This window comes from Lonchura striata, chromosome 2, assembly GCF_050655825.1.
Source record: "Lonchura striata isolate lonStrDom1 chromosome 2, ASM5065582v1, whole genome shotgun sequence".
Taxonomy (NCBI): Eukaryota; Metazoa; Chordata; class Aves; order Passeriformes; family Estrildidae; genus Lonchura; species Lonchura striata.
The window spans coordinates 8,276,227-8,420,405 of NC_140704.1; the positions used below are offsets into that span (position 1 = coordinate 8,276,227).

The following is a 144,179-nucleotide window of genomic DNA, read 5'->3' on the forward strand; positions in this document are numbered from 1 at the left end:
TACCTAGACACATTTCTGTGCAGCCTGCTCCAGGTGACCCTGCCTTGGCAAGGAGTTTGGATTGGATGGAAGTCATCCAGAGGACTCTTCCAACCCAAACAATTCTGTGATTCTGCCATGTGTTAAAACGGAGTGTAAGTTCTTCAGAATAGAATAAAATAAATAATAAAAGAGAAAAAAAGAGGATGTTATGCTCTACAGAAGTAATCACACAAATCTATTAAGGTTGTCAGGATGTCAGAAGTTTATAAACACCCGCCTTAGCATCTGCTGGGAAAGAGCCCTGTATCCACTCAATTTCCCTCTCATTTGTTGCTGAAACTGGAAACTGCCCAGTGAACAAGGCAGGAAATTTGAGGAGGAAGGAGACATGGTGAAGGCAGCTGAATGGTGTCCTGGGGCACTGGCTGTTATCTCTGTCCCTGCTGAAGACTTTTTCTGAGATACTGCCAAGTCATCCAAACCACACATTTGAAAGCTGTGTCTCAGTAATTGTGTGGGGTTTTGTTTTTTGAATGCATAAATTAATACCCCAAGTTCTGATTCACAAAACTGCTGAGCACTCGTTGCTGTGAAAGAAAACAAGGGCATTGTCCCTCCAGCACATAAAATGCTAAAGAACGTGAAGTGTTCAGAAAAATCAGGTCATTAGGCATGCAAATTGGGTCATCAAAATTAGTGGATCTTTTTGACATTAATCTCTCTAGACTTCTTCCTGGGAAAACAGGGAGATCCCATACCCTACAGGAGAGTTGTGAACTAAATTAATTTAATGTTTGTTTCTCTACCAGCTCCAACCCCATCTGATGCTGATGCTATTTGCATGTTGGGTGGGTTGTTTCTTCCTCTTTCTCACTCACCACTATCACTGAGGACATGGCTGTACTGGCACAAACCATCCCAAGCCCTGGACAGATGTGGAATGGGAGTCCTGCCCCATGCCCTAAAGACACAGCAAGCATCTCTGGTGCTGATGGTTCTATCTGGGCTGCTGACCAATACGATTTTAAGCTCCCAGATTTTGAAATATGCTCATATTTGAGCATTGCTTCACAGATCCAGAGTATTCTTAGGATGACATGACTGCTGCCCAGCTTTAGTGCAGCGTTCCACTACACAGAGCTTCCCAACAGCAAAAGCAACTTCTGAACGTGCTTTTTCCTCAAAGTGCTTCCATTTAGACAAGCCCAAGTCTATTATCCCTAAAGTAAAACACTAAAACTCCTGCCACAGATGTTTAAAGTTAGAATTCCTCAGAACAAAGAGCTTATTCAGCTTGAAAAGACTTACTACCTACGGAGAAGTGCTGATGCCTTAGCTCCCCGCTGCTCCTGTCCCTGGCATCTGGGGGCTGTCTCAGTCAGTGCTCAGCCTGCCACCCCAAATCCTGCTGCAGGCACAGGCAGCAGGGTGGGACCCCTCAAAACTGCTGTGCCTCCATCACCCACGGCTTTGTCAGGGGATTCGGGGAAAGAGATACGGCTGCGTCTGAAGTCACGGCGATCATCAGGGAGGACTTATTTCAATATGTTCTTGAAACTATCTGATGTCAAGTTATGTGTCTCAGGGGGACGCGAGTTCCGTGGAGTTTGTTATGCCATCTGTTAAGGAAGGCAGCCACTCGTCTCTCCGCTCCGTGACCACAGATGGGGAGATTTTCCCCCTGTGTGCATTACTGTCAATATATGCCAAAGCCTTCCTAGCTGGAGCCAGGTGGAATCACCACCACGACGAGCACGCCTGGGAAGAAGGGTGCTGCTGCATGGGCCTTCCCAAGAACCTTGGCTCACGGCGTGCAGATGAGCTGAGTGAACAGAGCTAGCCTGCACCAGCGAGGGCAGATCCCCAAAATCCCTCTGACTTGCAGGACACTGAGCAAAAGCTCCAGCAGAGGAGCTCAAGGAGGAGGTTGTGAGGCACCATGCAACACATGCAGCCCCACTGCAGATTTGGCTGGCTGTGGATGGTGCTTGCCCCCAATCATTGTCTGGAAACAGCACCGTGAACCTCAGACACAGAAAAAAATGCAAAGCCTCAACTGCTGCCTCTGTGGAGATGCCTCAGCTCTCAGTGGAGGCTTGGTGTGAGCTTAAGTGAACACAGTGTCCCCAGTGCCCCAGAGTGCAAAGGAAACCTGCTCTGCTGACTGACCCACCAAGTCCTGCACGCAAAAAGCAAACATGGAGTGAGCACCAGGTCCTCCAATGGCCATAAGCAGCCATTGACTTCATCAATAATGCTCCTTTTTTCCAGGGCTGATTATCACACCTTTTAATATTGAGCTGACACTTTCCCAGAGTAACTGGGTCCATTTCTGAGCCTATGGGCTGGAAGTTTTAAAGGGAGACTTTACAGAGAGGAGACCATAACAGAAAGTTTAATTCAAAATTGGAAGTCTTATGGAAAGGGAATGTTGGTTGCAAAGGAAAGTTTTACAGAAAGAGCCAGCCCACTCAGATCACCCTCACTTGTGATTCCTTTGGAACAGATACTTCACCCAAACAGAATAGAAACTGACATTGTATTTCTTTTCACTGGAAAGCAAATGTTTGTCCTGCTCTCACAGCACTTCTACCATCACAAGGGTGACAGCAGCTAGTGGCATTTCCCAGTGCAAGCAGCTCTGCTGTCCTCAGAAAACACAATACAGCAGCAAAAGCAGCAAAGTATTTGCATATGAGGATGCATCTCTGAGCTGGGCCTGTCAGAAAGACCTTCTGAAAACAAATCAAAAATATAATTTTTTACACCAGTGTTAGAAACATCTTGTCCCATTCATCTCCAGCCCTGCTCCTACCAGCCAGAGGTGCTCAGCTCTCCTGCAAACCTGCTTTCTAAGCTCAGACCTAGATGCTCCCTAGCAGGGAATCAGCATTTGAGGTGCCAGCAGATGTTTGCATCTGTCACTTCTTACAGAAGCCAAGCAGGACTCGGTGAATGCAGAGCTCACCCAACCCTTCCACCTTGGCAGAGCCTCAAGGGCTGTTGCTGCTCACACCTGCTCTGACCAGGCTCTGTGCATCTGCAAAAGCAGCTGAGGTGGTCCCTGCTTCAGATGTGCCACACCAGGGATCAGGAGTGAACCCCAGGAATAATGAGGGACATGGGGAGAACCTGAGGTGCCACGGAGGCACCAAAGGACCAGCACTCCTCAACCTAGATTTTTCCAGATAAATGCAACTTTTGACTGATGCACAGTTCATTCATGCAGAGATTTCACCTTTGAACTCTGTGTGTAGTTAATGCTCCTTCCTTCCATCTCACACAGCAGAAACAGGAATTAATTTACCAAGTGGTGTAACTAAATAACAAAAAAAAAAAAAAAGAAACCACTTAAATAGAATACTCTGACTAGAGGAAAGGATAACTTAATTTGCTTCTTCTCTGCTTCCTCCATTAATTTACTTCTACTATAATTTAAGTTCACACATGCCTATGAAACAACCCTAAGAACTCTTAAAACTATTTTCAAAAAACAGGTAGGTTATGTACATACATCTTTGAGCCATGTCAATCTCTGTACTTAAATCAACTTCCAGAATAACTCTGATTGTCGTGAGCTCTCAGCAGGGTCTGCCTGCACACATTCATCCTGAGTGCCCACATATTGCACCTGAATGTCTGATGGCATGGCAAGGGGACAGCTGGCAGGGTCCCCTGCTTGGGGGTGCCTCAGCCATGGACCAAACTCATCAGCATTTATGTAGGGACACACAGAGTCAAAATTTTCCTCCAGGTCTCTTACAACTGGGAATCTGCCAGTGTTACATCTGCTTCTAGGAGCTGAGCCCTGTAACAAGTATTTGGACTCCAAAAAAGAGGGCCCAGGGAGGGAAAGGATTAGGCATCACCCTTAAAAACAAATGAAGTCTTTGTGTTTTAATATCTGCATTCACATCTCAACCTCTGTCAAGCTTTTCTCCCAGTGCTTTGGGGGGTGAGCAGGTCAGAGTCACAACACCTCAGAGGGATCTGCTGGTTGAGGGAGCATGTCCTTAGACACCAGGAAGGGCAGAAACAACACAGACCTTTGAAAAGAGAAACACTTGCTCCTTTCTGCACCTGTATAATTCCCCAGATGGACACCCACTAGTGCTGCCAGATCTAAAATCTGATAGCATGAGGTGCAGCAGCCACAGCAGCTGGAGGAAGCTGTGAGGAACTATTTTTCCATCATGTCATTCAAAAAATATATTGGAAATGGAAAAGAAGATGGAATTAAAGTAGAGGAAAAAAAAACCTAAAAAAGAGAAAAGGAAGAGTAAAAGCTGCAGACAGCCCAGGGTAGAAAGGAGAGGAGCAGAAGCAACAGCAAACAGAAAAAACCTCCATCATTTTCAGCCCTGAAAATGAGTACTTTTGAATAAAAATAAAAATTTTGCTCGTACAAAATTTTAAAGCAAAACCCAAAGAACTCTAAACGGGCAAAAATGCTGGCCCTAATAAAAAACTCAAGATTTCCTCAATTTTTTAGGCAAATGACCAGCAACATGACAACTTTTACACATAGATCCTTAGGAAATAGCTCTCTCCCCTGACTCCTGTCAAGGAGGACAAGGGATTAGCTCAGGCACTGAGGAGCTGACATAGTTAAACACTGCTGCTGGCAGATACAATCCAGTTTGTAACCGAGGTTGTAAAAATACGCATGAAAGCAAATTCGTAAGAAAGAGGCTCTAATGAAGATGTATTGAAGGGCTGTAATGCCACGTAGCCTCTTGATAGCTAAGGCCCTGATCCTGCAAATTAAGCTAAGCGGCAAAGTTAATCAGATGCATAAGCATTTGCAACATCAGTGGTTTTTTTTCTTCCCCAAATGAGCTAAATTCAAAAAGCCTTGGTTTAAATTACACGAAGATATTAGCAACATCAGTTCTTTATTAGGAACAGTTTATTCATTCAGGGTGTACAGTACGGAGCAACACGCCTGGCATGGTTAGCGATGCGTGAACCTGAAGGGGAAGAAATCCCTTTGCATTCCCTTCACAGCCAAGTTGCACAACAATTCAGGCTGCTGCCTCAGCAGCCAAATGGGCATTTTTCCAAGCCTAAAAGTCAGCAGCATACCCAAGCGTTAAGGCAGCTTTGTTCTCCTTAATGCTGACCAGATATCCTTGGAAAACTCCCTTGGATTACCCTTCTTCCTCCCCATCTTCTCCCTGGCAGCCTCTTTCTCTAAAGTATCCCAACCACAACGTTCCACTCCAAATCAAGGGGTGAAAGCATCACATGGCATCACAGAGTCAACAGCAAAACCTCTGGTTCATGGCAAAGCTATGGATGTCCTGGTGAGGATGGCAAAACCGAAGCAATACACCTGAGGTATGAGGAGAAATGACACTCCAGGCTCTCCAGCACTCCTATCTCAAAAGTAAGCTTAAAGCTGTGGCAAACAGCTTTAAACCAAACAGCTGTGTTTGGTAGGGTGCCACCCAGCAATCATCCTGTGCTTGTCTTCATGGCAGGGAATGAAGCCAGGCAGCAAATCCTGCTTATAATTTGCACACCTCAAACACATCATTAAAAACACCTTTTTTGTGCCAGAAGCTTAACAGGCAAATGAGAGTGAGAACCTTGCTCCATCAGCAGAGCATCTTCAGGATCACAATATAACATGCTCAAGGCTGGGAGGCCAGGGGACCTTGTTGTCCCCTCAGCACACCCATCAGCACCCTGGTAAGGCTTTCTGAGTTGACCAGTGGAATGGCAATGGTTTCTTATTTCAGTAAATTTTTAGACACCTGAGACACTGCTGTGAGGTGAGCAGGGATGACCTTCTCCACAGTGAAAGGCAGGGAATGTTGGGATGGGATGTTTAAGCTAAACCTTGATATACAACAATCCTTTATAAAGGGTAAAAATCTGTAAAACTTTTAGAAATTACTTCATTCAGGAAGAAATACAGCACCATGGGGAAACAAAAGGAACAAGCAAACAAATGGCTTTTGATTTTCTCCAACACTTCTTAAGAGGTTTAACAGAAAATTTCTAAATATATTTTTCTCAGTATATATCCTCTCCATTTTCTATTGTCTCTGATAAGATTAATTTCTCATTCAAGCATTCCAGCAACCTCCTTGACTAGTATTGCCTATTTAACAAATATTTTCATCCCACATCATGGTTTTATTTAACTCTTTCATGCAAGTCTGGGCAGAATAACCACAATGCATTTAGAAACCAAGAGTGCCTATAAAAACTTCACTGTGCAAAACCTAAAATTTGAGGGAAATCCCCCAAATTCAGACATCACGTGTAGTCATTCATGACTTAAATTTTTCAACAGAAGCAAAGGATCTAACCTTGTCTTTGAACCTTGGTCTTGTACTGAGAAGCAAGACAGCAATGACAAGAGTGAAACAGCTTTACTCACAAAGACATAATTTTTAGCTCCTCAGTCACAAATGTATGGAAAACACTTTGAGTACATATAATTGTTCTTCATTTTTCAGTCTTGGCTGTAAATATCTCTTACTGGTCTTTCCTGGAGATAAATACTGTGTCAGATGGATTTTTGTTCTGACCTAGTACACAACTTACATGGTTGTAGGATTAAGACATAGCTTTCCAAAATCCTCCAGGACTGGAAGCATTGAAAAATAGAAAAGAAAAAGAAAAAGGATTTCCATCAATCTAGTAACAGTTTTAAGTTTTGATGGGTGTTGCTATTATTAATATTATTAACCCCTGCACTATTCATAATAACCAGAAAAGTATTAAGTAGTTACAGGGTGACAAGAAGAAAAACAAAGAAAAAGAAAGAAATCCCAAGCCACTCATTTTATTTTTTACAAGTCAAAAAGAGATGAAATGAGTATTAAATTTATCTTAAGAAGTGAAAAGAAATGCTAAAAATTATTAGCCAAAACAAAATGCTGCTTCATTTCAAATCTGCAAGAGAATATTGGGTATTTTTAAAATCTATAAAATATGAATTAAATTAATTCCATTCATTCATGAGGTAACCTCTTTATTTCAGTTTAACCTCTCTGCATCAGAGTGCCGGATGAAGGGGACACAGCAGGAAAAGAAAAGGGAGCTTCCTGGAGTGCTTTGTGCTGAGCCTATTTTGGGTTGCATAGCAGCTGATGGGCACTGTGGGCAGCATCCACGAGCTATAGCAACGCTTGGGGTAAGGGCTGGCAGCTGTGCCAGCCCTTGGATCAGTCCTGAGGCCCAGAAATGCAAAGACATCATGAAGCTGTTTTCCTCCCTTGTCTTGTGTTGAGCCTCCTGGGAGGCACAAGACAAAACCTGGCATTGGTGTTCTTCTTGATCTCTGTCAGCCAGAGCTTCCACGCCCAGACACATCCAGCCCATATGCACCCACAGAATTGGACCCATGTGTGTCAGAGAGCTCTTCTTACAGTCAGGACCACAACAAACTCCACATCTACGTGCTTGGAATAACTGCTGGAACAAGACCAAACTGGTAGGCAGGATGTTTAGACCAACAAAACCTGGCTTTCAAACTCAGAAAAGTTTGATAGCAGCATTCCCTCAGCTGGATGCAGAAGATTCCTTTTGCTAAATTTAGGTGCAAAATTGCATTGTTGACCTATTCTCTTTGTAGGATGCCTGGCATGGTGCAAAAGAACTTTCTGCAATAATCTCTTCAAGACAACACCATGTGTGCTGCTGTGCACACTTAAGGATACACCATGAGCTGGTACTTGTGCAATCACTGACATTTGCTCTTGAGCTGGTTTGTATTGTCAGTGTAAATATAAAGGTGGTTGCTGCAGGCTCCCAGCCAGATAATAATTAGCATTGACTCCATGATTGCAGAAGGCTGATCAATTGCTTTATTATCATCCTATCCTATATTACACTATACTTATTAAGAAACTCAGTAACACAGCCCATCCAATCCAGCTTTGACCTAATTGGTCAGTCCATGCAAACACCATCCAGTGTTTAATTAAGAAATCACCCTTTGGTAAACAAATCTCCATGACACATTCCACATGTGCACAACTGCAGGTGCAACAAGTCCAGGTAAGAATTGTTTCTCATCCTTTCTCTGATTTTCTCACAGCCTTCCTAGGGAAAACGTCTGGGAAGAAAATGCCTGAGCCTGCTGCCTGTGGCCAGAGAGCTGCTGCCACCAAAGGTGAACAGGTTCTGGGAGGTACAATGCAAAGTCAGCACCATTGGTACCAGCATACACAGACCCATGACAGGCAGCAAATTCAGCATTTCAGCTCCTGCTGGAAAGAGAGGAATGCAACCATCAGTCCCTGGCTTCTGGCAAGCTAAACAAAAAATACTTGTCAACAAAAAAACCAACAAAATCAATCCTGTTTTTAAATGGCTGCCAAACCTGACGTAGCCAAAACGTCAAGCGGGTGAAAGATGCTGCATTTTCCCCTGCAAATTTCTGCCTGCGGGGATCATTTGGACACAGATCTCCCCAGATTACCAAGGTCAGCAGGTCCCATCAAAGAGCAGCCTTTGCTCTGCAGCTGCAGCCTGACACCTGTCAGCTTAATCAGCTGGATTTCAAACCTTCCCCAGACCCATCACCTCCAAGCAGGCAGCCAACTTGAGTTCAGGCTGGACTCATTCAGAGCCCAAAGATGATTGATAAATGTTCCTTCCTCTGGCATCTGCCATCTGGCACCTATGCTGAAGGGACACAGCACTTTGCTGGTATGTCACAAGGACTCTCTGCTACTGCCACCACCCTGGGAGGTGGCAAACAGTGAGGAGAACCAGGGAGCCTCAGCAGCAGAGCCCCCTGCCATGCCAGCCATGGAGCTCTGACCAGGTAATATCACGGTGAGGCTGAAACTGGAGTTCTCATGGCAAAGTACCTGGAGTGAAATGACTTCACTGGAGTACGGGACTTCTGGATGATGCAGTAAAGCTTATTGTAATGCTAATTTTCTTACAGGACCTGAGCATTGATGGTTGCAGGATCTGTCTCCTCCCCTTCAGGGAATTTGCATCCTGCTTTAAGTCATCAATTAAAGTAGGATTTCACTAATGCCCAGTTGATTGTGTCACACACACACAGAGCATCTTCTCCAGAGAGATCAAGAGCAAGGATTTTGGGCCTATGAGAAGTTTGGGTGGCAGCTTGTGATGGTTTCAGCATTGGTTGCTGCAGTCACAGAATCATAGAACAGTGAGTTGGAAAGGATTGGAAAGGACCCAGAAGGATCATTGAGTCCCACTCTTAAGCAAATGGCCCATACAGGGATCGAGTGTGACGTTGTTGGCACCATGCTCTCACCAAGGGAGCTAATATCAGTTTTGCTCAACTTTCTTATAAATTCTTATAATCCTTATAAATGCTCTCATAATAAGCATAGTCCCCTTATCCCAAGGCAAAGGTGAATGATGCTTCCAAAATAACTTTAAATGCAGCAGATTGAATGTGGCTGGGCTGCCTGGAGATTTTACAGCACCTTATGCAACAGGACAATGCTCTTGCTTCAGTCTTTTGATTGACACTGGAAGGTTGGACATTTCACTTTTTCACCCCTGCTTTGGAAAGACTGGAAAAACTTCATCTCACCCACCTTCACTTCCCATCAAAGCCAAATTGAAGGGTGCTCCCACAGCTGTCATTGTGAAATCAGACCACATGAACAGTCAGCAAGCAAAGAGCCATGCAGCCAGTTCTGCTCTTGTCCCTGGAATTGCCCAGGGATGTGGAGCAGAGACCCTTCCCTCCCAAGACCCAGCTAGCACTGCTCTCCCTGGACAGCAGGACATGGAGTCACCAGTCTGTACAGCAGGTGCTTCACAGTATAGTATCCATACAACCTTCATATAGACATCTCTAGTCCTGCAGTGCCTCTCGATTTATTCCCTTTTCTTGTTTTAAGCAATGAAAAAATGTTGAGGTTTGTTGGGTTTTTCCTAAAAAGTAAAACTAAATCTTGTTCCATACTGTTAAGCTGATTTTTAATTGTCTGGGAGCTACTGAGAAGAATTTTCATGGTATTTTGTGGTTTGAAGTTGAAAAGTGTTCCTGTCTTGAAATATTTTGTCTTAGCTTAGTTTCTTTGTCTAACTAGATCAGTAAGATAATGTGTGACCCAAACATAATGACTTCCTTTTTAGATCAGTAAAAACTTCAAAGGAACATGTTCGTTGCAGACTACAAAACTGCCCTAGAATACTCACTGAGATACTCTGCATCAGGAAACATATACATATTCATTAGCAGCGTTTATTTATCTTCAAAACACTACAGTTCTGAAAAAACAAATCAAACAGAAGTCTAAAAAGCCTTTGTGTTCAGCCAAGACTACTTGGGAAATGATTAGTATTACTGCAGTTGTACTGAGTAGACAGGGTTATTAATTAAGACATACTGGTTTGCTCTGGTGCACTCTATCCTCAGCAGAAGATCTGTCAAGTTATTGTGGTTTATTGAGAAAACGAAAGTTTTCTCCACATTTCTCATTTATTTTAGAAAACATTTCTCATGTTTTTTAAAATAAAAACAACTTGAGGTCTTCATGCTTTCAAATTTCTCAGGGCTCTATTCACTGAAAGCAATGTCAAAAATCCTATCCACCACAATCCTAACAGACTCAATTTAGAAATGTGTTTGCTACAATTTAAAGTATATTTCTGTTCTCTCAGTAAATAACCCCATAATTTGTTTTATGGGCCTTCAAGTCTGGGAACAACTGCCAGCAGTCTGTGTTCTGTGGAACAACAATCTTCTGGAGATTTGTGTTTGATTCGCCACAGAAATGAAATCTAACCTCCTAAGAGGGGAACAATGACCCAATAGTCCTGTATGAGGCTGAGAATTAGGGCAGAGGAATTCAGTTTTGCCAGAACATCAAACTTCTTGTGTGATCTTGGACAACATCCTTGTGAAGGTCCATGCTGCTGTGCCTGGGAAGCAGCGTGACTGTGATGAATTGGTGTATCTGGAGCTGCACGTCACTGCTCTGCTCCTGCCTCCTGAGCCAGGTCCAAACAAGCCATGCTGGTATCCCTGCACTGCTCTGCAAACTGATCCTGGGAGTATCTGTGGTCACAGACTCAAGAAGTCTAGAAAATGAGCTTTGATTCCTGTGACATTAGGCTTCAGCAATTTCTGACGTAGTTCATATGTCTCTATAGACCCTTATTTCTCCTGTAACATTTTATTCTTAATTTTAAAATGGTAATAATAGTGGTGAGTGGCAAGGAGAGCCTGGCCACCCTCTTCTGGGGGTAACAAGAGTTCAGTGAGCTAGACCATTCATCCTGGGGACCAGAGGGTGACCTCTGATGTCTTCTCTTTACTGACACAGGTAAGAGCCATTCTCATAATAGAAGGACTAATTTGCTTTTTAAATAATGGTCCTGTGGTGAGTAGTGTGACCTGAGATTGTGCTGACTGAATAAATGGCCTGTGCATATGTCACAATAACACAGTATTGATGTCTAACAGAAGGAAATATGTATTTTCCCTAAACCAAACTGCAAAGAAAAATAAGAAAATTTGACCCAGACTTCAATAAAAGGCAGTGCACAAGATATTTCTTCTGTTTCTTGAGCTAATTTAGCTAATTGCTCAAAGTAGAACTGCATACTGATTCCTAATCTTCCTCAAGTTCTGAGCAAAGTGATGGTCTTATGAGATCTTTGTGTTTCTTTCTCCTATTAAGATTAGGATCTGCCTTCTCCTAGCTTTTGTGAGTGTCCCTACCTCAAGGAACTCATAGACTAAACATATAAAGCAATAAAAACAATCTATTGAAAACACAGTAATGAGGATTAAAAGAACAGAGGGGCAATGATGGCAAATGAAATGGCCATTGTCACAGCACACCAGCTCCTCAAAAAGCAGGTTGCATGGTTTGTGTCCTATGGTAGGCACAGAAACTTGAGGATTGCATGAAGGTGCTCTGAGATAAGCACAGCAACTCTTTACCCCTCACACACTCAACACACAGTCCAAGGCTGCAGACTGCACTGGCTGGCACCAGCCTCTGTTTGAAACTCTTATTAAAATTGGCCTTTCTTAAAAAGTATTCCACCTGGAAATTTCAGAGATAATACTTTGTCTGAAAAAAATCATCAAATGCCTTTTGGAGATGGGTTTTTTCATTCTTCCCTCAAAGTCAAGAAGAACATTTCAGTCTCAATGGAAAATGTCAAAAGGTTTAATTTATATTCTTATCTTTTCTCTGACAAGTAGACATTACTGGATTCAGCCCAAACCCCTGTGTCCAGCAAAGCCTGAATTATCATCAGCAACCTGATATGACTATCTATTGTTTAAGTTCTGACATGCTTAGCTGGAGATATATTTTCTTCTTTTTGCAGCTTTTATAGTTCCCCACCTTTTTTATTTTTCAACTCTCCTTCAACTCCTTTTCCTTCACTCAGGTTCTCTGTAACAGACTTCTCATGCCCTGCACTAGGAGGACATACACAAAATTATTACACTTTCAGCTTCTCTGAGTCTGCTCCTGAGCCTGGAAGTTCCCTCTGCAATACAGGTCATCTCTCAATGTGAAAGCTTTAGCCTAAATTGATGCTGTCAAATACTCCATGGAAAATCCTATGACTATTCCAATTAAGATGGGTTGTCTTCATACACCATCTAGCAGATGGAGCAAGACTTGATCTTTGAATTTACCAAAAGGCTCTTGGCAAATATTAGGGGGTTGTCTGTGCTGAGGTAAACTCTTCTACTTCAGTGGATTTGAGGTCAAGCTGTCAAAGCAAAGCAACCATGTGGAGCCCACTACAGAGCTTCCTACAGTGAACAGCTCATTGGTTTCTTCAGGAGTCCACCAGAGAAGATGTTGGTGCCAAAGATTTGTGCACACACACAAATCAGTGCTTTGAAATAATGAAAGCATTTAAAATTCCTTTGGATGGGAATGTTATGAAGAGTACACAACTACACGTGGAGGATAGGAAGGAATTAAAAGCAGAGGAAGGTGTCATGTCTTGAGGAAGGTCATGGGATAGGTTGGTAGCAAGACTCAGAACACAAAGCAGGTGTTCTGGCTGGGGTTTTTGTTACAAGAAAAGACTGCCTCTTTTCTGATAGGGATTCCTCATGTTAGCATAATGCTGCAATAACTGCTGCAGGGATCCCACAAACACAAGCAGCAGCCAGCCATCTTTTCCAGAACATAAACTCTAAGAAATCTTGGTAGGTATCAAATGATCTCTTCCCCAGAACTCAACACCAGCATATGGTTGTGACACATGTAACATCATGGCATTGTATCAGCAATGCCTTTGAAAAAAAGGCAATTCCCTTTGAAAAAAATCTCTTGCATTATATGGCATATTCAGATGCACACAACTTAAAAACAGTAAAAATAACAAAGGTAACAGCTATAGAGTCACCCCTGGTGGACTGGTCATTTCTTCCAGAACTGTTTTACCTGCAGGCAATGGTTTTTTTTTTCCCTTCAATTTTTGTTTAAGATTAAAAGAGTTTTTCTTCCTTATTTTCTCACATGATACAAGGTATTCTAATTACTTTTGGATGATAACTGTAATGTTAACAATATAAAATTTACAAAATTTATGCCCATATTGACACCAAAATAAAACCTGAGATTGCACCACAGTACTGTGGTTTTATTATACTGTAAGTACAGTTTCAAACATAATAGGATTTATTCATAGCATATTTACTCTGCTGAAGTGAGCATAAATATGTAAATATCTAAGGCTTAAACTGGGAATTGCCTACTGCTGCTTTCAAGTCATGCAGCACTCTAAATACAGGCTGACAGCAGAAACTGCACAACTGTACTTCCAAGGAAAGTATTACAGATGGATCAACCTTGCATATCATTACCTTACCCCTGACTTCTAGCACAGAATGACAGTGGACACACAGTTGTAGCTTTCACGCTACTTTAATGGAACAACTACAGAGGGAGAGAGAGCACACATTGCTGACTGGGGCAGCTCCTGCTGGAGTGTGATTTCAAGGAAAAAATAACCCTTTTTATAAGATACCATTCAATTGTACTAAGCAAAATAATTTTCATTTTTAAATACATGTAAGTGAAGGGCTGTTGAATTTGTTCCCATGTTGTCAGGGAAGAAGAGAACAGCAGAAGTGCCCGCGGGCAACACTCAGACAAAATCTTTTTCTGAGTGAAATAAACATGAAGTGTGTGGTGGGAAAGTTATTCTGCTGAAGCCAGTGGATGAATCTTCATTGGCTTCTCTGGACTATGAGGCAGCAAAAACCTGTTTCAAAGACTGGCAGGCATGAGAGGTCACATCAATGTGAAGGACCCCATGTTGGGGATATTAAAGTGAAGGGACCCTACTTAGAGTTTTCTTAGAAGCAGAAAGCTCAAACAGTTTTCAGAGTTGCAAATAAATAAGTAAAAAGACACAGCAGAATTGCTTGTGGGGCAATTACTGGAGGATAGGTGGAGTATCAGAGAATAATACCAGCTTCGCAGCTGGAATTTTAAATCTAAGCAAGTACCCAAGTGATCATCTTTAGCCATGTACATATTTTAATTCACACCTTTCCACTCACTTATTGCCTCCGTGCCAGATAGTTTTTAAGAATGGGAATCAATTGCCCATAAAAGGTGTCATATTGTCAACAATAGAAATTAAATCCCCTGGTTCCTGAACAAACAGGCTCAAAGCAGCACTACAAACTTCTGCTCACCGCTGAGGCAATTTGCCTCTCGTGTAACCTGGAGGGTATCTCTCATTATAATTGCTACTCGGTCCTGGCTTGAATTGCTCCAAGCTCTTCTAATACAATCTGATCCCTTCAGACTCTGCTTTACTGCCCTTGTTCAAGCATGAAGAATTCAAGCTGGAACAGGTGCAGAGCAGGATGATTAACAATCTGGGGAACAGGGGGTCTTTCACGAGCAGAGCTGCCAACGCTATCAATTTATGTGGTAGACAACTGCTTTGGGCAGTAACCTACTGAATTTCCAGTATGTGGCAGCTTAGGTTCTTGGATGCCTGGAAATGCAGGAGAATTTCACAGAGCATACACAAAGCAACTTGAGGTGGAACTAACAGTGAGTCTGATATGTCCCCAGTCCCCGAAGGGGCACAGAGTCAATAGGTGGTTGTCACTTCTGGACCAGCAAGGACAGAATGGCTCAAGGAGGGCTCTGTCCATGACCTGTGGTAAAGGCTGGATGATGTCTGGGCTTACATGAGGATGTGAATGAAAAACACCGGGAAGGAAGAAATGTCACTACACTAAAAGATAGCATCAGCAGGGAAGGAAAAAACAAGCATGGACTGGCCCGGGAGACAGTCATACTGTAAACTGGAAGATGCCAGGTCATTATGAGTGTACAGATGTTGCACAACAGCCTTCCTCCAAGGGAGGGGGAGGCAACAGGCCAGCTACCCCCAAAAAGAGCTTGAGCCTTTATAAAACGATTCTATTTAAAAAGTGTCTGTAACATTAGGGATTAAATTGGCTAAATCCAAAGATCCTGTCCTGTTTTCAACCATGCAGTGGCCCTTATGTGTGCCTTACTCATAAAAAACATATGCTCCTCTCTCCTTTCTCTGGAATTTACTCTCTGTTTTTCTCGACTGAGCACTAGCAGTAGTATTATTTTGTCTTTTCCAGTGTGTTAATCTCATTCTAAGTGCCAGTTCTTTGCATTAGCTTTAATTTCTTTGTATGTTTTTTGCTTACATATCTTTACATCACATAGGTAAAAGACTAGGCATCATTTAGCTTAGCTGACAACACAGTCATTAAAAGAACTGCCTTTAAATTATTTTTCCTCCATTTTTGTATATTGCGAAATCACAATTTTTCCTAAACATCACAACATAATCACAATTACAACTCTCTGAAGTTGTCAATGAATGAATCTTTTTTATGGTCATGGGAAGTCACTGGAAAAATTAGAGGCTGAATTTCTACTTCATCTGAGAGCTGGTACATTGTGAATAAAAATGACATAAATCCTATTAATTTCACACAGTGAAGGTGACTGGTAACATTCCTTCCTACTACAACCTCCCTCACAAAAATCCATCTGAATCTTTAATACTAAGTCATGAAGAAAAAACAACCTAGAACTTAAAAAAAATAAGGTCTTTCAATTAAAGATTTAAAAGCAGAAGGCACCTTATGTACCTTTTTCTTATCTTTCAGATAAAGACCTCTTGGGTAAGCTTGGTAAATCCTTATCTACTAGATAAAGGGCCACTATGATGGGCCTTATCGCTTAATTAAATCCTAGTACTATGTACAATGAAGTCAATAATTTGTTATACAAGATAGCACTTCAACTTGTGCATTGGATAATGCATCTCTATAGGTTCCCTGTTCCTCAGCCCACTGTAATGGCTCATTTTCCATAACCTGCTCCTGGGCTGCCAGGAATTCATTACAAAAAGGGTACTCAGCTTAACGTGGACAGGCTGTGCTAAATAAATCTGTTGGATCAACTAGATAAATTAAAGTTCCCAAATCAAACTGATTTGATACATAAGCCCTAATTCTATCATTCTTCCTTGTAAGGAATTTAGCTGAATGTAAAAAATTTGTGGATTTTGAACCAAATAAGATACTGGTTCTGCTAATGACTGTATTGAAAAAATAGTATAACCAAAGTTAATGTTAGAAGGTGTTGCAAAACCTGTGGACCAAATGTAGCTACTGAAAAAAACACATGATAAGGTCTAAATCCTGAGCATCTTTGTCTTCATTACGGCTCATATCACTTGTTACATTTGAATCCACACATAACAGGATGAAAAGAGAAACTGATCAATAACAGCTATAGCAACTATCACCACATATCATACTGGCAAGGTCTTCCTGAATGTAAACCCAGTTCACATGATTCTGTTTTCTACACAAACCTATTTGCATAACGCAGTCTATTACTTGCAATGCTTCATTTCACTAATTGGCTTATTAGTAATGTGCTAGAGTGATTTGTTCCTGAGTCTGTTTGGCAACAACACTTTTGTACATATGGAAAACCCATAAAATCAGGTACATTGTATCTCTGAGTCTTTGAAGCTCCCCATTATAGCCTAAACCCATTACCCATTAGGCTCAGCAAACACAGAAATGGCTTGGTTCTGTAACAATGCACTGAAGCTCTCCAAGCCAGGAGTCTTTCCCTGGTAAATGTGGAAAATGTTGGACTAGAGATCTGCTACGGCACTAATTTTGTTCAGTACTGTAAAAATAGAGACTCTGGGTGGGATTTATCTCCTTTCTCTTTGACCAAGAGAGGTCTCCCACAGCTAAGAGGCACCATTCAGCCCATCTAATGTAACTCGGTGAAGGAGGTTACACAAGGAGCTTAGCTCTGACCTTTACACAACCAGAGGCAGAGAACATTTATCCTCCCCTTAGAAAGAAGCCCTAAGGAACATCTGATCATGGAGCTGTACCAGTGCTACAAGGCAAGATGTCTGTCCAGGAAGGATGGGACATTAAAATTCTCAGGTGCTCAGTAAGGTCCAGATGAGGACATGGTTCACGCTGCAGATGCTGAGAGCTTTGGAGTGTGTTATCTTTACTAATTTATGCCAATGATGTGCTCAGACCTGCACTCTCAATGTTAAGCAGAGACAACTCCTGGCCACTGGGATAAACCATAAACTGATTCTAGATTATGTCACTCCAAATCACCCCCATTAGGATTTTTCTGTAAATTTAGCATCTCCACACATTTACAGGGTTTCTTGCTATCACATTCTGCTTTCATAAAGCTGAGGGTGCAAAAACTGCTTCCAGGAACCACTAGTATTGACGCCAGGCTAAATATGCTCTAAGTTGCTGGAGCTGTGTGCAGGAGTTCCTGGATTTCACAGCTGGCTACTTCTAGCAAATTGTACTCCTTTCTGTGCATAGTCCCAGAGGATTTACCCATAAATGCATAGACCTAGTTCTTGCATGTCTGGCAAACTCTTCTTGTATGCTTGCCAAGTTTTAAAGGGCAAGGAATCAACAGCTGATAATTTATGCCAGGAACCTACAATGATCCAAACTCACCCCTCGTGTAATTCTGGTAAAGACAGCAGAGTTCCAGGGGAGAACTTGTTGGCTTAGCAAAGCAAATTTTCACTGACATTTGAGGAATACACAGTATCAATTAAAGCAGAGCTAATTATTGCTACTATTATTTGCATTGCAGTAGTTCCCAGAGGCTTTTAACAGGATTATAGCCTTCTGGCACGAGGAGTTCTTAGGAACATGAGCTCGTATCTGGAAGTTCGTACACAACTGCTGACATTTGGTACCTGTGCACAATGTTCAGTGGGGCTCCACAGAGCACCGTGCTTCACTCACAGGTATGGGTCACAGGAATCTGAGCCACAGGAGTTCCTTGTGATGTCCTGAGGTTTGCCTAGAGCCATCACATGTCCTTCTGCTCTTTTACAGCCTGGCCTGTGTCCAGAGAAAGCAAGCTCTTCCCAAAGCTCAGCATTTGGGCAAGGCCAACAATGCTGTACATTGGCTCCTCGTCAGGAAGTCTTGGGAAACACTCCTAATCTTTATTTATTCTGATATGTTTATCATGGGGTGCCACTCCCTTTACCTAAGAATGGGGGATCTTAGACATTATCCACTACATTGAGTCATTTTTGAAAGGAAGGGCTGCCTTATATTCATCAACTTCACCCTGATTCACATGCTGCCCTTGATACCAGATGGGATCCTAGTGAAATGAAGCAAAGTTTAGTAAGATTTCCAGCATCCAGACTGAAAAAAAAATTAGAAATAAAACACTGTGAAACATTTAACCTTGGATTCCTTGGTGCTTCTTGATTTCTTTTCACTAGATTCCTAAAACACACTGCAGACATTGGGGTCCAGAGAACTACACAGGCTTCTGAGTGCTGCTCTCTGTTCAGAACCCAAAGCACAGCCCAAACCTCCCCACAGCCTGTTGGAGCTGTTAAAAATGCATATATTTTACACTACAGGGTATGTGTTCTGTTGAGATTTTTATCTCTGGTGGTTGACCAGCTTTCTAGGGACTCCACACACGACACACCAATAACACACTTGACACGTTGCTTGCTCAGGCTCACAACTCTCCTGTTCTCCACCCTTACAGCTGCTTAAGGGGTCCCAGAGTCACATTGCTCTGAAGAAATTAAAGTTGAAATAAGATGCATCAAGTGGATTGCAGACTACAAGACAGATAAGCTGCAACAAGGGGATAATATGCAACAAGAATGCAGGAGGAAACAGAAAAAAAATTACAGTGAAACCAAAATTGTATACACACACATGAACACTGTCTACAGCTCTGAAACTACACTTAGTCATACAAACCCAGAAATTTTCTGTCCAAGGTTTATCACCAGTGTTTTTCATATACTTTATTTTAAACCTCATACTGCTCTCTTTCCTTAAGTACAACATTTATTAGTTTTTAAGACTTTGAAATTTCCTCATCTGGCTCAAAGAGAAAGCATCTTTCACCTGTGTCTCTCTTTCAAGAGGTACTGCTGCCTCCTATGATTGCTGGCTCTTCAACAGGTCATAGATCAGGCCCAGTGACACCTACAAGAGAGCGAATTTTTTTTTGCACCTCTCATTTGTACACTTTAAATCCAGAATTTCCTGTCAGGTGTGACAGAACATTTGCTGCATCACAGGATGTTGTTGAATTAACCCAGGAACTGTTCAGTGTCTGGAGGACTTCACCCAAAGACAGGTTTAACTTTGGGTGGAAGAGGTCAGGTGTCACTGAGAGGTTCAGCACAAGGAGGTTATGAGCCAAACCCAGACTGGATCACCCATCTGGACCAGCCTGCCATGTGTGAAAACTCAGTCTGGTTTAGCCAGACTAGAATGCAAGCTCACTAAGAGGTAACTGTGGTTCAAAAGTAAGTAAAAAGTATATTTTGTCTATGGAAATAGGAAGCAACACTGTTCTAAACACCCTTATATTAATTCCAAGTGTTTAATGGAATTAAACCTGGAAGGTTGCTGTACTGGATTTCTGACTGAGTTTTAACCATTCTAGAGTGCAAAAATAAATAAGGATTTAAGTATAAAAAAGATTTTTAAAAAGACTATGTCTGCTCCAGAAATAAGTTACAAATTATTTTGAAAAGAAAATGTTAACATCTAAACCCACTGTAAATAAAACTGATAATGACTATTACTGTAGAAATAGGTGAATGTAGAGAAGTTAGGACACAACAATTTTTACGGAAAGGTTTAAAAGAAGAAATCTGAGGCAGAAAATGCACCATGTGAATCAGGGTGAAGTTGACAACTGCACCAGTAATGCAGTGAATGGAGAACCAGGATTATTGGATCTTGAGTTCTTTCTCTGTCATTTACTTAATCCCCTTGCAAGACAATCTGTTGCATTCCTGACTGCAAGAAGATTTTCTTGGAAGATGCACAGGGAAATATGTTATCCATGCAGAACTTCCAAAAGTATTTTTTAAACTGATGATGATTAGTTCACTTAAAATAATTTTAACTCATGGGTTCCAGAAGCTCTATGTCAACTTACCGAGAAGACATGAGGGCATTTCCATTTATATCATGGTGTAGGTAGTACAGAGAAAAAGTTGGAGCTTTTTATACAGAATCCAGAGCAAGTACAGTTCCTGGAATTTGAAAATTCACAGAAAATTCTAAGTGAAGGTGAGTAGAGTCACCATAGCTGTCTCTGTCATTATAATTTAGATCTCTGTTTCACATCTGCTGAAGTTTGGATACCTGGGAATGGCCACTTTTTTTGTACCAGAGTTGTGCAAAGTGGCTAAAGTGTTTGTATGTTAACAAAATAATAGTTAAGTGTCCTGTTATTCCTCTTTAACATCAGACTGGTCTGTTAAGAAAATGGTAAATTGGTTTCTGTTTGGACTGTCAGTCAAAAAAATTTGCTATTTAAATGAGCAAAATTATAGAGCATAAAATATCCATAAAATGCACTCCTCTACATAACTGAACTCCACAAAGATGCCCATTGTGAACACTGTTTATATTTAAAAATTTCCCAGCATCAAACAAAAGGGATACAGAGAATTTTGACAAGAGAGCTGTGAATTGTAACAGGCTGCAGCTGAGCCTGGCTGAGTCTTGCTCCACACAGCCTTTAAAGGGCCCAGGAAACTCCTTCCCTTGCCAGGAAACCCTTTTGTATTGCAAACCAGCTTCAGGAAAGAAAGATCAATACCAAGAAGCAATTGGTGAACTCCTGGCCCCCCACTGCAATCCTCATGGGTTTTTGCCATTGGTAGCTGTTGTATTCACTTATCACCCCTGTGTCAGGCAATCAGAGCTGGACTGATGGACTCCACATTAAATTATCAGCAAGCATCACCTACCGATGGCCCGTTTCCCACATTAAAGGCAGAATTTGGCTGTGAGTTTGTAGGAATACATAAAGAATAAACCTCTAGCTGTATGGTTGTGAAGAAAACCTGAAAAATGAGATCAAATGCGATGTAGAGATAAGTCTGCAGGGAGCACAGAACAAAGTGACATGAGAACTTCTGTATTCTCATAGCGAGGGTTTAATCAGATAATGCTGATAATTTAAATACTAACATTGTTAATTATTTCCATGAGGACTTGTCCACCTGGGAAAGTTTTGCCGTTTACTTGAACTAGTCTTGTTATAGTCGGCTCCATTAAATTGTTTTAGGTCAGATTTGGTTTTCTTATAAGTAGCATAACCTAGAAGTTTGTTTTATGTCATGGCATAATTTTATATTGCATTTAACCTGGCCTGTGCAAAAATCTGGATTTCCCTGTTGAAACTTGGGAATCAGGAAGGAAGGTTGGAAGGAAAACTTTTTGGTAATTACTTTTCTGATCAGTGATCCAAACTGATACACTCAGCAGTCACACTGGGTCCTTTGAAAATGAGAGGGGAGCAAGTAGCCAAGCAGCCAGGAGGGCAGTGCTTGGAGTGCCAGCAGGAAGGGATTTGCAGCCTGCAGGGAACTAAACTGAGCATGTTGTAACTCTGAACCTGTACAGGGAGAGCTCGGGTGAGGTTTGAGTGGGGAAGCTCTTCAATGAATACATGGGTTAACTTCCCTGAGTGCTCAAGCATTGAAAGATGGGGGACCACAGGTCTTCCTAACACACCCTGACCATCCCCTTCACGGTGAATTAATTAACTCGTGAGCATTTTTGTCACCCAACAGGCAGCTGAACTCGGTGGTCCGAGCTGGACCTGTGACTCCTGAAGCCTCAATACAGCCCCATGTGTGCAGCTCTGGGAGCCTCCATTCAGGAAGGACATTGGATCTGCTGGAGCCGCAGAAACGGAGCACAAGGTCTGAAGCACAGGACTGATGAGAAGCAGCTGAGGGAACTGAGGGTGTTCACCCTGGAGAAAAGGAGACTCAGGGGGACCTTCTCACTCTTTACAACCACCTGAAAGGAGGATGTGGTCAAAGGAGAGTCGATCTCATTTCTGAAGCAATCTGTCATCGCAGAAGAGGAAATAGTCTTGAGCTGCACCAGGGGAAGTTTAGGTTAGACAAAATGTGTGATCAGATCTGTAATGGGCTGCCCAGTGTGGTGGAGGAGTCACGGCTCCTGGAAGCGTTTAAAAAAGACTGGACGTGGCACTCAGCGCCCAGGTGCCACTGGTATGCTGGTGTTCGTCACGGGCTGGCCTCGATGATCTCGGGGGACTTTCACAAGCTAACCGAGACCGGGATTCAGCGTGAGCCGCCTATTTCAGCGGTGGTACGAGGAGTCATCCACGTCCGCAAGAGACATACACAGACCCCCACGCGGGAGTCTCTCCCTCCCACTGCCCCTGTTTGTCGAGGCCAGGGGAACCCGCACCAGCAACAGCTCGGCCGCCCCGCACGCAGCCGGGACGGCGAACCGTGTCCGTGCCCGTTCCCGTGGCCGTGTGTCTGTGCCCGTATCCATGTGTCCGAGGCCCGTGGCCGTGCCCCGCCCCTGCCGCCATTCCGCCCTCACGCCGCCGCCGCGCACGCGCCCCGCCCGCCCCGCCGCGCGCACGCGCCCCGCCCTCCCGCCGCCGCGCGTGCGCGCGAGGGGGCGCCGGAGCGACCAACCAGCGGCGCGCGCCGCCCGCCCGCCCCCGCCGCGGAGGAGGGACCGAGGTCCGCCGCCGTCCCAGGATGCAGCGCGGCGGCGACGGCGGTGGCGGCCGCCATGTTGTGCTAGTTTGTTGTTCTCCGGCGGCGGGAGCGGGGCCCGCCGGGCGCTGAATCCGAGCCCTTCCCGGCTCCTCGCCCGCGTCCTTCGCCGCGGCACCGGCACCCGCCGCTCCGGCGGGCGGCACCGCGGCGCTGCCGCGACCCGCCGCCGCAGCCGCCTGGGCCGGGCGGAGAGCCATGGCTGCCGCTCTGGGAGGAGGCGCAGGTGGGTGCGGGGCAGGCCCGGGGTGCGGGGCGGGCCCGGGGTGCGGGGCAGGCCCGGGGTGCGGGCCCCGGCCCGGGGTGCGGGGCAGGCCCGGGGTGCGGGCCCCGGCCCGGGGTGCGGGGCAGGCCCGGGGTGCGGGGCGGGCCCCGGCAGGGTGCGGGCTCCGCGGGCCTGGCTGGGGGCGGCTCGGCCGGCGGGGTCGGGGTTGGGGCGCGGATCGGGGGCAGCAGGAGCGGCCCTGGCGCCGCAGATTCCCGGGAGCGCCGCTCCGGTCCTGGGAGGAGGTGGAGATGGGAGGTGCTGTGGCCGCTCGGCGGAGCAGGGCCCGGAGGGACAGCGGCCTCGCCGCGGGTGCGGGAGCTTCCGGGAACGTGGGTGGGTTTTATTGAAAGATATTCACAGAGTCACAGGATCAGTTAGGTTGGAAAACATCTCTGAAACCATCCAGTCCAACCTATAACCAATATCACCGTATCAACTAAACCACGGTTCTAAGTGCCACGTCTAGTCTTTCTTTAAACACCTCTAGGGATGGCGGGTATTTTTTAACAGTTCTTACAGGTACAGGTGTGTGGCTTGAGTAACACGACTTTAATCTTCACTGTAGTTATAATTTATTTCGTAGACTATGCAGAAGTAGAATATCTCATTTCAGAAGTGTAAAATGAAGTCAGTGTTTGACTCCAAGATTGTCAGGTGTTTGTTGCACTGTGCTTCTGCATGACTACGGACACCTCTACACGCAGCATTTTAATAGACAGCCATGTGGTTCTGATTAAACAAACCTTAAAATGAGAATATCTAGTTGGGTGATTAAAAGAAAGTATTTCAGAGGTCTCTGCAGAGTCTTCAGGAGAGGTACAGTTAAGAGGATTTGTGTGTTTATGTGCTTGCTTTCATCAGCAGTAGCAGTTTTTGAGAAAGATTGATCAGAGTAGTCAGTTGACCCACTTGTCCTTGTCTGTACAGAAGGTTTTGGTGATTCAGTCTCTGTAAGTTGTTGTCGAGGAGGAGAGGGGTGATTGGTTCTGTGCTCACTCAGCTGAGGGCTCTGACTGTGCTCCATGCTTGGTTTGATGGGTAACAAGGCGCATGAACATAATTATGTTTTTATGGGAAGTCTTGCCATACATAAAGGTAAATGTTACAGAGAAATTCCCAAATTTAGGAGTTGAGTTTGGGAATAAGGCTAGGAAGGACAGCACTACTAGTAAAACAGCAAGTAGTTTAATATCTTGAGCACTGTTATAATAGTGTTAAATATACTGCAATATTGGAGTGAGTTTTCAAAAATCTTTGTGCTAATTTCTGTGGTTCAGATCTGTGGTTCCACTTGTGATGTGGAAGTAAGGTTGCCATTCATGTACTAGGTGGAAATTTTCTGTGGTATTATGAGGATGGAGTAATTTAAAGAAAGTTTCACTTTTGAAGCATTTTGGTTCTCATGTTTAAAACTGCTTCAAGTTGAATGAACATGCTTTCATGTACAAGGGCACGTGCTGCAGCACATATCCTTCAACAAAGTGGTGAAACTGCCATTTCAAGGCTGATTTTTGTTGTTCTGGAATTCCATTTGTGTCCAGGAGTGAATTTGTATCCCTTTGTTTTAAGTGGGCACAAGCAGTTGTTTGTTCAGCATTTACACTGTGCTCATCAGTAAATGGTGGCCACTTAAATTTGATCCCTGCCCCATATAGTCAGTGTTTGTTCAGTCTTGGTGCAACATTTGCTAAATGGAAGAACCCACAGGTCACACACTTATGTCCATGTGACTACTTAGGGAAAATTCCTGGTTGAGGACGTTCAATACACTTTTAAAGCCCAGTCAAAAAAAACCTAGAACTTACAGAAATGGAATATGCAACTGTTTTTGGAATGGGACTGGTATCTAAAGTCAGTAGTGGTAGCATGCAAAAGAAGCTCTGAACTGAGTGGTTTTGATCATTTAAAGTTTTAACTGTAGAAACTAATGTTTTGGATTTAGTTTTTGAAGTTTTGGGGTGAAGAAAAGACACGGATATGGACATCACAGCATCCATAAAGACATTTAAAATATGGACATAACACCACCCCATGGTTTTCTTAAAAAAAAAAGGGTAATGGTTGGTAAAATAGTACAAAATAGGTATTAGGAATATAAATGAATGTTAATTTGATAATATTGTAACATAACAGCTGACAAAATTAGATAGTTTTGGCTTTGAGGATGCAGATTTTAAGTCCTCTGTAAGTGTATGTTACAGGTCTGAGAATGAAATGTGGAATGTCTGCATTGGCTGAACATTTAAATGTATTTGATGGAAGGAAGGTGATGTGTCTGGATAGCAGGTATGCACTCATTGATCATTTATAGATTTAAAGCTTGGGGGCAATACTGGCAGGATTCGTTAGAATCAAGCATTCACAGGTGCTTTTCTGACCAGATGCGTTGGTGCAGCAAAGCTTTGTAAGGATGAAGGTTAAGGCTCCTTTGGTGTTTGGTTTCACAAACTCGAAAGTTTTGAAGTGATGGACTGTGAGGTCTCTGGGAGTAATTCACAGTTGCATAATAGTTTAGAAATTCTTTATCTAATCAGCCTGATTCAGCCTGCTTGAAGTTCTAGAATGGCTGCATGTTGAAACTTGAAAAGTCAAGGTGAGTGTGCTAGTGATGAGGGACCTTGAGGGCTCATAGTTGCTCATTGATAAGGCAGTGGTTCCCAAACTTTGTTCCAATTTTGTATACAAAAACAGAACCAGAGGAAACGCTGAATATTGAGTAACATAATGTTAAAGGGTGAGTACAGAGAGGATGGAGGCTTTCGCTTCACAAGGATCCATGCAGAGCAGGCAAGGGACAGTGGCTACAAATTGCACCAGGAGAGGCTTCACTTGCTTCAAGGAAGACTCTTAACAGCTAGGATAAACACTTACTGGAAAAATTTCCTCAGGGACATGATGGAACCTCTGTTACTGGAGACTTTCAGGATATGTTTGGACAGGGTGCTTGATAAGTTATCTCATCTAGGCTTCCTTTTTCATGGGAGACCAGGTGGTGTTGGAGGGTCCCGTCAAACCTGGACTGTTACATGATATAATGATCATATACGGTAGCAGCCATTTTATATAGATGCTGATTTTTTTCTTGATATTTACTGCAGTCAATGTGCAGCTAGATATTAGTCTCATTTTACTGAGAGAGAGATGGTTACAGGTTAAACAACAAACCATGTTCAGAACAAAGCAAGGAAAATCTTTTCATTGTTTGCCATACTGCAGTAAGGGAAAATTATTGTAAATTTTCTTTTCAGATTAGTTTACTTCTGATGAACATCAGTGGCATAGAGGACATTGGGTGGAGATGTCCTGGGGTTGTAAGTCATGACATGGGATGGAGTGGGGGAGGAGTTGGAGGGGGTCCTATTGACAGATATGTCCCTTCTGGAAGTCCTCCATGGAGAGTAGCAAAATGTGCGTTTCTTTACCACTGAGGCTGTCGGCAGCTTCATTTCATTTGAGCATGTATGAGGTTTGCTGTTGCACTCTCAGCAATGTCAGGGCTTTAAAAGCCTCTTGTGAAGCAGGTAATAAAAAATGGAGCAAAGCTGATCCTGCTAGCACAGCATGTGTGGTACATTCTGTGTGGTGTGGATCACTGTACAAGGATGCCTAGAAATTGTCCAGTGTGACAAATGCAGTTGAACTTCTTGTGCTTCAGGCTATTCAGCAGTGGCCTCCAGGGACCAGAAATAGACGCTGCATTTGCGTCTAGGTTGATGCACACATTAAAACTTCTCTAAGTCTTAGGGATCTATAAAATTTACAGTTCATGAAATAATATGCTCAGGGGTGTACCAAGAACTAGTGCCCTTGTGTTGTACTTAGTATTGTAGTTAAGAGCTAGTGCAAAAAACAATGCTACTTCATTGTGCTTGGGGCAGGGAGATGTCCTTTAAACAGAGCAATTTTTAATCTCTGCTTTTTTGACAAGGTTCCACTCTTCTGAATGTCTTCTCTTTTCAGGTCATCTGAAATAAACATAGCCTTGGTATGAGTTATTTTTACAAAAGCCAGGCCAAACTATTTTGTATCAAATACTAAACTTCAGATTTTAGATTACATAGAGGTTTTTGTCAGAATAATTTAAGATGATGGCTGTCGCAGACTTGACCAAAAAACCTCAAGTAAGTGATGTGATTTGTCCTGTGTTATGTTGTGTTGTGCTGCAGCCTCAGTTTTAAGTATAACTTTTGGTTGCTGTAAAAGGTGCTGGAGAATTTCTGAAGAGTTGCAGTTTCTCATCAGTGTCCATATCCATTTGGGAATCAAGCTCGTGTGGATTTCATATAAACTCCTGGTCTTCCTTCTCTGTTCAGCATTTGTAAAACAAGGACTATAGCACTTTGGTTTTCCAAAGCAAATCTATTTTCTAGTTCAATCAGACTTTGAATGTCTTTACTTTTTACTTGAAAGTAGTTTGTTTTTTTTTTTTTTGTGACTTGGTGGTTTTGGGTTTAAATGTACTTTATTAGTTAAAAAAGAAAGGGAAGAAGAGGCCCTGTTTCTTTCAAGCATTGATTAGAAAATTTCAGTTCCAGACAGCATATCATAATTCGTTCTGATCTTGCATACTGCTAGTGACTTGCTTTGCATACAAACTCTAAAAAAAGAGTTGGTTATAAGAAAATAAAAATAATTTCTCTCCTGTAGAACTTATTTTTTTGCTTTATTTCTTTGAGGAAGCTAAACTTCATCTATAGGAATAATTTGAAAACAACATGAAATACACTAAGTGAGGAGTGTCTTAGGCAATTGTTAGGTTGTTATACTTAGTCACCAGGTACTTAAGGCTTCTATGAGTAATTGTTTACCAATATCAAGGCTGCCTGGTGTCTGTTCCTGAACAGATAAACTAAACTGTTTCTGTGGTGTATTTGTGCATAATGTGTTAGTAAGACTAAATGTGGTTTTTTATGATGGTATAGAAAGGTTGATTTTTTTTTTTTTTAAATAAGTGGGACTAGATTTGTAGTGGGCTTCATGAAGTGTTGGATTTGTGGCACAGACTTGGATTCAGAAATTCCTGTTGACCTCATGGGTTTTTTCCTGCCAGATTCTGTCTGGATTTGTTACCAGAAGTTTTTGTCAAACTGATGTTAATAGTACAGTTACATTGCCAGCCTGTGCTGCAGGCACAGACATTGCTCATGAAACTTGTTATTTTGTGTTGCATAGCAAGTGATACCAAAATTCAGTTCACTGTTCAGCTGTTTTTACATTATGCATTCAGGTACTGAAAATCAAGTTTTTACAATTCCTGTGTGTTGTGCAACCTTTAACAGTGAAATGTGAAGAAAAATATTTCGTAGAAATATGCTATTACATAAAAACAATCGGGTAAAATGTTTTTAATCTGGAGTCTTGCTCTTGGAATGTTGCCAAGTTGTCATGTTTAGTGTTTTGAATGGGATCGATCAAGATGGGCTTGGTATATTCAGTATTATTTGAAGAACAGAGAAATGGTGTTTATTCATGTGGTAAATGACCTTTTCTCCTCTAATTTTCTGTGGATTTTTTTTTCCCAGCTCCCTCACCTATCACAGAAACATATTGGGTTTATTTTTATTGTGCCTGACAGCAGTGAGTTTCAGTGACTTCATGGAGTGACCTGTTGGGTAAAGAGTACATAGGACTTTTTTATCCATTGACCTATAGGATCACTGTGGCATTTTCATCTTGTTTTTGATAAGGAGAAGTCTTCAGTATCATTTCAGTGCCTAAAACTACAATAATAAGCTTTGTGTTCATGCAAGTGTAATGCTGAAGCAAACCAGAACACAGATTTTAAAGTGTTCTGGTTTATGAGACGGCACCTGGTTAGTGTTCCAGAAAGCTTTCAGGTGTAGGTCTGGGAGGACTAAAAATCCAGTTGTCAAATGTTTCCCTTACTCAAGAAGTCTTGGCCATGGCACTGCAGTAAAATACTCATCGTAGCAACAGTTGCTATGTGTGACTACCTTTTTAGGCTGTTAGTACCATTTTAAGATGTTAAGAGCTCTGCAGTGTTCTGCTGATTCACCTCCTACACTTGTGAGACTTAGCTGTGCAGCTTAATGCTTACATTTTACAGAAAAAATTAGGGAGGATTTTATCGAAGGGGTATCCGCAGAGTTAGAAACTGCCATCAGCACAGACAGAGAATAAACAAGGGTTGCATTTTGTGGATTTCTGGTGTGGATGATCTGTTCCCATAGAACAGGAAAAAAGCAGTTTTGGCTGTATATCGTAGAACCAGAACATAAGCTCTATGGAGCAACTTGTATCACTGCTGGTGCAGCACCAGGGTAAATATCAATAAAATAGGAAACTTTCAGTGTGGGCCCAAATATGTTTGTGTTTACTTCATAGCTGGCCAGAGCCTAGCACAGCAGGCTGGTCCAGCAAATCAGCCAGAGTTAGTCCTTCTCTGCGGCATCCTGAAGCTTCCCTGCCACTGTTATCATGGTGATTTTCTTAGAGCTGCAGTAGGAAGAGCCAAGTGGTGGATTGATTTGGGTTTTCCCTCTAGAACTGGCCTTTTCTTCCTTACTCGGATAATGCTTTTTTTGATGTTCAATAGGTCTCCTTTGCTTTGCTGTGGATTTATTTTGTTTTACTTACTAGTTTTGCCTGGAAATTAGAGGTGTCTTAATGTGTTTAGAGATCACCTATGAGCATCTTCCAGTTGGTACCCAGCTGATGCACAAACACGGTCGTGGTGAGCTTTGCCACGGGTGCCTGAATTGGGAGGAGGAGCTGTGGCCAGCGCCTCGCATGTCTTAGCAACAGTTGCTGTGTACAGCTGCACCGAGACTGCTGGGAGAGATACGGAACTTCTTCCCTGCCATAGACGTTTTAATGCTTTAAAAGCTTATGTTCATGCATTTCTAGCATTCAATTTTTTCCTACTATCTTCCACACAGTAATACTGAGAATTATTAAAAAAAAAAAACAAACAAAAAACAGCTAGCTGGCTGTTGCTGTCAGTGTTTGTGAACTCTGCTGAGTGGTTTTATTTCTGTTCAAGTTAATGTTTTACAGGCATTTAACCACCCATGAGGCAAACATTGACTTGTAAGTTTCTCAAGAAGAAGCAGCTATAAATGTTACATTGATTATTATTTATTGATATTTTATGATGTTATTGCCTAGACAGGTCAAAGATAAATAAAGGTCTATGTGGCTTCAGAAATGGAAAGAAAATGATGCCTTATGAGGACTGTTAGGTATCACATCACATTGCAGGTGCAAGGCCTTAGTTCATTTCAGAGCTGCTGTCTCACAAATAAAGCACAGAATGCTGTTTGTAGGTGTGTGACTGTTGTGACCTCCTTTTCTAAAGGAAAGCTGCAACCTGCTCTGAGCTGTGACAGTCGTTAATGTCAAAATAGCATAATTTGTAATGCTCATTGTCAGCGTCAGCTGCCACAGAACAAATAAGCATAAAAAAGAAAACCTTCTGTCCCAAAGATCTTTATATTATGTGTGTTGAGATGGAGAGAGAAGAGAAGAGAACAGGGAGCTGAAGGGGACGTGTGGAGCAGTTCTTGCAAGGTGTGGTCACTACAGGCAAATGGACCAGTCATTTTTGAGGATTTTGTGTGCATGCTGCTAGAGGGCACTTGGGAAAAGTATTTTTCTGGATATGATTCAGCTCTGAATTTTGGTAGAAGTTGCTCATAAATAAAGAATAAGATGTGGGAAATTTGGAGGGGTTGGAAGATCTGGAGCATGGAGGTTCCTGATGTTTGCTCAGTGGTCAGGTTCAGAAACTTGCCAGGAGCTTGGACTGTCCTTTGTTATAATTTCTTCACTAGCTGCAGTAATAGGTTAAAACATTTTTATGGCTGTGAAACTTTGAAAATCTGGGTTGGAAAAGTAAACCATGAGTTGTATCAAAAAGTGTTTCACTGTGCTGTGGAGAGAAGAAGGGTTTGTTGTGTAATTTTGTGTTGTCTGGATTTAAACCTGCCTGCTGCGAAGGTCCATCTCTGGAAGGATTGTGTGCTAAGAGCTCACATCTTCAAGGGCTCGTGGTTTATAATGCAACTCTAGTGCTAAAGGGGTGCCTGGCATGAAAAAATATATGTTGCAAGCAGGTATAGTTTAAAAAGAATTTACTGTCTTCCTGATGGTGTGTCACTTTGATTCTTAAGATTTTCTAAAGTCTTCTGAGTTTACATTCTTGTAGAGAACTTTATCATACAACTTTCTGTAAACAACCTATTGTTTTACATTCCTTCATAGAGGCGGAGAAATTTAATATACTAGTAGTTTAATTTAATATACTAGTCTCCAGTGTTGTTGGAGAGGTGGCACATTCACCCTGCAATCCACTGTCACCTTTAGAAAAGTATAAATGCTAGAGTCAGAAAATAAACTCTCTCTTTTTTATCTTTGCAATAACAACAGCTTTCATCGTTCTTTCACATGTCATATAGTAACAATGGTGGTCATTGTCTTGAGCTGTGTTAGGCAATATGTGGACACTTTTTATTTGGATTGCTGCCAAACCAGTTACTTACCTTAAAAAATTATCTTTGGTGGTGGTTACATCACGTCAGTGGATTACTGTAATCCAGCTGTAAGAATAATGTCAGTGTAGGATATTTGTGCCCTTAAAATGTCAGTGCACTAGGGCACTGCAGCATGGTTTTGAAGGACCATAAAGAGAGCAATGTGGCCTTTTTTTTTTCCCCAGAGACCACAAAATTAGTTAATTTAGTGTTCAAGAGAAAGATGGGAAGTACTTGTGTATTTGTTTGCTTTTCCTTTGTGATTAAAATAGGAATGGGTTGCAATATGTAGATGTTTGAGCAGAGAAATGTAAAGCAACTGTTTTCAATGGGTTTAGCTTATATAAATCAGTTAAATATAAATGATTAATTAAAATACAGACATATCTATTGATAGTAAAGGGGAAAACCTCATCAAAGAGAATTATTTCTAGCTACTGTTTCAAAATAAGTGTTGCCACACTTGAATCATAATGCATACTGAGCACTCTTTCTTTCATATCTATTTATGATTGAAATTTCTGGTTTCAGTGTTCTTAATATAGTGATGTTGCAAGATCTGGATTTTCTCTTTTTAATATTTTTACATTCTTCTATACTTCCATCAGTCACTAACACTGATATCTTGACAAGATGAAGTGAGAAGTGAATAGGTTTGTCATTGCGTATGGGAAATATTCACTTACGGATACTGGGCTGAGTGTAAAGAGCTGAAGACAGATTTGGTTTTGGAGGTTTACTAAAGAAACCAATCAAACAAAAAACACAGCTGAATAAAACAGTTGTTCCTTGGAAGTGTAATTGGTCAAGGAGTTGAATGCAAATAGACTCAGGAGAGTGAGTGGATTTATGACATCTCAGTGACCCCAGTTCAGTGTCAGACTGCAAGTGCTGGATTGCTTGACCTGCATTTTGCAGGCTATTAAACTGCAGCAGGTTTCCCTCTGTGTTGAGCATAACTTTTGTCCACTTGCTAGATTCTTACCAAAGTTGTTAAAATGTGTGAAAAGAGTGAATCCAGGTGTGCATTCTCTGTTGGGCTGTAGTGAGAGAAGGGGAGAGTGGAGCTTGAGTGTGTATATATGAAGGTGTGTGCTTCCAGTTTCCATGTGACAAAACATGTCTGAACAGAGCAAATGACCTTTGCATATTCTCTCAGAAAAATTGAAGTTTTTATATTTTTAAATAGCAAAATTGTCATTTGCAAACTAAGCTATGCAAGAGGAAGTGGTGGGCTAAATTAGGGTATTTGTTGAGAGAAATATGGAGCAGCAGTTGTTTCTTGGAAGGCAAGGGCATGTTTAGGTACAGAATGTAATCTTAGGTGGCTTCTGGTGGTTTTATTGCCCCAGTTGAGATGACTGATGGTTTTTCCACCTGACTTCTCTCTTCTCTGTTGCATTGCTGCTGCTGACCTGCCCTGTGCTGTCCTGACGTTTACTCCTATTTTCAAAGTGCTTTTGCAGGCTCAGTGTTAGTGGATGAGTTTGTGGCCTCCAAGACAAGCAAAGATTTGGCAGATGATGCTAAACCACCTCCACTGCTCCTCAGTTTCATGCATTTCTGGGGAGCTGCTGTTCCTGGAATGACCTTCAGTGGCACATTTTGCCAGTGATTTACCTCATGCTCTGTTTCCCTTGGATGATCCTTGTTGCAACAGTGAGAAAAGGAAAGGCAAAGCTGTGTAATACATTCTGGGTTTTTTATTGTTGAAGCATGGAGATGTCACTTGATAGTGGCTGACCATGAGCCAGAAGCGTGCCCAGGTGGCCAAGAAGGTTTGTGTGTGTGGCCAGCAAGGCAAAGGCTGTGCTCTTTCCTTTTTACTCAGTACTGGTGAGGCCACACCTCAAATTCAGTGTTCAGTTTTGGGCCTCTCACTACAAGAAAGGCACTGAGGTGCTGGAGTGTGTCCAGAGAAAGGCAGGGAAGTTGGTGGAGGCTCTGGAGCACAAGTCTGACAAGGAGCAGCTGAGGGAGCTGGAGTCAGCCTGGAGAAAAGGAGGCTCAGGGGGACCTTGTTTGTCTGGGAGGACCACCTAAGAGGAGACTGTAGCTAGGTGGTCTTTCTCTTCCCCCAGGTAACAAGGGACAGGGTGAGAGGAAATGGACTCAAGTTATGCTAAGGGAGGTTTAGATTACATATTTGAAAGGATTATAAAGCTTTGGAACAGGTTTCTTAGGGAAGTGAAGTCATCATCCCTAGAAGGTTCAAAAAACATGTGGCTATGGCACTGAGGACATGATTTAATGGTGAGCATGGTGGTGGAGCTGGTTGATGGTTGAACTTGGCAATCTTACAGGTCTTTTCCAACCTTAATGATTCTGTAGTTCTGTGCTGGTATTCGTCTGTTTTCTTCATATTAATTGAAAAGTAGAAAAAGGTATTTTTGCATCTTCTAAACAACATGCACACCTGACACCCACCCAGAAAATCCCATCTGTATGGTTGCTTTGGCAACCCCTCATTTTGAATCAAAGGTTTAAAGAAAATGAAAGAGTTAAGAGTTTAGGTAGATTTAGTTAGGAGGATAAAAACAATTTATAATGATGAGGTGTATACCAAGAAGAGTAGAAGTATTGGGGAATAGTTAATTATTAGCAGATAGAGTAATTAAGGCTAAGATATAAATCACTTACTTGTCTTACTGTGTTTGAAGAAGCAGGATAAATATTTGGAGCTATTGTGAAAATGAAGAAACTGTGACTTGCACCTGGGTCCTGAAACTTGAGCTATAGCCAAGCGGTCCAAAGCCTGCCAACAAGGCAGAAGTAGAAGGTCACTCTGATCTCAGAAGACCACAGACCCATTTTGAAGCCTGCTGACTTAATTCAATCAAGAAACTGTGTAAAAAGAACTTGGACTCATTTTAATGCATTTTAATACAAAGTGGGTGTAGGTAGGGTTAGGTAATGCATTTGTATAGGTGTATTGGGTAATTATATGAATATGTAAGACTTTTGTGACTAAATGGGGAGCCAGAGCTCTGAATTTTGCACATCTTTGGGAGGTTAATCCCAAAGTGTACCTGGTGCTGTCAATGAACATGCCACTTTCTAACTAACTAGTTGGAGAGTTCTGTTCTGTGCTTCAGTTTTAGTAAGAATTATTTAATGTAGTCACTTTTTTTTACAGATGATGACTTTGATCAGTTTGATAAGCCTGGTGCAGAAAGGTCTTGGAGAAGAAGAGCTGGAGATGATGACTGGGACAGGTGGGTAGAATATTTTCCTGTTCAGTTTCTGTATGCTGAATTGCATTGTTCTGTTTTCTCATTCTGGCATTTTGTACTCTAACATTTAGATCCTAATGAAGATGTTGGTTGTTTTGCATGTGTCAGCCAATGCTAGATTGTGCCAGACATGTACTTGCCTTGAGGAATATAGAATATTGTGAAGAGATGCCATTTAAAATTGGTGTGTAATTTTGCAATTAATGTTTTGGCTTTGCTTTTAAATATTCAGTAGACGTAAGTGGTTTAAGTAGAATTTGCTAGTACTTAAATTTGGTCAACTTAATTTTTAATTTTTTTTTACTTGATGTTTAAATTCCTATCCTCAAACTTCTACTTCAGTTTTAAATTGAAGAAGAGAAGGAGAGCTTAGGCACGGGCTTCTTCAACATGACTGTACTAAAGATAGAGAAGTGTGTGTGCTCTGGGTTATTTTAGGGGATAATGTATATTCTTTTATGAGACAGGAATCAAGCTGCTAGCTAAACTGGTCTACTCTTTCTGGGAGAAAACATTTTACTTATTTCTGTTATTTTTCTATGATTTGTTTGTAGTAATAGACCTGTTCAGACTTTGCCAGCGGTTTTCACTCTGAAAGGGAGAAAAAAAATATTCCAAGTAGATTTGTCTTCTCTAATAATCATTTAAGTGATTGTAGTAAACAAATTTTACTGTAAGTAGTTTCTACTGAGCTGAGCCCTTGGAGTACATCAACGGCTCTAAATTTATTGTCATTCCAGAGGCATGAGTTTGCTCTTCCTTGGTTTTCTGCTAGGTTGAGTGGGTAGCTTTCATTGCAGCAGGAGAGTGTGTGACTGAGGAATTTGGGCAGTAGCTCTGGTACATCCAGGGTGTTCTGCTGTTTGCTGATGAGCAGTGTCTGCTCTGTCAGGCCAGTTCAGCCGTTAGAGGGTTGGATGCTGAGGTGCACCAAGGAGGTGCTCTGGTTTGAGAGTGTTATTAAAATAACTTGCTCAGGCGGGGTCTCTCCTGTGCTGCCTCCTGTCCCCAGAATTGGCTGTTCAGAAACCTTAAAATCAGTGTCACAGGCAGAGTGTTTTGTATTAGAATATTTCCTGAACTTTTGGCCTTTCTTGCATAAATCGATGGGCTCTTAGCTGCTGACTGGTCACATTTGGGTGTAGCTGCCCTACTCATCACTTGATGAGGTTTGGAAGAGTGGAGCAGCTGTTGCATCAGAAGTTGGAAGCTTTTACCCAGTGGTAAACTGCTTGTGCAGAGCTGGTTTTAATAGGGCTTGACAGTAACTTTAAGAGTATTTTCACAAAGCAGAGTCTTTGAAGTATACAAGGACTTAGTTTTAGAGAAAAAGTTTTGATTTATGTGTTTATTACTAGCTGTATTTAGTTAAAGAGAGATGATAAAAAATTCAATAGTGAAATTGTGAGGGAAGTGGTTTCAGGTGCAGAGCAAAAGATTCTAGAGTTTTATCTTGCTGATAATTTCAGAAGTTTTATTTTACAACTGCATCAAATAAAATACTATTTGCATGTATTGGATTTTTTTTTTTTTTTTTTTTTTGCTAATATTCTCTTCAAATTGCAAAGCTCTCTTTGTAATTGTTGAGTTCTATGAGTGTCTTGGCAATCACAAATGCTGTACAAATGACTGGCTATGTTGCCCAATACAATTGCTTGGGGGTTTTACCTACTGGCCAAATTCAGTATAGGAACATAGTTTCTCAAAGATGGAAAAAAGGCTGGATGAACACAGTAATCTTGGTGTTTTCATCCTTTATGTGTTGTTTTTGGCTGAACTGTTTGGGAGTGGGAGATGGAGTTCTGATAGCCACACATCCTCATCAACCAGCAGCTACTGTGTTGTTCCTTGACTGAGCCACATCCCCATGTCACTTAAATAATTAAAATAAATAATAAGATTTTGAATAGAGAAGTAATATATTTATTAGTAGTATATTAATTTTATATATAATGTTGAATTTTCAGATCTCTGTCCTTTCTCAAACCCTGGAGGGTGTTAACTGAGAGCTGGAAGTCCCCAGTTATTTGGGAGTACAAATGTAGCATTGTTCTTGTAGAATTTTCCCCATTTTTTCCAAGTTCTTTTCCTGAAACATTTGTGTCCTTGCTACTGCTCATGTTTAATGAGGCATGCTTATGAAATTGGAGACTTAAAAGGGCCGGTCTGATGTCTTTATCATGTTAATTTGTACATTTATCTCATTAAGTAACCCAAAGCTTGAGTTTGGGTAAGACCTGCATTTCTGGTGCTCTCCTTCAAGATGACAAGGCAGATTAAGTGGCTGATTTTTGCTGAAATTCACTTGTTCATACTCTTCTTTGAGATTACTGATTTCTCTATGCTGACTGAAAACTTTGCACTTTTTATCATCTGCTTTTTTTTTTTTTTTTTTGCTTATTTGAGTAGGCTAAATTTATTCAGTGAGGAAAATGTTGGGTATTGGGAATTGAGGAAAGGGAGGAAAATCTCTCTTTCTTGTGAGAGCAGCAAACTCAAAATTAACCCACAATTTCCTAGTATTGTGGTTTTGGAAGGATTTTCGTGTCTTGATGATAGCAAGGGTGAGAGATGCTTTTGGAATTAGCATAGGTGTGTACTTTTATTCCAGTTTGGCTTATTTTATGCGGATTTGTGTGATATCAAATGGCAGCCATTCATTTTTGTCTATTTCTCTCAGCTAGCCTAAGATCTGTTAGTGTCTGGAGGTTTTCTGTTTGTTTTCTTCCTGGGTATTTTGTTTGTTTGCTTTGTTCTTTAATGGTCAGATTTAGTCCCTTTGGTTCCTCTGTGTTTTTCTACGGACAGCTTCAGATTTGGCTACTTATAAAGGAGCTTGAGATAGTTCCACTTTACTGTGCAGGTTTTTCACTGTTACTTTGTTTACTCAAAAAGTTACTCATGGTCATTTTTCTTCTTCTAATTTATCAATGAAAATACTGAATGACATTGAGTATTTTAACAGGTTTTGAAGGGCACCCTGTGGATGTTTTGCTTCTCATACAAACTTCGTCTGTATCCTAATGTTAATTGTTTTGACTGTCAAGCAATAGGTCAGAGTTTCTGAAAATCTAGATGATATTTGCAATTAATTCCAGAGATCAAATGTTATTTTTTTTCTAAATAGTCACATCAAGGATGCTTTTTAGTAATGTGGTAAGTAGGCCTAGGTATGTTTAGATAATTAATCTTTCACTTCCTTTTGCATTCCTTTCCCTAATCTGAATTTCTCGCTACCTGGACTTGGTTTTTTTCTTTGAATGCTGCTGTATCATATGCTCTTGCCATCTCTTGGAATTTCGCTAGTGCAGTTTCATTAAAAGCTGTCAGTGGTGGGCTGTAGTGCTGAAAATATTTTCAAACATTTTGATGCATTTGTCAGATTACTGGCAGTTGAAAGATTAATGATTTTTTTTTAAGAGACAAAATTGAAGTAGGAAATTCTTCTGCAACCATTTCTGTTACATAGAGGTTCCTGTCTCTGAATGAAAAGGCTGAAATTCTAGTTAGTTTGGTCTTTGTAATGTGTGATAAGTCTTAGGCACAAAAAATTGCTATTTGTTAATGTTCAGTCATTCCTGGAACTATTTGTGATCAGTAACAGTGGAAAAATTCTGTATACTGATGATAATGTCCTATTTAGGGCTTATTTGGTGTATCATTTGTTCTTTCCTGGCCCACAATATTTTTGCAACCCTCACTCCCCTTTCCCTCCAATGTTATCTGTACACTAATTGGCTGTGAAAGATACTGATCCATCTGCAAAACCAACTGATTTATGTTTTGGGATTGTCTCCCCACTTTAAAATATTTGTCATGTAGTCCTAAGGAACTGTTATACAAATTCCTTTTCAGTTCATGTAGGCCAGTCTCACTTGGGATGATTTGTTTTTTATGTGCTACCTAAGGCATAGTGGTTTTTGTGTCTCTTTGGTTTTTTAAGGTGTGGAGGTAGAAATAGTCTCCTCTTAAAGCACAGCTCATATTTCAAATCACTGACATCTAATTTTAGTATTGATATTCGTATTCTAATACATGATTTTGTTAGTAACAAGTAATTATTGAAGGGGAATCTGGTCATCCATGTCACTAGATAGTTCTTTCACTGAAGGAGGAATGAAATCAAGCAGTTTTTCTGAAGTTTTGCTCACCTTGAATGTAGTTCCTTGCACTGAATTGTATTTATGGGGTAGTTGCACTGTGATGGCAGAAGTGTTGTAAGCCAGTATTTCTGTGCTTCCTGAATTCTTGTGCACAGATATAAAACTGATGAAACATGCATTTGATTTTGTCACCCTCCAAATGTGTGTTTGACCTTACCCTCAACTTCAGGAGGAGGGAATAAAGTATTTATGAAAGATCAAGGCCTAAGCCTGGCCTTCAGGACAGATCCAGTCTCCCAAGCCAGCACTTTCCCAGCCTCCCAGCTCCTTGCTGAGGTGCAGCTCAGGCCACTTGGGGATCTGTAGACTGAGTCTTGCCCAAAGGGCATGCCTGTCTCATGTCTCTCTGGGGAGCTGTAAATTTGGAGTTTGGACAATGTGTCCAAGTGGCCTTGGAGTGAAGGATCTAGAATGGCTGTTTTGGCTGGTTGTGCCAAAACAGGTTTCTCTGCTGTGTTTAGTTCAGGGGATATGGAAGGGAGAGCATACAGAAATGAAATGACTGTGCAATAGCAGACTTACTTAATATGTATGATTTGTTGTTTCACTGAAAAGTAAAAACCTTTTATTCCCTGAATGCTTTGCTGAAATAGGCTTTGTGCTGGCTGGCAACAGTTCTCCTTGAGAAAGTTTTTTAAGGCATATGCTGGGTAAGGTTTTTGGTTTTGTTTTGTTTTGTTAAGTTCAACATTTTGCTACTGTTTTACAGTGAACTTGATGATGACTTGCTTGGAGAGGATTTGCTAACTGGAAAAAAGGTAAGAGATGTGCATTAAAGTGAATTGTTGCAGATATCAAAATGTGAATGTTGTTCAGCTTAGACAGGTCGGGTGTTTGGTTTGACTTCATTTTACAGTCACCTCTGCAAAGCCTGACAGCCACAGGTACCTGAGGTACCTGTGCCTTACTGCCAGAGCATTCTGCACCTAGGGTTTTGTTTCCTTTTGTGAAATACCTCCAAGTGTGGCTTTTTAAAATAAAACTTAGAGAAAAATTTGTTTTCAACCCAGTTAGGTCTCCTGAATGCTAATTAGCATGATGGAAAATGTAATACAAGTGCCAGTTTCCTGGCTATTAAAAATCATTTGTTAAAATACCAGAAGTATTTAACAGAGTGGAAATAAAAGAGCAGTCATCGTTGTCTTTGAATGTTCACACTCGCTGTGAAACTTTCCTGCTACCTTGCTGTCTGGTGAGTATCCAGAGAATTTCCCCTTTTAAAGTGAGGGGAAAAATATGGCAACAGCTAGAACTGGGGAACATAAACAATTTTCCCCTGTATCTGCTATGGACTCTTCCTGCTGGTATCTATTTCCAGAATTGAACTCTGGAAAAAGAGCTAAATGTATCTTTGGATTAGCCAGGTATCAGTAGGAGAAGACAAGACCTCTGTTTGAGAAATTAGGTTGACTGGTCACCTCTTCCTGTATTTTATCTTCTAAATAAACTAATTTTGAAAGTAGTTTTTGAAATTCCAGTTGGAGATGAATAGATTGTTAAGAAACCCAGCTCTATTAATAGTTGAGTTTTATTTGTTATGGTTTTTTATAACTATCCTGTAAGTGTTGGAAGTTAGCTTCTTGAAATTATTATAGTATCTGTAAGCATTTCCTATTAAAGATAGGAAGTTCCTTATTCTCATGTGCTGGTTTAAAGAGAATAAAATTCCAGGAGGATAATGATTGCAAATGTTTGTTACACAGTTACCAAAACCAGCAGTTAACATTGAATGGAGGTGATAAAGCTGCTTACTTATCTTTAAAAATTATATATGTGAATACTAACGAGTACTTGGTTCTCCAGTGTATTATGGTTACTTGTGCTTTTTCTATTATTATTTTTGATTTACCATTTTACAGGGCAGTAGCTGTGGGTATAGACTCATGTGATGGGGTAATAATGGATTTCTCAGAAAGTTTTCCCCAAGTTATTTAGGCTGAACTTCTTCTACATAATCCCATCCCAGTACTTTTAGATAAATCTGTCCTTGTGTAACCTTTCTGGCCCTGTTACTTTAAGGGTTGGAAATGTTGCTCAGCAGAACTGCAGTTATCTCTCCCTAGGGGGTAATTACTAAAAAAAAAAAAAAAACTAACTAAACCAAAAAAACCCAACAAACAAACAAAACAACAACAAAAAAAAAACCAACAAAGCCAACTGAAAGTTGCTTAATTTGGCAGAGAAATTAGGAGGTGACACAGTATTTTCTTACGTTTTTTTCCTTCTCTTACGAAGTAACCATGATTTTTCAGTTTTCTTTATCATATATTTTCCTCCAGTCACCTATCTCTTTGCTCTAGAATTGCAGTTCATGCATTTTCTTGACTTGCCTAGTGCATCAAGGTTACCAGGCTCTGTACAAGAGCTAACCTTTCTTCCTTCCTGGTCTGTCTTAAGTGAGTCTTCGTCTTTGGCCATATTTGAGAATGGATCAGTGAAAAAGAAGTGTTGATAGACAAATTTGAGTTGTGGAAATTTCCATAGGATTGTCAAAGATGTATTTTAAAATTTGTGATCCTGTGTTGTGTGTTTTTTCTCATTGAATTAGGTAATTTCTTTGAAGATATGGTCTTACTATTCTTCATGAAAAATATTTGGCATTCAGTACTTTGTTAAAAGTTTGTATCTTTTATGTTCACTATTGACTTTTTTTGAAACCTAGAATCAGTCAGACTTATCAGATGAAGAGCTGAATGATGATCTCCTGCAAAGTGACAATGAAGAGGAACAAGAATTTCGGTATTTCTTTTTTGAATATTGTTTTGGATAACTCAAAGCTATGAATGACTCCTATTACTGATAACGAATAACTTCTAAACTAAACTAAAGTTATTGGTATATACTTAAAATAGTTTTGGTTTTTACCTAGCTAGCTACTTAGTGATGTATATATAATGTACAATGTACTCAGTACCATTCTTGACATTTCAGTAAAATTATTTCTTGTTTATTTTGATCTAATAAATTTATTCAAATCTCTGAAAAGCTTATAAAAGGAATTTGTGTTATCTGTGCATACAGAATGAATTATAAGCACTTACAGAGCTTTCTTTACTGCTTCTGTATTGCTTGCTGTGGTAAGCTTCCTTCTCCTGATGCCAGATGATATTTTGTCTTTTATATACGATTTATATCGCTTTTATGTATCCTCAGTACTCTTAGCATGCATAATTGTAATTCCTTAAATCTGATAATTTAGCATAGTCCTAGTATTCTGTTAGGCCAGGAGACCAAACACCCTAAAGACCTCATAGTATGCTGTCTTGAGACACCAAGGTCCTCCCTAGAATCCATTCTGTAAATTGGAGATTTGGCCCCTGCAGGGGGGAATTCCTCAGGGTGGGAGGATATCACACTATTAATTCAAGCCTCTCGTTGGGGCATCTGTGTAAGATATGCTAATTTGTAAGGTCTGTAAATTGTGTATGGGATCTGTCATGTGTTGTGTGCATTTTGGTACATTTCACTGTGGTGAAATGGTGCACCATAGGGTTCCTTATTTAAATACTAAGGTAAAAACCCTTTATCATCACTTAACCGTGTCTGGCTCTTAATTTTTTAGGACCAAGGGAAAGGCATCACTTGTATATAGTCCTTTTCTGCCATCTTTCCTTTAAAAATCTATCTTGCCTCGTGACACTCCGAGGAGGGGAATTTGTGACTTAAATATTTGTGTTCAATTACATAGCAGAAAATTTTGAATAGGCTGGAGCAGATATTTCCATGGTAGTTTACTGAGAATTCTGCCCTTTGAATACCCTGTGGTAATACAGTTCCTCAGCTGAATTATGGGCATTACAAGTCAAAATGAGTGTCTTGTTGTTTTTACTTTTCAAGCTGTACTGAAGTAAGAGAGAAGATGCTTGTAATGCCAAAGTGATGCAGTGCTATTGCTGCTTTTACTGACCTGTTTTTCTAGCTTTCCCTTTTTGCATGCTGTGCAGGGCATGTCATCTGCAAGGCTGTGAATAGATGTTTGTGTGTAACATACATGGGGTGTATTTCCATCTCTGAGATCTCCTGTGTTAGTTGTAATTAGGATAAAGACTTCTGTCCTTATGTTGGACCGATGAGGATGTGATGGTGGAGCATTTTATCAATCTTTGGTTGCCATTTTCCTCCCTGCGGGAGTGAGGGTGGGATTGTTCCCTTCAAGAAGGGGAATACAAGTTAGAATTCTTGTCTGTTTTTTTGCTGTATGTCCTCCTTGAGACTCCTGGATAGCAGGGATGGCTGTGTGACCAAACACAGTGGTGATAAAATATCTCAAATGTGATAATATTGCTCAATGGAAGCAGGTTTCTGTAGGCAAGTTTTGCATTTTTAGCAATTTTCTTGCCAGAGAGAACCTTTCTCTTCCTCTTATATTTCTAGTCAACCTCGTGTTTCTGTAGTTGGGAGGATAGTAATCCTGCATAATGTCTTCACTTTCGGGTTAAATCTCTCTTAGAGATGCAAATAGCTCAAAGCTGCCTGGATCTTGGTCCCCCGAACTTAGGAAAATGGAGAATAATAGGGATGTTATTTAAAAAATTCTTTTTGTTCCTTATACACAGAGCTCTCAAATCAAGAACTAGTCTGCTGTTGGTTAGTTGCATTTTTGTGTTGATGGCAATGGCTTTTGTAAACAGTAAACCCTGAGCTTTGCTTTGCCTGCCTGCAGATTATAAACTTGCCAGTTTTTGTATTGATTGTTTTTTTTAGTGTCTGTGCTAGTTAAAAATGTCTCAATCATTTACATTACAGTTCTTGAATATTTGTTTTATATTAAGTCGAACATTAAATCTATCATAAAAATGCAAGTTCGAATTAAAGATAATCAAGAATGAACAATTTAGTAAAAAGTATTTTACTAGTGTATTCTGAAAGATTGGGAAAACAGATGCAGTTATAGTCATTTTGTGTATGTTTTTTTGTTAGTCTTGGAATTAAAATTGAATCTGGTCTGCTTTGGTTACCAAGCAGGACTTCTGCCAGTTTGACCTGCTAAACCATCTGGTTGGTCTGATTGCCCTGGTCAAATAGCCTGCAGCTGATGATAAGCTGCATTTTAGTATGCATTATGAGAACATGGCATGGAGTCAAATAGTATATGGGGTATAATTCTCTCCACCAACTTGGAGATTTTATGTTTGTTGGCTTTGTTTTGCTGAGTCTTTGTGAGTAGTTGCCAGTTAGACTTCAGCCTCTGAATTTTCCCCACAGCTCTCCAGGTGTCACAGTAAGCCTCAATGCCACATCTGGCATCCTGACATCATACGAACTCTCCAAGTCTATCAACGATCCCTCACTGGAACATGAGTCTGAGTATGACCAAGGGGAAGATGAAATTGGGTATGACAAATCTGAAGCACCTGAAGAATATGCCTCAGAGTATGCAGAAGAAGGACATTATGAAGGCAATGATCCTGAACTGACAGAAGACCAAATAGAATATGGGGAAGAGCCTGGAGAAGAAGATGAAGTGCTAGACCTTGAAATCAATGAACCCCTAGATGAATTTCCAGTGAGTTTCCTCCTATTGTATCTTCGAAGATAACATTGCTTCACGTGCATAGGGTTTTAGACTGATTTAAAATCTGTTTACCTCCCTGGGGAGGAGGGGAAATTAGACCTATTATCACTGTCTGCCAGTTTCTTTATCTAGGCTGTGACAAAGTTTGTGTTGACAGCTTGTTTGGCGGTAGGTAACGCTCCTTTGTCATGCTGGAAAGCAGTTGAGAATCATGACCTTGAGGGTTGTATCCTTAAGGAAGAAAACAGCTTTGTGTGGTGGAGATACACTGCCAATTGTTAGAAGTACTTAATGCAAAAGCTTTTATCCGGGCTTTAGACGAGATCTGATAAAGTCCTTCCAAGGTGAAAAGATTATTGACCTGCTAAAGACATCTTTAAGGTGCTAATATCCCAAAGTGATTGATGTCCTGCTTGTTCATCCTTTTTGTAACTGAGAGCTGTCTAAACCTGAATGAAGAGATTGGAGGTTAGTTCAGAAAATGTCACCTGCATAATTCAATATAATTTAGGCAGCATGTTAGAGAACATTTACTGACTTTAATTGATAATGAAATTATTTAATCTTAATTAAAACTGTATGTGACCAGTGGGGTGTCTGAAAATGCAAGCAAACTTAAGCAGCATTTTACTTTTGTTTTATGCTCATAATTTTTCAGAGTTGAACCCACTCATACGTAAGCACTTGCAGAATGCTTTAAGAATGTTTATATTTGATGGGATGAAATCTGATGTTAATGTATATGTGCTATGGCCAGAAAGTCCTGCAGTGTTTGCTTCGTGAATTTGTAATCAGCAGATGCAGGTGTATAGAAGTAGTTGGGCCAAACAGTATTAAATGGAATCTTTATGATGACATTGCTGGGATATGAATGGAAACTGTTTTGGTTTTGATAATATTGAAATCTTTGTCTATAGTTAAAAGCCCTGCTAATTATGCTGTATGTGTGCCATATCACTTACAGTTGACTGTTCCCAGAGATGCAATACTTCTCTTCCACTCTGGAAGCTGCAGCAATGCAGTCAGACCCCACCTCTTCAGTTTGCCTTGTGTCTTTTCACGTTCCTGTTTGCTGCTTTAGGATGAAGATTACATGCAATCATATAATGAGCAAGCAATGGGAGAGCAAGAAGAGTATGCAGCTGATGAGGAGTTGGAAGAATCCCAGACAATGCCTAATGAATCAGAAGAGGTATGTAATGAATTAAATGGAAACTTAAAATAACTAGTTCTGTTACAGTTTGATTTTGTAGAGTTGTACATACTGCTGGGTAAGAATTGATGCAGCTTTGCCAGTGTTGAATTATTGGTGGTAGTACTCTGTGTATAAAATGAATTGTGATAGCATCTATATTGTCAGATACATCAAATTCCCTCTCACCCTTGGGATTAGAATCAAAAGGGAAAGCTCAGAATGTGCATATTTAGTCTTGGCTTCATCATTAGAAACTTCTGGGGCCCATTTGGGTAGGAGATCACAGTAATACTGCACAGTCTGTTAAATCTCCAAGAGCTGTGCTGCTTCCCTTCCCAGATGGATCACTGGTGCTGTTGGGATATACCTACAGTTCTTGGGTATCCCCCTTTGAGGGAGGGGAGTGTAAGCATGGAAGGTTTGGTCTTGTAGACAGGCAAAGAGATGGTTATTTTGAAAGTTGTGTTGAGACTCAATTTTCCTCACTGAAGAAGTTCGATCTCACAGGAATTTCAGAGTTCCTTCATTTGCAATAGGAAATCTTACACTAAAGTCTGCCAAGTATGCATTCACTAGTTATAGCCTGGTAGTGATGCCTAAAGGTTTTTTAGCTTTTTTGTATGTTTTTCATATATCCATAGCCTTGTAGATTTTTAATATGTATTTGTGTAGCTTCTAGTATTTTTCCTGCCCTCTCTTACAGTTAAACAAACTTTTACTATGCATTCTTGAAATTCTGTTTAGTCTTATTCTTAAGAAGATAATTCCTGACAAGGGCATCTTATATTCTACCAGAACCTAAGAGACATAACAAGAAAAAAGGGAAAGAAACCCCTGGACTAACGGACATAGGGTTGGGTTACTGGCATAACTGATTTCCTATTGGATGTACTGGCTAGATAAGCTAATTAATTAACCTTTTAAAAATTACAGAAATCCTGTTTCATGCATGTGCAATGCTGTATTTTGTGCACCTGCAAGCTTTCATAAAAGATTTGCTTTTTGTTTTACCACTTCAACTCTGTTGCAAGGTTTTCCTTTTTGTTATTAGGCAAGAGTGTCACAGCCGTTTTAAATTTGCAGCAAGTTTTTGATGTAAGATTTTTTTTCCTTTCCCCGCCAGGAATCTGCTTTAATATTTTTTTTATTCCAGTTCTTAATTAAATAGGATTGAATGGATTACCTGCTGAGAAGTGTAGTCAGAATGTATTTCCTCTTTGGAGCTTTAACTCATCAGGAAATTAATTCCTCAAAGACACAGCAGCATTACTGCATGAAGTTCTCACAACTGGGTGTGCTGTGATGCTCCAGTTGTACCAAACTTATCTTGGGAAAACAACATTTTTTGGTAGGTGAGATCTGCATTGAAAGGGACCACCACTTCAGCCTCCACTGTTGCAAGCGTAGCATCTTGCACCAAATACACTTTCATGCTGTTGATGCCCTACTTCCCAGGTGTTAAATTTATCCTTCCAAAGAACTGTGAAATCCTTGAACACTTTTTATTCCTTCACTGGACTGATGAGACACAGTTTTGGTGTTTTGGAGGTGAACTGATGCATTTGTGGTGTCTTCAGCCACAGTCTGAGATGATGGACACAATGCACATTGTGTAAAATTAAATTCATAGCTGTGGCTCACTTCTAAACTTACTGCTGTAAAAAAGCACAGCTTCATTTTGGGAGTATGAACTCCAGAGTGAGAATTCTCTTATAATCACATTGTCTAAATTTGTCTAATTCAGAATTAAATTTGTTTCATTGAAAAGGTACTATCCATGCAAGTTTTTAATTGGTTTTGTAAATGGAGCATTTATGGAATTTGTTCATCATATAATGTGAATATTTTGGCCATACCTTCAGTTACTCTACATTTTGGCTTTATTCTGATGGTTTGTAGATTGTCACAGGTTTCTTTTTTTGCAAAACAATACCATCTCTTTGTTCCTTTATTATTTTGTATGTATCTTACTTCCATTTGGGAGTAGGCTCACATTTGCACTCTCCAAAGAAGAATACCACCATGGGAGAGAAACTTTGTAGAATATTCACTTCTTTTTGTTGCCTGGTTAGGTGCCTGCCTCCAGCTCTGAAGAGTTTTGTTCTTTATTCAAGTGTTATTTAACAGCACTTTTCCTTAAATCTCATAACATTCAGTGCTTCTAAACGGGGGTAAGGATTGGTATTCTCCTGCAACACAAGAGTGGAGGTATAATGACTGTGGTACAAAGAAAGAGCATTATTATCTCTTGGTTGAAATTTGGCATCAGAATAACAGAGAAGGATGTTGGATGGTGTTTTATTTTAAACAGTTACCACATTAAAACCACCTAAAGTCTCTTATTCTATTGCATGAAGAAATAAGAAATCTTTTTGTAAACCAAGAGAAAAGCTGACTGGCTGGGGAATTGGAGCATGATGGGGGAAACAATCGAATAAGGGAGGTGAGACAATTGTTACAAGTGGCACTCAGGTGGGAGAAGTGGGGAATAGGCAGATAAAGTTTGTTTTTGAAACAGTGCTTAAAATTGTAGAACTTAGAGTTTAAATAAGCAACGCTCTGTGTGGCTTCCTTGAAAAATGTAGCAGTGCTTCAGAAATTATTTTTGTCTTCCTAAGGTATAAAGCAAAACCCAACACCCAGAAGTTTCAGCAGCAAATAGGTGTGGTAGAACAGCCACATGATATATCATACCCTAAATATTTTAGAGGAAAAATATCACTAAATACTTCTGTGAAATGTTTGTAAGAATTAAACCTCGTGAAATTAGAATTCATGATGTCTTTGTTTTATATTGGATATAATGTGTGAAGTCAATGCTAGGGGATTTATCACTGCATAATTTAAACTGTGTCTTGGGTTATGCTGATAAGAAATGAAGAGTACTTTAATCAACAAAGCATTTAATGAAGAAATGCTGCATACTGCTTTTCTTTTGATAGAATAAAGGCTTGGGGAAAAAAGGCCAGTGTGTCTGATTTGTCCAATCTGTGTTTAGCCAAAACTTTTGCACTTCAGTTCTGTTGTTCAAGTTTGAAAACATGACCTGCTATCTTGGAGGAAAGTGATGAAAAGAGTGCAAATCAAAACAGCCAATTTTAAACATGTTTTAAGGCACTTAGATTTGTTTTTTGGTTCCATTTTTCATCTGTGGAATTGAGGTGCCCTTGGAATAGATGCAATACTCTCTTATCTGCTGTGTTATTTCTTGATCCCCTGGGATTGAACAGTTGCAGCTTCTTCAGTAACCTGTAGAAGATGCCTCCACTTCCTTTATTATGGCTATAGTAAAAGTTCTTTTTTTCACCTTTAATTTAGTTGGTTTTGCACATCTTATGAATCGCTGGCCCAAAGCTCTCCTGAACACTTTGGGAGGATCTCATACTTGGGAGGATCATGCTGTCAGTGTTTCTGCAGCATCCCTTGAGCTGTGTCTGTTCCCATTCCTGCAGCTGCCTGTAAGCAGGGCAGGAGCACTCACCCTTTGTCCATAGCAGATCATAACCCAGTGTGAGGAGTCCTGCTCAGTGCCTGGGATTTAGGGCATAGATTTGAGGCTGGCAGGAGCCCCTGACCTTGTGGCAGAAGAAAGGTCATTCTGTTCCTGTGTAAGGGTCAGCAAAGCTCTCTGGTAGCTTTGTGCAAGGTGTCATAGTGAGAAATGTAAAGCTCCCTTTGAGAAGCCTGGGCTGGTGAGTCCTGTCCAGTGACCTTAAGTGGTCACTCAAGGGCTGTTAATATAGATGCAGAGATATTAATGATTAGCAGGTATTGAAGCAAATCCTGTAAGTAATAATATGTGTTAATTCTATGTCTGCAGTTGTGTCTTTTTGAAATATAGAGTCTCTTCATGCTGCAATTTTGGCAAAACAGCTTCTTCTGTGAGGATGGAAAAGGTCATGTAGGAATGCATTTTACAACTGCAGAACAAACTGCAGGGGAAAGGTGTGTACTCCTACCCTGCTCAGCCAGCCTTTCCTGGAGCTGTATGGAGAGAACATATGGGTGGCTCTCAGACATGTTTGTGTCTCCATTGCATAAATTCCTCAATGAAAGGTGTAATCAGATTTGGATATGGGTCAGTTACCATTCTCCAGCACTGCTTTGCCTAGATGCCTGCTTATTCATTAGCTCCTTTGATATTTATTTTGTCTTTGGCATTTAATGCTTGTATGGCTGTTGCTGGCTAATGGGTGGCATGATCATTATGCTGATGAATGAAGCAAGTCAGACCAAGACTTCAGAATTGGTATAACTGGATAAGAGTAGAATAATGCTAGTCTAGAAAAGTTAGGGATTTTTTTTTATTGTTCTGTAGGTAAGTAGTCATCTGATAGTCTGTCAGAAATTGGGATGTTTTCTTTTTAGAATAGATTTTTTTCCCCAGAATGAGTAATTGTCAAAATGCAACAAAGTTTCAGGGTTTTTTAAAATGGTATTTCATTAAAACATAGCAGAAGTTTTCAGGACAATGTAGACTTCATTACTCTTTCTAGTTCTCATTCTGAAGTTTGAGCTACACATAGAGCCTTGTATGATTAAGTTTAGCACTCAGATGAGATTATGTGACTGAGACTAGTCTTTGATTAATAAAAACCAGAATTTCAATGTAGCTTTTAAGGACTGTGGATGTAGAGAGTGGATGTATCTGGGATTTGTGCTTTAGGTAAAGTAGGAGGCTCAGTGTAGTGTGAGAATGTCTTGCAAAACAGTTGCTCCAGTTCTGACTTCCAAATCCTGATCCTGAAGGAAGTTTCTAAAAAGAAGCAGTGAGACAGTAAAATTATAGGGTTTATGATATTTATAAAAACACAGATTTGATAGAGATATTGCTTCTCCTTGCTCTTTTGGGAGTCACTCTTTTCAAAGTAAAATGCCAGCACTGTCTTTCTCTCGGTGTTGTTTGTTTTCATTAAACCATGTTAGCATCTCTTTCCTTGCTAACATCCCTCCTCTGTTCCATGAGTATCAACTGTTTGCCCTCAAAGGTATTTTGATTATATGTGGATATGTTAATTAGACCAGTTGTGCTCAGTTGGATTTGCTTTTGAGGTTTGGATTTCATTCAGTCTTGTTGAAGGTGTTTTTTTTTCTCCTGCTTCCCTGTTTTTTAACCTGTTTTTTTTTTTAATATGATAAAATTGTTACACAAAAATAAATATATTTATTTATGAAACTTGAAAGCCTTAAAACCTTTTGTAAAATTTGACTGTTCTTTTAGCTGTATTTTAAAGAAGTTTTGTGAGGACAGGAAATGGAGTGCTTAAAAGTTTGTCTCGAATGGATAAAACACAACTTGGGATCAGTAGCCCATTAATGCCCTGTAGTTAAGTATACAGATCATTTATTCACCAGACCAAAGCTGGAGTAGCACTGAGCTTTTGTTCATAAGGTTTGCTGTCTTTTTTTAAAGCAGAAGTTCTTTTGCCGGGTCACCCTGTCTCTGATTTTGCGCCACACTTTTTTTTTGGTTATGGATGAAGTTAGGTTGCTGGATAGGGAAATTTGCAATTTCTTGCACAATTATGCCATTAATTCTTTTTTGATTTATGATTTAATATCTGTCCACCTGACTGTCACACATGCTGTGCCTTTCTCATATAAATTTCTGCACTGATCTGGTTAATTAGAAGATTAAACCATTTTTGCATGTTAGATTTGGCTCATTTTTTAACTGTCCTCAAGCAGCATAGAATTTATGATGTATTTAGTGGCTTTGCATAGAATTAAAAGGCATGTGAATTTTAATTTAACAGGCTCTAAGAAATGAACAAGTAGGCTTGTACAAGAAATAATCAAATACACAGTAACCAAAAATTTTTATGTAGTATCACACGATATTAGAACACTTCTAATTTTCAGCTGTAGAAATCCAGTATAACTTGTGTAACACTGGACATTTTCATCAGGCCTACATGGAAAAAGGAAATTTTTTTTATTTTCTGTTAATTGGAAGGAGAGGGATCCATTGTCATTTGGAACATTGTTTTATTTAAATAAATGTTCTCTGTTTTAGAGAGAACTGGAAAGTAAATTCCAGAAGCATTCCAATAGCATCCAGAATACAAATTTAGTATTTTCAAATGTATCCAATCCTGTTCTTATTCTCTCAATCAGTTACTGAATTGAAACTGGGAAGCATTTGAGGAACAAAGTAAAGGCATACATACCTAGAGGAATGGGATTGAGATACGAGGTTATCTTCGTTGGTTGGGATTTTTTAACAGCATAGTACTGACAGTTGTTAAACAATTAAAAAAAAATTGGGATTTTACTGTTCCTATTATTTGAATCTGGTAGTAACCAAGGTTTGCATCATAGTCAATTCAGTGATAAAAATCTGTGTGTAGAAGTACTGAGATGGAGGAAGGTTCTAACTAGACTTTCAATATTCCTTAAATATTGCAGCAAATTTATTTTATATACTTTACCTTATTATTTATTATGTAGTACATATATTTTTAGTTTAAAAAAATTAGCTCTTAAATGTTTGCTGACTTATATATAAGCACAATATAATAGCAGCAAAATTTCTAGAAAGGGGCTTTTAAAGAAAGCTTTGCTTTTGATATTGTTTACAAGAAACTTGGCTTTTTGAGGCTGCATGTCCTCTGGTTTTTGTGATTTAGGCAGCTATTGGGTCTCTGGAACTTCAAGAAGAAACAAAAGAAGAGTCTGATGAAGAGGAGGATGATGATGAAGAGTCTGGACGATTACGTTTCAAAACTGAACGCAAAGAAGGAACGATCATCAGGCTCTCAGATGTGACAAGAGAAAGAAGAAACATTCCAGAAACATTGGGTGAGGTTTTGTGGCAGAGGATTATTTTGCAGAGCTGTAATGAATGATAGTAAAAGGCGAAGGGTGTTTTAGCTGAGGTGGATTCCAAGTATGTTTGCAACCATAAGACCTTATTTCTACTAGCCACACACTGTATCTTGTTTTTACAAAAGGTGTTGGCTTGACAAAACAGTATCTTTTAAAAACAAGAGTGCACTGGAATAACCAAATTTCTGCACATAATTGCAAGGTAAAGGACAATTGCATTTTTTTCCAGGTACCTGTGGATTTATTCTTTAGTTTAATTTAAACTGTGTTATATAAATATAAACCATGTTATATAAATATATAGTATAAAAACAAGACCAGTCAATGAGGAGGAAACCTGTAGTGGACCTTGCCTGTTAAAAGAACAGTGATTTGAATTAGACTATTAAATGTAATTCTAGGTGATCTGAGATGTAGCTCTGAGATGCAAGGAAAAGATAAGTGCACATGTAGATGATTCTACAAAGAGGCTTTTACACTAATGTTTGGCAAAAACACAGTAGTACTGTTGTGAAATGATTTCTAGTCACGCTAGTTTTTCTTAATAATTTATTGATAGAGACCAGATAACTGACCATGTGGTAAAAGGTTAAACCACAAAAAATTCTGTTTGCATATAAATAATCTGCTTCCTTTTAAGATTGTAGAGCAAATTTTTGCAGCTGCTATGGTTTAAAAATGAAATTTCATTGCAGACCTACATCTCCTTACTCTAAAATACGAACATAGTTCAGAAAACACTGAAAGAGGAATTAACATTTCAGTTGAAGTTACAAACGTAATTTCCATCCTGTCACATTTTGGTGACCTTTTGTGACAGCTTGTCTCTATTGGAGGAGTGCATTTTTACTTACTGATTAAAGATGTCATTTGAAACCATTTTATTACCAGCAATAGTGAAATTAATCTTGACACTTAGAGACACTAGAAAAATAATTGCTGATTCACTGCATTAACTATGTGTGTGAGAACTATACAGTCAAGATGAAACCAAATGTGTGCTGGTAAAAAAAAATGTAAAAATACAGTGTTCTCAGTAATGTGGTTAAAATCTTTCATAAACATTTCTTCATCCAATATAATGTAAAGAATGGCTTTTCAAAGTTCAGAAGAGAGGTATTGTAAGACAGCTCTGCAATTGATTTCTAGCAATACCAAGTTTGTCACCTTTGATAAGAATTGCATGTCTTCTTTCAGTGCCTGTAGGTGAAGCCTTCTCAGAGTGGTAATTGTCATAATTCTCTGGACATAGTTACCTGTTAAGGAATGTGAAGAGGAAAAAAATCTTTGGTATTGCCAAACTGAAGTATTCCCTTTATATCTTATCAAAAATACACAACCCAACCCCTTAGACTTAGACAGAACCAATTGCAGAGTACTAGCAAAGGTCAGTTGGATGTGGCAGTACTTCTTGTTATGCCCTGCTTATTGGCTTATGTTCACTGTGATGCCTCATGTCTGAGATTTCAGGCAGGGCTGGGAACTTAAAGTGTTTTAAATTTGTCCAGTTGCTCTGTGTCCAGAAGCATGGGGTATAATCAGCTTGCAGATCTGGATGATGAGAAATGACAGCACACTGCATATATATGAAAATGAATATGTTTATAGTTGTACACGAGTTCTTAGCCAGGGAGAAGCAGTATTCATGTGAATACCTGGCTGTGCTTTAGAAGAGCCTAGGGAAGGAAAGAGAATCTCTTCTTCCTCTGCTCATCACCTCTTTTCTTGAGCAGTCTGAGGTTACTTTCAGGGAAGCAAGGACTGTTTCTGTTGCTTCCCTCTCTGCAAAGCCATCTCCCATGCCTTCTCTTCTGCTTGATCTCTGTGTGTGGGACACAGTGCTCTCAAATTCAATATGCAGCCCCCCTCAGAGGGGGACACTATATTTTGCTGTGTGGTGTTGTGTAGCTACATGCAGCACTTGCAGTGCTCATGGCATCAGTCCTAGAGTTAGCAAGAAGGCTCTGAACCTGCACTTGTGTCTAAGCAAAATTCTTCACAGGTAGGACAGTTGCCCTCAGTGGCATGTTATAGAGGAGGTATGCTTGATGTTAATGTAATCTTCTTAATTTTAAAATCCAATGGTTATATTGTACTTCTGTGGTCATAGATGTAGTATGAATGTGAATGTGGTTTTGTTTGGGATTTTTTTCCAGAGTTGGTCCCTACTCTGGTTGAAAAACTGAGCGTGTGGACTGTGCCTTTTAGGACATGGCCTTAAAAATTTGAGAAATTTTGTGTAAAATGAGGAGGAAAACAATTTATGTATTTTAAAGAGAGTTATTCTGCATGTCCAAGATTGACAGACTTGACTTTGCATGGATGCTGTCATCCCTTCCCCAAGCTTAATCAGCACAGTGCTCTGAAGTAATTTTGTTTGGAGCAGTCCATTCTTCCAGAGTTGTTTTTATTCAGTGTCCTTCAATGTGTGCTGAGGAGGCTGAGAGACTTGGCCATAGTCTTGCTTTCTAGGAAGCCTAGCTCTGTTCCTAGGTTCATTAAAAATTGCTTTCCTCACATAGGATTTGCAAGCTATTTAATAGGAACTTGCTTTTTATCTTGCTTGACTATCAGTGGTAGGTACTTGTTGCAATGACCGAACTTTATTTTCCAGACTACAGCCTTGCTGAATTCAGGGTTGTAGTGTGGAAGATGTCAGAAAAATTGCCTTGCCTGTCGTATTCCAGAGAAAACAAAACAACTGTCCAAGCAGCAGATTGCTCAGGATGCCCTGCAGGACTTGGATAATTTCTGGATAATTTCTTCTGCAACATAGTGGCACTCTTTTTCCCTCATGGATATATGGAAGTACGGGTCTGTCTTTCAGGCAGGTCGGGTCAAAGCCCACATTGGCCCTTCCACGTTTGTGGGTTTCTGGAGAAGCACAACTTACTTCAGGTGTGGAGAGGAAGAAGACTTGAAATCAGAGCTCCGTTTTTCCCACCTAACCAGCTTTTTTTTTTGATCCCTGGCAGCCAAAGTTGGCTATGGCAGTTTTTTACTTGCATCTAAAGCTTTTGATTGCTTTATGCAAGGGTACATTTCTCTTAGTTTTTGTCAGAAATGCACATTTTATACCTAAGACTTGAGGGACTGTGGTTCCTTCCCTCATTCTAAGCATTCTGTAAGATTTTCTTGATAAAGCCTGATTGTCTGGGCTCTGCTGTGCAGGTGCCTTGAGGGCAAAGGTAACATTTCATGAGAGTATTTGTTTAAGGCTTTATGCCATTCAGTTGTGTCAGAGTGGAGAGAAAAGGTGGTAGAGAAACTTGTCTCATCACCAACGTGCAAAAAATGAAATAGGAAACTCAGGCAGATCCTGGGCTTTTAGAAGTCTCTCATGTTTGCTGTGTTCTTACAGGCCATCTGCAAGTTCAAAAGTTTTAAAAATTGGAAAGCTCCAGCTTTGTGGAGGTACTGAATGCTTCTGAGAACTGGGACATGCAAATTTACAGTCTTTGCAGCTCAGTCATGCAGGTAGTTTTTATAGGCAAGCAAGATCAACTGCCGCAGAGGGAATGCTCAGTGCTCACCCTTTTCTGCCCTTCTGTCAATCCTCCACTTCAAAGACTAATAGAGATTACTTATGAAGATGTAAGATGGTGGTGGTTTAAGTAGCTTTGGCCTTTAGACTCACAAGAAATTGTAAGAGTTTTTTAATTGATTTAGTTATGTATTCTTGGGAGAGGATATCTTGTGGTGTGGAAACAGTAGGAATGTCTCCTGCCAGATACTAATTACTTTAATTCTGATATTCAGATATTATGACTACTGTGTGTAGTATTGACAAGTACATACCATATTAATTTGAAATATGCTTTTATTTGTCAGGAGTGTGTTTGTTTTTAGTAGTTTAATTTTGGCAGAAATCAGTATTAAGGGTAAGAAAGGATCTGGCTAGCACATGGCAAAATTCAGCTGCATGTTTGAGCTAAAATTAACCCTTGTAAGTGATTGAAACCTGGTGAGTTATTCTGCTTTTACTTTCATGGTGTGTTTCCTAAGGTCTGTTGTAGATTTTTTTCTGTATTTTAAAGTGATTTCATTACCTGGGCCTATTACTGCATCATTTCTTACTTCATGTTGTCAGCATTGTCCAAGGCTTCAAGCAATTTGTCATCTTTGCAGAGTACCACGTGGTCTCTGGTTGGGTGGGTGTTATCAGCAGCCATGTGTTTGACTTCAGCTGAGCACAGATTTTAATGTGTGCTCTCTCTTCAGTGGAATTACCAGTGGTGAAGTACAGCTAGTTTGTAAATCACATACAATAAAACAAAAATTAAGTAGTTACGTCTAGAAACACTTCAGGAAGCAGAAAGTCCTTCTTTGGAATAGGCCAGTGTGCAGAGCAGTCTAGGGCATAAAATCTGTTTATATGGAAGACTCAACAGATCCTTTACTGTAAGATTCATTGTCCTGCCTGACATCTGCAGATAAGTGAGATGTTAAAGATACCAAAACTTTGAGAGGAGCTACAGCCTCCTTTTAGAGCAGAAGGCAGACTTCAATACCATCTTCAAAAAGAAAACAATTAAACCCTTTTGCTCATGTTCGTTTCATTTATCTGCTGCTTTTTGCCTGTGCAAAACACAAGTATCTGTGCGTTTTCCTTTTTAAGGTGTCTTTAATGAAATGTTAACATGCCACCTAAAGGAGATCAAAGTGCCTGCAAATTTTATGTTAGTCACAGGGATTCTTCTGTAGTTCTGGCAGTGTTTTATTTGTCATTGTTTTCCACCTTTTCAACACAAAACTAAAATAATTTTCCCCATTTTTCTCTCAACAGAGCTTTCTGCAGAAGCCCAAGCAGCATTACGTGAATTTGAAGAGAGGGAAAGGCAGCTTAAGCAGGGGCGATACGGCTCCAGGAGAGGAGGGAGAAGAGGAGGCTCAGTTATGTGCCATGGAATGGGAGAACAAAGGAGAGACAATAATGATAGGGGAAGAATGAAGGATCACAGGCCTGCACTGCTGCCAAACCAGCCATCAATGGTACCTTTCAATCTTTAGTATTCTTTGAGCATCCTTGCAAGAAATTTTGGAGAAATGCATTTTAAATCACGGATCTTTGCTAGGATGGAATATATGTTCCAGTGTAGACCTTCTCCTCTTTCAGGGCACTGTTAGGCAGCATGGGCTTTGTGTGACGTGATGATTGTAAAGTATGTGCTTAGTCCTGTTACTGGCTTCATCTTGAGCAATCTCAAGACCTCCAAATGAAAAGTGCATTTTGACTGATGAATCACAGTCAGACTTACCTGCTGGTTTGCATGAGGATGGAGGAAAAACTGAATTCCTCAGAGAAGTCTACATGCAACATGGAAACTTGTTCAGTTCCCCATTATTTATAATAATGTAGTTTAAAAAATATGGTTCTGTAAAACACTTCTTTGGTTCTGTCAAGGTAGTATTTTTGCTGATACCTCTTTAAAAAAACCTATTTGCATATAAACTATGCTACTATGGAGGTAAATAAAACCCTAGGACAGTAATCAGCACTTCACTACTAGATAAGTTACTATTTTGGGATTTCAAATGAAATTTATCTATGTTACTACTTTCTATTTCTCTGCTGTGCTTTGTATCACAATACTAAGGCTTAACATTTTCTATCAAAAAACCTTACAAAAATCAAAACTATGTCCAGCAAGTGATCAAGAGGTCAGCACTTAAGTATTATGGGGAGATCTTATTTACATTTTGAAAATTGTTTTAATTGTTATTTTCACTAAGCTAACAAAAGTTCACTGTCATAAAATATACTGGAAGCTGAGACTGTAGAACAAAGTCTTTGTATGTCTTTGCAGGACAAGGTCATGTATGTTAAACAAAGGTGATTTTTTCCAACAGCAGTAAGTAGGTGCTGGTCTCTGGCAGGAGTTGGTGCATAGTTCAGTGCTTGAGAACTCTGCAGTAGTAAATTTTGTGCTTTTTAAGCAGTGAAGGTTAAATATTTTTTTTTCTGTTTTGCTGCAGTCATTGCAAGCTATTTTGATTTTAAATGTAAATATTTTTGTGCTCATCACAGTGCCTTCTTGTGCATACTGTGTAGCTGCTTTGATTTGTGTATAGGCTGCTGAAAGAAACAAGAAACAGTCTGTCACCCCTTTGCTAAAAGGTCTCTCTTTGGGTCTCTTATTGCACTGCCTCTTGGAAGTTACTGGTCTCGGACTGAGATCTAGTAACTGTGACTTGAGAAGCAGAATGTCTCTGAAAAGAGACTGGAATTTTTTTTTTTTTATTAGCACTGATTTTGGCCGTTTGTTTTTGAGAGTTGAGCAGCAAGATACTTTCTCCTGTGTTTGGAAGGATACCTTTGAAAGGCATCTTCATATGATTTTTTTTCTTCAAGCAGTATGGATAGGTGTGCTGCACTGATATTGAAGAATATTTGAATTTGTGCTGCACTGATATCTGAATTTGTGCTTTGACTTTTGATGATAGTGCTAGGTCTGTTATCTCAGAGAGCCTCTTGTATTCATGTGTCAAAAGTTAGTGGGTTTGTTTTGGTACTAGGACTCATTTCTAGTGATCTTTACAGAAACCTTATGGCAGTTAATAACACTGATATATGGAGAACCCTAACTATATATGAAACTAGTCAGTTTCACTGTTAAAAATGAGTGAATGTGTCTGCATTCCCTGTGCTTCTTTGCTCTTTGCTGTCTTCTCCTTCGTATGAATGTTTTTGATTGCTCCTTTGCTTTCCTTTGCTGGTGGTTTTTAGTGGTTCCACTTGATTATAAAGAAAAGAAGTTTCTCTGTTCATAATTGGCCTTAATTGTTCTCCAGAGATGTCTTGGTTTTGTGCTCATTTATGTCAGGATATTATAACTTTAAAGCCTAGTGACTCTGTTCTTTTGTCTGACTTTAGACTCACTCACAGAGGTTAATTCCAACACACCAACAACCTGTTATGAGTCTGTTCCAGCAGCAACAGCAGCAGCAACAACAACAACAGCAACAGCAGCAGCAACAACAGCAGCAGCAGCAACAGTTACAATCTCTGCTTCCTTTACAGCATCAGCATCATTCTTCTCCTCCTCCAGGGCTACATATGCCCCCTCAGATAGAAACACCTCGAATAATGATGACTCCCCCTCCAGTGACACCTCAGCAACCGAAGAACATACACATAAACCCACATTTCAAGGGGACGGTAGTGACGCCTGTGCAAGGTGAGCTTCCTGAACACCTTCCTGGTCATGCAAGCATGACTCATCTTGTTCTTTGCCAGAGATGGAACAGTTTGTTTGTTTATCACTTCATGGAAATGTGCTTCAGGCTGCTGGTTTTTTTCTTGAAGCTTGAAACAAATGTTTTGCCTGAAGTAAGACATAATGTTGTTGGACTCTGGCCAACTGAGCAAGCAAAGTCTTTTCAGCTTTCATCATGTTTGCTATTCTAATGTAAAGCCTGAGAAGAGGAATAAAAATGGAAACTGAAAAGAGAATGTGCTTTTCAAATAACAATAAATACCAGTTTTTCAAAACTAGGAAAGTACTGCAATTTGTAAATTTCCCAGCACCATCTACCTGTTTCAGTGAGAGGGTACTGAGGCACTCCTTGCAATGTAATTGCTCTGTGAAAGATACCAGTTACTGTCCTTTCTTGACAAGATACATGCCCTCAATTTTCCTTTCACAGAGTCACATCTGTAATTGCTTTGATTTGCAAATATGTTTTTTCTTTAAGTTAACATAAGCATTTGGGCTACGCTTCTTAGAGTAGCTCTCAGGAAATCTGTTCATGTTACTGCTTATTTTAAAAGTGTTTAATCCCAAAGAGAGTTAAAAAAGACACCTGCATACTCTGATTTCTGATTATGTTGGGACAAGACACACTAAAGAAACACATAAATATTTATACATATTTAATATTAGATTTTCTGTATTTTTCCCCTCGTCACATCAGCAGAACTCCAAGCCAGTGTTGTCTTTGCTTCATTGATTTAACCAATGAAAAGCAGGAATTTGGCAGGGTAGAATATTGCCAGTGTATGGAAGTCTGTTTTGCTTCTCACAGATGGCTTTCTAGTAGCTGTGTCAGAGAGCTTATTTTGCTTTTCCCTGCCATGCTTCCCACAAAATTATGCATCAGGACAGATTATCTGGAGACACTCCAGAAGAACATTTACTTCTGATTTGTATCTTCTGTGCATTTTTCTAGCACTACCAAAGTAAGTTACTGTTTAATGAGGAGCAAAAACTGCTTTTAGGCTACTCTAGATGCCTTTTCCCTGTCCCTGTGAAACAGTACCAGATCTTTTCTACCAAGCAAATGTGATCATAATCCTGGGAATGGCTACTGAGCATTTGTGATTTTGCCTAATGTCAGAAGTATGCCAATGTATTTTCTTCCTTCTGTCTGAAGAGTTTTTTTTCACATTACATTAGAGCAGCTTCAGGCTCTTCTCAGCTTTACCAGTGTCTGTGGCACTCTAGCTGTTGCAGGTCTCTTGCTTGATGTTGTTTGGTTTTTTGGTCTTCATGCACATCCTCATTTCTAGAAAGTTGTGTACCTACTGCAGGTTGGGAGAGCATCAGTATTTGATTTGTAAAGGGGAGGATGTTCTGGATTTTTTTTTAGATCTTATATCTGCTGACTTTATGTGCACATTCATTTCTTTGTGCCATTCATTTTGCTGAAAGAGTCCTTGGCAAGGACTGATTTTTTCTGCTAAGAGGTGTGCAGCATACTATTAAATATGATCTTTTAAGTCATTGTAGGAATTTCATCTTCTTGATTAGAGAGCATATACTGGAAGTTGAGTCTCCTGTGGTGAGTGAGAGTAATGGCCACCTCAGTCTTAACCAGTAGCAGTACAGTTATGTTACATGAAAGTAAACATTTGCACACGTAAGAAAAGTGTGAAAATGTGTTGGAAATTAGGAGCTTTCTGTAGATAAATAAGCAAAATTCTAACATCTTCAATGGTATTTACATATTAAGGTGAAATTTAAAGCAGTCACTGCAGGCAAATGGTAGATAGAAATTCCAGTGTAGGAAGTGCTATTCCAAACTTCCTCTTAAAAACTCTTGCTTTAATCCATCTACTTGAAGCCCCAGTAGGCAGAAACTGGTGGTTGGCAGCAAAAGGATGTGTTCCATTTGCAGCATCATTTCTTTCAGGGTAACAGGAAGGATGAAATATCAGATTGACTTTGTGTTCTTGATTATATCCTACCCCTTCTTGGCTGAGCATATTTCCAGATACATGAGGGGCTTTACACATTGAAGAATACAGTCAGATAGGTGCAAAGTTTATTGGGATTCTGTTGTTGAAAATGTGATGCCTGGAAGCTAAAAATGCCATGTCTGGAAGTGCATGATATGCACACTTAGGTTCTGGTAATTTTAATGGTGTGCTGTCATGTTTTAGTGTAGACTGGCATTTTTTCCTCTCTAATTTTATGGCAGGATAAAGCTCACACACTTCTAATTGTCAGCACCAGGGACACTCTTCCTAAGTGCAGATCATAGAAATACACTTTTTAAACATCTTTTTGGTTTGAGTTAGTCTTGAAATGCATCGACTGTATCAGTATTTTCTAAAACAGACTCAAACCTTCTGTAAATTGTTACAGAATTTTCATGTGAATAAAATACCCTGTATAATAGCTCTTAGTAGACAACTACTTCAGCCTGAAATGGAGTAGAAATACTGTTGAAGAATCCTATCATAGGCTTATTCCTTTGATGTTTCAAAGGCAAATCTCTTTACAGTGGTCACCATCTCCCTGCCCAGCCTTGAATCCCGATTCAAAAAAAAAAAAACCAGTTACTTTCAAGTCAGTTTTGTTTCAAATGGATTGGTACTTTTTTTAGTCTTTGAAGATTCATAAATGATTAAGGACTTGGTATATCAAACCCCTAAAAGATGAGTCTCTGTGGATACCTGCTGCAGGTACTGTGCAGTTGGTGTTCATCTGTGCCTCCTGTGACATTTGAATCCCATATCTTCTAGCTTGTGTCATAGTTTTACATTTTGTTTATGTCCTATTCTGCAAATTAGTTTTGAGTTGTAGGTAGCAATTTTTGCTGAATGTGTGTCCAAACTTGAGCATGATCAATTTATTAGTGCTGGAGAACTGTACATAGATGTCCTGTGAAGTGCTGATTCAACCTGTGGTAATAGGTGTTGCATTTTTTTCCCCTTAAATGTTTATACTGCAGGTAACTATTTCAGGGATACTGTGGCACTGCCAAAATTGACATGAACTAATGAGCAGTGTATGACAATTCACTATGTCATTTACCTTTTGAAGACTATTTGGTGTCTTGGGAGAAATAATGTTGTAATTCTCCTGAATAATCAGTGTGGGAATTACTTCTTCATCTTTTCAAGTATAGCATTGGAATTTATAGCAAGGAGCAATTTAATCTTCTTAAAGTAGTGTCTTACAACATGCTGTGTATTATTTTTGAAACATACTTTTCACACCTATGGAATATTTGACATCAAGAAAATGAGGGCTTGAGACTTCTTTGCTGCTCAAGTAAGTGTCCAAGGATTGGAAGGGCACAGAGTTTGAACTACTATCTTTCATGAGTATTAAATTAATTTGTTTAAAATACATAAATATATTAATTTATATGCTACTTCTGGAGGCAGGATACTGAAATAGACTATAGTTCAGTTGACATTTGTCTATATTTCCCACCTTACAGTTTTTTTCTCAGTGCCTCTTTGGCCTGTAATACCTGAACTATTTTAGGATTAGGTCTGTCAAGAGCATCTTAGCAATTTTTTTCCTGTGTGGCCATGGCTGTTTGATACCAACAGATGTTCATTAGAAACCAGGATGAAACCATTCCAGTCATTTTCTCGTGTAATGTGATACAAAGCTTGCACGCAGTCCTGCCGTGCTGAAAGACTGCTGCAATTAGTTTACCCCATCAGTCTCTGAACCAGCAAAACCACAAGTACTTAACGAAAGTGGATAGAAGCCAGACATGGACATGAACTGGGAAAAAAAGCCACTAATGCATAGTTCTTGTGCCTTGTTTACCAAGGGAAAAGGGATTTTTGAGGCATCTTAGCCAACCTCTGTGTCGGGAAATGCACCCAACTTCTCTCAAACTAGAAGCGTTTCTTAATATCTTTCCTGCTCTGAAGTGTAGCACAGTAGCTGTCTGCAAAGTCAGTGTTTAACCCTGCCTGGAAAATGTTTCCCTATCACTTTTGGAATTGCTAAAAACAAACTGGAGAAGAATCTTACTAAAAGCTTTTAGTAAATGAGCAAACACATTGTGTGGTTGGAAATGCTTTATTTAACTTCTCTAGGCCTTTCATTTAACATGAAAATGTTTGTATTTTTAACCAGTTACACAACTGTGAGAGGAGATAAAAAGTGCTCTGGAATATAGGAAAGCTGTCATTACACTTTGTGTTTGAGATTCCAATATAGGTTCAGTTCCCAAGGTGATCCAGCTGTAGCACTTCGTGCATTTTGCCATAACATTAAGTGAATGTTTTGGGAAACAGCTTTTTGTGACTAGCATTTCAAAGTGCAGTTGTAAGGAGAGATCATCCATGTTAATCCCCCTGAAATACTAGTTTTAGAGGTTATTTTTTTTTTCAGGAAAAGGTCTCCTGATTCTTCTTGGTGTCTCTATGCAATCACTGTCTTTCATCTCAGATCAGCAGTTCTGTGATCACAGTTGCACACACCACTATGGTGGCAAGGCCAGACAGACTAAGTAGTTTTTGTGTGCTGTTAATTGCAGATGCCTGCCTCGTTTTACCCTCATGAGCAGTGATTTTTACCAGTTAGTGTCTCTCATGTCCATGCTTCTTGTGGTAGCTTGGTGGTGAGACTGGGAGATGCCTAGGAAATGTTGAGTGGCATGAAGTTGAGAAGGCAAATTAATCATGTATCTTTCCATTTGAAACATGAAATTACTTTTATGTCTCTGTCAGCTTTGTCTAAGGGATGTCTTTGGCTGAATAACCATTCTAGTTTGCCTTCCTGCAACAAGGAGCAATTTAATTCTGGAAAAAGCAGAACTAAATTATGTAAATTAACTAGGAGAATTATAATTGCCCTGTTGCATGTTGTAGGGGAGGGAACGGTTGGTTAAAGTTAATTGTAGGAACTGTGACATGTGAGGGTAAAAGTAGCAGATTTTAATCATGGCTTTTTATTGCAACTGCTTTTGGAAATAACTACAACAACTAGGTTGTTGTTAGGTAAAGCAAGTGGTGTTAAAAGGTGCTTCTTGTTTCAGTGCCCTTGCTGCCAGTTCCTGCCCAGCCAAGACCTGCTGTGGGACCCCAGAGATTTCCTGTGAGTAGCAGCTGTTTCTTCTTCTCTGATATGGATAAGCATACATTTGCAAGGAAATATTAATATAGCAAATAAAAGCTGTTCTAGTGAAATATAATTTTAAGGATTTGTAAATATTGACAATACACTCTGCAGTTGAAAATGTTTGTTAAAAGCTTAAGGTCAATGGATTTTTGAGAGTAGAATTAATTCTGTTTAACTGTAAAATTGTTGAACCAGTCTCTCCAGTGGGAAAGGCAGGAATGCATCTTGTCTTAAGGAATATGGGCTTCATTTTATTACTTGGCTCTTTCTGTATAAATAGAATCCTTATTTTATTTGATATAATAAAAGGCTATTTGAAATAATCCCTAAGCTTAAAAAGTAGTAATATATGTATTTATTGTAAAATGTAGCAATCATTTTTAATATTACTAAAGGTATTTCAACACTCTCATGTTTTTTATATAAAAATAGAAATGGCATTGCATGACCTTGCTTTCTTTTATGTTTCTAATTTTGAAAACAAACAAGACACTTAGCTGCTTCACTAAGCTAATTTCACTTATAATTTTTTTAAACTATGAATGGAAAGAGTATATGCTTCTAGAACTTTTCTTATAATTTCAGTTTTGTTACACTGAATTTCTAGTTGAAATGGTTAATAGGTTATCAAAATAAGCAAAAGACCTAGGTTGCGATATTACCTAAAGTATTTTCAAGTAAAAACCTGTGTTTTATACTTCCCAAATATATAATACACACAAAAAAATATGTTGATATGTGCAGTGCTGAAGGAGAAAAATAGATGTCTGAACATCTGTGTAGTATCTCTGGCATAGAGATCAGATGTGTTGGAAAGAAGCAGATTTCAGAAACCTGCTGTGACTTTCGATTGCCCAGTATAGACCTGGTTGTTTTTAGTGCAGAATATTTTTCATACAGGACTTACGGCTGAGGAATTGTGATGTCTCTGTTTTGCAGAGAAAGTCTTTACATTGCTGCATTTCTTCTGTGAAGTCTTAAAAAATTAAGTTGTAAACCCACAGTTTAAGTAAATTCATGTTGTATTTTCAAGAAAATATTTTTAAACTTTTTTTATTAAAAATATTGTGGTTTTCAGAGGGAATAGTTTTCTTCAGCAGTCTTTAGTATTATGGGGAGACCTTATTTACATTTTGAAAGTAGTTTTAATTGTTATTTTTTATGGAAACAGGTGTCTTGCATTTGTTTTTCTTTGATACTAAGTCAGTTTGCTAGTAAACACAATTTGGGATGGAAAAGAAATTGAGGATAAGTAATATCTGTAAAGGCATTGTAATTGGCATCTTTGAAGTGTGTTTACATCAGCACAGAAAAATTGGAAATTAATTTTTTTAAATATTTAGTGTGAAATTAGATTTTAGTTCTGTTCACTTTTGGGACTGCAAGTTGAGAAGTATTGCAAACCTAACTAATCTATATGCAGCAGTTTTTAACAGGGAATAAAGTAAACTGAACATTTGTTGGTCAGACTCTTGCTCCTTTAGCCTGCAGGAAAAACTTGACTGCTTTCTGTCTTTTTATTTATACAAGCAGTGCACCAGAAAAGAGTCAGTAAATTACATTTTCATGAGGAGGAGGAGGAGGGCTCACTTAACTAGGAGGGTTTGGCACTGTCCTTTGGTTGCCCTGACTGGCTTTTTTCTACTTCAGCAGTAACATGCTGCGTGACCCTGAGGAAGTTGCTTCATCTTTCCATGGCTCACTGAGTTATAAAGTGGACTTCCCCTATGAAGTACTTCATAAATTTTGCATGGGTTATCAGTCATATTAGGATTAGGAATTAAGTGTCACTGTGTACATATCTCATGTTTGTTTTATTAAATGTAGTATGTTAGCTTTTGAGCTGAAGACAAATTTACTTTCTGACTAACGTTTTATCTTGCAGAACTACCTTTTTTGCTGTTACATGTCAGATGCCTTTGTGCTATTACAATTCGCTTATTTATGTATAAATGTTGACTTAAAGCAATGCAGCAGTGGTTAGACAATTTTGACAAGCCATTTGAAAAAGATCAAAGACTTACTCCAGACTATGTGCCGTTCATTCAGCCTTTTCTTCATTGTATAAAGAATCTCTGGATATATAATAACTTGAATTTGCTCTTGTTTTTACGATTGCATAATCAAAGGATAATAGTTAACTGACTTTTCTGATTGCTTTGCTGCTAAAAGATAGTGGGGTTTGAATTAAATATTTGCAGTCTGCTTTCCTCTTGAACTTTGAACTGGATGGTTCCTTTTGATTGAATGTGACAGAGGTGGAAACATGAAGAGTAATTAAATTCTTGCAAGAAGAGACCAAAAGTGGGCAGTGCTATACTTAAGAAGAAATTTGTTTCTGAATTTCTGTCTTATCTAGGAGAGAAACCTCTCAGTGCAGAGAGCCTCTGTGCTCCAAATATTGGAAGAACTTCAATCAGAGCTAATCAATTGCCAGCCATAAGTCTATTTAAAACCAGGTGTTGTTAGTTTAGGGCTGATGAAATGACTTCCTAACCATGTAATGGTTAATTCTTACAACCTTCTGCAGAAGGTTGTAATTGAAGGGTTGAACAAAGTTGTAATGAGCATGTTAACATATGGTGTGAGACCTAAATTATAGGAAATAATGTGGTGCTATGTCAGGCTAGTGTTGATCAGGACCGAACCTGCTTAGAGTGGGGGCTGATTAAATTCCCTTAATCTTGAATCTCAGTTCTAGTATTTCAAGGTAGAGCTCATTGTTCAGTTACTTCTTTCTTAAAACTTAACTTCTGGAATGTTTAGGGATAGAGTACTGGAAAAGATGCAAGGGAATGACTCTGTGTTGTGTACACAGAGTTATTTTGCTTCCAGTAATCTTGAATCAAACAATCAAGTTGTGTTACCTGTTACTCTGTAAGCATTTGAAGTGACTTGGTGTGAATGGCGTTTGAGAGCTATATGCAGCTGATGAGGAGTGAATAAATGGTGGATCTGAGGTGTGTCACAGCTGAGAAACATGGTGCACTTGTGGGATCTGGGAGTTAAGGATGTGAATTCTGTTTGTCTGAATTGCACAGTACTTGTGGCTGTAGTTCACAGTAATCCAATCTACAAGCATGGTTTGAATTAACCTGGACCTGTCCAAGTGCCAACTACATGTTTTCTTTAAACAGTTGAAAGAATAGATGAAATAACCTCTTTGGCAGAGTCCTTCTGAAGGTCAGACTTTATCATTTGCCTTTGCTTTAAAGTGCTTAAAAGGCCTTTTCCAGAGTTCCTGTCCCGATGTCACAGTTGATATCTCACAAACAGCAGTCTACTTTGCAGACTGATCCATTTATAGGAAGGTCACAGAATACTTTATTCACAGAGTGCTCATAATGGCCTTCTGAACTTTTCATGTGTTTTCTGACCAATTTACTAATTCTTGCAGATGCGCCAGTGCAGGGAAAGGAGCTGCATGGTTGTATATTACACAAGAGGGACTACTGTGATTTCTGTCCTTCATCCAGTGTTTGTTATTTGGGCTGATTTATCTTTCAATTCCTGTGTTCTGTGAAGAAAGATGGGATAAAACAAGGGAAGAGGAGATGAAATAGAAAATGAAGAGGTGCTTCAAAACACTTTCTATTATATAAGGGTTCCTGCTAACTGACTATTAGAGAGGCCAGTGCATTAGTAAGTGTGAAACTAGAAGTTAAGGGATGAAAAAAATCGTGACCATCAGCTTATCTGAGTCCACTAGCACATTCCATGTCTGAAATATTTCAGTATTTGCCTGAAGAAAAATGTATAGAAGCTTTTTGCCTTCAAACTTAATTTATTTAACTTACGAACACCAAAATAATAGTACTACATGAGATACGTGTGCAGTATTTTATGGACATAGAGAAGTTAAAGAAGTGTTCTCATGCCCACTTTGGGATGGAATGTGGCAGAGGGAGGGTGTAATTGTTCTTCAGCCAGAAATTATGAGGCATCCCTAGCATCCAGATTTGTGGCTGGAGTGGGAGGCATTTGGAGAGAAGAGGAAGCTGGGGAAAACCTGCCTCCCACTGCTAAAGGCACAAGAGAGATTCCTCAGGTCTGAGGCCATTCCCCTTCTGTCCATGACCTGGATCCTCCTCTGCAGCTGCTGCAGAGAGAGCAGAGCCTGTTAATGGAGCTGTGTGCCTTTGGCCAGGAAAGCTTCCAGGAACCTGCGATAAATTCTCATTCAGCTGTTGTCCTTAGGCTGTCACTCTGGGTGTGGTGGGAGCCAGGCAGGTGCCCAGCCCACAGACATGTTTGGTCAACTTGGGTTTCAGAGCTGAAGTTGGGAGCAGTCTGAAGTGGCACCAAACACAAGATGAAGTGGCACCACTGTCTACCTGACTAATTTGTGCCAGGAAGGCTTTGCTATTTTTTAATGCACAGAGCTTTTCCCTTTTGATAGGACACCTTAGTGCCCTGGGTGGGTGTCTTTGAGATAAATGTAGGATTCATGTCTGAAGAAGTTGAATTGTAAAACATAAATAATGATTTATTTAGTATTTTTAAGACTTTATCCTCAGGCACTTGTGAATAGCCTATGTTGTATGTCTTTTTTTATTCCTAGGGGGAAATTGACATTATTTGTTTTTGGAACTTAGAACTTATTTTTAAAATAATCTTTATCTCAAATAATACATTTTTTTTCCTTAAACAGCAAAAACCTTAGTAAACTTTCTTGATATTCTCATTCAACATGCTTCCACTTGATCTCCAGCACATCAGGTGGTGTCTCAAATGAATGCTGTGAAGGGCAGTTGATTAGTTTGGATTAATTTTTTCCATAATTTCTGGAGTCAGTAGTTTGATTTCTGAGTTTTCAAGTGTAGTTTGTGTTTCAGACACTGATTTTAAATACTTCTTTATGATTTAATCTGTGAGAGGTTTTTAAACAAGTGACTTCTGAAAACAGAAGCTGCTGTTCTTCATGGTCAGTTGTTTGAAACATTTATTTTTAAAAGGCAATATATTAGTGCTATAAAATTAATTATAAAAGGTACATTGGAATATAGCTTATTTATATTTTTCCAGGTGATCCTTGGACTGTCATGGATCACCTACCATCATTTTAGCAAACATGGGTTGGCTTAATGGTTTTACAGTGGGCCTGGGTCTGTGGCTGCACCACCTTCTTCTTACAGGATGTAGAGGCAGAAATTTGCAGTGTTTTTGGTAACAAAACTTGCAAAAGTGTTTGCTGTGTGTTGTGGGAAATCCAAATAGGGAGGAAATTTTCCCTCCATTGTTTCAAATTCAGTCATGAGTTGCTACATGTGAGTAAGGGTTTTTCAGCAACTGTTATTAATGTGGACTCACAAGCCACATAGTAAGAACAAATTATAAAGAGTGCTGCATTTGACCACAGGCAGTAATTTTAAACTGATATTTAGTAACCTGTACATGTTTGTAACAGTATGTATGTAGGAGACAAACTGTTAATGGAAATAAAAAGCCACTTGTGAAAATTATTCTCTTACTTCCTCACAATTATTTTGCTTTAGCTATGGCTTCACTATAATGAGTAACAGTAAATGAAATTTTCCCTCTATTGCTGTGTAGTGGTGGCAGATCACAGGTAGTGTAGAAAGCATTTTGTTTCCATTTAACAGAATACATGGTATCAGGTGGTGTTGATTGGCATTTCTTGGATACTGCTTTACACGGCATTTCATGCAAATCATGTTTGAATGAGACTGCTGCATCAAATTACATTTCTTTCAGATTATAGCCCTTGCTGATGTGAGACAGAGCTTGTTCAGCAGCTAGCAAAAGGCTTTGGTTTTTAACAGGTACTGTTTTCACAACTTGACTGCAAAGCTCTGTAATTACAGCACTTAAGATAGTGAAGGAATGATGGGCACTTCCTCTTATCAGATCTATAAGTAGTAGCAAGCAAATGCAGCATGAGACTGCTCCAGCTGTCAAGTATTGTCAGGCTGCCATAGAGGGAATGCAGTTTAAAATGCAGGTGACATAATACCCAACATCCTCCATTTGCTAGTGGGCTTCTGATTAATCACGATTACCATACATTATCATACCATCAAATTTAATCATATCAATGAGTTCCCATCTGCAGGAGGAGCAGCAGCAGCTAAACATGATGGTAACAGCTATTAAATAAGAGAGAAATAGCTGGTTTGTAAATGCAGTAACCCTTTAACTTGTCGTGTTGGCCCCAGTGTGCATGTGCTCTGTAGACAGTAAAATGGAACAGAAAACTTGTGCTTTTATATTTTACTGTCATTTATCTTTCTGTAAGGTGATTGCTGTTTAGCACAGCCAAGGAGAGCCAGTATTGTAGATTTCTTTTTTCCTCTGTGTTAATTATGATAGATTTTCTTCAGTCTCGGCTTTAGTAGCTGCTAAACACAGAAACACAGAATGTCTGAGTTTGACAGGGATCTCTGGAGGTCACCTGGTCCATCCCTCTGCTCAGGCAGGGCCACCTGAAACCAGTTGCCCTGGAACATGTGTGGATGGCCTTTGAATATCTCCAAGGATGGTGCAAATGCTCAGGCAGCCTTACAGTAAAAAAGTTTTTGTTTATCTAGCTATATAGGTTGTTCTTTGGTTTTTGTATATTTCTGTGAATGAAATGTGAAGCTTCAAAAAAAACTATTGTAGGCAAAGCACAAACTTTTATCAATACAAAGATAAAAAAAGGGGGAAAGTATTATGCTTTATATATGTGCTTTTTTTCTGTTAATTAAGCACTGTTAAAGAGTTACTTTGCAGGAATCAAGACTTGTAAAGAAATCCAATTAAAATATACAGTCTACTGAGTACAATACTGTATGAGTAATCTAGAGCTTAAACACTGAATAGAGAACTAGCATGTATCATAATACTAGGGAGTATTAGATTATAGTATATTTATCTTAAGCTATTTCACTGAGATGAGAAAATGACATTTTAAAAGATAACTCAGTACTTTGTCATCACAATATGAAAAGAGTAAATCTATAAACTGGTATTTGTTCATCTGCTGAGCCTTCAGTTCTTGCTAATTCTTTAGAATGTGAAAGTTGATATGCTTAACTTTATTATAAAGCAGTAAGTCACTACTGTTACAATAAAATAAGGCAATTCAGAGAGATGTTATGGGTTGACTGTAGGATACCCAAAAAATATTAAAATGTTCAGGCCTTTTTGCCCAATGCATGAATAGTACTTGTATGCATATTGGGAACTCTGTCAGGTTCTCACCTCAGTGTGTTTGTAAGGTCAGAGATATGCAGAACATCTCAAAATGAGATTTCCTAACAGAACTAAAGATCATCAACCCAGTTATTTGCTTACTAAGTAATCAGATCCTTTTCAAAGTCCAGGTTAGCAGCAATTCTCATTTTTCTGTAAAGCTGTCTGCTTCTTGACTTTTTATGCAGCAGCCTGACCATTTCTTGTTAAAGAGAGAAGCATCATCCCCAGGTCACATTTGAGGTGCTCAGATTTTAAATAAATTGTAACTGCAACTTCAGGCTTGGAATGTAGAAATCTTGATTTTGATGTTCATGATCCAGTTAGTTGTAGCCTCAAGTTGTTTGTAATTGTTAGTGAATTGCAGGCCACCAAGATAACACGTAAACACCGTGATAATATTTCCGTGGAGTAGTTTCTACAAAGTCCAAAGGAAAGATCTTAGCTCATTAGTTCCTAAAACAGGAGGGGTTCCTAATTTTTTTACATGTCCATAAAACTGTTAGCTTTCAGCACAGAAACTATGCACAAGGATTTTACAGTCTTTTACTAAATGATTATGAAATCCTTATCTTTCAAGGGAGAGTTCATTGTTCTGAATGACATTAATGTCTCTTACACTCTTTCCCCAATTTGTTTGTGTTGTACTTAAAAGTTAGAGGGCACAAACAAAAATTATCATGTGCTCTTCCAACACCCCATTCCTGCAGAGGACTGAAAACTTAAGTGAAACTGAATCTTCCAGATGAATGAACTTAAGGATTTAGTGTTAAAGTTCCTTAGGTTTGTGGTTTGAGAGGTTTGGGTTTACTCTTCCCTTCTGTCTGTGCAAGTTGCAAGAGCTTGTCTGTCACACTGTTTCTCATTATGGCCCGTCTCTGCTGGAGGCACTCACTCTTCCTTCACCCATAGCAAATAGATGGATGGGAGTGTGGTTTTTTGCACATCAGCACTTTAAATTAGGAATTTAAATCTAAAGTTGGGATCTTGTTACCAGTACATTTTATCTGTCTGTATTTCATTAAGGACTCTGAAGCAGAAGTTCTCCTGTGGAGAAGTGGTTGCTTATGGGCCCATCTGTTTTGTTGCTTGTCTTAGAAATGCACTGAAGTTGGGAGTGTTTTTGTCTCCATGTGCAACATGAATCTGTTCCTGCTGGATGTGTTGCAGGGATGCCCTGAAACTTGCTGAAAAGGGACACTTTTGGTATACAATAGTTCTGATTTTTGGCTTTAGTCTCCTGTACTGTTAGGGATTGTCAGCCTGCTGGGAATGCCCATCTCTGTTTGCATTGCACGTATTACTTATTTTAGCTATTTGATTGTGAGTTGGCTTAATTAACAGGTGATTCCATGCCTTTCTCTCCTTGCATGGTTCACCATGTTGGCTGAATTCTACTTTGAGACCCTGAGTAGTGAAGGTAGAGCATTGGTTATTTCTCCTACAGATGACTTGGACTTCTGCCTAAGCCTCCCAACACTCTTTCTTCTTATCTCTTGGAGTTGTGTAGTGTCAGAGAGGAGCTTGTCAAAGTTGTGTGGTACATTTAATATTAAAAATTATTTTCAGCTCAGTTGAAGATATCAACCCATTCTCTCTGACTCAGTCTGTCTGCAGTGCCAGGATCTGTGCAGTCCACAGACTTGAACCATACTTGGCTATCTCTATACGTTTTCCCCTCAGAAAATATATTCTAGTAACTTTGAAAAGACTCGTATATGGGTAACATAAAACTGTTGTCTGGCCTTTTTTGGGCACTCTGAACTTTCTTGTCCATGATTGGCATGAATTCAAGGTGTGTCTTTTATATTAGGTGATCTTATCCTAAATCTTTGGAGAAAACCATGGTGCTTGATAGACTTTAGTTCATTTTGATGAACTTACATGATTGTCATAGACATCAGAAGAACAATACTGAATCATTGAAACTATATAATTTGAAATAGTCAAAAAGTATAAAAATTAATTTTATAATAAAAATTTTGCATGAGTCATTCCTTTCTGTATGCTGTGCAAACTAAAATAAAGTACTAAAAGAAAGAAACTTGAAGACCCATATTTCATGGAAGATACGGATACATATTTCTACTTGGAAATTTTTGAACCATATCCAAGATATATGAGCAGGGTTTCCTACACAAGAGGATGAAAAATCAGTTTCTTGCACAGAAGGTAGGCAGTTTAGGAAAGCTTTTCGAAAAGTCTGGGGGCTGCTGAAATAAGAGGATTAACATCTTGTGACAGATGGCTATAGTTTTAATTGTCATAGGCTATAGTGGTCATTATTCTTTGCATTTAAACCATATAAGAAGAATTAACTGAGTGGCCCTGCTTAACTGTCAATGGGGTTCTCCTAGCTCTTTGCATTTTAAGTGAGATTAATAAATGAAAACATGTTGTACAGGCAGGGTGTATTTTATTGAAAGATTCATGATGTTTCAATGACATTGTTAAGGTATTTAATTAGTCTCATGAAGAAAGTGGAGTGACCCTTTTAGAGAAGCTGATAAATCATATAATAGCTGTTAGATCCTCTTTATTCCTTGCTTTATAAGATTAACTTTGTGCTAAGCAATTTATGCTAAGTTTTTCCTTTTATTGGTAACCAAAGTTATCTGTACTTCATGAATAGATTATTGGAGATAACATCATGTAATTAACAAGAGATGCAGAAAAGTAAAAGTACAATTTGTGTAAGAATTGTATGAGAGAAAATGTTAATTTCTTAACTAGGAAGGATATTTAAAGGGATAAAAGGAAGGCAAAATACTGCAGTTCTTTGAAAGGATTAAAGTAACCTTATCTCGTGTTCTTTCAGAAGGTGGGATTGCATGAGTGTGTGAAAGTCATGTTCAATGAGCTATTCACAACTCTAATGAATTGTAGACACAAGCTGGCATTGCCTTTTTTTTTTTTCCAAAAGTGATTGATAAGGTGTAGGTTATGCCTTTGCTATACTGAATAATTGAAAGTAGTAAAAGGGAAAGTTGTACAACCTGCAGTTATTCAGAACTGTATAAAAATGTCAGTCTGAAGTGCAGTAAATTATGGTATGTGTGGGAGGAAGAGTGGGTACATTTTTGGTGAGAGTAAACATCAGAAAATCAAACATTTAAGACAAAATAACTGTTAGTAGCACTTCATTGTGGTGTTATCTTCTCCTTTGAAGTATTTCTGAAATGTCTGTGATTGTGTTCTCTTCAGAAATCGACACAGAATCCTGTTTCCAGTGTAATTTCCTTCTAGACCTCAGATCTTGTATTCTTACGGACCACCTTTTTTTCTTCTTGAATTTTCAAAATAAAATTGCACTAGGATAAATTAAATTATGGAGTTCAGAGCTTTCCTTAAAAACAGGATAAGATACAGACTTCTGCTGGGTCATTCTTATGGACATTTGGTAGCTGTCATGGTAACCATTTCTGTATGAGTGTGAACCAACCTTGTGGGATCTCACTGGGAAGGCACATAAATTTTTGTCCTTTCCCTCAGTGTTAGAGCTGGCCCCAATGTTGGACTGAGATGCGGAACCTTGGAGCCGTGGCTGATCACATGAGTTTTCAATTTTCTTCTAGGTTGGAACCTGTTAACTTAAAAATAAGTGTTCTGAACACTGAGTAAGGAAGTTTCCTGAAAGATTTAATAATGGTGAAGTAATAGTTAAAATGTTTTTTGGGGTTTTTTTTTGCAGGGACTCTTAGCTGATGTGTGTACTGAATAGTTGGGTGTAATTTGAAACTGTCCGGATAGCAAAACCATGAAAAATGGGAGTAACTACTGTGCATATAAAGATTTATTATGCATCTATGTTACAGTATGCTTATTTTATCAAAAATAGGCCATTATGAAACCTGGCTTTTGCACCTGCTCTTCATTAATTTTTGAAGTTAAATAGCTCTGAGTGGTCTTTTCCACCAAATACCAGAGGGCACTTGGGTGTTATTAGCAACAAATACTTGCTGAATGTAGAGTTTAACATTAATGGTAAAATAATCCACTACTAAAATTGTAGTTTAGCTACTGTTAAACACACAAAAAAAAAAAGCACCAAAAAAACAAGCCCACCCTCAAAAAGCTTTAAGCAATGGAGAACTGTTATATTACTTTGTACTGGTTTTAGGATAATTGGAATTTGACATAAGTAAAAGCTGAAGTGGTAATACTGTTGTGTTTCTATGGAATTGGAAAAAATGTAATGTCATTTGAGAATAATAGACAAAGACCTCATAATTAGAAAAATACCCATTGTAGTTTATGTATTTTCTTTTTTAAAAAAAGTTAATATGTATCTGGAAGTAGCTGAACGTTAGAGTTTTAGTTTCACATGTAGTGTCTGATATGAATCAATTGCACGACTGAATTCCTGTTGGAATTATCCTGGGAGCTTTTTCAGAAAAATCTCAGCAATGTAAGATGTGAAAATATCAGCTTCCCCCTCCCTGTTTATACTGTTATTTAGGGCAGAAGTTTTTATCTTTAGGGATATAGAAGCAAACCTGGTGTTTAGGAAGAAAGTGGAGGTCAGTCTATCATGACTGTAAGAAGGGAAAGAATCAACCTAATTACTTTTTTTTAGAAGCAAACATTAGTAATTCGTTTTTCAGCAAATATGTCTTTGCAATTAATTTTGCATGATTGGCCTTTGGTTATCAGCCAAGAAATGTGATCAGTCATAATTTAGTAGTTTTTAAAAATGTCAGACACAAAGTTAAAATCTGCTCAGCAATCAAATAAGTAGATATTTGTTAGTGAATCTGGAATCTTAAGAAGTGGAAAAAAAGAGTTCTTCACTGCTAGGGACAGAAAAAAGAGAGGCATATAGGAAGAGTTCAAAACTTCAGATATTTCCTTTTTGTTCTTTCTTGGACTGTTTTAAGAGTTACTTTGCTCCAAACTGGTGTTGCAGCATGTACTTATATGACATACACTGCTAGCTAGAGAAAAAAATTCTTAATGTATCTTAGTGAGCAGTTGTTGGGATTTTTGACGCCAGATTTTGGATAACAGTTGGCTATTTTGTGTTAACTGTTATTTTGTGTTAACTTAATGCAGATGTTTAGAACACACTAAATGTTTTGCTTCTTAAGGTGGATGGACACCTTTGGTACTGAAGACCACAGGGAACTTGAAATCAGCATTGCTACTATTTTTAACAGTAAAATGTCTTGCTGTTTATTGGTTCATGGGGGGGGGTTTGGCAAATAAGCTATAATAGAATTTTTTTTTTTTAATGTGAGCTTTCTTAGACTTAAAATGACCTTGTATTACTCATTTCTAAAACTTACCTAAAGCTTATGTCATAAAGGTTTGTTTCTTTATGATGGAAAATATAAAGCTGCTCTCAGTGTGTGCAATACTAACAGACTTTAGTGGCCCAAACCAAGATGTTGTGCTGGTTGCTGGTATCATTTTGAATCCTTTTGGTTGAAATTTTCCAAATATACTTTCATTCCAGAGCTGAAATGGTAGAAAAATGTTTTGTATCCAAGTGAGTTATTTAGAAGTGTTTTATTATTGCGCAGTTTCCAGGGAAGAAAATTGAGTTTGGCTGCACTGAGGATGTTTCAGTACACGAGGGCTGTGTGAAATTCAACAGGACTTTCCATGCATTTGCAATTCAGGGCTGCTTTAGGAGGAGACAAATCTGGGCATAATAATGAGGGTACAGGTTGGCAGGGGAGGGAAGCCAAAGGGTACAAAGAATTATTTATTTAAAACAAACATACTGGATTTTTTTCAACCTGTGCCTGCAGCTTTCCTGGCAGGAAAGAGAGGGGAGATGGCCTGGTGTAATTGTACAGGCAAGGAAATCAGGGGCTGAGTGGGGCAAGTAGGAACTCATGACCAGCTGCCACAACACGGGGCCACCAGATTGGAGTCTGGAAGCTGGGAAGCTGGAGCCATGCTGGGATTAGGAACCAGTGTCCAGAGTGAAAGACTTGATGGGGATGAGAGAATGATCTGAAGGAGTGAGCAGGACCAAGAGAATAAAAAGGCAAATCGGGCAGTTTGGCCAGGAATTAATACTGAAGGAGATGCTTGAGACCAGGTTATAAATGTGGTTGAGAAGCAGAGATGGCTGCTTAGTTTGTAGCCTAAGCCTGTTGTCTTTCAGCCTAGCACTAAAACTGAAGTCTGGGAGTGAGAGGAGAGACTGATAAGGATCTGTTACCTCAACCAGGGCAGAATACATCAAGTTTGGAAGAAGCAGGTAGAGGAGGCCATGAGCACTGCACTGCCATTTGGTGCTTGGAACCAAGCCCAGACAGATCATTGCTGCTGCCAGTTCTTCAGCTCGGGTGGCAGATATGTGACACTTAAGATTTATTAGCCCAGGTTTCAGTAAGTTTCCACATAATTTGTTTTTTGCTGGATATTTTACAAATTACTAAGATACATGTAGGCATATGTCTAGGGAAAACTATGAGGAATTTGAGAGCTTCTGAGTCAGGATCTCTGAAAATGGGGAAAAAAGGTTGTCAAGACCATGCTCTGTCCCAAGATGCAGTTTGAGCATGTGACTATGTGCTGTAAATCAGATCCATCTTGTGTGTAAGTGCCCTGTTGAACTGGGTTTGCTCATGCTCCTGTTGCAATGGCCTTATGCATTATCCACTGGTAAAGTAATAACTAAATAGCTAAACATGAGCTGGTCAGCTGGGTGCCTCTCTCAGTGATGTGCAGCATGTGGAAGGGCTGTTTATTCCCTGGGATTGCTGTAAGAGCAATACTTGGACAAACAGGCTTTTGTCACCAAAGCTTCTGAGATGAGGGAATGCATCTAACCTATTTTGAAAGTAGCTCTTACAGCTCCTATGTGCAGTGTTGCTGGAGGTGTAGTTTGGGAGTGAAGGGTCAGGATCCTCAAGGTTTGTGTTCAGTTAATCTTTTGACAGGTAGCCAGTGCTGTCCCACGCAACACAGGGAGGGGAAAGGCAAAGCAATTTAACATCCTTGTTAAGCTAAGCCCGAAAAGGGTTTTATGGAACAAATAAATGCCACTTTTTTCCATCCCAAGCAGCTCCATCTTGCTCCAAGTGCTGTTGTTTGCAGACAGACTGTGAAATTCAAAGGCAGTAGTCAGTTCCAAGGTGGCAGGAATATTGTGACTGTTCACTTGCAAAAGTGTAGAGCTCCTCCTACTAACAGTGTGTATGTTATGAGGACTGTCATGCTTGAGTGTAATATAATGTCTTTTCACTAAATGAAATACCCACAGGAGACTGGAAGCACTGGCAAGGGGATATAGACCCTTTAATCTCTAGGAATGATAATGTATTTACAGTTGATGGCTGTATAATGACATGAAATAAGTAGTCACAGTCTTGGTCCCAAATAGGAGGTCTTGGTATCTCACATATCCCCATTCAGATGTTTCAGGAAGGCCAAGGATTTAATAATGGATCTGATCCTTGGTGCTTCTCATCTACTTATTTGGGCCTTGCCAATCCCAGTTGTACTGTGCTGGTAGAAGTCTGTAAAGCAGCTCTGTCTTGTGCTGCTTTGATTTTGAGTATGCTCCAGGGCCATTCTTGCTGTGTGAGAAATTCTTATCCTAAAATTCCAGTCTTTGTGCAGTACAAATATGATAGGGTGAGACTGTGCATACCCTTGGTGAGGGCAACTCAAGAGATACAAGATAAGCTACTGCAGCTTCGTTCTTTGGTCCTTTTCTCATGACAATACAGGGAGCTTTTGGTCTGAAATCTGTTTTGAAAAGCTTGTCTTCAGCAACTCAAGTTTTAAGCTTCAAGGTGACCATCACACCTAGACAGAACAGAACCCATCCACTGATTTTAGAATCTTTATAGAAAGCAGGGATGTTCACAGATTATTTTCATTACTTACTTGATTTACTCATATAATAAGGAAATGGTTGAGAATATAATTTATGTGAAGCAAAGCTTACTCTGTATATCAGAGGTTGCCAATGTATTTTGTCAACTTTCGATACAAAATAAAAAAATTCTAGTGTGAATTACTCATTAAATGTCTTCTGCAGAGTTCTGGTTTTGTATTAACATACTGCTTCCTGCAATATGCAAAGGCATTAAAAAAAGAAAAGAATCCAGTGCCTTACTGGAAGAAAGAGTACAAAATTTTCTTTCTTAAAATGCTTCAGATGCTAAACTGTGAATAGCCAGAAATGTTTCTCTCCTCTTAATTCTTTTAGAAAGATGACTTCTTTTAATTTTCTGGATGTCATAAATTGTCCTTCCCCCCCTTTTTTTAAGTAAAGCTGCTCCCTTCTGTAGCTTACATTGTGCTAAATTGACAATGAAGAATAGTATGGTTTATGAAGATAAATGTCAGGAATATCTTCTAAAGTAGACATACAGATTTTTTTGGATTAATGGGAAAGAAGGTCAATAATTGCATGGATTTCAATAAGCTTGAGAAGAAATGGCATTCCTGTGGTGCTAGTGATTATTAAAACATTGTGAATTCCTTTCAAGATACTGTACTTGGGTTTAATATGTCTTCCATTGTGAAGGAATGACTCAGTAAAGGCTGTCGGTTTGTACAGGTGATAGGAGATAATTCATACAGCAATTGTATTTTTGAGAGAAAAAAAGTTATAGGAGACAATACATAAATTTCTATATGGTAACGTTAATTTTAATTCTGCCTTATTAAACAGGGCCCTCCTGACTTTCAACAACATGCACCTGGACCAGTTCCTACCAACTTCTCCCAAGCTCCAAGGCTGCCAATCCAGGACCAGTGGAGAGGGCCACCCCCACCACCTCCACCACTCCCTCCTCCACCTCCTCAGGACAGAGATCCTTTCTTCTTAGCAGGTGAGCATTTTCAATCCCGTTAACAATTAACACCCCCCTATTGTAAAGTGACTTTATATCCCACAATATGAAGTGTTCAGAAGAACCTGAAGGCTGGAAGATCCCATTTGATGTAGTCAGGCTGGTACATGGCAGAAATTCTGGTTGTCTAGTATATTTTTACTTCTTCTGATGTGGATTTTTACTTTTTAAAATATATCTTCACCTGTAACTGCCATGAATCTGGATATTTATATAGACACCAAATTAATATCTAAGTGATTGTTGCAATGAAGTTGTTGCACTTTGTTATAATTTGGATAACAAGTACTCTCCATACACATGGGTTTCTTGTAACTCTTTAAACTGCTTGGACTGTGTGTGTAGTGTAAGAAATTTCTTAAGGTTAGATAAAATGATACAGCCTAGCAAAGAAAAGAGAAGGAAAGTGCATGTTTATATTTATACCACATATATGTAATGTGTATATATACATAATATTTTGCAAATATTTTACACATGTACAATATGTAAAAATGTGCTAAATACTGGTCAGCAAATGGTGTCAATGCTTTGAGTTCTTCTGTGGTTTAAACTATAATCGCTGGAATCCTTCATTGATTTTATGAAAGTAGAATTTCCAAAAGGTGTTGCTGATTCCAGCAGAGTACCAGTTGTGCTGGTCTTTCAAGGATCAATTCTTTTTATACACAAGTGACAGGAACAAGAGAAACATAACCTTGAGGGTAGCTCTTATAATTGAAACATCCCATACAGTTTTCATTCTGAAAATTTCAGGTTACTTCCCGAAACAGACTAGAGCTCTGTGTTTCTGAAACACGTTTATGTCCCAGGAAGGTTGTGATTGATCAATTCTCTCATTCCCGCAGATCCGCGGTTCCCGGGTCATCCCCTGTTCGAGCAGCGCAGCCCCCCACCGCCGCCGCCTCCCCCGCTCCTCAACAGCGCGCACCCCGTTCCCGCGCAGAGCCCGATGCCGTTCAGCCCGCCCGGGCCCGCCTTCAGCCAGCCGGGCCAGCAGCCGGTGTATCCCCGGGAGCGGCCGGTGCGGCCGGGCATGCAGCCGCAGGGCCCGGTGGGCATCCTGCACTTCAACCAGCCGGGCTCCGCCGCGCCGCGGCCCTTCATCCCCCCGCGGCAGCAGTTCCTGCAGGCGCCCGGACAGCCCTTCCTGGCCCCGCACACGCAGCCCAGCATGCAGGTACGGGGCTGGGGGAGTGACGCGGCCGGAGCTTCGCAGGTCGCGGGGGATGGCCCCGGAGCCGTCGCGGCGGTGCCTGGCGAGCGATGGAGCCTCTCCCTCCCCGCTGCCCGCCGGGGCCGCGCGGGCCGGCAGCGCCCTCTGCCGGCGGCGCTCCGGCTGTGCCGAGGGCCGGCGTAAACCGCGTTAGCAAACCGCGCGCAGGGCGGGAGCCGTGATCCATCTGTTCTGGTAGAACGACCATACACTGCTCTGGTTGGTCTGTTCTTTCCTCTGTATGATTTTAGTGCAAGTTATAAGGACTTGAGAGGCTGGAGCTGCTTTTCTGGAGTTTATTACCTTGAAACTAAAATACTTTTTTTTCATGTGAAGGGTCCCATGCATCCTCCATTACAGCCTCAGCCACAACCTCAACCTCATCAGCAGCATCACCAGCAGCAACCGCAGCACCATCACCAGCAGCAGCAGCAGCATCACCATCTCCAAGGGCCTCCACAGCCCCTGATGCCCATGAACCAGCCACAGTTCAGGCCTCACATGCAAGCCACACAGCAGCAGCCAAATAACAACAGGATGCAGTGTCAGCCACGACAGGGTCCAATGAAGCCAAGGCATGTAAGTACCACACGTGTCCATGTCCTGCATGAGTAGCAGGCCTATAAGCACAGGTTTCAGTATGGGTTTCAGTTCTATTTATTCTCTTCCTGCTCTTTCCACTCCTTTTACCATTTCTTGCTCATTTTCTGCCTTGATCATTTTATAATTACATTAGAAAATATCATGCATATCTTTCTTTTCTCCTCTGGTCTTCAGTGTTCTTTTTGATTTGGGTCCAATAGGAGCTGTTTCAGTTGCCCAAGAACTAGCAGTGAAGGGATTGTGAAAGATAGGTTTGCTTTTTAAGGGTTTACAGCTGCTGGTAGTCTGTGGTTGTGTGGGAGCCCAGTTCTGTGACAATCTTTTGATTTGAAGGCCTCTCTGTACCACTGCTGATCAGTTTTCTGGTTCAGATAGTGCCTCTCCTGTCTTGTGAGTTTCCTCCAATGCAGCCTGTGCTGCTGCTTTGTAGGTTGGGTAGGACAACAGCCTGGAGCAGTGCTCAAGACAATATAACTATAGTTTAGCATAATTGCTTTGATTAGGAAAGGCAGTCACACAGTCAGTCCAGTTTCTGAGAATGGTGTTAAACAAGTGAGATTAAATTTTGCCTTTAATTAGAAAAAAGGTTATTAAAATGTTCTCATTTCTGCATTTTTTTCCTGACGTTAAAAATATTGTGCCTCTTCACAAAGCTTGTTTTCCCAAACTGAACTAAATCAGGAAAATGTGAAACCAAAATCACTTCAGCCTGGTTTGTGGTGGAAGTGAGCAGTTCTTTTCCTTTCTTCTTTTCAGAGTACCCCATCACAGAATATAGTCAAGCGTTCCAGCCAGCAGCTGCAGTCGGCTGCCCCCAGGAACAGCAACCTGCGCGAGCTGCCCATCGCGCCGTCCCACGCCATGGAGCTGGGCAGCAGCCGCCGCAGCTCCGCCCCGGCGGCACAGGTCAAACCCATCACCAGCGCCGTGGCTGCCGCCAGGTCTGGCACCGCTGCTGCCAACTCCCAGGGAAGGCCTGAGGTGAAAGCTAAACCAATCACTCCAGTGGGCCAGGCAAAGCCAGAAGGAAAATGTGAACCAGAGGTAAGGGATTTTTTTTTTTTTTATTCCTTAAACAAAAGCTCAAAAAAACCCCAAGAAACAAAAGCCCCCACCTTTAAAAAACTCTTATAGTATGATTTATGAACTGAAAGCACACTTAATGTATTATCCACCAAATATTTTCTGGTGCCACTAGAGGCCTCCCTTCTGAATTGTACTTTCCTCTTTTATTGCAACAGTAGAAATAGTCTCTATTGACATAAAAGGTCTGGAAGGTTGGCAAGGCTGTAGTGAATTTGTTTTGCAGGAGGAGTTACCATTTCTACTAGGAAAAGGCTGAATTTGAGTAAAGGTGATCAGTGATACAAGTCTCTGAAATATTTTGCCCATTTTTATTTTTCAGAATTATAATACATTTTCAGGTGATCATACTCTTCTAAATCTAAAAGTCTCTTTGTCATTTTGTATGATGCTGTGTTGCTCAAAGGAAAAAAGAAGCCTATTTGGAGAGCTGTCTTCCTCATGCTGTTTTCCTTTAGGCTCTTCAGTCTCTACTGGGCCTTGAGCATTCATGCAGGAGATCATAGCTATGCTGTCCTTGGAGCTTCTTGCTCTTGAAGAAAATCTCTTTTTTTTATGAAACCTTTTCATGTAAGGGAAAAGAGGAGATGCTTTTAAGTTTTCCATTTTGGAGAAAGGGGTGCTGTTTGCTCTGCTAGTATTCTGTGCAGTTGAAAAAATCAGATGCCAGTGTTTTCAGCTCCACTGGATCGTGTCATGTGAACAGATGACCATTTCCCTGCACAGATCTCCTGGAAGGTAGAGAAGACTCTCCATGAGCTCTGTTTCTTTGAGAGAGTGGGTAGGATTGGACTGATGGTGCTCTTTATATCCTGAGCATGAAGGCTAAATGCACCCTGTGTGCTTTGTCAGGCTATTCTGTGAAGAACTGTAAATCTTCATGGTTATAGTTAACCATGAATCTTGTCTCGAGGACCAGGTTTTCTTCAACAACCATTGAAAGCTTTAATTGTGATAATGCTGTCTTCCTTTTAAGCTGCTCATGATTAGCTTTTCATCTTGTTCTTGTATTAGGGATGGTCATAACTAATTTCCATAAATGAGGCACAAAAGAAACCTAAAGCTATCAGTGTTTGACCTCCTGTGCACTTGCATTTCAATGGAAATGAAAAAAAAAATCATTTTTTTAGATTTTAATTTTCACCTTTTTTGGAAAAAATATTTAAGTAATCTCTTTCCCCTCTATTCAGTCTCTTGTAATAATCTCAGTCACAGAAAATGCAAAATGCAGTGCCTCATAGAGAAGCCTTTTCTTTCAGGCCATTAGTAAAGTAATGGCCTGAAAAATCAGTCTTGAAAAATCAGCCACAGGCCTCCCCATCTAAAATATCTTGAGGTTATTCTGTAGTGTAGTCATATGAAAATTAAGGCATTAGTTCCAAAGTATCTCTGGCAGTATTTAGAAAAAGATAAGAATTTTAAAAATTTATTTTAATTAAATAGAAAACGAAACAAACAACCCCAAAGCGGTCATCTTGTTGTCTCCATTTTACATTTTAAACATACTCTAGCCTGTAGTTACCAAACCAGCTAATCTTACCTGTGTGAATTCTTGGTCTATTACAAATAAAATTTTCTTTCTATTTCTCTGTCAATACTGTCATTGAAAAAATTCTGATATCTGTTTTATGCAAGTTTTTGCAAAACAGGATAAAAAAACAGAGTTGTCTTGGAACAAATGAAGTCTCCTAGTAAAGCCCTTGTAGTTATATTTGGCAGGCATTAGGAGTGCCTTGTCCTTCCAAAGCACACCTGGAGCAGAGCCTGCTGCTGCAAGCAGTGTAGTAGCTGTTGTCCCATTTCTGCTGTGCCACTGCAGTGCTCTTGTTCACTGCTGCTGCTTATTGTCACTCTTACAGATGGGAATGCTGCACTAAAAACGTTCATTCACAAGCATTATTTTCTTCACTGTTTTTGTAGTGTAGATTATTACATATCTCTCCTTAGGCAGATTATGATATTTTGCAGTCTTTTTTGTGTGTTTTTCTTGTAATTAGCTGACTTCATCCCATTTTTTTGCTTTCAATAATGATGAGAAAGAGTTAAGTTCTGTCACCTTTTCTAGCTGTATGGCACATAACTGAATTGGGCAGGTTATTTTCCAAGAGTCTTCAACTGGAAAATTAAGACTTTTCTTTGCATCTTTCTTCCTAAAGAGTCAGTAGCTGTATTTATGAGTGGCCTATCATTCAGGAAGCACCAAAAAAATAGCAATATTGGCTGTTAGAGGTTTTACTCACCCTAAATATAGATATTTGAAAGGTTTGCAATGTGAGTGAATAGAAGATTAAAAACTGTATGTTAATGGAATGCTTGTGTTCCTGTTCCTGTGAGGCTGCAAAATATTGACCTTAAATGCCTGTTCAGAATAGCTTTTACTCCCCAGGATTTAAATTGTATACCCTTAGTCTGGAACATCATTTTGTCATTGAAATAGGAAAGTCTGGATGATGTGGGCCTAATTCTGCTCCTGTTGAAGTCTGTTTAGGATTAGAGGAATTAAGACAGAATTAAGCATTTTTGAATTTAAAGAAGAGGGAGAATGGAGAAAGGTGATGTGTCTTTAGGAGAAATGGATATTGGATCTCAGAACAGGAGGGAAATCAGTAGAGCATTGCGCAGTCATTGGTGTATTGATGTTAATACTTACACTGGGGATAATGTCCTTGATGTACTGAAAGAAAACCTTTGTGTTCTGTTCTTCCAAATCCAGTAAATTGTGAATTTTGTTGGATTTTACATTGCTGTCTTCTAACAAGGTTTGCAATATGGAAAAGAGTTGCTGCACTAAATTACTAGATCAAATGTATCTGAATATTATCATCATTTTAGTTATGAACTACCTGAAAAATTGTAGAATTTTCTCCAGTTTAAATAACTTGTCTTCCAAATTTTTGTAATGGTGCCTCCTGCCTTGTGCTTAGAAGAGTCTTACCACAGTTTTTGTTTCCAGTTGGAAATTAGCAAGAGGGTAGTGTGCTTCTTGGAGTAACTTGTTACCTTTGTAGGGTGTCTTATTCCTTCCTCGGGTTCAGGAGCTGATGTTAAGTGTACAGTGGGTATACATAGGTAGCCTTTAATTCAGATATCTTATAGTTTTGAACACAAGCAGCCAAATGATGCAATTTGGATCTGGCTGTGCCTTTTGCAGACAATTGGCATGAATTTTTAGACAAATTATTCTAGCTTCTTACGTTTTTAATATTACAGCTTAAAAAAATGAAGACGAACCTGCTGAATAGATTTGTGTTTATGCCACAGATCAAACCATTTTGATTGCTCTATTCTTGCACCCATTTCACTGAGACGCAGGAGTGATGCTGGTTGCATTATTCCTTTTTTGTTCCTTGGGAGCCAGCCAGAACATGAACAGTGTCTGGTTCTTATGACTCAGCATTTAGTTCTATTAATTGGCAATTAATCTTGCAGACTTCTGAAAAGGTATGGGTTTATTTCTTTTTAATTCAGTACATGAAAAGCAAGCTACTGGTAGTAGGACTTAAATTTCAGTAGAAAGTTTAATCCCTTGATTTAGAGTGTGTCCTTGCTGTCTTTTCCTAAGTCAACAGTGCCATTCTACATTCCCCAGAAGGATGTGGGACTGCTGCTTCTCTTGTTGGTTCTCTTGCTCTTCAGCCAGATTCAGGAAAGCAGCCTGTAACGTTTTCTTGTGGTGCTTTCCATCAAAACTTCCTTGGATCTTGAAGGAGAAGGAAAACCTGCAGCTAAGGCTCAGTCTGCCTTCAAAACTCAGTGAAATGCATTGTGTTAAAGCTGTTCAAAGATGGATGAGAATTTCCACTTAAAAAAAGAAAACAAAATCAAAACCTGGCAGAAAAAAGCCAGCCCTACAAAACCAAGTGCATGTCTGGCCTTTTGTACTTTGCAGCCTCCTGTAAAAGGAGGAGCCAAATGTACAGTGTACCATTTATTCATATTGGGGGGTTTCTACCCAAAACACATGAAGCTTAATAGTTTATGTAGGGAATAGGCTGCTCCGTGTTTTTCTGCTTTTTCACCTACAGATAATGTTGCTTCCAGATACAGGATGTGAAAATTACAATGGTTTGAATTTCAAAGGATCTGTACTTTCTCCCAGTTGATTCTGTAGGCAAAATGCTTGCTTTCCTTGCCTTTTTCTTTTTTTCCTTGGCAGTGCTGTTGTTTGTTGGAGAAATCTATACTGGGCTTATTAAACTAATGGGATTGTGTCCTGTGTTCATCTTGACCCTGTCTGGCCAGTTCACATGCTGAATGTTCTTAGTACATGCTATAGGTCACTGATACGTACTATACATCACCCTCAGTCTCTAGGGTGGTGTATATAAGTGCTCTAAGTGCTGAGGAGCACTCAGAGCACCCTGTTTTCGTCCTGATAGGAGTTTGCTGTCCTTCTCAATCTGTACTGTTGGGCCATTGTACAACTAAATTGAGTTAAAACTGACTTCTAATGGAGGTATTTTGTTAATCATCACAGGGTCTTTATATTATCTTCCTCTAGCTGTGGGGGCGTTTTGTTTAGAATTTAACAGTAGTAGTACCTTGCTTTTTAACAGACTGATCTGCAGTTGTCATATAACCTTAGGGCTCTTGATGTTTGATTTTAACTTATAAGAAGGGATTGACTTCCAAGGATCATTACTAATTTCTTAAGTTTAGTTCAGAAAGGAAAGTTTTGGATTATATTTGAGATCAAGTTGCCTGAATATTCTACTAAGCATGCTTCGAACTGCAGAGAAAAACAGAGTTTATGTCTAGTTTATATCAGTCATCTTTGTGTTTAATCCTGGCATAGTTGGAATCAGTGTGTCTGTCCAAGGGCTGTTGCAGGGATGTATTAGTCAGAGTCCCTGGGGATGTTCATTCCTTGTCTGCTGGCAGGACTCATTTGTGTGCTGCAAAGCACACGTCTCTGTGCTGCTGTGTGCAACCTTTGAGTTGGTGCTCTGAGCCTGCCGCATCGTGGTCTGTCTCCCAAAGTCTTCAGAACTTGTTAGGTGATAAAATGAGCAGGCAAATCCCTCTTAATAAAGGGCATTGGCAGAAGTGGTGGTCTCCTGAAGACTCATGCTGCAATGTTCCAATTGAACATAAGGGAAAATAATTACAGGACTACCTCCAAAGTAAACTTGGTATTAGCTCATGGCATCCATCAGGTTTGTTTAGATAAATTGTAGAATATTATGATCTAAACCAAACCAGGTGAATAAACTAATTTGTTAAGTTAGACAAGTTTACCCTCTGAACAACTGTAGTAATTGTGATACTTAGTATCTCTGAAAATTACTGAAAAAATTTTTAATTGCATCAGGATCTGCATAACAGCACATCCCCCTCCTAACTGGAGCTTACATGTTTTCTCATCCTTTGCAAACTATTTTTAAGGGTCTTAATCTTTCCCTGTATTTCATAAGGATATTATTCTATTTTTTTTTTTTTGCTACAATCCAGCATCTCCAGTAGTCAAGACAAAATGAAATATCTGGGTTTCCTCCTGTAGAAGTATGTTTCTTTACCATCTGTCAACACAAACCTCTAATTTAGTTGTCACAGTGATTATTAATCACCACCATGTTCCACAAAGTATAGATAAAGATAAGAATTTCAGGGTGAATGTAGCATTCTCATGTAAAGAACTGTTAGAACTGTCTTAGACCTCTTCCCTGAACTACAACCCGTACTTAAAACATAAATGTAAATTTTAAAAATGCAATTTGGTTAGTCTTATATAGCCATTGTTTTGGCTTCTAATTAGACTGCTAATTAGATGCTTGTAATAGGGTTTCTAATTTGAGACAATGAGCTGGTTTTAGTCACTGTGAGAATAATCCCTATCAATACCTGCCCAGGGAAGAAGCAGCTACAGCTGAAGGAAACAAGCCATTCAGGAGTTGTGCATCTGGCTGCTGTGAGTGCAGATCTGACCCTGCTGGGCTTTCACATCCATGAACCAACATTATGGCTGAATCTGTTTTTTCTTGGGTTGGGGATATTTCTAGGGTGCACTAGGATTAAAAGCACTTCAGTATTAAAAAGACCTCAAGCCTTCAAGTCACACATTTGGGTCACATATGTTAAAAAAATGGCAGTTGTGTCAAAAACAGTTTGCACCCAGCTGCAAGATGCATGAAGATTCATCACAAGATTCGTCACAGATTCCCAGTTTTTGAAAAATATTTTAGCATTCTTTATGAATTAATTCACCAGCATGCAAAATATGGTTACTTGGAGAGGCTGTTTTTAAGAGTGATTGATGCATCTTGAGTAGAAGGTTGTGTTCATTACCATCTGTAAGCATTCTCTGTAAATCTAACTTAAATATTTCAAATTGTTAAAAAGAGAAAATATAATAAAGTATGCTTCCTAAATCTGAAATATATATGTGCTTTTATTACAAGAGCCATTTTATTTCTTTTCCAGGATGATGAGAATCTGCATTTCCTTGACTCTTGTCCATTTTTATGCAGCTTTTCATAAGAACCTGTTCTTCCTGAGTTGAAGAATCTTTAGGAAGGTTATTTGGTGGTGTGTAGTACTTTCAGGGAGACCCAGGGCTGGAATATTAAAGGCATTCTCTATATACCATTAATATTCCAACACTGCTTTTGGCAACATTTTGATTCTGAAGAGAGTGCATGAGTTCAAGGTCAGAGAGATTGACTTGTGCTGTTCATTATAACCAATTATTGTGTGACAAATGAGTTTGAGATCAGGCTTAAAATTCTGTGAGAAAAATCAATAGTTCTAATCAGGGCCTTTCAGGTCATTTACCACCCTACCTTTTGTTACTTTGTCAGAAAAGAGCAAGATAAAACCTATGTGACAGTGGGTTGCCTCTGTATTGTTACCTTCTATTTGAAGCATATTTTGATATCTTGAATTATATTAATAGTTTAATTGGTTTTGGAAACTTTTAAATTAATTCCAATTTGTAAAACTTGGAGTTTTACAAATAATTTAATAATTCTTATTATTCTGATCAGATTTCTCAAGTGGTATTAAAGCTTTTCTGTCTAGGAAGTAGTATATCTAAGTCCTAAACCAGATTTGAGCTGTTTGTCTGAAATGAATAGCAAATAAACCTTAGCAGCAGATGCACTCCACTAACAGCCTTGCTTTGGTATCCGGGAAAATTTAAAAAGCTCTACATCTGAAACAATTTCACATTGTTTTGACCGAGCTGGGCGTCTGTTTAGAATTTTATAAATTCATTTGTTTTTTCCTTTGTAGTACCCAGACGAAGACGAAGAAACTCGGTTGTATCGTTTGAAGATAGAAGAGCAGAAGCGCCTGAGAGAGGAGATCCTGAAGCAGAAGGAGCTGAGACGGCAGCAGCAGGCTGGGGCCAGGAAGAGAGAGTTGCTGGAGAGACTTGCACAGCAGCAGCAGCAGCAGCAGCCTTGCTCCCAGCAGTCCTACCTGCAGCACGAGGAGGGCTCCTCCGAGTTCCCCACCAACGGCAGCCCCTACATTCCCCACTCCGGCTTGCAGACCAGGCACAACGTGAAAAACAGACTCCTTGTTAGGAAGCAAGACGCGGTAGTTGCAAACATCCACCCCAAACCCACAGATTTCCCCCAGGGCGCAGGGGATGGGCAGTACCAAGGACAGCAGCTGAAGCCAGTGAAGCAGCTGAGGCAAACTAGAACAATTCCTGCGAGTCAGCCTCAGGCATCCCCGAAAGTGTTACAGAGCAAACCTGCAGCAGCGGCGCTGCCCACGGCGCAGGCGGCTCGAGTGGCCTCGGTCCCCGCCAGGCCCCAGGAGCAGAAGCCGGGGGTGAAAAGGACTGTGATGCAGCGGACAAACAGTGCTAGTGATGGGCCCCATGTCGGCAGCAAAGTCAGGGTGATTAAGTTGTCAGGAGGGGTAAGTTTACAAGGCTCATCTCATCTCTGTGTCTCCTCGTGGTTTGTTTCTGTGTGTTTGACTCTGTGGAATCCCGAAATAAAAAATGGGCCTGAGCTGGTGAGGGAAGTAACAGGTCTAGCATACCTAATAGTCTATATATTATATTTTCAGAACTGTAATTTATTAGCAGTTATTAGACAATTAGTGTTTCCTGTAATTTACTGCCAGGCAGTTACCAATGAAATAATATTGAAATACTCCTTTCTTTTAAGTTACAACTTGGAGTCTGAAATCTGAAAGACTGCTCAGTTGAGCTCCTTTTGCTTAAGGTTGATAGGTCTGATAATTGCTCAGAGAAAAAAATTTAGGTGACCGTATTTAATTAAGGTTTGGTTAAAAAGGACCTGCTTATTTGGTAAGTGAGGCCACCTAATTTAATTGTGTGCAGTTGTTGGTCTTGGTATGGTTTCTACTCAGTGGAAGATGGTTTCTATTTTCTTAGGAAGCATGTTATGAAACTAATTAAAGCAGTGTATTGGAGGGGTTTGTTTTCTGTTACAGGCTGGGTTTAAAACATTACCATTTCACTTCTGCATCTAAATGAGATTTCCTTATCTCTTGATGAGGGGTCTTTTATCTGCAGTGTGTCCCTTGAGCACTGGTGTGGAAGACTCACAATGATGGTCTTGAGGACAGTGTGCCTATTTAAAATCCGGGGTTTTGGTGACAAAGTCACTTGACCAAATTTCTTCTGTCTTAATGAAAAGACAAGTTAATTTCTTAGGGCTCTAAAGAAACTAAGATGAGGGGACATAGAGAGCATGTTGTCAGTGTTTGAAGTCTGTCCTTGGGTTTATACTGAAGAGGAAAGAATGATGTAATGTAGCAGTACATTGGAGGTGTTTTCCTGGAAGAATGCTTTTAAATTATTTGGAGAATTTTATAGGGAAAACAAAGCAGTGTTGAGCAGGGACTGAACAAGGCATTGGCAGCTAGGTTTTACTCTGTAGAAGTGGGGAGGAAGTTGAAATGCCGAAGTCTTACCTACTTTTTATAAATGTTTTTCTGCAGTTCATAAAATTTAATTGCACTCAGAACATTGCATAATGACTGTATGGTCTTTCCAAATATTAATGTACAGGGCATTATTGACTATGTAGACATCCTACACATCAGGTTGTTGTCAGTTCTAATTCCTCAGACATGGTAACTTAAGTACAGAAGAATAAAGTCCAGGAAACTGAAAGAAATTAATTCTGTTGAGCTAAAAAAAATTATATATAAAAGTATGTCTGCAGGAATCCCAGTGGCCTGCAAGAGGTATGACAGGTTTGTGATTCATGCATAATTGAATAAAGCAGTCATGCACAACTTCTTTTATTATGTGATGAAACAAAACAATGCCAGTCACAACTGTATACAGCTCCTCATTACAAATAGTTATCAGTGCCCACAGCAGCATTCACAATGAAATTGTTTTTATCACAGTGCTCTATTTCAGAAGACCATTAATGATTAGTTTCAGATAAGTGTCATGGTAAGCAAGAGCAATTAGTTTAATTAAATGCATGTGTAACTCCTCTTTAATTGTGTACAGAAGCAGATTTACTCTGTCCTCCTTAACTTTCCGATACTGAGGTTTCAGCAAGGTGAAGCAGGTTCTTTACACCTAGCCTTTGTCACTGTTTTCAGGTTGCCGTTGACTTTTTAAGTTTCCTTCCAGCTGTGGGAGAGTGAAAGCAAGCATTGCAATTAGCTCTTCACTGATCAAGATAGTTGATGATTTTTTAATCAGCTATTGACAAGCAGAATCTGTGACTTTATTTGTTTGACCACACAAGAAAAAAACTATAAATTGAGCATCAGGGCAGACAATTTCTAGTCCATTTTTGACAGGATTTAAAAGAAGAATTAAAAGGTGCTTGGGCTCCAGATACTACCACGATTGGAGATCATACTTAGTTTCCACTGCTTTAGTCCTGCCACATGCTTAGTTTGTTTTCACTACTTCTGTCTGAGCACTAAATATAAAGCAAAAGCCAAATCTCATTTTCTCTTGCCATTCTCCTTAGCATGTAATAGTGCTTCCCCTTACTCCTTGCCTTTGGCCAAAGTGTTGCTGCTATCTCTTACCTACATGCACTGGCTCTATCCTGCAGCTAAGCATCCCTGCCCTTGCTCTCTAATTCCTTGTACTCTTCTCCTTTCCTGGGCTCTTTTGTGCAGAGATGTTTTGAATACATTTGTGCAAGTGGGATGGCTCATGATCAGACAGAATGCAGGCTCCCTCCTGAAGCTTGCTGGGTTGAAGTGAAGGCCTGGCACGTCTCTGCTGTTGCACAGCTCTGCTGGGGAGCTCTCAGCTGAAGGGGCTGCTCCAGCCCAGAGCTGTGCTAACTCTCCTCTCTCCAGACCAAGCTGGCCTAAACCAGAACCTGGTAACAAGGACCGTGATTAATTCAGTAGGGCCATCTGTAGAACCAGGACTCAGTGCTTTGGTGTTGCTGCTGATGTTTTCTGGGTAACATTTAAGCAATGCAGTGTGTTGGTGAGAACTGTGGAGTACAGATACTGTCAGAAGAGAGTGGCTTCTTTTCCTGAGGGCAGTGTCTTTCCCAGGCTGAGCTTTTGTCTGTTTGTGTGGCTGAGCACAGCAGTACTGAAGATCTCTGACCTGCAGGTAGAAATATCCCTTGGGTCCTTAGAAGGCAAAATGGTCTTTTATCTGTTTCCACAATACTCTTTTGTGAGAAGATTTTGCTTTTGGAATTTTAAGAATTACTGTGTAAATTCCAATAATATTTTAACTTGTTTAGTTTTCCTGATATAAAGATGCCTTAATTGATGACTTCTTGTTCTTCAGGAAAATGAAAGTAGAAAATGATTCAGCATTTTCAGTATGTCAGACTTAAGTCTGTGTATCAAGGTGACACGTTAGCTACTGTCAGTAATGATTTTGTCTGTTGATGCTTTTTTATTTTTTAAATCCACCCTTCACCTCCCCCAATACTTTACCCATCCCTTTTTAATATACATACAATTTATGCAGGAATGGCAGTAAAGTGAATAGTTTTCCATTTTAATTACTCCTTTAAATGTTATATTCCTGGAAAATTACGCAGTGTTCAGCACAAGGAATTTTTTTGTTGCTGGTTTGGTTTTGGATTGGGTTTTTGCAGGGGAAAGGGGAGTGGGTTTTGGGGAGTTTTGGTGGGATTTTTTTTTGATGTTGCTTTTTTTTTTTGTTTTGTTCTTGGTTTTATTTTTTCCAAGGAGGTGATATCTTTTATTAATCCAGTGTACTTTGTTTTTGTGGCATTTCCTCAGAACTGTCCTTTTCAGATAAATGAGCTCAGTGTATTCACTGAGTATTTATACTTGTAAATTTTTCTAATAAAACATCTGGCAGGCTTGCTGAGGAGTCTGAAGTCAATCCTAAAGTTACCTATAAGTATAAAGTCAGTGGGAGTGTAGGAAAGAAACACCCTAATAAATCACTTGAAAATGTGATCATAAAATTAAAAAAAATACGGGTAAAAAGGTTGTTGAACTAACTTCTCTCGAAGGAGGGCATGAACAAGTATTCCTGACAGATGTGTCCAGCTTTTTTCTGAGATCTTATTATTGCAGATTTCCCAGGTCATCTATTCCAGTATCAAATGTGTATATTTAGGAAAATTTTCTTAGTGGCCAAATCACATATTCTTGCTATAATTTTGAATTTCTGACTATTTGTATTATAGTTGAAGAACAATGGGGAAGAATTTCTCTCTCCTTTTAAAGACACCTTAACTATTTCTGAGCTCTAATATCTTTCATTCTCTCTTGATGAGTCATGTTTTTTAACACCTTGGCTGTTTGTGGTGCTGTTTGGGCTCTCTGTCATCAATCTGTCTGTTAAGAGTTCTAATACCAAATGTAATTTAATTCCTTAAGTCAATATATTCAGAGTTGTTTTAGTCCTTGAAGAACAGGTTTGTACCAGCTATAATCTTAGATATCTAAGGATCATGTGAAATACATGCTGAACATGTTTTCTGTTTAGTTGGAGGTTCTGTGGTAAATTACAATATCTTAAAATCTCTGTAGTATTGTCATCTTATGTTGTTGTTGGATGATTTCTCTCTTAGCCAGAAAATGTCCTGCCATGCTCAGAGAGCTGTGTGTCTGTCCCAAAGGCCTGAAAATGCTGGTTCTTATGCTGCACCAAGAACACACCAATCTTTGTCTCTGTGGAAGGCTGCACAATGAGGGTTTTTTCATAAATACATATATAGATAAAAATACATAAAAATCTTGGTGTTCCTATTGCATTACAAGCAATATCTTCTAAGTGATCCTAATTCCTGAAAACCAGAAATGCTTCATATCAAAAGCTTGAAAAAAGAGCTGTCAAGTTCTTCTGTTTGGAAAGCCTGTCACAAAAAAATGTCCTTGGAATGAAAAAACAAGATGGACATGGAAGATAGACAACTTCAGTCATATTTCAAGCAACTGGGAAGTCTGAGATGAATATGGAGTCCTAAATATGAATATAATTCTGATTGAGATGATTCTTGTTTGATAATGTAACCTTATGAACCAACTTTCCTTAATGTTTGTACTTGTTTCAACTTGTATGTATGTGTTCAAATTTAATTAAAAATATTTGACTTGAAAGCTCTTTAGCGCCTTTCATCTAAATGTGTCAGGAATTGCAAACACTAAGAATTGTGGCAATTGTGTGGGAAGTTCATGAAGCCCTTTCCCCAGCCCTTGACAAAGGAACTCCTGCCCTGTACAGTCTTATAACTTTTTAAGAAATGGGAGAATGATTTGGTGTTTATTTGTATCCCACAGTTTGAAGGAGTCATGGATAGTGCCCACCTAGGAGTGGGCTGCAGGAGCCAATCTGAGTGCCCAGGTACCCTGGCAAAGCGAGCAAGACCTCTGAAGCAGCATTAATGTCAGTGCTGCTGAAGAAGGACTCTGCCTGCCATAACCTGCAAGATTTCACTCTGGAAATATTTCACAAGTGGACATTAATATCTTGATTGTGTGAAACTGTTGAAATGTGTCCAGAGGAAGCCACAAAGTTGGTAAGGGGACTGGAGCACCTCCCCTCTGAAGACAGGCTGAGAAGGTTGGGGCTATTCTGCCTGGAGAAGAGACTTTACAGAACCTTCCTAAAGGGGCTTTCAAGAGAGCTGAAGAGGGACAGTTACAAGGGCATGGAGTGATAAGGACAAGGGGAATGACTTCACACTGAAGAATGGTTGATTTATATTGGATATTAGGAAGAAATTTTTTCCTGTGAGCATGGTGAGGAACTGAAACAGGGTCCCCAGAGAAGCTGTGGATGCCCCATCCTAGAAGTGTTGAAGGCAAGATCGGACCAGGGCTTTGAGCAGCCTGGTCTAGTGGTAGGTGCCCCTGCCTATGGCAGGAACATTTGAAAACGAGTAATAAACTGTGTCCTCCTACGCCTCCAGTGAAGATGGTCCCTGTAGAGAGAGTCTCTTATTTCATAAACTGGAGGTGGGATGTACTGTACTCTTTAGGATATATATGATTACTGGGAGAAGGAAATAAAGGGACATGTGTGGGCACACTTAGAAAGTGAGAATTAAGGTAACAGCCAAACCAGACACACAAAATACGTTTTATGGGCTTCTCATAAAATGTGTGAAAGGGGGAAGAGATATTTACCTAAATTTAATCTGACTTTGCTCTGGATAACATGGATCTAAAGTGCAGTAAAGTATTTCCTATTGTAGACTGCAGAGTAGGTTTCTTCTTTTCCTCAGGAGACCTTTAAATTGCATGTTGAAGAAGAGTACAGCTTGCTTCTGAACACCCAGAAAGCAGAGTGTTCCTTGTCACTCTTGTTAAGTCTCAAAGGAGAGTTTCTCTGCCATGGTAAATGTTACAGTGCAGAATTCCTATCTGTAGGATCTTGGTATTACAGAGTATCTTGGAGCCCAGTGTCCTGATAAAGATAGCTGTGACACCACTGAAGTGTTTTGCAAAGAGAAAGTCAGATTTCATATGAAAATGCAGTCTCTTAACTTGGGAGGCAAGCTTGCAGAGTCGTAGAGTTTAATATTTTGGGAAGTCACATCCCTCTGTTGAGAAGTTTGACCACTTGAAATAGGCCTTTACTGAAGAGGTTTAGTTCTTGAGTCGGGAGGGAGTAGGGTTGTCTTTATTAAGATTTACCAGGAGCTTCAGGCAAGGAGACGAGGAATTTGACTTGCCCATTTAAGCTTCAAGGAACATGAACTAGAAAGTAGAAAGGCCAGACACAGCACAAGAAAGGAAGCTCTAGTTGTACAGGTTCCTGCTACCCAGTACTGCCTTTCTGGGCCATAGCTGGTGTCCAGCTGGGAAGTGCTCCTCTTGGAGCTTTGGGCCATCACAAGTTTTGTATCCCTGATACTTTCCAACAGGAGCTTTTTCTCTTGGTCTTTCTCTGCACGGTCCAGTCTCTGTTAGAATTCCCTGTTCAAAAACCCCTCAGACTGGCAGCTGAAAAGAGACCCAGGAAATTTTGCTTAAAACATTGTTTATGTCATATATCTGCAGACAGCATAAAAATGAAGGTATTTCTGAGAGTATTAAACGTGTCCATTCCAGAACCTTAATTTTGCTCTAAGTTTGACATACAGTTTTTGTTTTTTTGTTTTTTTTTTCATAATGAGTGGGTGGGTGGTTTAAAAACCATGTAGTTGTGATTCAACACTGATTCAATGTGATTCAGGTTGTGCTGTAGTCACTCCCAGTGAAATTTCATGCAGCATGGATATGGCTGAGACTCTTTGGCCAGTCCTTCTCCATGCCTCAGTTCACCTTTCAGGTGGATGAGGAGATACTTCAGTTAAGAATTGTGTTAGATGGGATTAAAGGGAATTAGCTGCTTTTTCTGCAAGGCGTTTTCTTCTTCCTGTTCTAGTTTTTCATACACCATTAGGCATAGAAGATGCTCATCACATCATGGCTCACTGAAGCAGTGTAGCAGTGTCTTTTTATCACAGGAAGGGAACTATTTCTACATTATATTTATTTATTGCTTAGTCTGGGTGCTCTTGCTTGGGTCAAGTTCGGCCTATACAAAAATTTTAGGCTGGGAAAAATAACTGAATCACTGACCAGCATCAGAAGTGTCCTTTTTCTCTGTTGTGAACTGGGAATGATTTGGCTCTTTCATCACTTTTGTAGTCTGATGTAGCTTATTGCTTTGTGTACTTTGAGTCAAAACTAGCCCATTAATATGTCTTAAGCCAGTTGTTAATGATGAGTTGTCTATTGATAGAGTGGCATTTTTTAGCCTGGTGGGAGAGCAGTTTTCTTAACTACTGCTATTCTTTAAAAAAACACAAAAAAAAAAAAAAACCACAAAACTTTTAAAGGTCCTGGAATGCCTGGAAAAAAAAAAAAAGGTCTCCAGGTGTTTCTCATTGGCATTTGACAGATTGAAAACAGATCGTCAACTGTTCAGAAGCAGTGCTTGGTCATGTCACTCGGTTGTGGGATATTTGGCAAGTGATTAGGCTTCCTATTCCCAGGTCCCCAGTCTGTCAGCCAGCTGTATCAAAGTGGTAAAGCATTTGGAGCACCAGTCAAAGAGAAATAGCTCATTATTAGGGCTTTGCTTCTAATACATGTTCCTGATAATTACAGTGAAAAAATACTTGTATATATTAGATGAAAGTCACTGTTGTTCTGTGTGGGTTTTGCCTTACATTTCTTTCTCCTTGTTATGTGGGAATCACAGCTGTCTTTGTAGATGTCTGTTTTACTACAGTCAGTTGCAGTATCAGTAAAATACAGGTTTACCTGTGCAAATCTCTATAGCTCAGGAATAGTAATTTCTCTTGTCCTGCAAGTAAAGATGAATTTAATAACCAAAAGGAGGTTTTCTTCCCTGAACTTCTGTGAGACTTTAAAGGTACTAATTTCTATAAATATTGACTTAAACTGGTAACAGATGAGGGGTTTCTCCTTTCTTATAAGAAATCAATCACAGTACTGTTTTGGACTGAGATTTCCCTACAAGATTTAAGTCTTCATCGTGCTACAGAGAATTTGAGATGTAATGCATCTCAGAAAAGCTGTCATTTTACTTCTCTGTGTTATTTTTACTCAAATAACCAGAGTTTATTTATTCCCTTATCCAGCACGCGCATCCCTTTGCTATTGGATGATTTTGAATTAGCTTTACAAAGATTACATGGATAGACACAGCATTGTGGTAGTTAATAGAAACCTGTGCAGTGAGGTCTGTGGGCTGCAAGATCACTAACAGTGCCCATGACAGTGAAGTATGGCCTTATCGAAAGGAGAATTCATAAGAGGCTGCCCTGGGACACTGCACCACTGTCCTTCTGTGTATCCTGACAATGTTATCTGTCCTCTCAGTACGGAGTATCAAATGTCTGTCACGAGTACAGAAATTAATTTAATGTCACCTGAAGACATGCAATTAATCTTTTAGAGGTTTTCATAATACCTTTACAGAAAGAGTTGCCAGTTTGGCGGATTTGGATTTTGGGGTTTAGCAGAAGATAAGGAAAATTAATTTTTCATCAGGGTTAATACAAGCTAGCAGGGCCACAAAGGCCGAGAAAAATGGTTTGGGAATTTGTCAAGTGTTGTCACTCTAGAATAATGCTGCTTAACGTCTGATAGGTGTAATCAAGAGTTGAGATTTCTATAGAGGGGGATTAATCAATTTGCTCACTACAGAATGCAAGTTGGTGATACCATTCCTTCATGGGGTTTAAGAATGAAAATAAGATTTGATCTGTCAAATTGCAGGCAGCTCTGACAGTATCAATAGGCATTTTTATCAGTACATTTTAAAGCATTTGTTATAAATAAATTTGTCCTGCTAATGTTGGTGGCTAATAAACTTCATCTTCATCATAAAACTGTCATAATGATTATGACAGAGGCTCCAGCTTGCTAAATTCAAGCAGTCCTTCATAGAATTCTGTTTTTAGAATTTGTGATCTCATGTTTGACAGAATTCTTTCTAAGTTGCTCAAAACACAGCACTGACTATATATAGATTTGTATAGTGAGAGGCTGATGAAAAACAGCCTTGATAGGTATCAGTGAATTGGTTCTAAAAGTCATGGCCATTGAATGGCATCAGTTCTTTTTGTTAATCTAGCAAACTGCAGATTCTTCCAGAGCAGAGGTTTGAAAAACATTCACCATGTAAATCAAATCCTTTTACCTCAATCTTTTGACCTTTGTTTACATACACACAGTATTTGAAATTATCTTGTTTTGGCACTGCTCACAATCTTTCAGTACTTGAAATTTGAAAGATACTTTTTATACTTTCCCCTGAACAGAACTCCTGCAACTTAAAAAAAAGCATTTTCATTACTCCAGCTTTAATTGAGTAATAGAAATATTTCTTTTTATTTTAAGAGAACCCTTTCCTAGCCAGATCTTGGGAAGGCAGATCCTTTGTGAAACTTGGAAATTTGGAGCTCAAAACTCTGGATGGTTTATAATCTAGAAATTAAGGAGTAGACAATAAGAGGAAAACATTCTTCCTTCACTGATTTTCAGGCAAAGAATGAAAATTTATTTTCTACTCAGGACTTTAGAGGAAATTTGAAGTATAAAATCAGATTGTCTTATATCAGTCAGTCAAATTGGATTGATTGTATCAATCAGTCCCAGGTCTCTATGGTCAGCTAAGGCTTTCTGCCTGGGCTCAGCATTTAGTACATCAAATTGTGTGAGACAGGCCATGATGATGAATAGATGCATCTCTGAAAAATTTAGTGTAGCTCTGTACATTGTGAAATTCTCTAGGAAAGAGAATCTATTTTGACACGAGAACTTTAATACCTCCCTCTCTTGCCACATATTTAAATCTGGGGAAGGCAGCGATGTAAGGTGATGAAAAATAACAATACAGAAATTGTCTGTAGGTAAAGCAAAAATTGATTTAAGATGAGCTAGACCTGAGACATTTTCAATAGAAGAGATGTTAGCAATTTAGTTTCTGTGATATAGATGTTATTTGGGGTAGCTACCAGTACAGCTTTAGTGGACATACCTGCTTGCCTGTAATTTGCTGTGTGTGTTGGTGCCAGCTCGTTGTGCAGCTCAGGAAGGAACATCAGGAGTCAGCATATGTACAGTCATCTGTACAACTGTGTGTCCTTTCCTCCAAAATGTCAGTGTACTCCTGTGAACATGTGGCCTGTCCATAACGTTCTGAGGTTTTGTAGCTTTAAGGCCAGAAGTTAAAAAGCTCTTTTTAGGTGTTTTGCTTGACTTGGTTCTTCATTGTTGTACCTGGAAAAGTCACTTGTTTTGCACAGAAGTTTAAAGAATGATGGTGGTGGTGAGAGTAATTCACCACTACATGGTACTACACAGGTTGTTCATTTTGGCTTGGACAGTGTTTGTCCTTGCACTGTCATGTCTTTAACCAGTGAAAAAGGAATTTACTGCTGAAATACTTGTTCTGGGTTGTTTTGCTTCTTGTCATATGTTACTTAACAGTCACATTTGGTTTTTAAAATTCTTAAGAAAGCCACCAGGTTTTTCTCTTCAGTTGAAGGGAGACTGCCTGGAACAGGAGGAACTAATGTCTTGGTGACTTGCTCAGTTCTGTTGGGCCTGGGGCACCATGTCTGACTCATGGACCTCTCTGGAGAAGCAGTGCTGCACTTTTGTCTCTGCTTCCCCTCTTTGAGTTGTCTCAAAACCAGTAAATGTTCAGAGCAGTAATGTAAAAGAGTTTGGTTGATCCAGTTGCCTTTCCTTCTTTTTGCAGGAACAACCAAAACTTGTTCCATTCCCTTTCTCTAGTATTTTCTTATTTCTGAAATGGATTATTTAATTTTAAAAGTCTAGAGCTTTCCACCTTTTCAGACTTGTAGAAGCATCTTGGTAGCAGCAAAAAACAGTGGTGGCATTTGAGACCCCAGCAGGGAACAAACCCCATCAGATTTTTCATCAGTGCAAACCAATGTGGTGTGCCTAATGCCTTTGACTCTGTTCAGTTTATACAGCTTTATTTGGTGATAATTGAGCTTGGTAGTTAAATCCTGGGTGGTTGTTGGCCATCCTAGACTTTTATGTGAAATCATTGTTTGCTTTTGAAGTTTCAGTAATGAGCATGTTGGATGTGTTTTATACCTGAGGGCTTTGCTCTCAGATGCTCTTCCGATGTGCTGGGATTGTTTTTTGGTGTGGAAAGAAATGGTTGCAAATATTTGTGATTCTCACAGCAGGCATTTAGCAGAGATTAGATTTTAACTTCCAGTTATTGCATTTAAATTCCTCCTAGAATTTTTTTGCTCCTTTTAGTTTCATCATCTTTCAGCTGCTGTAGGGTTGAATAAAAGAAATTATCTGATCAAGGCATAGAGCTTATGGTGATGTTGATACAAGAACTAATATTAAAACAAGGATTTAATGCTGGTAAGGTTTTGTGCATATGCTTGGGTTTTTCAGGAGTGCTTTTGCTTTTGTATTTTTTAATACTAATTGAAGAGAAACCAAAGGGAAAGCTTTATAATTTCTCACTAATTGCTGCTCTCAAAGGTTTAAATACAAAACTTTCCATGAAAACTTGGTGCCATTCAGTTCAGCAGTGAAAACAACCTGTTTGTGATTAGAGGTGGAAAAGACAGATGCACATTTCTGTTGCTTTCTTGTTTTGTACACTGTGGACAAATGCCATGATGAGCATTAGGATTTTTTTTTTCCTGTGACAGATTGTGCTTTTGAGTTGTAGTGCAAGGAGGTTTGAAGCTCGTTTGTCTGGGATTTTAAGTACTTGATTTCTTGAGAAATTGTAGCCTGCATATACCTTGTAGTGCAGAGACCTTGATTTAGAGGTGTAAATTCTGAACTACTGACCTTGCAAGCCTACATACCACAGACTGTTTCTTAGCTGAGGCTAGTAACCCGTCCTAACTAGGTATTTCCTTTGCTTTTCTTCAATTGAGAGAGGTACTAATTTGTATTCTTAATTAAAATTATCTTGCTACTAGACCATAAGTCTGTTCCTTCTGCACCCCTGTGTTTTCTCTCCTTATCCACAAAAAATGTGCCAGTTAGTATGAAACCCTCTGGTTTGTGGTGTGTTACAGATGCAAAAGGAATTTTGGCTTTGAATATTTAAGGGAAGGGGAAAAGAAAACCCTGTAAAAATAAAGGTGCTTTCATAATATTTTACTTTTTTCCCTTAGACACACATTCTATTTGAGGGCTTTTGTGAGGTTTCCAGAAGTTTTTTAGGGAGTTAGTCAAAGCCTTCCCTCTGCAGATGAAATGTTCACTAGTGTTTGAGGTCTAAGGTTGAAGTCCTGTCAAGGTATAGGTGCTGCTGTTGAAACCATGCAATAATACAATGCACATCATGGATGCAGAAGTACCTTTTGTCAGTCTTTGCTGGTTCATGCTCCATGGAATTTTCAGTGATTGTTCTAATCTGGACAGGCAGACACAAATTCAAGAATCACCTGTTTCTAGGAAAAAAATGAACTGTTGGGTAGAGGCAGTGGAAGGGAATAATTTCAGTTCTTTAAGGTCGTGTTTTTACTGTGCCTGATTGCACCAAGAGATATTATGGCAAGAGGTATCTTGGATGAGAGAGACACAGAGATGGTGTTTCACTGTGTTCATGATTACAAATCTATATAATAAGAGCTTTGTAAGGCAAACAAAAAATCGCCTTGAGGAACTGTTCCAAGTACAGACAGTGTCCGAGGAAAGAGACTGCTTAAAAAGCTGCTGGTATAGAAGTTAGCAGAATGAGTATGCACTTCAAAATAAATACCAGTTTTTAATTAAATGGAGGTTGGAGGTTTAAAGATGAGCAGAGCATTTTCCTAATTCTTCCAGCCTCTACAGTTCTTTGCTCCTCCTTCTGCAATGTGTATGTCTCTCATTATAATTAGAAAAAAATATATAACACATACCATAGTTCACATGTAACTTGGAAGGAAGAATTATTTGAAAAGAGAAGGAGAACATCTTGTTGCTTTGTATATGAAAAGACATTGTAATTATAATAAAGCCTGAACAAATTGAAGTGTTCTTCAGATAGCACAGATTTACTTTAGGCTGAAATTTCCAGGCTGAGCCTTTGCACGTGCCTGCCGCAGCCACCAGTTTGCTTTAGCAGGCAGAGCCCTGGACACTCTCTGAACGAGCTGGAATGTGGCAGGAGTCTGCTCAGGGCACAGGTGTGCAGTGCCTGGCCACTGAGCCGCTGTTGTGTTGTTGATTTCAGCAGGGGGGAGAGGATGCTGGCTTTTTGCACCCAGAGGGCCAACCCCAGCGGCCTCAGCAACCCCCGGAGCCGAAACAGCAGCCAGTGCGGAAGGTCACATTGACAAAGGGAATGCAGCAGCACCAACAGCAGCAGCAGGCACAGATCCATTCACCAGCTCCTCAAGGAGTCAAAAACATCCAGGGAATCCATCAAGCTAAAAAGGTGATTTTTAGATGCATATTGCTGCTAGAATTTCACTGTCTAGCTGTGTTGCTCTATTAATAACCGGCATTCTGTTTGACAATTGCTAGTGCAGGGCTGCATGACCCAGGAGATGCATAATTGCATATAAAGCTTTTAATCTACAGAGACTTGTTTGTACCCAGCATAGACTGGCAGTGCCTGCAGGTTGCTTCATCTGCTGGTGTTCTGGCCAGCTCAGCACTCCCTGGGGAAGTGCACATGTCCTGTGACTGGAGGAGATGGTAACCAACGTGCTTTCTGGCTTTAAAACCAAGTGGTTTCTTGAAGTTGTGCTTAAGATTTTATTTTGGCTGTTTCCTGCAAAAGTAGGAGCACACAGTAACTGTTTCAGGATGCTCTTTGCTGGATCCCCAAAGCTGGTATCATTCAAAACAGTTGGTGATCTTGTAATTTGATTTTTGCACTGATAGGGGAGGTCAGGGTGGCAGCAGTATGTGCCTTCTCTGCATTTTCAAGCTGGCACACTCCTTGAAAGTAGCTGGCATTTTGGCTTTTAAGTTAGTTCTTGGTTTTGAACTGCTGGCCATAATCTCCCTGCTTCATATAAGGATGAAGTTTCATTGCTGATGTTGAAGGGTATGTAAAGTTATTTCCCATCATAGGCCTTCCAAGTAGGAATCAAGAAACTGTTGAATGTTGACTCAGTGTTAAGTGTTAACTCTGTTAAATGTTTGTTACTCTGTTTCATTGTTATTTTTCTACTCTCTGACTGTTCAACATTTAATTTGCAAGAATTAAATCAATGCTTTCCTGCTCCAGAGTACAGGGGAGAGGAACTTAGCAAAAAGTCATTTTGAAGTTATTTAGCCTTATGCGAATAAAACTCCATACTGGTAACAGATCCAAGAGTTGGTAGCAGTAGAGATTGAAGGTGCTTGGAGCACTTTGCTGATCTTGTGAGTGCATTAAATTTAACTATGGGTTGAGAATAGAAGAAGGAGAGGAATCACTTGTTGGGTTTTTTTTGTCCATACTGAAAATGTGGAAACACATGCTGCTGATGTGATCACTGTTGAAAACTAGGTTATATGTTTCTGTCTGAGATCCTCCACTGCTTGATTGATCAATCTGTGCTAGAGCTGAGGCTTCTAGGATGAATATATTATATATAACTCAGTATATAACTTGTTACTTTGCCAAAAGAGGTTTGCATAAGCAGTGGGATGAGTATGTTAGAAAGCAGCCTTTCAAACTGGCAAACAGCAACGAGCTGTTTTAAATCACCATGTACTTTAATCAAGTCTTCAAGTAAATAGCCAACTTTTATATCCTCTGTCAAGTGCAGCAAGCAGAGTCAGTGGGTAAGTAAATCAAAATACTGTTACTTTTGTTGTTGGCAGGTCATTATGCACGGCAGAGGCAGAGGAGTAGCAGGCCAGATGGGCCGAGGACGCTTGATGCCAAATAAACAGAACCTGCGAGTGGTGGAGTGCAAACCTCAGCCCTGTATTGTGTCAGTTGAAGGGCTTTCTTCATCAACTACTGATGTCCAACTGAAAAACCTGCTGATGTCAGTGGGACCCATTCAGGTAGGTCAACCTTGGTTTATCATTTTTGTGCCAAAAGGCTTTCATTCCAGAAAGCTCAATTAATTCCCTGACACTAAATACAATGCGTGTTTATTGGTAATTTATGTTTGAAGGCACCCCCACCCACACAAGCTACACCTGGTAGCAAAGACAAGCACGTGATGATATTGCAGCACAGGAGGCACAGTAGGATTTTGCTAACCATCACATTCCTGCTGCAAAATTCTCCTTCGTTTTGGAGTTCCTGTGCTATCTCTGTAATTTTTGTAGGCAAAACAAGCCTGTCCATTCTGTGAGGTTGTTAAAAAGCCAGATGGTCATATCAAAGCAAATGTATTTTGGGTGCTGTCCTTGTTTATTGTTGACTTGTACCTACTCTCCTTTTTGACATTTACCTTTTCCTGTCACTGCAGTCCTGGGGTACAAGCACCTAATGACCCAGTGGACATTTTATACTGTGTAGCATCCTCTACTTTTTCAGAGGAAAACACAGTCTTTTTTTAGAGGATTTTATTGATCCTTAATTTTTGAGAAGGTTTTCTTTGGTAGGGGCCTGTGGGCAAGGTTATGACATGCACACACTGTTTTATCTGCTGTGCAGCTTCTGTTCACAACCTGCCTCCTGAACTGATGTGTCAGTTAAATGACTTGAGGAAAGCAGGAGGTTTTCAAAGCAGTGAAAAGCTTAGGAGGCCCTAACTTACCGTTACTGCATTTAAAAATATCAAGTCAATGAATCATGAAAAATACAGGTGAGAATTTTTTTTCCTTTTGACAGGAACAACATTTTCAGGCAAATGCAATGCATGAATTGGAGGTGTTCTGTGAGACTTCTTTATTACTAGGATCATCTCTGTGTTGCAAAACAGACTGTTCTCCTAAAAATGAACTCTCTGCCTCACTTCTTCCTAATTTAGTAAATGGAATAATGCTGAATTATTTACGTCATCAATTCAGAGAGGTTTAATTTGTTTGGGAAAGCAAAACTACCTTCACAAAATACTTTGTGCCTTTGTGTTCTGTAGTACTCTAGGAAATTATTCATGCAGTTCCAAAGTACATTTGTTCAGTGTTTACTTGCTAAATCTTGCATGAGAATATTAGAAGATTAATAGAAACCCTGCAAGGAAATCTCACAATTGAGAGAAGTTACTGAGAATGTGCTAAAAAATTTATTCAGTACTTGCTGTTTCATAGCGGACTCCAAACCCTGGTCTCTCAATCCAGTGTCACAGACCTTTAGAAGCATGTACATACAGGAGAAAAAACTATGACTAATTTTCTAGTGGGATTTGATGCATATCTATGCCCTCCAGAACTTGTGTTCTTGCAGCAACATCAACTGTACCTTTCTGAAATTATGCTTTCTGAATCACCATCCATTTTCCTTACAAGAAATCTAGAAGTAGTACTTGAACAAGGTGCTTGAATTTAGTTAATGATGCTAATTCTGCACTTGAATTTCAAGTCTGGCTTGTAGAAAGCTAGAAATTTCATGGCTTCTTTGAGACTAAATGATATTTCACAAGTGTGAATGGTGAGGTATGCAGGAAAAAAGTGATGTTTTGTAGGAAGAATATGAGACTGGTTCTAGCATCTGTAATACTTAAGGTTTTTGATTTTGTTTTTTAATTATACCCTGAGAAGTGTTAATGCACCAAATGAGGAAGATGCAACAACAATTTTAAGTGACTTGAAGGACAAGAATGGAAAACAGAATGCTTGAAAATCTACATTGTTGCTGTCAACAGCAATTAGTTTTATGCAGGTAGTGCTAGATTTTCAAAGAGGTCAATATCCTGAAGTACAAAAGTGGATTTTCTCCTGGCTGTAAATTAATTTTTTAACTCTTGTTTGTGCTTAGTGCTGCACAAAATCCCCTGCAGCTGGGAGGGTCAGGAGGCTCTGATAGCAAAGGGAGACTCAATTATTTCCTCATTCTTCCTTTAGTATGTGTTTCATGTAAGGGATTTTGCAGGGAGGAGTGCTGAGTGAGCTGCTGAAGAGAGCCCAGTAGTGGCTGCTTTCCATGCAGGCTTTGGGGGTTCCTGTATGAGGACAGTGTGTGGGTCCATGGACTGCAGCAAACAGTTCTTGGGTACTGCAGAGCTCTGGTCCTCTGATATGAAGTGTTACAGCTTGATGGACTGAAATAGGAGGAATTTGGGGAGATGGCAGTTGTGAGAAAATAGCAAGGGATGAAATTTTAGCTGCTTTTTTTGAAATTAGGCTGAGATGCCCAAGTTTTTAGCTGGTTTTTGATGGAGCTGAAGAAACAGTAAGAGGAGGGAAAGGAGAGTCAGTTCTATCTGACTCAATCTTTAAGATGTAGAATATCCTGTCTTCAGCTGTTGACTATATTCACCACAATTTTCCTTAAGGAGCTGAACTGTTTTGAGATGAAGATTTTTCATTTTATTTGTCTCCAGGGGAAATAAGTGTGTTGAACTCATGCTAATTTTTTGCAATTGTAAAGGAAATTTAAATCTGAATCAAAATTTAGGGAGTTCTCTTCATGTCTGGATGGTGTCCTGAAATGACACACATCCAAGCCCCAATGCTTGGTTAAAGGTAAGGATTCACAAACTGTGGGACACAGCCCTCTGATGTTAAACAAGCTGCTTTAAAACAGCATGTAGACACAGCTCAGAAATCCAAATAAATCCAAGTGTATCAATTTCTGCTGCAGTCAAGATTTGAATGTGGGAGTGGCTGAGACAGAGCTCCCAGAGAGGAGGAAGAAATCCAAGGATTTCCTTGTCTTTCACAAGAACAGACCACAAGCACTTGTCCCACCTGGTACAGGACCTCTGCTTCATCTTCACCTTCCATGCTGGGGCATCTGTAAAGCAACTGATCCCACACCAGCTCTTGGTTCCAAATATCCTGAATTTGTTTTAGTGTGATCATCCTGTGTGTCTTTCCTCAGAAAGTGAATCTTTGCTGGCATAGCAGTTTTAATTTGTGGGAAAAGTCTATAATCTATCAATGGAGTTAACAAGGGGGAAGAGATTACTTTGTTTTTCTGGGTCCAAAAGGCTTGGGGTTTTATTTTTAGCTTTTTCTTGTCAGTATCATTCTCGAGGTACAAGTACCTTGCACAAACCTTGGGAAAGGAAGTTAAAAACTTCCTTCAGTTTATGATGTTCAATGCTCCCAGCTTTGCCATCAGCATGCATTAGGGTGTTTGTGAGTCACAGTTTGGGAATTACTGAGCATGTATAAGACAGGATGGGGGAAACTTGAAGTTGGAAATTTGGCATTTTTCCCTTCCCATACCCTAGAAATTGAGAAAATTATATTTTCCCATGTATAACCTTTGAAATACCTTCTGTTGCCTAATCACTGAAAACTCTTTCATTCTCATCCCTGCTTCACTAGAGGTGCTCTGTTATTAACATAGGGGAAAAAATACCATTAAGATTCTCAAGACATTAAATATAAAAAAAATCTTTGGGGCTCCAGGAACATCCCCTTTGTTATAGTTGCCTTTTACAACTCAAACATGATGAAATTAGCAGAAGTGCTTCCTTCCAGCATACACTTTGCTGTCATACTCTTTCTGGAGAGGATAAGTTTTCAGAAGCAAATAATGTACCTGTAGTAAAATTTCATTGCTGATCCTAAAATAATTGTTATAAATAAAATTATGTATTCCAAAGTGTTGGAAAGGACAGGAGATTTCTGTGCACATCACCAAACTAAAGCCTCCTGAGGATAGTGGTGGAGCAGTGACATTCAATGCACATCCAGCCAGAACCACTTGGCAAAGCAGATTACTAATAATTTCCAAAGGTCATGAGAAACAGCACTTTGGGTGTTTTTTTTTTTTCCTCTTGAATCCAGGTTTAATGTTTATACTGTCTAAAGAGATTTGTGTTCAACTAGTTATTGCCACCCTAAGATGAACTGAGTTTTTTTGGGATGGTGGCAGGTAGAATAGACTGTTTTCTAGATCTCCAGGTAATGTGAGTACTGAGGGAATTGTTCTGTGGAGGTATTCCGTCATCATCATCTTTAATCATGTTTTATTACATCAAATTGATGCAAATGTAAAACATCAGTGCAAAAACTCTGAAGATTTAAGATTATAAATTCTGATGCTTAAAAAAAGAGAAAATGGGAAGATACAGTGTTGTATATCAGAGGTTGGGATTGCAGGTGTACTTTGAGTAGTTCTACAAATAAGGGTTTTGCTCTGCTAACGCTGTCATTTGTGGTCTGGGAAAGGAAAAGCAATTCCAAGGCTGATGTGCCTAGCTTTGCTTTCTTGGAGTGACAGTGCTACCTAGTGCTCAGCTGCTGCAAAGGCAGCCCCAGGAGCCCCCTGCCCTGACTGCCTGCCCTGCTGCTGGATCTATCTGAGGCCACAGAGGCACGGTGGAATTGCCATGCATGCACACACCCAGAGCATGGGTGCCCCTGCAGGTCAGCAGGGAGGTTCTTTGACATAAGGTGACCAGGAGACCACTGTGGTCTTTCTTCTTGGGAAAACATTTTCAGCTGTGGCAGAGGCTGTGGGAGAAGAAATGGCCAGTCCTGCTCCATCCCTGGGGCTCGGGGAAAAGAAGAGCAGCTCCATCATGAGCCTGTCCAGTTCAGCCTTGCTGTAGAGCTGTGTGGGAGTGACAGATGCCCAGCTCAGGGACAGAGCAGCCTTTCCCCTTATGACACCTTGCATATGGAAAAAGAAAGCTGAGTGCTTTTAATGGCAAATAATAAGAAGTCAAAGGTGCAGAAAAGTAGAAAGGAGGAGCACAAGAAGAGATCAATTGCAAGAGCTGAGGGTGAAATAAATACGTTCTGTCCCAGCCTCTGTGCCTGCTGGTAGTGGCTGGGAAGTGTCACTGCCAGGAAAGATGCTTCAGGTATCAGGAGACTGTGAGGACAATAAAAACATGTCTGAATTTATTGATGGGAGGGAAGAAAAAAATAGAATCTGGTCATTCTGTTCAGAAAGTGCCTGCTGTGCTGCTGTTGGACTTGTTGCAGAACAGCTTGGATCACACACTAGAGATGGTGTTGGTTGGGGAAGTTTGCTTGCTTTCTGCATAGACCTGTTTTTTAGCACCTTTTTATGAACTGCCATCCCTAATCCCAAACCCACTGGTGAACTGCACATGTGGTCTGCTGGGCAGTACATTTACTTCAGTGAGAGAAATTAAGTAAAGGAGAAAACTTTCATTTCCCATGTGTCTCCTGTAGCTGAAATGAGTGCTTGCTCCAGTCTCACTCCTGCCTGCTTGGTTTCCATCTCGCAGTGCTCTCTTATTTCTCTTTTAACTTCTTATGCTCTGTGTAACCTCTGAGAGCTTTGGTGTCAAAGGTGTTTGCATTCTGCAAAGTCTCTTGCTTTGTACTTGAGGAGGTCCAGCTGTTTGTCTCAAGGCCCTTGGTTTTGCAGTGAAGCTTTACTAGAGATTAATATGCTGCTATGATCATACTGGCTATTTCAGTATTGTACAAGTAAGTGCAAATTTAATTACTGAGCTTGGATAGAGGAGAAATTTGAGGGCAGTGTAGATCTTCAAGCCTAAGGAAGTAAATTCAGAGGGAATGGTCCTTTTATGATATTCATGCTTTAGTCACTGGTAAGTAGTTCAGCTGCAAAAGAAGACAGAGCTGCTGATTATTTTTAAAGTTTTTGAGTTAAATAGTATGTTTTAAAACAGCTTGTAAGCAAACTCTCAGTCAAAAGTATGATTATGAAATACTGGGTTTCTTGAATTTTCCATTCAGCCTAAGACCTTCATCTTCCCATGGCACCTCCTAAGCAGAAAAAGAAGACAGTCAAGATCAGTGTGAGCTCTGTGCTTCGTAAATCCCTTCCATGTAAAATACTCTTCCTCACTCTAAACTAGCTTTTTATTTTTAATGCTAGAAATATGTCAGAATGTAATCTCTGTTCTCTGGGGTCACACAGGAACATGCTCGGAGTACCTGTGACCTCAGGCTGCTATCAGGAAGTGTTGCATGGTAGATCTGTACAGCCAAATCTGTGAAGTAACCAGTCATTTGAAATCCCTTGGGAGTTATTGTGTGTATTGTCAATCCTTTCCACCTGAGTGGGTCTCAGAAAAGGTTTTCATCCTCTGGTGAACATCTGACTAGGTCAACTTAAAGAGAAGATGTGAATGAAGTTGTTTTCTCAGAGCTGTGACGTTTGGGAGGATTGTGGTTTTTCAGTTTTCTCAGGGGCTCATGATAGGAGATTCTGGTGTTGCCCAGTGTGGCAATGGTGAATTCTCCTGTGGAGGAAGAGTGTCCCAGTAAATAAAGTGATGCTCACTAGAACCAGCTGGTCTCCAGAGGCAGTGCTGCATCCTCCCCTGCCTCCCATCACTGGCCTTTCAAAATCTGTAGGTCACAGACTAATACCACACTCTGATCAAATTCCTATTGAGGTGTCGTGCTTTGGGAAACACAGAACCATGTGCTTTGTCACTACAAGGGAGATCATAAGACCAAGGATTGCTGTAGGAGTATTTGTTCTTTGAAAAGGAGAGAGCAGCTGTCATTAGTTGGTTGTGGTGCTGCCTCAGGTCTGAGAACAGCACACTGAGTTACTTTTTGAGAAATATGTACTGGATTTGCATGGCTGTGTTTCTGTCGTGGTGGGGCTGCAGGGGTGGCTTCTGTGAGAAGCTGCCTGAAGGTTCCCCTGTGTCTGATTGAGCCAATGCCAACCAGCTCCAGGATAGACCCACCACCAACCAGGGCTGAGCCCATCAGCAGTGGTGTTTGTGCCTCTGTGTTTTCAAATAGTAATGTGTTTTCAAAAAGGGAGAGAAGCTATTGAATGTTATCACTGGAAAAAAAATTAAAAACCCAGCTGCTAAATTATTCAAAAACGATGAAGTTTAAGTGTGTTAAACTAGCAAGGTAACATGATTAAGATTTGAAAAATTAATTAATTTTTGGACATATTTTCCTGGCTTGTTTGTTTCGAATCAACAAAAGCAGAAGTTGATGGAGTAAGTCTTTGAGATAATGCCTTGAATATTTTGAGATAATCAAATACCACAGGGTACACAAGGAATGCTTTCTTCTGACTATAGCTGTTAACATCATCCAAATGTAGGATCAGCTCTAAACTACAAATCACCCTGAATTTAAAAAGACAGAAATAATCCAGTGGAATGAATGTGCAATTATTTTACTTCAGGTTTCTGCTGAAGTGGAACTCTTTAATTTCTATGCCCAGCCAATAGCCTGTCTGCTCAGGATGGGATGGCAGCAGCTCAGGCCCTGCACCTATGGTAAATGTGTTGTGTGCCTTATCATCAGTGTTCTTAGAACGTAAAGCTCAAGGCTTGAGTAGTTAAGTGAGTAAGAAGGTGTTGTCCTAAAATCAGTACATAAATAAACCTGTGTTAGCTGGATGCATAATGTTCACACTTGCAAGTCATGATAGATAAGGATTTGTTTGAAAACTCAACAAAGATGGTGGCATTTCAGACCTGGTCGCATCTCAGAGTAACTTAGCTTAGTAATTGTCTCTTGGTAAAACAGAACCATAAGGGATTATTTTTTTTTTTAATCTATACCCAAAGAAGGTGTATATACCTCATATACCTTAAAAAACATGAAGTGATTATGCGTCATTTTTGCTGTCATAGTCTGAGCACAGCAGAGGCTGAGAATTTGAATTAAACCCATTTCAATTAATTTTTTTTTTCAGACAGTTTCCAACTGGAGCAGTATTGTTTGTGCAACATTAGTTTATCCTTTGTTTTGCAGTCCTTAATTTTCAGTCTTAAATCCAGGCATGTGTAAGTGCAGCAGTTGAGAAGATGCTGCCTTACCCCAGGCTGGGTGATGGGTTATGTTTAGGCAGTTCAGTGAAGGATCAGATGGGTTGGTTTTTTGTTTCCATAGTTGTACTGACCAGTGAAATTAAATCTGGTAAGATGCTTTTCAGTAAACTTACCCAAGAACTGATGCCGTGCTGCCAAAGCAGTTGAGTATTAAAATTTAGTGTTTTGATTGCTTTTGGGTTCTTTTTTGCTTTAGAAAACAAAGCAGTAATACAGTGTAAGAACACAGTACCCAAACTAGTCAGTCAATAAGTTTATTAGTTAATAAGAAAGTATAAATAAGTTATCTATAATAATATTTAGATGCTTTGCCTAATTTTGTTAATAAGTCTGCCTTACACCAGAATATCTTCATTTAGTCAATTTTTTTACATACTAATTACTTAGAAACTTGTTAATAATTCATCATCATGCTTGTATAAACTGCAAAATCAAATTTTACTTTTGCACCTCTCAAGAATATTAATGCAGTAATATCTCAACTCTTGTGGGAAAGGTCATCAAAAGCAGCTTCTCTTCTTCAGTTGATCACAACAGGGGTCTGGAGCATATAATATTGGGAGAATCTGCTGTGGTAGTGGAGTGAGACCTCACATTGTGGGGAGGATCAGTTGGCAGCAGGACATGCAGGGTGGAGCTGGATGGATGCATCCCCAGGATCTTGTACAGCTCCTCTTGTTGAACTGTTTACTGAAATATTCATCCTTTTGGTGATTGAAACGGGTTTTTCTCTTATTAAAAGTGTTGACTTCTTTGAACAGAACAGATTTTTTGTTTGTTTGTTTTTTAGTTATAATTCAGAGATACTTTGTTGTCAACTCTTAAAGTTTGTTGTTCCCAAATCTTATTTAAGGGCTGTGTTTAAATTTTAGTCTTCAAAGCATAGTCCTCAGTGATAAGACTTACTTAGTTCATGGCTCTTTCTTTTTTAGCAAGAAAAGTGTTATCAAGAAAACATGTGTTAAGATCTAGTTAGTTCTATAAATCATAAAAAGTGAGATCAATAAGGGAGGAGAGCACAAACTTCATCATCTCTGTCACTTATTCCTGCAGATAAACCTGCAGGTGAATTGAGCTTTGTCCAGGGTCTTTCACTGCTGCTTTTTGCAGCGTGACTGCATTCTTTCTGGTAAAATGTGCATAACTGTGTCAAGAGCATTCTGATTTAAAAAGAAATAAAGATCATCCACTGAGTGTTTGGTTTTTTTTTTAAGCTAAATCCTATTTCTACCAGCTCAGAAATGGAGAAGCTGCAGTAACTTAGCTATACCTTTTCATCATAGCAGCTTTCCAAAAACTATAAAATGCATACTAACCTGCTGATGCTTATCAGATTTGCTGAATCCTTTAACTTTTACTCAGCTTTCACTTTGAAATCACAGAGTGGTGGAAATACTAAACATCTGTGATTTTCCTGGAGAGAGGAAAGTTTCCTGTCAGTTAGAAGGTGCAAAATTAATTGCTTCAAAATCACAGATAGGTAAGTTACAGAAGTGGCATAGCTGAATTGTCAAACTTAGATACAAAGACACATGACTTATCTGGTGCCATGGCTCTTGTTAAATACACATTTACCAAGAGAGTCTTATGTGTTCAAAAAAGTAGATAATAACAAATTTCACATAGACATATGACATCTTGCTTAAAATGCTCCATTAGATTGAATGAACAGGGAACAGATTAGTGGGATTAAAAATTCTTTCACTAAGAGGTACCAGAGTGTGTCACCCTCAAAATGTATTGAGTGGGGTTGTATGTTGTTTCCCAAGGAATTGTTGCTTTCTAGAAAGATCTGTGGTGCTTTTTTAACAGTCTAGATGGTGATACAGAATTTTTGAAGGCAAAGTTTAAAATCCTGAAGAGTGACCATCAGAGGGCTGGAATCTTCCAAGTGTGGGGGATGCAGCTGAGTTCCAGGCAAAATGCAGGAGCGAAGAATTATGTTTATACTTATCCATCAGGAGGTCATAATCTAGAAAATTTTTAAGGTGTCCATATACATACATTTGTCTGTGTGTGTGTGTGTGTGTGTATATATATATATATATATAAATATATATCTCAGTATAAAACTATATTGCCTTTATGTAGAAACTCAGAAAAGTAGAATGTTAATAATTCTTTATTCTGCATCCAAAGCTGTAAGAACAACTGGAAGCTGAATCAGAGCAATTCTGCCTTTAATGTGCTGCAGCATAGGCTATTAAACATCCAAAACTTTGTGTGAGATGTTGGAATCACTGTGGTACTGTGAAATGTTGATTGAAACTTTCAGATCTGTTGTAACCTCATTATTCTGAAATCTCTGGCCTGTGTTCACAGGCAGCAGGATTTCAGGATCATATTTCCATCCTGAGTATTCTGTGATGCTGAATACTTGCTGGATGTTCTCACTGATTGTTGAGTATGTAGCTATTTACTGTGTAAAGCTTCATCTTCTTGAATTTCTCAAGTGTCTTTTGGAAAATTCTGTTACAATTCTGAAGGGCTAACTCAAAGTATAAACTTTCATCTTCATAAGTGTGATAACACCTCTTATCCAAGGCCACAGGACTGCTTTCTGGACTCAGCCTGACCTGGACTTCCTGCTGCAAGCAGGGAATAAGGACATGAGTTCTCCAGAGTCCTGGCTGAGGTGTGCTGTAGTTTTGGTGAGCTCAGTCCTATGCAGGGGGTTTGTCATAGCTAAAGCTTTGTGAACTGCTGGTATGGACTTGTCTGGAGATGTGTTGTGTGGAGGAGCCATCTCAGTGGGGTTTTGTGGTGGTATCTGCCAAAAGCTGGCCGCTTGTTTTATAAAAGCAGTGTGAAGATATGCAGTTGAGAGAACTTACCACTTTTTTCTGTTTCTGCCCTGTTTAACCTGTGGAAAGCCCTGTTCCCTTAATGTACATCAGGAAAATGACTCCAGGTACTTGTGTGGGCAGTTGAGCTTTGACCAGTTGAATGCTTCTTACTTGGTGGGGTTTGGCTCATCTGTGTGGAGTGAATTGTTGTCACCTTTGTTTAACAAGTGATAAGTCTGTGTTTTCCAGCTGGTATAGTTGCTTAAAGCACCAACTCAAGCACCATCAGCTGGGACCCTGACTGCAGTCTCAGATGTCTGTTTCCAGTCTACTCTTTTATTGCACACAAATAAGAAAACAGAATTATGTTTCTGAATAAAGAAATACAGCAAAATTTCTGTTTGTTTCATGCAAACTAAGGGGCTGTTGTGAAGTGGATCTTGAAGTGAATATTAAAAATATGTTTTGGCTTTTTGTCTCTGCAGAGTTTACAGATGCTTCCTCAGCAGCGGAAAGCCATAGCAAAATTCAAGGAGCCAGCACATGCTTTAGCATTTCAACAGAAATTCCACAGGTAAATAATTAAGCATTGCTGCCGCTGTGGTTCCTTCCCTCCTTTCAGAAGATAAAATCAGTCTCCTCTGGCTCAGTGTTTCTTTAATCCAACCAAGCATCTGTGGATCAGTGACCTTCATAGAAGCTCCATGCCCAAATCAGTCTGAGCACTACGTTTAACTTTCTTTTAACTTTTAACAGGCACATGATAGATCTGTCCCACATCAACGTGGCACTGATTGTGGAGTGATGTCTGCTGAGAGAAGCCCCTGCACCGGCCTCAGTGTCCTGTGGAGCTACAGACTCAGAGAGGAGAATCCATCGGGCTGGGAACCCGGTCAGCTCAGTCTGTAACTGCCCTGTTGAACTACAGAAAGCACCAAGGTGGCCTCCAGGAGAGGTGAATTCGAGAGGATCTGCAAAGGTGGAATTTCTGTTCGGTTTCTTCACGTTCTGTTGTAACCACATGGAATTATAGAGGTTTTTTTTTTTTTTCAAAATGCTTTTGATGCATGTAGACACTGTTCTTCAGGATCCTGCTGTGTGACCGCAGTGACTTTGAGAGAGAATGGTTACAGCAAAAGATTCAAAAAACTTTCAAAGACTAGCAAAGAATATTTGATAATGGTTGCTCTTATCTTCAGTGCAAGGTATTTGAATGAAAACTCATTTTTCTAAACAAATTAGTTGCATTGTATACCTGAGAGCACAGAAGGTATTCTTGCATAGATTTGAACATGGTCTGCTTCGCTGAATAGCAGTTTGCTGAGAAGCTTTGGAGGTGACACTGGAAAATTGTAGTTTTGATCTTTGTAAATAAGTTTGTGCATTTTTCTATTCCAACATAGACTTCCATTTTCTCTTTCCAAAGTCCACTTATTCCATAAAACCCTGTGTAGGAGGAATAACACTGCTGTATCTTCACCCTTCAGTAGCATCGTGGGGTAGTGAACTCCGAGTTGTAATTTAGGTTGTTTTAAATAACTCTGCCAGATGCAAGGAAAAAGAAGTATTTGGTGGGTCACTTAAAAAATGTTATGCAGGAAGAGTGGTGCATTCCTGATAGTTCTTCTGGACTAGTGTTTCATGGTTGCCTCATGCTTTATTTTGATCAGGATTTTTTCTTTGAGATTTATTTTGTCATTAATGTCGAACTGTAAGAAACACGTAACTGAAGGGACTTTCTTTTGATGTGGTGTTCCTGATACATAAAGGACTATAAGGACATTGTGAATCTCCTGATGAACGTGTCAATTCCCAAAAATGCCACGCAAACATTAAGGAGCTTATTTTTTATTCAAAATAAAATTCATAATATTTCCTTTTGGTTAGAACCATCCAGACGGGGTTGCCAGAGTAACAATTTTTTCAGTTACTTCTGAATAAACTTATTAAAATGTCATCTTTATATTGGATTCCAGTTTTTATGAGCATTTCCTTAGTTTTTGGACCATGATGTTTTGCTTCATGCTTTATTTTAGGAATACTCTTAATCACTCCACCTACTTTTTGAAGGAGGGGACTTGCAGAAATGTAGGTTTGTTACCTGAGTGACTGCAGAAAAACACTGTGGGTATGAAATAAAAGAGCTGCAAATGGGATCCAAATAGGCATGCCAAACTGGGAGGCATGAGCTAAGCAAATTTATATTACCTTTTTTTAATAGTATTTTTTTCTTTTTTTTAATGATTTAATGACACAGTTACCTAATTGGCTTTATTCCACTTTTGGTCCAGATTTTCAATTAAGTAAAAGTTACCAAAAATAATAAGGGAATAAATTCTGTCAAAAGTCTTCCAGGTAGACCTGCTCTCTGTCCATTGAAATAATATAGAATAACATGATACTTAGGAAATATTCTTTAAGTCAATTAAAACTTAGTGACAAGACACAGGAACAGAGTGAGAATCTTTTCATGGAGGTGGTGTTTACAGCCACCTGTATAATTCATGCATAATGTTTAATGACAGCCACAGCTGCTGTACATGAAGTGCTGTTAGGGTAGAGCCAAGCCCAGCACAGAGCATGAGCTGCAGGTGGGAAGTGCCCAGTGGGACCAACCCCAAAGACCTGCAGAGTGATCAGCCCCAGGCTGTTTAACTCCTCACACCATTAGCTCTGGGACCCCTGCGCTGCCTCCTCAGGTTATGTCACTGTTATTCTTAAGAAATAACTGCTGATCTTTAAAACAAGGCATTAAACAGTTGCTCATCCCATTGTTAGGGAGCAGCTTCTCTGCAGTGAGCAGGACAAGGAGACATCTCAGAGTGAAGTTTAAGTAGTGCGTGCCTGGAAATCTGGGATAGATGCAAACACCAGGCAGGCCAGCAGCTGAGTTCAGCAGTAGGAACATCTGCAGTTGATCAGCTGTCCTGTCAGAAGCAAACATTATTGGGGTTAGAGGGTTTCTTGGAGCCTAAGAATATGGGTTTGATTCAAAAGTCAAAGAAGTTTGTAGAAACGCTCCTGCTTTGGGTTTTGAATCCATCCCAAAGAGCCTGAGGTTCAGCCAACTTAAGTTTTAAAAATTTTTATTCAGTTGGGTTTTTAAACTTTTTTTTTTTTTGAGACAAATGTGTGGCTTTGGAATAAAGACACGAAGTGGCCTCATATCTATTTAAATGAAGGAGTGACGTGAGCAGTGCCTGTTTAATGAGTAGATGCATCCTCTTTAACAGCAGTTGCAGGAGATTTATGCTTGTGCATAGACAGGGTATGGGTGGATTGCTGGGGATTAATTCAGCTGCTTACTGCAGTATCTGGGTACCTTCCTACATGTGAACCTACCATATGTATGTATGTCTATATTTGTTTTATTATACACATACATACATACTCACACCCTGTGTTGTCACCATAGCTCTCTAATGTCCTAAAAAACTCAGTAGCAAAACTAGCAATTAGGTGAGTCATTTTTTAAAATGTTTCTGTTCTCTTACTTCTCAAATCCTAACCTTAAAGTGGATCTCTTGACATTGATCTGTTTGGATGATACAGCTCCTACATAGATCCATTTGTTGTCTTCTCCCAAAAAAACCCAAAGGAAATAGAGGTAAAGCTAGACAGACGTGTTCTTGATGTGTTCTCTTCCAGCACAGAGTTAAATCTGAGCATTTTAAGTTAACTTTCTTGGAAGATCTGTTGCAACCATTATCTTGTTCTTTCTTTGTAGTGAATTCACAATACGATGCAAAATGGAAAAAAAACAGAAGACATTTAATGTAGTATGTAAATATTGACCTTTTAAAATTAAAATGCTACTCAAAGTGCTTACAGTCAACCGCATCTTAGCTACTTGTTAGTTTTTTGTGTTGTCTTATCTAAATTTAAATGGATATGGTTCCATAAATGTTGATGTGTTTTTGTGTATATCTTCAAATTTTTATAAAGATGCTAGTAAGTCAATACATTTATCCTGATCTGTGTATTATTTGTTCAGTTTTTATTAGCATATTTTTATAATTATTTAAATAGACAACTCCAGTAGGTGGTTATATGAAGTCTATGAAGTCAGCTTTTTTTTTTTCCCAATTATTTCATTTCCATCTTGTACCACTGGAAAATTCACTTTATAACTATTCATATTTTGCCTTGACTAAAATATTGAAATACCCATATGATCTGTGGTATTTTAGTTGCATGTTCTACTTTTTTTTTTGTTTGTTTGTTTTGTTTTTAATTAAAAAACCCTAAAACAACTCTGTCCTTTAACTTCTGAGGGGAAACACTGTCAGACCAAGGCATGGGGTGTCTCTGGGTTTGTTCCATTGTGCTGTTTGCAGGTACAAATTAAGTCTGTGGTGTAATACTGTCCTCAAAAGTTGGGGCTGTTTTGGTTTCACAGTTTGGGTTTCACATGCAGGCCAGGTTGGTGCATCACGGTGTTATCAGTGCCACACCTTATCAGAGCCACACCAGCCTGTGGCGTGGTGCTGGGGACACTCAGGGTCCTTGCTGCAGGCAGGGGGACAAGGACAGGTCTGCAGCATTTCCACAGCCAGAGGGATGCTGTCCTCAGCCCTCACATACCCCAGTGTGACTTTGGAAAGGAGGAGTGGATACAGGCACCCCCTCTGCATGGTATCCTTGGATATCCAGTTTATCCCCCCTGTTTAAATCTAAAGATTTGATTCAGGTTTCTGAATTCTGTAAAGAAGTCCTTCCAGCCTTTAAAATGCCAAGCAGACTGAGCATTTTAATTAACTAATGTTAGGTTTCCACTGCAAGGACACAGATGAGAGTAAAACTGAAGGTTATTTCAGAATAACCTTGCAGGTCCTCAAAAGTATTTTTGTTTTTTTTTTGGTTTGTTTTTTGTTTTGTTTTTTTTTTACATCAGCTACTGGGGATAAGAAATAACCTTTTACTTGGTGCTATATTTATCTTTTTTAAACATAGTATCTTGATCTGTGTAGCTGGAAATGATGCAGTTTCCCTGGAAGCTGCTGCAGGCACTTGCTGCCCTTTGCACTGATTAACTGTGTGGCTGTGTGTGTGTGGGGGTGTCACCCTTGTAGCTGGGGTGAGAAGTGGGGTGGGAGGCTCTGGGGTCTCTTCTTTTGAGAACTTTTTGGCCTTTTTTTTTTGGTTTTGTTTTGTTTTGGTTTGGTTTGGTTTTTTTTGGTCTGCCTTGGATTTGTCCTCTGGCATAGTATTGTGCTTTTCCTGTCTTTGTGTAGTGCTGTGTCTGTGATGTCAGTCGAGGTACTTGAAGGTAGAAATCTGTTGTCACCTGTTCACTGTCAAAAAGGCATTTTTTGTTCAGAGAGACATAAACCTTTTTTAATGCATTTTTTTGTGCTTTTGTTTTCGTTTCTTTTTTTAGCATCATGGTAGATTAGAAATTAAGTGTAAAGGAAACAAATCCTGAACAGATTGCAGAAAGTTAGCTGTATTATAAAGGTCATTTAGGGTAACATAGAGAGCTTTTGTTTCAATGTTACCTTAAATCATGCCTTGTCCTCTAATTAATTTATAAACATAATACTTGAAAGTATTTTATCTTAAATTAGTATCAAATCCTAAGGATTTTCTGTAAGGTTTTTTTGTAACCTGATTTTTAAACATGGAGATAACTTACTGTCCACATGAGCACAGGGGCTTGTGTACAAAACCAGATTCATATTGGATCCTTGCGTATGCCAGCTTCTGGTATAATATGGTTGGGAAGGATCATTTTGTTCTTTATAATGCTGCTTTTGGCAGGGTTGAGTTTTTTTAATTTCAAACAAACAAATTCCCTTTTCTACTTCTCTGCTTATTTTGGTGGAAAGTGTGGTCCTTATTGCACTAAAGAAAACCTTGAGGGGAAAGTTAATTTCACGGGGTCTTTTAGGTGCCTGTTTTGCTCTCTGCTTGCTTGGTTGGATGCACTGGTTTTTCTAACTGGAAATGGGCTTTATAGATACACTTTTTCAACAGGTTACACTGCTTTTATTTTATGTAACAGCACTTGTGTTCAGTGGTTTTTACCATCTAAACTTTAAACAGTATTGCAGATTAAAAATACTTCTGTAAAAGAACCTGTGTACAGTTGAATGTAGCTGTATTGCAATGTTGTGTGTAGTCACATGGAAGATCACAGTTTCAATCACTGCTGTATTGATGTTGTGTTTGTTCAGGATTTTCTTTGTGTGTATCTAATGGATTTTAATATGCATGGTATTTTTTTTTCCTAGTGTCTGTCAGGCTGAGTTTGGAACTTTACAGTTTTATCTCTGTTTGAGAATAACAAAACCATTTGTTTGCAGGTTTTCTTTTTCAGATGATGAAACTTCTTTTGGCAATTTTACTTCTAATTAATAGACATTTCTTACTTACAGATCCAGCAGAGACCAGATGCTAACACTTATTTATTCACAGCTGACCTTCTGTATCATTGCATTTAATTTTATTTATAAAGGAACCCCTGGATTAAGTCAACTTTCTTTTTTCCTGTGGTACCCTTTGCCTCTCTGCTATGCTTTTTCTCATTTTCTTCTCATTTGCCCACATTTTTCCATTTCCATTTGTGTCCTTGTTATGTTCCTGCCCTTCTCACTCCCTGTTTATCTCTTTGATTCTTTTCCTGAGTGCCTTGAATTCAGTCTTTTTGCTCTGTTTCCTGTTCTTCCAGCTCTTTTGAGGGTATTTGAACCCAAGATGTCCTGCCCTGAAATTCACCCTACCATACTTCTCTTTGCAGACTCTGGTGCCTGAAGTTGAGGTTGCTTTGATACAGGTATCACCCCTCAGGCCATGCTGCCCTGGAGAAGCATCACTTAACACTTTTGCTTTGCAGTTTTACCCATGCTGGGGAATGTAGACATTTCATTTACATGCTTGAGCATTTAGCCAGGCTATACAGGATTAACAACTGTTTTATTCCTTTCATTTTTTCAGGAGCTCTGTTCTTGAATTCAGTGATAGTAATAGCACTTTTTGTTATTGCCACGTAGAAATACCAACACTGTCGACACGATTCTACCTCCTATTACTATTACTGAATGTGATCCTTCCTAACCTGTAAAGTCCTAAGCAGTGTATATAAATACAATATATATATACACACATATATATCTGTATCTGGGTCTTTGAGAATAATTTCAAATGTACTGCTCTAATCTGGATTGCAGAGTTTGTTTATTAGCAGTTCAGGATATAAATTCAGCAGCCGACTGTATCACACTGTCTGCACTGGGAGTGCATCTGCCTCATGTTTTCTACAGCATCACCTGCACCAGGTGTGCACTGCTGATTGCTTGAGTGTAATTCTGGATTATACCAAATCCTCCACGTGCATAAGAGATCTTTGTCGTGCCTGTTTGAGTGAATGTAAAAATGGAAACACAAAGATGATCTCTTGTACAAGTTTTTTTACATGTATTTCCATGTTTGAAATGTGAACATGTAGATATATTTATTGTACTTAAAATATGTAAATAAAACCCAATTTTTATAATTTACTGCGTTGTTGCTTGATTACAACTTCAAACTTGTCAGAAAAGGCTTCACACACTGGATTATTTTACCATTTTTATTATGGTATCATGTCTGGGCTTACTTTTACATCAGCAGCATAGCACAGGGTTCTTCACCAGCTGTGTAAAGGTGCCCCAGATGGAAACAAAACTGGCTGAGGGTAAAGAACTTGTGCTTGTGTGGCTGGTTCAAAGGGTCTGGAAAAAAGAGGGGTTTCTTTTTGAAGAGATAACATATATACAGGAGGAAAGCTTGTGAGTGTTAAAGCTTTCCTGGTGCTTTTTAGCCATACTGACTTGTGTGATGAAAGATCTCTACTTTCAAATATTACTTATCTTAATTCATGCCATAAAGAGGAGCTCTTGGCAAGCTCAGTTTGGTAACCATCAATTACTTCCTGCACACAATTATATCAACATAAATAGAGGCTAATTCCACTGGTCTACTGTAGATCAAGAGAAGAGGTCAGAATCAGCTGTCTTGCACTTCGTAGGGGTTTTTAGTAGTCTGTCAACATTATTCACAAAGTTAAATGTAAAAATCCTGGCATGACTGGAATGGCAGCTGTGATGCAGTGTATACATTTCCAGGGAAGCATTGCTAGCTTGTCACATAATCACTGGGGTGGGTCTCAAGAGAACCTCGTTATGTGGGGCAGACTAACAACACCCCAGGTTGTTTGTTCTGCTGGTAGCCTGATGCAGCACACAGCAACCAGCAACACAGTGACCTCAGAAGGCTCATCAGGGTTAAAAAATTGCCTCTGAGTGATTTAAATAGGGAGCGAAGTGAGCAAAGTTACAACTTAGTTTTCAACCTGTGATTTTGTCATGTATTAACAATAGGAGCACGCTGTAAATATCCAACTGCAGCATCACCTCTTCCACATCTCCTCCTTTGGACAAGGCTCCTAACCAAAGTTAACCTCACCAAAATCCCTCAAAACCCAAACTTAACGAGTCCTATCTCCTCACTTCCTTGTACCACCTTTCCCTGCCCCTAGCAGTCCGTGGTTTTGGGGCAGGAATTTGTGTTTTAGTGAAGTTGAAGCACCACTGAGCGCTGACTCCAGTCCACTCCTGCCCTAAACAGAATGGATTGAATGTTGCACAGCTCCCTTTTCAAGAAGCCAGGTGAAGACTGGGCACAGAAGTCTGCTGGTCTTCAGAAGTTAAAATGTTCTGCCGATGAAGTTGTGATTTTGTAAGATTGCAGGATTCATGCAGGGATGTGCTTTGGGAGCTGGAAGGCTGACAGCCAGGGAAAGAGGGATGAAATCAATGTGGCTAAGAAATGGTTACTGAGGGGATGAAAAGGGAGTGACCAAGGGAGGTGCAAACAAACCTTTAAAGTCAAATATTGAGATGCCTAGCTGTGTGCTTCAAAAATTGGTCTTGATTGACCTTAATTTGTAATGATTTGGGCAGGACGAGTTGGAGCGTGCTCACAAAGTGTGCTGGGAGACAGATGAGTGAGGACTCAGCTGAGGAGGAGGATCACAGTATTTTAGAGGAATTGGATGAGCTAGAGAATTAGAATAATAGAGGTGAGATTAAATTTAATCTTGCAAAGTGCAAAGCTATGCACTATGGTATTAATAAATAAGGATTTTTGCTGTAAGAGTCACTGGGAAAAGAGGAAGAGCAGTGAATTAATTGCAGATATCTGATCTGTAGATGGGGTGATCTATGAGGAAAAAGACTGCTGCCTTTTTAGGCTGGATGCATCAGGCACTTCCAGGATTGAGTTATTAGCATGTGTTGTATGTGGTATGAAGATTTAGTGCTGGACTTCAAAAATTGCAACCCAATCAACCACCTCCCCACTGCCCTAAGTAGTAACACCCTGTGAATATTTATTTGGGAAGATTTTTTAAATGGTTCATCTGTCAAAGATTTCCTCTGCTTTTGCTCTACACATTCAGCCTTTCAAAGACCAGGGCTTAAGCTACAGAAAACATCCTTAGTTGGGTTCAGTGAGAATTGACTGGTCACACGGTGCCACTGCTCCTTGGTTTCAGATGTCAATTCTGGTAACTGCTGAATATACATTAAATATTTTCACCCATCTGTGCTGTTCTGAAAAGATCCCAGGGGAATGTGTGCCTTCAACTGGTGAAAAATTAAAGATGCTGACCAGGAAAATTGTTCTGTAAGGGATGCTGTTGGCATTGGGAATGCTGTGGGGAGAACACAGGAGTTAAGCATTTCCATTTCTTCCGATTCTAGTCCTGTATGCCACTGATTGTTACCTAATTAACAATCTTTTCATTCAATACTGATGAGAGGATTCTCCTTTCATAAGAAGGATTTTAAGACAGCACAAGGATGCACTGAATAGGCTCACAGCTTTTTCCAATACTGTTTTCTGGGGTCTCAAACAAATGTGCCTTCTACAGCTTTCATCAACATGGATCCCACTGCAGGACTTGAGAAATGGGGAAATAGCTAAAGGCTTCAAAGAAAAAAAGTGGAAGGCAGCTCTTTCATTTGTTTTGGCAAGATTCAAAAGGTATTCAGGAGTTTGGGATGCCTGGCTGTTCTTTCAGCCCTCACTCAATTCTTCATCACTTTTTATAATTTGCTTATTTAAAAATATTATTATTGTTATCTTTATTAACATTATTATTGAAACTGGCACTTCTGCAAACAGTAGCTGGATGCAAAATCTGAGTCATGGGGACTGGATATAGTTTGAGAGCCCTGGCATTGTAAATATGTCCTTTTCTGTTTCTAGGCTGGACTTTTGTGTGACAAAACCAGTCCTGGCAGCCAAATCCCAATTAACTGATGAGAAGTTAATTTCTCTGTATATTTTCCATCTACTGCCACAAAAGGGTCTCTGTGCAAAGTGATACCCACAGCACCTTCTGCTTTAAACCTTTCAGACTGTTTAAAGGTGCTGGCTTATTGCAGAGGGCTTGGGTTCGTTATTTTGAGTCAGGAAAATTCAAGGATTACATTAAAACAGGGAAGATGTGGCTTTTTCCAAGTCTTCCTGTGCTACTGTTAATCAGCCCTATCCAGAGGGAGGATGCACTCTGCTTTTAATGGGGGTGAGGGGCAGGAGGAATGTAATCATCCCTCATCAGCCAGACCCTCAATCACTGCACTTGAAACAGCTGGGGGTACGTAACCTCATCTTCATTTGAAAATGTTAGTACCTTTTCTCTTAGCTGCCTCCATTTTATGCCTTTTTTTTTTTTCCCCTCATAAATTTTTATGATTTTTTTTTTAAGAAGAATTTATGGACGAAATGGCAGAGACCGTGTGAAATGTGGAAGAGCTAAAAGGCTATCAGGGTGGTAAATGAGGCTAAATGGTTCTCTGCCACCAGCTGTGTGGAGATCAGTGATTGAGTCTAACTGACAAGAAATAATTACCCCTCTCGGGGAGGTGAAATGGCTCCTCACACTGTGAATGCTGCTGATGAAGGGGCTGTCCCGGAGCAGGCAGGATCCTTTCCGACAGGTTTTTGTGCCACATCTTGGCAGCTTGAGCCCCGTGCCAACATCCTGCACCGAGGTTTTCTTGCACAGGGTGATGTCCTCCAGTGACTCAGCACATCCCTCCGGCCCTTCTGCTCCCGGGGAGGCTCAAAACCCTGACACAGCTTCCTGCAGGAATGAGCCAAGATACTCCCTGCATTATTGATTAAAACTGAAAAGTGTCTCAGCCTGTTCTATTTCAAAGCAAGAGCCCTCGTGTTTCTTATTGCAGAGATGTGCATTAAGATCTAAAGGCACCTGGCTTTTTTTCCATTTGTCCAATCAATTGCAAGGAACAAATATGATGAGTGCATTTGTTTGAAAAAGGAAAGGAAAGGAAAGGAAAGGAAAGGAAAGGAAAGGAAAGGAAAGGAAAGGAAAGGAAAGGAAAGGAAAGGAAAGGAAAGGAAAGGAAAGGAAAGGAAAGGAAAGGAAAGGAAAGGAAAGGAAAGGAAAGGAAAGGAGAAAGGAAAGGGCTTGTGGTGCTCCAGTCGTAAACTTGCATCCTCACAGATCTTGCTGGAGCCTTAAAAAACACACACACAGAAATCAAACTCTAAATACTTTGAGTATGCAAGAAACATGAAGTCAAACACAAAAGCATGACGGCAATGGCTTGAATGCCTCTATATCTCTCTGGCTCTATTAGCTCTGAGGTGGGAATTAACCCGTGCTCGAGAGGCAGCATCCTCTGAGCATCTCATACCTGGCAGCATCCTTGCTTCCCCCTCCTCTCAAGGTGCTTAAATGAAGTAGGTGATTTACTGAGCACAGAAGTACTTGTCTTATCAAAATAGTAGTAATAAATACCCCAAAAGCCTAAAAATACCTTAAAAGAACCCAAAAATCCTTCAAGCAAACTCAGCAAACCCATAAAAGGAAAAGACCCAACCAGGAAAAGCCTCTGTCTTCCCTCCCACCATCAGTCCTCACAAGCTCCTGGTCACCAACGTGGCCCAGCAGCTCTCCCAGCTTTGTGGCTGCTAAACATGGACCCTGAGTTCAGGACTTTCCCCACGTGAACCCACAGTGAGGTGCCTGGCGATTGTATCACTCCTTAAATACCTTTCAGTAGTACTGAGTATAGTCCTCCCCATAATTTTTCCAGGAACTGATGTTGAACTAAGGGTCTGTAGTTCCCTGGATCTGCACTCACATGTTGGAACTCAGAATGTCCCTCAGACATTTTTGGAGGTTCCAGGCCCTGGTTGGAGGCATTTGAGACCCTGGCAGGCAGCTGGAAACAGCTGTGATTTTGGGTTTGAACCATGGAATGATTTACCAACTTTGAAGGTAGAACAAGCAATCACAAAAGTTTAAATATTATAGTAGAAGTAATTACAAAGTAGAGGGGAAATTTTTTTAATATTATACAAAAGGGTTTTAACACCTATACAGGGAAGTTTTTACTTTACACATAAGGTTCAAAAGTTTTAAAATAGAAGAATATAAGCCAGTCCTATTCCTCCTCTTTCTTCTTCCTTATCTCCATGTTCTTAATAATATTAACACTTATAAATTAGTTTAGATTAAAAAAAGCACCATTTAATATAAATAAGTATTAAAGAAAAGCTATAAACATATATCACATAATATATCATATTAAAAATAACAACAGCCCTAAGGAAAAAAAAAAAAGCAGACAAAGAGAGTATCAGAAGTATGTGTGCCTCTGCCTAAGCTACTCACCAAACCACAATAGCAAAAAAAAAAAAAAAAAATCTTTTAAATAGCTTACAATAAACTCCCTTAAAACCAAACAACAAAAAGCTACAAAGTTTTCTTTAAAAGCACAAATTAAAAAAAAATCTTTACCACCACACGGAACCCCTAAACCAAACCGGGGTTCCGACACTCACAGACCTTTTTCATACTGAGAAGGTCCCATCAGGAGGGACTCTCCCCTGACTTCCAGGACTTTTGGTAGGGGAAGGATCCTGCCACAACATCTGGCAGCTCCTTCAGAGCTCCAGATGAATCCCCCCAGGTGCCATGGACTTGGGAGCACTCAGCCGCCACAGCTGATCCTTTACCATGGAGGAGACAAACCAGAGCCCGGATCTCCATCCATGGGGCTGGGCAGGAGGTGAGGAGGCCTCAGGTGAAGGTCACGCTCACTCCAAGCATCAGGAACAGACCTGAGGGAAGGTGAAGGGACCTTACAGGTCATGGGGTCAAGGTATTGAAGGCAAGCATTTTTGAGACATCAAAAACATCCAAGCAAATGAAAAAATGATGGCACGTTCTGGTCACATCTCCTGGGTTTTATTTAAAAGTGCAGAGAGGGCAACACAATGGATGGCAATCTTCTCCATGAAGGTGGTGTTTATACACAGGATATTTTGGGTTGCTTCCTGAGTGGAGGTGTGAAGTTACCCATGACAAGATACATTAATGCCAAGTGTCACCAAAGTCCTTAGACTTTTTGTAGGTTTCTTTATGTTGGTGAGTGAATCTTGAGGAGGATGCGCCGATGTGACAGACATTGAATGACTGTTGCCAGCTCTGTGATATTTTTGGCCCTGGTTACAAGAACTCATGCTGGGCATGAAGGTACAAGGGCTTTTCTCCTTTCTCAGCCTCATAAAATTAAATAAATCTGGCATACGTCCTTGAGCCACGCCTTTGCCCATCCCAAGGCCAGTAATCCATGATGCAATTCCTTGAGAAATTCTTCCCCAGGACCTCCCAGTCCCCTCCCTAACCCTCTACCCGAACTGTGCTGCCTCTTCCAGCACAGCCACTGGGATGGGGGAGCCTTGTACCACCTCAGAAGGGAACCCTCCATCCCAGGAAGAGCCTGTGCCCATCTCTAATCCCTTGTATGGGTTAGAGATCCATTTGTAGTGCTAATCTTGCCCTTCCTCCCTGTCTCTGCAGTAGGATTTGGTGTTGGAGGGACACGGACCCACATGGGGTGGGCACAAGCCATACTGGAGGAGTGATGCTGGGCAAGGTGTTGGTCATGCTGGAGTTTTGGCTGCTCATGCCAAGCCCAGAAGTGCCAGGAGAGGTGCCTGGTGTGCTGGGAGGTGTGCAGTGGTGGATGAGCTGCCCAGCTTCCCAGGGGAGCAGAGGGCAGGGAGAGCAAGATCACATTTCCTACAGGAATATGGTCCTTGTGCCATGATTTGAAACACCTTAAGGAAATACAAAATAAAAACACCCCCAAAGAACACCTTGTTGCAGTTTTACATTAGAATTGTTTACACCAAATGTCCCAGAATATTCTCAGAGAACCAGTTTTAACATGTGATTTTGGAAAGGGCATGAAGAAAATCTTACATCAGACTGAGCCAGAGACGTAACCAGACTGAAACCCATTTACAGGAACTAATTACCAGTGGTTTGGGTAGGGTTTTTTATTTTTTTTCCTTTGGCATCCCCAACAGTCTCTAGACAGGAGCATAATGAACATGAAGGAAACAAGCAGCTCTGGAAAAGCAGCCTGCTGCAGTCTGGGCTGCTGGGAAGGGCATTCCTTGCAGGACACAGCTCCTGCCACGCCCATATTCCATGCCAGCTTTCCTTCTCGTGGTAAATCCAATGTCACAGAACCACAGAATGGCTTAGGTTGGAAAAGACCCCTAAGGTGCCGAGTCCAGGTGTTAACCCAGCACTGACAAGCCCACCACTAAACCATGTCCCCAGGTGCCACATCTACATGTCTTATCAATACCTCCAGGGATGGCAACTTCACCACTGCCATGGGCAGCCTGTCCCAGTGTTTGACAGCCCTCTCTGTGAAGTAATTCTTTCTCAAAATCCAATGTAAACCTCCCCTGGCAGAACTGGAGGCCACTTCCCCTTGTCCTGCCACTTGTTCCTTGGGAGAACGACTCCCACCTGGCCGTGACCTCCTTTCTGGTGATTGTAGAGAGTGATAAGGTCTCTCCTGAGCCTCCTTTCCTCCAGATTCAGGAGATCAGGTAGAAAACAATAGTTGAACTCAAGTTTGTTGCTCAGTTGCAGCATTTGAGGGATGCCAGTGTCCTGTGTGGCAGAGCAGAAGATTAATGCAGGGAGGTGGAGGACACTGCTGCCACTGAAACTTCTTTACCTGCAGTCAGAGGGCAGCAAAAACCATAACACACCACAAGCTGGGTCCACTGAGACTGATTCTTCTTCATATTTCACAGAACCAAAAATTACCATGCCCTTGTGCCATGTGAGATGTTTTAGGAGCAAAGTTGTCAGTTGATACTGGGTGAAGTCCTGACTGTCACACTAACCTGGAAAAGGGGATTTGGATTGTAGTGGGAAAGAGGGACAGTGGTCTCCATACTGCTGGCTGCTCTCTAAATGAACTTCATTATGCACATAATTAAAGGAAGAAGGTTGAATGCTACTTAGCCATGTTTTAGGGGTATTAATTTCAAGATTAAGGGCACCTGGAGATTAAATAAATTAACTCACAACTGAATCAGGTTAATTGTCAGTTTCTTCACCTGGAGTGAAGCTGAAAAAGGGAAGGTTTTAGTTTGATAATAACTGTGGCTATATTAAAGAGCAGATTCTTAATCCAAAGGAAGCTTGCTATGAGAAATAGTGAATTGGGCACCAGACTGGACAAGGGAAAAGCTGGGTGGCAGTGTGGGCTTCAAATTTGGCCAGGCAAAAGTCCCTTCATCATACTGGGAAGAAACTGGGCTCTGGCTCTGAGCTGTTCACTCTGTTTGTCCATGCAGGAACTGCCCAAAATGGGACCCTACATCAGGGGCTGCCCTGTGCACCCTGCTGTGGTGGGGCGATGCTCCTGGGCAGGAGCAGAGCTGGCCTGAGGCTGGCCTCAGCAGCCCACACTGGCTGAGCTCACAGCTTCACTGCCTACCCACATCACATCAGCTCTGGCTGCATCACCAAAAATACCATCAGCCATAAGTGAGCGTTCCCAGGCACCTCACCTGGACATCCCATCCAGGTGTGCACATCTGTCCTGGAGCTCTTTCCTGCCAAACCCCTGTCCTCTGGGTTGGACATGCCTGATTTGCCAGAGCTTGGGTTGGGATGGGTATTTCAGTGTCACCCTGACCTCTGCCCATCTCCTGGCTGCTGCTCCAACGCCCAAAGGTCAGGCTGCTCTCCTGACATATAAGTGCAAGCTAAACACTGCTTTAAGTAACAAATAATTAGCTGTAGAGATATGTGTGAAACCTGTTGAAATTCCTGGAGAGTCGTGATGTGTTGCTGAATGTTTGTTTTTCCATGAGTGATGTGACATTTACCAGTGTAAATGTACATAAAGGATGAGCAACCTCCCAGCAGAGGGCCCATCTCTAATCCTTCCTCTTTCAGAGTACTGACTGAGTTCCTCTGACTTTCTTCCTGTATCTCCATCATCATCAGACTCACTTGAATTCTAAGCAAAACAATTCAACTTCAAAACCCCTTTTTCCTTGTGCCTATGTGCTTCTTCCCAAAGCTTTTCCCCCCAGCTCTGGTGGAAATGCCTCACCTGGTACCTCTTAGCATCATGTTGGATTTTTGCACAGGCATGCTACATTCCTGATGGTTACATGGATGTGGTTAATGCCTGAGAGACTCTGTTCTCCCTTTTTGCCTCCCATTTATAACAGGAATAACTGTTTTTACTCACCTCTGATTATCATTTTTTCATAATTTCTATTATTTGGCCAAGGTTGTCTCAGGCTTCCTGGTGATATTTTGATCACATTTATTGACTGTGTCAGCTTTCCTCTTGTCACCCACCATCACACACTCCTAAATTTCTGCCAGGACATTAGAGTAGATAAGTGAAACAATCAATGTGTGAGGAAATCCATTTGTCTCTTCCTTCCATTTTCACAGTGAGCTCTTCACAGCCCCTCATTGCCAAGCCCTCAGCCTGCACATCAGCCCTGCTTGTTCCCATCCTCTCGGGCTGAGGTAGCACATTCTAATGAAACATCATTGCAAATTCACCTTAGATCAATTGTTCTCTCTAAAAATAAAATAAAATCACTGACTTTATCAAAGAACAGTTCTACATTAGCTGACCCAGCCTGGTACTATAAATCTCATTCTCTGTTTGGCTCTCAATCTTTGATCCTTTTTTCATCTAAAACCTGCTCTGTTTTTCTGTGCAATACCAGGGTCAAGATATTCAGCTTGTGCTTGCCCAGGCACTCTCCTCCCTACCACAAATTAGTTTCTACTTTCACAGTTGCCCTGCCAACCCAGCTGATTTGCTGGACCTGTGCAGCATCATCCCCTCTGGATGTGTCATCTCAAGTGCTGGTTCCCGTCTGCTCTCGGGGGGCGAGCATCAAGACTTCTTGGTTAAGGGCTTAAAGGGACAAATTGAATTTCTGTGGTGGATCCAGTAATTTTCCATATGTATCCACGAGCCATTTCTCTCTTCCTCCCATGTCCAGGATCAGTATTTTCCTGGAGACCACAGCAAAGAGCTTTTCAAGCTGCACTTCAGTTATCTTTGACTTGCTCCTCTCTGCAGGGTGCATGAAGCTATCCCTGCACACCTTCATCTTTGCCTGGACATTTCAATAATCTTTAGGTTATTCCTATGCAAAGTCAAGTTGCAAAACCTGGTTTATAGTAATTTTCCTTGTGAACCTCCAGAAAGATTGGCTTCTTTGCTACTCAGAGGCTTTCCAGATGCTCTCCAGGAGTGAGGCCTGCCTGCAGTTATCTGTCAAGTTCTGCCTTTGTGCAAAGGTGCCTGAAGAGGACTGGAAATGAATTTTCAACACTTTACAGCTATCACAAAATTGGCTAAACCACAGACACAGCCCAGGATGATACAGGGAGAAGAGCCATTAGTCTCAACACCTTCAAAGGGTGCTGTGCTTTCAGGCATTGTCCTTTCCATTAGTGTTAGGTTTTGTTGGTAAACACTTTTTTGTTTGTTTGCTTTTGGATCCAAAATGTGCCTTGCAGCTTTTGCAGCCCCACCAGGACCAGGGAACCTTGTGTAGTTATAATATTTTGACTCATTGCCCTCTGGCATGAGGGAAGTCTGGTGGCTGGCTCCATTTGGAAACCCCTGCAGGAGATGCTGGGGAGGAGCTGAAGGGACACCCCAGTGCTTTCCCCTCCTCTCTCTTGCTTCTTCCTTGACATTTCTAAATCCACTCTTGGGTTCCAAGGCAGAAACCCCAAATCTCCCCAGCTGGTTGTGAGAAAAGTACAGGAGCACATTGTGCAGCACTGGTTTCTCCAGGCTGCAGTTTGGGCAGTCTCTTCCTGCACCCCACCATTGCTTCCAGCCCCAATGAATCCACCAAGATATTTCCTAAGGAACAGATTGTCAAGCTCCTTCCCTTAGGAAAACTTTCCTGCAGGCAGCAGGGAACCTTTTATAAAATATTCAACACCACTAGGTTCCTCCTTCTTCAGGCAAGTGCCCATGGAGGACTGGGGTGAGACTCTTGTGGACTGAGCTGGGTGGGCTGGTACCCAGCTGGCTGCTTTACACTTTGCTATGGTTTCCAGCATCAAAGAATTTAAATGTTCCACTCTGCTACTTTTGAACCATCTCCTGATCCCGATTTCAACTGTGCAAACTTTGCCATGACATACATACAAGAGCAAGTTTTATTTTAATTTCCTTGTTTCTTTTTTTTTTTTTTTTTAACAGTTCAGGTTCACATGTTTAATATTTTTGCTGCAGACAATGAAGTCTGGAAGATAACTTGAAAAAACCAACACAGTCTGGAATTGACATGCAAACACATTCTCACAGAGTCAAATTTAAAAACGCCTCTGAGGATATTCAAAACAAAAAAAAGTTTAGTAAAAATACTCTAAATGGTCAACCTATTACACAGTGCTGTTATGTGAGAAGTTCTGTCATCAAGACAATATTTCAGCAGCTTTAGACATGAGATTTCTAAAGGGGATTTCTAATTTGTATTTGTTTTTAATTTGGGGTTTGGATCACAGCAGCAGCAACAATTTGTTTTGTTTTGTATTTATGGCTGCACATGTTTAAAATGGTAAATCTGCACTGACCTATTAGACCACAAAAGTGAAACTAGCTTCTGTATTCTCATTCCTTAGCTGGAAAAATAAACCCACAGCATGCATGTGTAAAATAAATTATATTTTTACAGCTTTCAGGGCTGGTAACCAAAGGCTATGCAAGTATTTGGATTATCACAGTCCTGGCTTTAAAAAATAGGAAATGGTTCTTTACCAGAAAGTGATTCTTTCAAGACAAAATGCGTTTTTCTAGCTGCTGCCTTTCATTAAAATTATATCATTTAATCCAAAATGAAAATGAAATTTATAAGGAGCTTAATAAAATGTGCATGTTTCTTTGTGAAAGAAATGAACTGATGCACAGAAGGATTCTGTTTTCTTTTAACACCAATAAAGATGCCTCAGCCTAAAAGATAATTCAGAGTTAGCACCAGATCATCCAGTGCTGAGCCCCCTGCTTTTTCTCATCCACCTGTTGTTATTGGTTTTGCTGCTCACAACTAATAAAAATGTTTCCCTTCAGTCTCTAAGCCCTCAAAGCAAACAGAGATTGAGCCATATTTGACTTCACAGGGAAATGTGGAAGGGACCTGTTGCTTGGCCCCCAGTCATGGCTCTATAAAAGTTCACCCAGGCAGAGCAGAGCCTGGGCTGGGACTCTCGTGGCTGGATTCATTATTGGAAGACAAATAGCTTTTCTCTGGCTGATTTCTAGCCCTGGACAAACACATGCACCATTTTACTCCTTCAAGTTGCTTCATGCCCCAGGATGGAGGAGGCTGAATTCAGAAGATGCTCCTGAGCAGAAGCAGGTGCAATCATACACTGTCAGTAAGAGCCCAACACTCAGGTCCAACCTTGTATTTTGGGGGTAGAAAGCAGAGGTTTTAGGAATGCAGCCTCGTTTTACACCATGGACACCCCAGAGAGGCAGGAGGGTCCTCAGCATCCCTGACAGGGTTGGTGGAGCAGGCAGAGGGTCAGGAGAGACAGCGAGTTGGGCAGCTCCCACTGCAGAGCTCCTCATGTCCATGTGAAATCCTTCTGAAGGGTGTCTGAGGAATGTTCCAAATAGTGCTGGCTGGTGGGAGTGGGAGTTGCTGACAAATCCAGGGGAAAAAAAGGTCTTTATTGCAAGTGGGTGATCAGCCTGGCACTGACCACAGCAAGGGAGCTCTTCCATTGCAGTGGCCGTGGCACAGCCTCCATGAAAATTCCAGGGAATGCAAAATCAGCCCTGGAAATGATTTAAATAGCACTTTGCTCTCAGCATGGCTATCGTGCAGAGCTCACAGCAGGGAGAGAGGGCAAGGCAGAAGTAGTGTTCCTGTCCTTCCTGCAGATGTCAAATCTCATGGTTTTTATGGGATGCAGAGATAGGGCAGCAAAGAATCAGAGATTAATTCTTTGAAACATGAATGAAATCAAAGCAGCCAGGTGGGTTCTCTCCTGGTAGGAATAGGGTCCTGGTTTTCACCCAGCTCTGATTCAGAGACTGACACATCTAACCTACAAAAGACTTGTTTTTTAAATATCTACATTCTGAGTCCCAGCAGAGCTCAGCATCTCCTTTGTGTCCATCCCAATCTCCTGGGCCAGAAGAATCAATGATTTTTTTCTGCCTTCCCCAACCCTGAAATATCCCTGGGGAATATTGGGACAGAGCACACAGCCATCTTGCTGCTGACAGATCTTCTCCTGCATTGCCTCTGAATGATGACATCCCATTTCTAACCCCCTTTGGTATTGATTTTCATGGTAAACCGACATAATTTGGCTGATACACAATTTTCATTTCCCCTACTGCTGATGAATTGTAACATCCTCTCTCTCTATGCTCCTTTAAAAAAAAAACCCTTAATAGTCTGGGAGAGGAAAGATGACCTTGCAGAGGTGATAATCTCTCTGGTTGAACCTGGGGATGGCTTAGCCCAACAGCAGCACTCCACACTCCCTACACAAGTGGTAATAATTTTGTGATCAGCCTGTGACTGCTCCAAAAAATAGGAACAAATGAGTTAAATCACAAATCTAGTGCACTTCCTATCCTGTCTACTCCCAAAGAACAGCACGTCAGCAGTGCCAGAAGACACATGGATGATAAGTTGCTAATAAATTCATTGTGTTGCTGATTTTTAACAGACTGATAAAAACACTCTTTTTAACAATGCACAGCTTGCATAAGATGAAACGGTGGAGACTGGGAAAATATTCTACACTTGAATTGTAAGAATTGCTATTGTAAAGGCTGTTAATTGCCGTAATTTTGCATTAATCAGGTATTGATTGCATTTTTACCATCTGAGAGAGCAGCACACATCCCCTCTCACCCCTTGAGCTCAGCACAGGCAGCTGCCAAGCTGCACGGTTAGCAGGGAATCACTAGAGGTCACTTTGATTCCACCTAATGCAGCAAAGCCTGAAAGGTCTGGGGGTTTGTTTCTGCCTCTTTTTGTTGTTGTTGTGAGGCACTTTTTAAAAGCAGACTCTTTTTGCACATGTGGATAAGACTTGTTAATAGAAGCTCCTCGGCCTGAATTTTATTCTGGTGTAAAGACTGAAACTTTGAAGAAGTTTATAAAGCTGTGTCTATATTCATCAAGAGGAAATTTGGCCATGAGTTTCTATTTTAATATGAAACATCTTCTACTGGATTTGATATTCCTGATAGCAGATGTAATTATTTAACTCTCAATAAATTGTTATGTCCTGTCAAGAGCCGTATAGATAGGAAAAAAATAGCTCCAATATATAATCTACAAGAAGATATTCCAATTTTTCTGCATATTCAGTTACACCCAAATGAGGAGAAACATTTAGGTGTATTTCATTCCTTGCTTCAGTTGATAAACAAAGTACAGACGTTTCCTTGTTAAGAGGAAAAAAAACACCCCTAAAAAGGAATACCTTGTGATCAGGAAAAACACTACCCAGGTGCAAGGAGCAATTCCAAGGGGAGTCCAAACTTGGCCTTTTTTTACATTTGTAAAGAAACTATTTGGTCCCTCCTTGGGGACCTATAGGATGAAATCTGACTTTTCTTTAATTTTGAACATTTGGGACACTTCGGTCCTGCCCTTCTTTTGTCATAGATTCACAAGAGCCTGAGCCCCAGGTGAGGAACCCATGGCACATCTCCCTCAGGAATGGCATCACTGCTGTCCAGATGTCTCCATGCTGACTCCCTGATGGGGCAGGGGCTGCACAGAGACATCCCCCCTGCCCTGATGAGCTGCAGCATCCTGCCTGTTTCTAAATGCATTTTGTTTAGTTCTGTTTTGGGAAAGGCATGAACACTTGGCACGCCCAGAATCTTGGTGCTGCTTAGGTCTTTCTTGCTGCACATAGGTCAGCTTTGGCTGCAACCATCAGATCCCACAAAGCTACAGCTTTTCTGCACCTTTTCCATTGTTCAGCACCTGCTGGAAGGCACCAGAGCACCTGAGGCATCTGCATCACCCCCTGCACTGGGGGGTACCAGCTGCATCCCTTCCACGGGGGCACCACCGCTCAGCACCATGCTGCTCAGCACTGACAGAAGCCAGATTTGAAATTAAAATGTTTCAGAAGGGCTTGGCCCAATATCCTGTGCTCAGAGCAGAGGATGTCTGCAGTGCTTGGGAGCCAGGGAGCCAAGGACAACACCCATGATGCTGCACTTGCTCCCTGTGAACCCTTTCACATCCACACACCATTAAGGCAGGCCCCACCCAGTGACTCCTGGTGTGTCCACGAGTGATTCAGGAGCAGAGGGTGGGAGAGTTGTGGCTGTTCTGTGTCTGATGCCCAGGACAGCTCCTGGTGGCAGCGCTGTGTCACTCAGACTGAGCACCAGTGCACAGACCTGGCTGTGTCATGTCCACATCCAGGCCCTGGGGACTTCTCCTGCCCTCTCCAGGGGCTGCCCAAAAACTGGGCTTTGGAAGGTGGTAGGTTCCCAAGATCCCCAGAAGTCCCAAGTAATGCCCTGACACTCACCCATGTTGGTGAGTGTCAGGGTAAGCCTCCATCCATGCCTCCTTGCCCTGGGGAGCAGATGGTTTTGGTCTCCTGCTCTCTCTCCTGGAAACACATCACTTCTTCCCTTCCACATTGCACACATTAAGGGAAATTCCTTTCCAGGGACAGCTCTCCATGGTGCTCCCTCAGCCCCCCACAGATTTTATCCCCACGGCACTGCATGTCCCACTCTAGATCACATTAAGCAATGTGATGAGCACCCCTCCCATGAGCATCTATCTTCTCCCTTCCTTCCCCCGGGGGAAAACCGAGTGGGAATAGTTTTAATTAACTAGGCTGTATGTGCACGGTGTTTATACCTAGGCAGGCAAGGCTGAACAAGTGTGCCTTGCTCTTGGAAAGAGAGGCACTGAGGTTTGTGGCCTCTCTGAAGTTCTGATCCCTCAGTGGAGAACCAGCTCCAGAGAAAGCTCTGGGTTTGGGCTACACTGGGCTTAGCCCAGCACAGAGCAGAGAGAGGGGTGAATGCCTGGGCTCAGAGCTTGGTCACTCTGCAGAGCTAAGTCTATTTGCACCCCACTGTTGCCCTGATTTTTAAAAGTGTTGAGTTTTCTTTTATAGTTCTTTTGAAATTTTTCAAGTTATTTTAAAAGTTTTCTATGCTTTCTGATGTTTACATGTTTCTACTGGAGTTCTCACATACTGTTCATGTAAATAATGATGGTTTTGCATTCTTCTTTGTGGGAGGAGAGAACTCATGGACTGTTGGTTTGACCAGTGTGGTTGGAGAGGTGGCAATTCCATCCTCCAATCCATTGTCACTTTTGGAACTCTATATGTTTCAAGGTCAGAAATAAAATTGGCTCTTTTTCTCCTTTGAACTTACCAAGCTTCTGTGCACTCATTTCATGTCCAATAATGACACCCCACACCAGGAGCACTGGATGAGACAAAGATGGTCCCAATGTAGCCTGGGACTCATGGGGAGCCTCTGCAGAAGGCTGACATGACATTTTAGGCAGAATTCAGAAGTAAGGTTAGGACACCCACATTCAGACATCTTTGCAGTTGTCTCTGTGAGCTCTTGGAGCCTCAGCTCACTCCTTAGCCCATAGAGATCTTGTCCAGCCAGACCCCTCCAACCAGCAGGGACCTCTTCTCCATGGAGACACAGGGAGACACAATCAAAATCCAAAATTTGTTAGTCTTGATCTGGCTAAGGCCTTGTGGGTCCTCCTTGTTATGTAAATGTATAATACAGAGCTCAGCATCATGAAAAAGCCATCTGTCCTCTTTTCCAAAGGTATTTATAATGGGCATAAAAATCTGGCAGGAAGCGTGCTTATTTTATATATAAGGATGCCTAATCTTGGCAGCTGTGAGACATCTAAAAATTAAATGAATTTTTACCAATGTATAAGTTAAGAGGGCTTTCAAATAGTCTGATTATATGTCAGTAAAGGTTTTGGATAGTCCCTGCATTTCACCATGTGCCCACAGAGGAGATCCCTCAGAGTGGCACATGGGCAGTAGCTGATGTCTGTTTCACTGTGTTTCTCATCATGTTGACCCCATGGACTGTGGAAAAGTATCCTCAGAGATGTTTTTCTGCCCATCTCTGGTAAAGCCAGGGGGACAACAAGCTACTTGCTCAAAATTAGAAGAAACCCCATCAAAGGGGAAAAGGACCAAACCTGGTTAACTCAAAGCCCAGCATTGTTCTGGAAACTTGTTTGTCTGCAATAAAGAATTTTTTTTTTTTTTTTACTCCTTTCTCCTTCCTACACCTATTTATAGTTTCAGTTCATAACCAATGGTTAATATTTTCAAAGTAGCCAAGCATGTGGTCACTCACACAGAAGATGTGGCTGATTCTGCTGCGCTGCCTAAGAAGTGTTGCCCACGATACTCAGGATTTTTCTGCAGGGATCAGTGGGGAGCTGTTGGCAGAGGGCACGAAAGATGCCCTGCTGCCCTGGGAAGGTACTTTTGCCGAGCCTACTACACTCTGCAAGGCTCTGAGTGAGTTTGCAAAGCTGCTACCTTCTCCTGAAGATGCCCCATGTTGGATTTTCATGGGTATATTTATTTTTTACTGAATTTAACCCACCCTTTTCAAAGTGCAGCTGAAAGTTCCTGAATACATGGGTTGAAACTTATTGCACTATAGATCAAAGAGTGGTATTTCGTGCCTCTTCCTGCACTGTTGTGCAGTGACAAAGTTCCTGGTGACTTAAGTGGGAGAGAGGCTGTGTCCTGGGAGACAAAACTTAATTGAGTGTAATACCACAGGGCACGTAAAGTAGGACAACACGGTCTGACCTCATTTTGCCCATACATAACCCTGCTGACATCAGTGGGAGCTGCACATATGCATTCAGGAGGTGAAATGTGCCCACTCTTGGCTGCTCTAGGAAATTCTTACTCGCCTGATAAATTCTGTTATTTGATGGTGCAATATGGGAGAGATGGACACACCAGGTAAAGCTGAGCAATCACAGCTCAGCTCCCTGCCTGTTTGAAGCTGTGGAAAGACTTCTTTTGACGCTGGTGGTTGTTGGATTGAGCCCACAGTACACAGTGATTCATAATAATTTTCCTCAATGAAAGCAACCAGGTTGGTTTGTTGTTATTTGTGGGATCACATATTCATGATTTGCAAATATTTGAATGGCAGTTGGACTTTCTGATGCCTGTGAACCCCGTAGCTTCCATTGGTGTTAGCCCAAAATGGTTATTCACAAATACTCTGCCAGAACAGGCTTGTTTCATACTGCACATTTATTACACTCCTGCTTCCAGAAAAACTTTGCTGAGTAGAAAGGGCATCATTTGGCAAAGCCAACAAAGCTTACACCCAACCAGTGACTATTCCAAGGGAACTGTTCATGAGCAATCCTGAAACTAATATTTATTTGCATTCATTACTGTCTAATAATTAAAACCAGTTTTTACTGCAGAAGAAAACAGGATGGGGCTGACTTACAAGGAAGAGGTGAGCTGGGTGAGTAAGGTTTCATCTCTCTGCTCAGGGCAGGCTGCAGGAGCAGCAGCAGCAGAGCTTGGCAGAGCTCTGAATGTCCCACATTCTGAGTCTGGGATTTCTTAAAACTAATCTTGTTTTAACTCTTTGGTCTCCTTCCTCACAGAATAAATGCAAGAATACTATAAATGAAGGTTCTTGGTAGATGGGATGCAAGGCTGCTGTATTTAGGAAAACTGTTAGCTTATTTTACAATACCAGTTACTCAGAGCCCCTCCATCCTTGCAGACATGTGGGACCTACAGAGGGTGGCCTCCAGCAGATTGTTCTAAGTAGGCCAAGTATGGGCTGAGGTGAGGCCTGGGACCACCAGAGGCTGCTCAAAAAAAAAAAAAAAGGAAAAAAAAAATTAAATACTTTAATCCTCCAAACTAGCCAAAGCCTGATCTGTATCCTGCTTGTAAATAAGTTTCCTCCACCCAGTGAAAGCCTACAAGGTCTGTGACACAGTGTCTGTCTGTCGTGAGACCAAAAGGAATTGCTGTAATTGAACACAGATGTATCATCCATTCCCTTGCAGAGAACGCCATCAAAAGCCTCAAAACTTGGAATGCCACAGCATTCCCAAGTATGGTTTTCCTGTGAGCACATCCCCTTTCCAAGGGAGACATCCTGATGTCCCAGAGGCCTGGTCCAGGCAAGCTCTGCCCCAGAGATGGGCTGGGGAAGGGGTCCCTGTGCCACTCCCAGACTCCAGGAGCTGGGCAGAGCTGCCTGAAGCACACGGTGTCCTCAGAGCATCCCTGCTCCCCT

General features: G+C 40.2%; 1 protein-coding gene across 6 annotated transcripts; it reads left to right on the forward strand.

The window, feature by feature from the left end:
* The first annotated feature begins 23,044 nt into the window (after positions 1-23,044).
* On the forward strand, positions 23,045-121,438 carry RBM33 (RNA binding motif protein 33). 6 transcript variants are annotated; one of them, XM_021526558.3, is made up of 19 exons: positions 23,045-23,296; positions 34,967-35,045; positions 39,936-39,984; positions 41,889-41,965; positions 44,432-44,732; positions 45,823-45,933; positions 52,566-52,737; positions 57,551-57,756; positions 59,639-59,942; positions 64,996-65,054; positions 80,914-81,073; positions 81,943-82,274; positions 82,647-82,889; positions 83,670-83,957; positions 91,227-91,865; positions 105,106-105,306; positions 106,689-106,877; positions 117,966-118,054; positions 118,237-121,438. In XM_021526558.3, exons 1-19 carry the CDS (start codon positions 23,269-23,271, stop codon positions 118,283-118,285), a joined length of 3,576 nt encoding a protein of 1,191 aa, XP_021382233.2. In that variant the 5' UTR covers positions 23,045-23,268; the 3' UTR covers positions 118,286-121,438. The 6 variants fall into 6 exon arrangements, with proteins under 6 accessions (XP_021382233.2, XP_085419667.1, XP_021382232.2 ...); XM_085563541.1 differs by having other exon boundaries at positions 59,786-59,942; XM_021526557.3 differs by having other exon boundaries at positions 105,103-105,306; positions 118,237-118,432.
* The last annotated feature ends 22,741 nt before the right edge of the window (positions 121,439-144,179 follow it).

Excerpts from the sequence above, each read along its gene's own strand:
- RBM33 (XM_021526557.3), top strand. The coding sequence starts at position 23,269 with ATGGCTGCCGCTCTGGGAGGAGGCGCAG. Across the intron at positions 91,866-105,102 it reads TGATTAAGTTGTCAGGAGGG|CAGGGGGGAGAGGATGCTGG; the intron begins GTAAGTTTACAA and ends TGTTGATTTCAG. Across the intron at positions 118,055-118,236 it reads TTTCAACAGAAATTCCACAG|GCACATGATAGATCTGTCCC; the intron begins GTAAATAATTAA and ends AACTTTTAACAG.